Here is a 120,597-nt window from a genome sequence, read left to right as displayed (position 1 = left end):
AAGCCAGTTCGCTCTGAGGATATTAACAATAGGGGGGTAGAGCCACGAGCGAAACTTAAAGAGGACGTAAAAGGGAGACGAGCAAAGTTTCGTATGCTCTTAGTGGAGTGGAGAGAAAAGGTTTAATTTCGGGAAATATTCCAGGCAGAAAAGATAATAGACCTACACACAAACAGTTACTTTCAGAGAAATATTTTGAATATTTCTTTGTCATAAACAAAGTAATTGCTCGTCAAGTTTAATTCTTATACAGTAGCATCTTATTATTATATTTTTTTTTGTGCTGTTGTCACGCTTATAATCTTTCTGATTTCACAAAACACTTCACTTATCAAACGTGATAATATTCAGTTTTGCTAATATGACAAGCAGAGAAAATTTTTCAACGTCAAATTCGACAATTTGCATTTGCACTCTTATAATAACGATTTTATATTCTTACTTAAAATGCCATTATTCATGCTCAATCTGTTACAAGTTTAATTTCTTTGCTTTCTCTGCTCATCATTCCATGTTTTTACCTTAGGCACGCATTATGCGTGCTTAATTAGCAATCCAGTTCAATCTTACATAACCCATAACAGTGAAGACTCTTAGGAGGAAAAACAACCTCTTTTAGCTTTCTCGAAAACCTTGTAATAATCATCAGATTTCATATCGAATTATTTTTCTAGATTGTTGATGAATATAACAACAAGATGAACCTTGTTTAACAACTCAAAAATAATATTTTTTGTCCAAGTTTCTTCTGCTAGACGTTTCAGATTTCCTTTATAGATTTGAAATAAGTAATTTGTAACATAAATCTTTTTCTATTGAACATTACTGAATGATTTATACGAAAAAATTGCCTAATAGATACTTAATAACTTATTAGTTTTGTTCAAAATTTTACAAAGTGTATCGGGTCAATACCAATTGACATCTGATTAGTGTTAGATTTCAAATATTTAGTTACGTGTTAACATTGATCACATTACAATTAGCTTGTGTTTATTGATCTCAAAAGTTCTTTTTTTTTATTGAAGTCAAATTCTATTAAAATATAATAGACCTACACAAACTCAATTACTTGCAGGGATATATTTTGAATATTTCTTTGTCATAACCAAAGTAATTGCTCGTCAAGTTTAATTCTTATACAATACCATCCCATTTCCTTTTCTCACGTTAAAAAATTATATGATTCTTTCGTTCGAATTCACTATCGAATCTGGATTGTGATTCTGAATAGTAGAAGGCTTACCATGTGGCCTTTAGAATGTAAGTTAAAAAATTACAGTATTTATTGAAATTTATATTATTTTTTTGATATCATGTAGTAATCATTATCGTGATTTATTTGTATTTATACATATGCAAATTGAGAATAGAGAAGGGATCTCTCAAAGTGATGAAATGAACATATAGTTATGCCTTTATAAAATGGATACTATGTAAAATGATAAAGTTTGGCTGGTACCATCGCATGCTGCTTTATACTAATTGTAATGCATAAATTATAGTCAATTTAAGATGATTTACGTTTTCTTCGTTGCCCTTTATCCGGAGACATTTTTATGTTATTGTGACGTAAGTCTTTTTATATTTTATTAGCAGATTAACAAAATATAAAAAGACAATACTTCTATGTTACGAAATTTTTCTACGTGACATACAAATTATGAAGGATTAACAAAAACTAACATAAAAAATCTTATATATTGGTAATGAAAATTAAACTGTAGACAAATTTATTTTAATAATAATGATATTTAAAATCATATCTAGTTTACTAAAGGGGATTTTGTAATAATTTGCAACCAAAGCACACATTGCTTTGGTTTAATTTAAAATTTTGAAAGAATTTATAAATATGAAATAATTACTCAATGTAATTTGTTTGTCGCATCTCTTGTTTTAAATAATCGTCTTTCCTCCCAGAAACAACTCATTATTAAGTAAAATTCATATATATATTTTTTTTAAATTTACGAGGGACGTTCAAAAGGTAATGCACCATAATTTATATCTGGGAAACGAAGACCGTAATATGGCCCCCCTTTTGAGGAGTTGTACAGTATCTTTATATGTATACACCCGGGGTTGCATAAAATGCTATCTGGCAATAGAGGAGCGCGAATGGAAAAAGCTAATCGTCGGTCTCATTTTGTATTAAGGTTTGATTTCATCCACAGAATCAGCGAGAAATAAAAAGTAAATCCCAATTAGGAATTCCTGTAAAATTCATAAGCTCTGGATTGGATTTGTATCTGGATTCTTCATGACAATAGAATGAATTACTTATCGCACGGATATTCAATCGACAAGAATTTATTAAGTTAAATACCATATTCTTAATGCTAATGTTGTGTATAATTTTCTAACGCTAGCGGTATGTATATTACGGTAAAAGTAAATAGCCGGTAATTATGCATAATCACCAATCAACTTGGTGAGTTTGATAAATTTCAATAAATTTCTCACTTTTACCGGCGATCCCAAAGGAATTTGGTAAGTTGATAGGTATCGCTAAATATATAATTTTTAAAGTGATTTTTGCGTAATTTGCAAAATGTATTTCATAAATTTGATAAATATAAAATTTCCCACTTTTTGTTGTTTTAATGAAGTAATTGGATGGACTTACATTTTATTAAAATTTCTTTAAATCCGTATCAAAAATACATTTTTTATTTTATTAATATTAGAATGATTTGGTGAATATAAGGAAACTCTAAGAAAAATTGATTCGGCTTTTTTTGTTTACAAAATTATAAAAAAAATTGTGGGGAAAAAATATAATACTGGAATAATTCTTATTGCTTATTCAAACTATCATGACATTTTGAGTCACATAATTTTTCATTTTTCTTGTATTTGCATTTGGTTGAATTACACTTTCCTTTACGTGAGCACCTTTAATACCCCTGATCTTCCGAAATTGATGTTTTTCTTACGAGAAAGAATGATAATTGGCACATTTTGTACTGTGAGAAATTGTTCGTCACATATCGCAAACTGGTTTCTGGTATGCAATTGCCTTTGTTCCAAATTGATATTAGTTACTGAAAATAACGAGTACTATTACTGTTAAAATAATTCCAGGATCGCCTCTTGCCTTGTCCACATCTGCTATCTTTAGCTTTACTGTATCTCCTACTTTGTCTACGGCAAATTTCATATCTGATATTTTCTTCATTTTCTTTGCTTGAGCTTCTAAACCTGCCTTTGCCTTAACTCGCTTCTCAACTTCTTCCTTTCCGTTCTTTGATTGTAGAAAGACTGATCTCCTCCATATTAGACGGTGCTTCAGTTGACGAATCAGGGAGTCACATTAGGTTGATTGAGTGATGGCTGTTAATTTTCAAAACTTTTTCTGAAATATTTTCATTGGGTCATTCTAACCGACATTGATTTTGATCTAGTGATTCAATTATTTCTTGTATTATTTGTCTCTCCTCTGCGATGCGAACATTGCTACAGCATCATTAGGAAGGGATGATGTCTTCATCCAAACTTTTAAGGGTGAATCAAACATGGCTTTATAAGGACTACACTTAATGTCTTGACGATATGATCAATCTTCATGAGCTGCACAAATCGTAATCCCTCGGCCCAGTGCTGGATTTGGTTACTTTCTAAGAGTTACTGCATTATTTATCAAATTTACCAATCTAGACTGACGATAATCACCGCTAAATGTAATTGATTCGCAATGTATAAAAGAAATGTCACACATTTATCGAAATCGTCGGTGATTATACATAATCCCCAGTTATGTATAATCGCGGGATTAATCTTTTACCGTAACATGTTAGAAAATAATACACACAGTATACATACTGGCCTAAGCAACAGGCGTACTTGGATTCATATCACTTTTATAATTTTCGTCTGAAATATCAGAATTTCGTTTCCTAATTCCTGGTAAAACTATTAGAAAGGCAGATGAAAATTGGAATATTCTATTGTTATAAAAAGAAATAATTGAAAGTGCATATGCATAATCCATAATTCGTTTTAAAGAATAAAGAGAACGAACGACGTTCCGATATGATCTATTCATGAAAAATAATGATTTTTGGATAGTATCTATGCAGCCAGACCACATGATTAAGTATCTTTATTATGAGAATCAGGATTAAAATCTGATAAAGGCTCTTGTGTTTTCATAAATATTTTGAGTCCATACAAATCTGATATTAATTAATATACTTGAGGGTTAATAATATGGCTTAAATTATATATAACATTACTTTATCGTTAATTAAAGTACAACACTAATACTCACAAATTAAATATTTTACTTAGTTGTTTTAATACTGTATTGTTGTCAAAGACCAGTTTGAAATGGTGAAAAGTTTTATCTACATTATTGACTGTCTGTAATTGTTAATGGTGATAATTTTCATGTAAGATGGAAGTTTGTACAATTTATTTTAAAGATTTTTTATCATGGATGATACATAAGAACAAAGAATAAAATTATCTTGTTTAATAAAATAATCAAATCAAATCTTTATTTATTCATAATAGGCCGTAGCCTGTTATAGCGGGGTGTTAATATTACATATCAAAATAAATTGTATCTACACAATAAACAATTATATTAACTATAAGATCTCTGAAATTTACATTTCTTTATATATATCTAAATTTGTTAGGAATAAGCTTGGAGCGGTTGATTACAAACATTTTTTGCAAAGATATACAATTTGTATATCATTGCAATATTTGCTGAATGAAAAAATCGATACATTTGGTTTTCCTCCATAAAATTATTTAGTTGACTCAGGCTCTTAGTTCTTGACCCTCCTTGCATTCACAAAACAAATGAAATTTAGTCAATATTTTTTTACATCTTGAACAATGTGTTTTAGAAAATTCATAAATTTTATTATTCACTGTAATCATCTCTTTATTTAATCTTAGTTGGATAAAAAAAAATTTAATTACAAACGGTATATTTGTTAACATGTAATTATTATTAAAAGGGAGAGAAGCTATAGAAACACCAAAGTCATTTACAATGCTTATCATTTAGGAGTCAGAATTATTTCCAAAAACTTTGTCTTGCACTATCATAAGCTGCATGTTGTTCAGATAAAAGGATGTACTTTTCTTAGCCAGTCTAGACCCATTCCGGAATATCATTACTGAAGATTTACTCGGGTTAATTTTTAGTTTTAATTTATTAAAATATTTATGCACTATTTTTTTATTTTCCTACGAAGAACTGCGGCTGTCGGGGCAACTATCACAACATCGTCGGCATATGATATGGAATGAACAATTTGTCCATCAATAGAAAAACCATCGTCTTCTCGGTCGAAACATTCATTTATATCAAACAAAAAGAAGTTAAAAACGTGAGGGAACCATTTAATAAAATAATACAACAGACGTTCTTGCACTGATTTGCAGAATCTTATCAATGCAAACACGCTACAATTATTCTTATTGTAACCATTATTAGTACTGAGCACAGCCAGATTGCTCGGTTAATCAAGACGTAAGGTACGCAGAAGTAATAACGGTGTCACCAATAAAAATTTAAAAAATGCAATAAAAACGTTGAATATTTTAATCCTTAAAATTTGTTCAAAGTTAGTACCATATTTTAAGGTTTATAAGATGAATGGTCATTTATGACGCATCTTATTTAGAAAAAAGGATTTGTGTTTAGCCAACTAAACACAAATACAAATACTAAACATTGCTCGTCTTAAAATAAATTTATGTAAATATTTTTACACTAGTCACAAACTACAAAAAATTACGTGTGTTTATCATCATAAAATGAAATCGAATTCTTCGATCACAGACGTGACGACGACTCGCAATAAAATGTCAATTGGACAATTGAGAATTGTTCGGAAGTTTACGATTGCTTTCAAAAGTGAATTGAAGATTTTATTTAAATTTTAGAAAATTTTACCATGCAATTCATTGAATTATTCGTGATTATATTTCTCAGATGCATTATAAAGCAAACAAAACTATATTTATATATCAATCGTCTAAGTTGCAAAATATGTTTACTAAATTTATGAATTTGTAAGATTAGCAAGGAATTTATTTATTGCGTGGTATGGTTTAAACTTTAATTAGCGATCCTTTTAGTACGGTAAAAGTTCGTCAATCTGGCACCTTCTGAAGTGTCCGATAATAATTCGGCATGCCACTATACTGCGAATTTGAATTTGTTTAGACATGTGCTACAGACCCCGGCAACAACGTCGTCATTAACGTTTTTCGGGTCTTTTTAATGTATTAAAATTAATTGAATTCATACATTGTATCATCTTCAGAATGATTAAAGAGCGTAAATAAACAAATCTGAAGTATGCAGCAGCTTGCGTTGATACAAAAAGTGTAACAATGATCCCATTACCTAGTAAAACTGCTTTACTAGATAACGCTAATGTTCGGATCATATATAACTTTTGCAAAATATCCAGTAATCCGGTAACGCTGGTCCTGTAGGTGCCGGACTAACGAACGTCTATTGTACATTGAAAGTTGGATTAGAGTACGGTCGCATTAATCTGAGCGCTGGTCATCCGAATAACTTCTACCATTCCCCTAATTAAAATAACGAACTTGTCAACTGTACACTTGCAGCTCACGTGTTGAGCTTTACTGCTCATTCTGTTATCCCGTTTGACTTCACAGCAGCAGAGGCTAGAATTGTTGAGTATTTTACAACAGTAAAAAAAAAGGGCCTCAAAGCGTAAGCATCATATCTTTACTATCAGGTCCGGTCAGACCGGTGCAACTGTAAAAGGCCCCGCAATCCTGCATGATCCAACTTTTAAAAATTAATAATTTCATTACCCCCTAATTTAATTTTCGCTAATCTATTAAACGGATGGTATATTTATCTTTAAAATACTGTTGTTAAACTTTATGAACAGCTTATTAAAAGGCCTCCACAACTCTGCATCGAGCCCTGCTTACTATTATACCCTAGTTAATCCGACCACACTGATCTCCATTAGTTCGGATAGCACGACCTTATTTTATTTTGAAATGAGTTTGTGACATTTGTAAATGAATACTGCTATGATAAATTAAGATAATAAGATGCTCAGTTCGAAAATTCTTGGAGAAAGATCAAATTATTATTTTCATGACTGTCGATCCATAAAAACAGAGGACATATTCCGCGAAATTTTTGTACCGGCAAATTGTCCCCCTCCCAGATATGTATGTGGTTTTATTTTACACCAAACTATAAAATTAACAGAAGAAACGAGTACACTATACACAACAAGTGCACCTAATTTTTTCCTCTTTAAAACTCTACAATAAGAAATTTTCCTTACTCTATCTTTGGCCCGACCACCCAATGTATATACGGATCGACGCTGTTGCATATTTTTATATACGTATTTAAACAAATTATCATATTTAATTCAAGAGATGTTATCATAGAAAAGATTAGATCTGATTTACTTATAAACTGGCCTGTCATATTTTTATAAGATTTTTAAATTAAACGGAATTACATCTTCAGAGGATGTCTGGAGAATTCCATTATTAAAATATTTCTCATAACTTTTCAAATCTGCATTTCATAATCATCATCCTTTCAACTATTTAGGCTGAAGGCCCGTTAAGGCCTTGCATAGTTTTCTCTTAATCGTTTTATAGCATTATTGGAGTTTGAATCCTTTTGACAGAAAAAGACATCTGTCCAATGACAGATTCCAATTATAGAATATTGGGACGGTTTCCAGTATTCTTTTGACTGTGCTGACGTAAACTAGTCGATAGTTTGAGAAAAATATGCAATATTTTTGAAAATTCTTCATAGATAGATAATAGGATTTAAACCTGACAATTGGTTTCGCAAATTATTTAGATTTGGTCCTTTCTGCATAGTGAATCATCATCTATTTCTAAAGATAAAGCACCCAAAATAGAAGTCAGATTTTCTACTAAAGTATGAATTTAAACAACTTGACAACAAACCATTTAAATTATTATAACGTGCACTTCAATGTCCCTGTAACCTATATCAAGAAGACCAAGAAAATAGGTCTTTGTAAGACTTGTTAGTTATGAAATTATTACAGAAACTCATCATTATCACACAATTTGATTCCTTCCTCTGATAAATCAACATCTAATTCAGTAGTTATGTAACATTAGAGAAAAAATTTTCTTCTTCATATTCTAAAATAATTTATGTATTTTGTTATCTAAAATATCTAAGATATTATCAATAAATTTCATATAGATTCAAAACCAATTTTCTTAAGAATATATTGAAAAATACAATTATATGGACAGAATGGCAAAATGCTTTGCTAACAATTAAAAAATAATAAATAAAAATTCATATCTGAATTAGCTTTGAACTTAGCTAGATTCAAATCTAATTCTAAATCTAAAAAAAGTTTTAAATTTGGCTTTCAAATTGACTGAACACAATAATTAATATATTAGTGAATGTAGTATGTTTAGTTTAATTATATTAACAACAGACTATGGTATTAGTGATTTCAAATATGGAATAATCTATGTAACAGATATATGATAATGCAAAATTTAGTGCATCAGTCTTTATTCTTTTTTTTCTTTTGGACCAAAAAAAAGGCAAACTAAAATAATACAGAATATATTTGTAAATTATAGATGATATGAATAGTCTCTTTGAGGCATTTACACAAGAAAACAAAAAAACATACAAATAATTCTTTCCATTAACATGCAAATTCTTTACATATTTTTTTGTCTTTCTCCACAGATTTTATGCACTATATACCTAATTACTTCCAAAGTATATTTTCTTACAAACACAACAACAACCACTGGAAGTGGTAACCTGGGTCCCTGATTTGCAACATTAACGATATATTTTCTATATCTATGTGGCTATTTATGTATATATATATACATACGTACATAATATATTTTAACATTCAATAACAGTTTTTTTTTTATCTGAAAAATAAGTCTGCCCAACAAGAGTTGTTGATAAAAATCTTGCATTTTGCACTGTAGCAGTGGCTAAAACTTACAAATATCGATTACAATATAATGATAAAGTACTGGGTTTCGTTAAAAAAAAGTTATATATGCTATATGTCAGGTTAGTGCGATAAAGCAATGTTAATATCTTTTGTTAAGTAGCCCATTAGGACGGAGTTGTGGTGACATGATTGGGATACTTTGAGCAACTCCATGAAATTTTGGGGCTTATCAATATTTCATCAGCAAAACAGTAGAAAATTGTAATTTATTAAATATTGCTATTCATTTAAGATAGACTCCAGGTCCATCAGTTTTCTAAATATGCTATTTACTGAAAAAAATTAAATAATATTTGTATATATTATTTAGCAGAGTAATAAATTTTATGATGTTAATTACCCGATAATCAATATCAGGAGCATGTAAGATATTCCCTCAATAATTTAATAATAATATTAATAATAATATAATAATATACTTGATATTTGAGTGAGACATTACACTCTTATTAAATGTAATATCAGAAATATTCTAATTCTTTATATATAACATAAGATGAATATAATTAGAAATTATAAAATTAAAAAGATTATCTTTATACAGAATACCTACAGAAATATGGTTAAGCAAATTATTAAATACAGTTTGTATATTACAAAAGTTAAATGCAATTAAGGTACAGATGATAGCAGAAATGCATTTTTGATGAGAACACACTTCAGTGATTTGAATAAAAGAAATATTAAAAAATTCTTAAAATTCCATCTTGCAAACTGTGAAATGACATAAAGGCACAATGTAATTTTTCTTTGCACTTTTTCAATGTTGTAAATACAATAATTCAATGCAAATTATAATTCAGATATTTTTCAAATGCAAAAATGACAGTGCAAAGTTTTGAAATATCATGGTTTGCTCTCCAAAATATAAATCTGATGATTATGACAATTATAGGTTTATGAATCCTATTCTAATGATTACTATATGATTAATTACATTTTTTAATTTGAGTGCTACTTATTCAGTTTCCCAACATTTGGTTTAATGGAGCTTTGTAAGGAATTAACATGTGCAATATATGCATCACATGTATGTGCATTAATAAATGATTTTTTTCTTCTTCACTATTTAAGTACAAAGTAACTTGTAGCTTATTCAGCTAAATGTAGCTGAATAAGCTACATGTGCACATCATGCTAAAATGATATACAGACTATATAAATAGTATTTGTCTATGTTGCTATTTGTTACTAAAATCTATTCTATTTTCTGATCATTAAAAATTAAATATGATAAGCACTTCAGATAACTTTAAATTCTGGCAAGTCCGATGTAAAAGTCAAGTAACTTTTGCAGCAAAATAAAGTAATACATAATAAACAACATGATGCATTTCATTATATATGCAGCAACAGATCAATGCTGCAAATTTGTTAGAAAATATATATTTACTTATTGATAATAGGAATTATAGAAGGCAAGTTGACTATATTATAGTTTGGTCAATCAATAATGAAGTTATGAATTAGCATACAGCATTATGGAAGAACATCACAGAAAACATACTTAACATTATATTACAAATGATCCTATTCAATGTATATGGGAAGTGCTGTCTGTTATTTATAGTAGGTGCTTTTAAATGCCAATGTACAAATAATTTAATAAAAATAAAAGATTTAAATTACATTTGGGTTCTAAATACACCTAAAATAATCATCTTTGATAAATCATTTAGCCTAATTCAATATAAATTATTTTACAACAGTCAAATAAATGCTTAAAAGTACAGGATTGTTCATTTATAGTTTTATACATCTATTTACTTTTTTGTTACTTCTGAAATTGTCTTTTATTCTCCACATCTTCATGTTCATTATAATTTTCTTCTTCTGTACTTTCAAGTGGTTGTATATCATCACCATCTTCTCGTTTTTCTACTTCTGACCAACCATACGTTGAGATACGATCGAGCGATACTATGGAAGACACTAATTCTCCAACGGTTAGAGTAGTTGGTTGTTCAATATCTTTTTTCTGCCTCCAAGATATTAGTAACCAATCCAGAAAAAATAAGAGTGCAGAAGCAACTTTCAAGCCTGAACAAACACCTATATATCTGAGAAGAGGGGAAAAAACTTTTGTTATAATTGATTTAAAACAACAAAATATAATATAACAAATTAAACTGAATCAAACTGTAAAGTAATATAAAATTTATATTACTTTATTTAAATCATATAAAGTTACTTGAAATATTTTTATTTAGAAGCATATCAGATGTTTTGGTCCAATCTAAAAATAATATTCAACCTAATTTAAACTGCAAAAGTTCAACAATATTAACCAAATTATGATTTTCATTTCAGAATTTAATTGTGTGCTTAAATACAAGCAGAAGCAAATAAGTAATAACCAATTAGCAATTATCAATAATGACAATATTCATTTTTGATCATTACTAACGAGGATGGTTTGTTTTTCAACCTCCAATGGTCCGGTCCATAAAACAAAGACAAGTGTAAATAACAAAATGAATTTATCATCATCATCATATGTTAGGTACAAACATGGTTACTTTTCAACATAATCACATGAAGATTGAGGCATTTGTCTATATGTGAACAAGATTTGAAATGCCCTCTTCATAGAATGTTGAAACCAGTGACTTGAGATGGATCTTAACATTGTTTTGAAAATTGTCATTAGTCTCAAACCTATGCCCTCCTAGCCATGTTTTTAGTTCAGGAAAGAGGTGGAAGATGATCGGCACTAAATCGGGGCTGTATGTTGTGTGTTTAAAAAGTTCCAAGCTAGGTGGAAGTCTGAAAGGTTACAGTGTTTGCACCTTTAATGTGTGAAGATTTCTACTTCTTTCCTGAACTGAAAACTTGATTAGCAGGGCAGAAGTTTAAGACTAATGATGATCTTCAAAAGAAGGTTAAGGCCCATCTCAATCACTGGCAGCAACATTCTATGAAGAGGGGATTTCAAAGCTTGTCTACAGATAGACAAATGCCTCAATCTTCATGGTGATTATGTCGAAAAGTAACCACATTTGTACCTAACATATGATGATAATTTCAGTTTGTTATTTACACTTATCTTTTTTTATGGTCCATCAGAGGTTGAAAAAACTACCTACGTAGTTAAGAACTTAAATTGAAAGAAATAAGAATTTTATTTCAAGACCAAAATTTGTAAAATAGATTATTATAGTTCTACATTTTATCTTAAAAATTTTAAATTCTATTTTACCAGTGTAATATAATATAATTTAAATAATATAAAATGATTTGTTACAATGTTGATCTCTTTACAATAGGTATCAGACTTCAATTTCAAGAATTTACTTTGTTACAATGAATCTTGAATATTTAATCTTAACTCTATGCAATCTGTAATATTTACATAAACTGTTTAGACTTTTTGTGTCTCAATCCAGCACATATGAAGCAGTTAATATTTGGATAGAGGTAGAATATTAGGCCAATCTCTAGTCAAATTGCTTTATATGTAATTATTAAATTAGCCTTAATATAGCCCAATAAATAGCCCAGTGAATCAATTCAATTTGAAAGTTATAAATGAATTATTCAAAGAAATCTGGTGAGAGGAAGGAATGTCTTAGTTCATTAGTGAATGAACTAAGACATCCCTTGCCAAGCCCAAGCTTTATCTCCAATATTTACTCATGTTTATGCAGCTGTGACTGCTGTTATAAATGTAGAGTTTCCTCAAATATGTGAATTACTATTGAGAAGATTAATAATTTAGTTTAGAAAAGGTATTGAAGAAATAAGTTAGCTTGTGATTCATCTATGCATTTCATTACTCATTTAGTTAACCAACAAGTGGCTCACGAAGTGTTGGCACTAGAAATATTAACATTACTTTTGGAAAATTCTACTGAAGAGTCTTTAGAAATGTGTGTTGGCTTCTTAAAAGTACATGGACAAAGATTAACTGAAGTATCAAAAGCTATAGTTAATGCTATATTTGGTACTTGGTTTATTATTTAACCAAGTACCGAAGAAGATTTTTCTAGGTCAGAAGAGGAAAGTAGTGAAAATGAGTATGATGAAAATGAATCATCAAGAGTCCAGAAAAAATTAAAAAGTAAATTATCTTAAATAATTGTGATGGATTGATTTGGTACAGATTCAAGTTTTTCATCTGCTGTATTCTTTTTCCTAATTACGTGATTGTTTGAGATTTTGAAGTAATTGTAATTTTGTAAATAATACTAATAAGCATTTTATTGCTATAAATACTAAATATTATACTAACTACTGTTATTGAAATTATAGGTTTGTCATGTAATCAGAAAGTCCACTACTGGCATTTATAGCTAATAGTTTGTAAAATATCAAAACAACTCTGGTGCAAGGGTTATTTTCTTTGACATTTTGGACCTTGTCTATTAACCATCTAGAACAGAATAACTTGAAAATTAACTTGAAAATCTTTTAAATAAGGTTGTGTAAAAAAAAAAAATTCTGAGAACAGAGCCTGTATAATAAAATTAACATTTTTAAAAATATAAAAATATCATGAACATACAAAAAAACTTTGTTTTCATTTTCCTTTCTCATAAAAAATTTTTTTACTTAAAATTAACATCATACAAAAAAATTCAAAATGTTTTTGGAATGTTGTTTTGCATAATTTTTACAAATATGCTTGAGTAAAAAAGCTGATATTTTAAAAAACTAATCAATTAACTATTTGAGTTTTTTATGAAATGTGTTCAAGGATAGTTTGAAGAAAGGAAAAAGTGTTTGAATTAAAAAAAAAAAAAACAATCATTTAAATTCAGTTTTATTAATTTTATTCTTGCTATATTATACTTCAAATTCATTTACATTTGCAAAAATAGAGATATTAAGTAATAAATTAAAGAAAAAAAAATTAGAATGAACTTATCAAAGAGAATATATTAAACAGAATTATTTTATTTTTTATTCTGAAATTTTTCCTCTCTTATTTGGTTGATGATTAACCTTAATTTTTCTAGTGATTTCTATTCAAAGAAACTGCAAAATCCAAAACAGACTAAACAATGTACTTCCAAGCAGATGGATCAGGTATTAAGATGCAAACAAATGGCCAGTTCAGTTACAGAACCAACATCTTTTGGATTTTTTCCTGTGGGAAATTTGAAATCAGTTGCAAACAAATTGCAGATCTGCTTGATTTAAGGGAAAAGATAACTTGTGTGTACTGAGATCATACCAGTAACCTGGGCCAGGATTTCTGGTTTACTTAGAATGGCCACCAATTTGAATACAAGTCATAATGAAATTTAAATCTGTGAGATATACTCTACCATGTTAAATTCTTGTCATTTGTATTATCCTTTAATTAAACTTTAACTTTGTTTTACTTTCTCAATCGTCAAAACTAAATTCCAGAACTAACAAATTTATTTTTGCTTGGCACTATTGGTTATTTTTTTCAGCTGAAACCAAACTTTGGTTTTTTTTTGTCATCTTTGGCTTCAGCCAAAAAATTGCCTAATGCTAAAAAGTATTTGTCATTTTGTCATTTGTTAGTTACATAAAGCTATCATGTAACTCCTTTTGTACTTTGAAATCAAGATTAAATGTCTACTGTATTTTTAACAGTTCACATTTTTTTGATGTATCAACAACAAACAAACTGTATTATTTTAAATTAAAACTCTCAAAATATAATATATCAACACATGTCACACATTAACAAATTATTTTATTTCTTTACACTGGACAAAGAACTAATTTATGTGGCAAGAATGTAAATTTGTCCAGTAGCATTAAACAATTGTTCACTCAAAACTGTTTTGTGACTACTTTTTTGAAGACTAGTGATGAAAAATGTTGGTAATTCCAAATAAGCAAAGGTTCTTTTAAATAGGATTTCAATGTCCATCAAAAGAAGGAAAATCTTCTGAATTGGTTGATTCGGATGTTAATGGCATATTGTTGTGTGATTCTCAAAGATTTTCCATATCTTGTGTTTGAGATTCTGAAGTTGAATGCACAATCACTTTTGTTTAAGCTAAGTAAAGTATTCTATTTATTAAGTGATGTATAATTGATTATGTCATACTATTTTATTTTATTAATGCCAAAGTAGAATGCATCAATGGATGGTAAAGAACAAGCAGCCACCTGTTGGCTGTCACTACCATGAGTGCACAAACAATAGCAAATAGCCAATCATACATTAAATGAACCTTCAGCTTCTGGGAAACCTTCAGCCTGATTTTGGCCAAAGACATTATTCAATCAGATGTTATTAATCAATTCAGTTCATCTATTTATGCAACAAAACCAGCTCCTACTCACATATAGCATAAATTTCCCAGCATTGCTTCTCCTGTGGACAAGTTATTTGTAGTACACCTTGTATATTCCATTTATTGTAAATTACGTAGAACTATATTATAGGAAACAATATTCTTCACTTATTTTCTCATATACTTTTATTTACAATTTATGCTATAGTATTAGATTGATAAACAAATGCTCCTACTCATCTGTTTATTCTATGAAAAAATCTATAATTTCCAATCATTTAAAACAAAAATTGATAGGTATATTAATTTCTCTGGAATCACCAACCAGTCCTAGACTTAACTACTTTAAGTAATACACACATTTTGATATCCAATGGCTACAGGAGGATTACACATGGTTCAGTATTCAAATCTTCAATGTAAATATATGCGAGACTAGTAAGTAATGTACATGTGTTATATGACTTCAAATGAGCAATGTAAGCCTCCTAATGTCATTGTGGCTGTATGCCATTCTATTTTGTATAGTTTTTAATTTAATTTTATATTCTATTTCTATAAATTTATCCTTCCTTCCAATTTCCTTCGTTTATTTGTTTTGAACTTCCGAGAACTCGGACTCACCCCTAGCCCACCAGGAGGTAGAGTGAAAACAATAGTCTGCAACGAGGCTGGAGGGGAAAATCAAAATTCCAGTACACATTCTTGGGCTGGACACAGGAGGCAATGGATGTGTGGCAGCAAGGCTCGTAAGTGGAATCTGATGAGCGCTGTAAAAAAGGAGACCGTAGAGAATGGATCAAGAAGAAAGTAGATTGATAGATCTGGAGAAGAACTCTCAGAATGCCAATTTGCAAGAGAACAGAATGTTCAAGACTCAGAAGTTGAGATGAAGAAATACTTGGAACACTCGCCGATAAATTGGGTACCCCTATCCTGTTATTCTTCTTACTTTCCCTTCTTCTATCCACCTTCTATTAAATTAAGTTAGATTAGGAATCGTGAGAGAGACTGTTAGACACGAACCATTGTCGGGTTAGTAGTTGGGATAAGACCAACTACCTGGATCACTTGTAACGTTGAAACCGTCAGAAGGTAGAAGGGATTGTACAACAGCGGGAATCCATAAAGAAACTGTATATATATATATTTAAAGTGCGAAATTAAATTTGTTTAATTGGATCATGCATTGTGTCTTCCTTTCGTGCTGCACCTCTAATATCATTTTATAGTGAAACTTTGGTATATTACCAAAAGTAGTTAAGACTAGGTCTTAAGTTGGGAAAATATACAATTTATTTTATTAAAAATATTATATAAAAATACGATGAGTTTTTATGATACAAGTATTATCTCTGTGTAAAATTCTGAAATATTTTTAAACTGTTTTAAATTTTTGACAAATAAAATTTATTGTCACCTTATTCTTCCTGACCATTTCATTAATGTTTCTAATTGAATTAACTGTCAATATAAACAGTAATTACAATAATGTTTTTCTCATAATTATAATTTGTTCAGATAATACTTGTTATTTCATTCTGTTAATTACTAATTTTAATATCAAAAATATAATATATGATTATTATAACACAAATTGGTGATAAATATTTAACATACATTCATACATAAACTAAAGGCAAAAATTAAAATATAAAATTTTAATCTTACCTAAGGCGAAAATGTTCTATATTATACATAAGACAAAATCCTCCTTGTCTGCCACAATGCGCTTTCCATAAGATACAAGTGGAATCAATAACATTTCCAAACATAATGGGAGAAGGAATATATCCTAAACATTTCAAATTATAATTAATGTAATTAAATATAAATATGCAATTTTTATATAAATTTAATAAAACAAGAATTTTAAAAAGAATGAAATAGAATAATTTTTTGTTCTTTCAGGAAAAGATTATTTCTATAGATTAATTCATAAATATTATAATTTGTTGTGAATACATACCAAATACTCTAAAAATAACAAACTGCATTCCAAGAGCAAATGACCTTTCTTCTTGACTTACAGACCTGTAGAAAAAAATTATTTATAAATTAAAATTTATTTATTTTGATAAATCACCTGAAGTGTCTGTAAGCTTTGTACTTTTAAGAACAATTTCTAAGAGTAAGAAATAATTTCTTTCTTTATTTAATAGCAGCAATGGAAAATAAATATCTGAAAATGCTTTAACAAAAAAACTTGAAAAAATCATGATGATAAAACTATTTTATTTCTAAATACCGTATATCTCGGTGGATAAGACGACCTTCAGATAAGACGAGGTATAAATTTTCGTCGAAGTTTTATAGTTTTAGCTTATATCTGTCCTATAAGACGACCCCAAACTATCAACGGCCTATGAATTTAGTTTAGATCAGCGATCATCATCTGGATAATAATACTGTACAGCGTATACGAAATTATGTCGTATTTGTAATTTTTCAAATGAACAAATTTATTTTCTTGCATCTGGCAGCACTGCCTTGCGATTGTTGCAAGCATTCGCACTGATTCGGCATTCGGGTAATGACCTTGACTATTCACAAAAACGTCGTATGGGTTGTTCTATTTTGTGCACATACCCTACTCTTTACTAATAAATAATTACGGTTTGTCCGGTTTTTTATAATGGTTTTAATTTATATAAATTTCAATCTAATTTTTTATATCTGTTCTATAAGACGACTCCGGATTTTGAGAGCCTTTTTATGATTCAACTATCATCTTATCCGCCGAGATATACGGTAGTTAACATTTAATAAACCTTAAAGTATCTTGAGAAAATTGTAGACTTTTATTATTTTGCAAAATGACAAAAAATCAATAATATATGGAAAGAAAACACTAATGCAATCTATATAGATTACTGATTACTTGGAAATTTTCAACAGTTAAAACAAATACTTTAATGCTTTATATTGATGACTTTTATTATTATAATCCACAATTTAATAGTATAAAGTATATAAAAATACTAAGAATGAAATATTAAAACTCTGAAGAGACACTATTCATATTTTGTTTTAAGTAAGTATATTGGTGCTACATAAGTTAACTGATGATACACAATCAATGCTTATGTGAAACTAATTTAAAAAACTTATTTTAAGAATTTAAATAAATAATTTTAATTAAAAATCTGTTTTATTATTAATTATGTTTTATTGTATCAAACATACAATTATTAATTATCATCAATTTACAAAAGAATATTTACTTAAATGATTCAGAAATGAACTTGTTTTTTTATTTTATTTTATGAAAAAGAAACTTGAAAAAAATATTTGCACTGAAATTTTTCAATTTTTTAAACTTTTCTTTTTAAAAATTATCATCTTTTGATTGGAATTCAGTATAATTATGTTTAAAATATTAATTATTATTATTATTAAGTAATGCAAAAATAATAAGGAAAAATTATTTTCTAACTAAATATTAGTTATGAAACACACAATTTCAACAAAGTCTATAAACAAAATTAACACAAGTTGAATAGAATTGTCGGATTTTTTTATTTATTCTTAATATTAATATGATTAAATAATTATTAATTTATTTTTTGCATGCAGCATATATGAATGATTTTCAACAGGTGGTGATGCATGCAATGTTAAGAGATTTGATAATTATGTATATTGAATTATGGTTAATTCTCAATTAATACATTAAATTTCAGCAACTTTTAACATTTAATTATCTAATTCTAGATTGTTAATTATATTCATCTAAACAGATTGTTTTTTATACCAACATTTTCTCAATCAGTTAGATTCATCATTGAAGCTGATAGAATATACATGCACTCATAAAACAATTGATAAAGAATTTGAATAAAATGTATTTAACATTCATATTAAATCCAGTATTATTATTTATGTATTGATAATGAAATTTCTTGAAACTATCTAATAATAGTTTATCTTACTTAAAAGCTTAAAAAGAAAAACCTCAAATAGAAGAAATGAAATATATAATTTATGACAAACAAATCATTTTAAAATATATAATTTGTAACAAAGTATAAATTTAATTCAGAATACATTTACATCTATATTTAAGTAACAGATTCATGTCATACAATAGATTTACCTTAAAGTAATCATTAGCAGAGGCATTTGGGTTATGGACACTACCAGAGTCATGATGAATAAAAGCACCATGAATGGAATCATTGCTTGACAAACTTGAGGACAGGGTCCACTTGTAGCCAGAGGAATGGCAGTAACTTCCTGAGTCAATGTGGAGTTAGTTATAATACAGGCACAATTGGTATAACTCTGGAAAAACAAATTATTATAGTTATGTTTATTTTAAAATTTAATTTTTTTTTAATATAACTATGCATATAGATTCAATATTTTAAAGTGAAAATTATTATAATAATTTTAAAATTAAATTCATAAAAGTAGGAAGTAGACCTACAATATATATGATTTCTGGTAAATATCTTCACTGTAATGTTTCCATTAACATAAAATGAGTCACATATTAATTACTTAATTACACATAATTAATATAACAAAAATTTAATTAAAATATTAAAATGAAAATCTGACCAGAAGTCAAGTAATTTAATGCACTTCTATTACTCCATAAGCTGAATAATTTGATCAAATTAGGATTGCTAAAATAAAATTGCCAAAGTTTTATGACTATCAGTCAAGTATGTTATATGTAATGAAAAAATACCTAATATTTTATATTGTATGTTTGTGTATTTTAGTTTATTTAACGTAATTATTAATTATACGTGGTACGATCCAAAAGTTTGGGGACTGCAGTAATCTATGACAACAAAAGCATGTATTTGAAGTTACAGCGTATGAAATGGATTCTACCAAACCACTTCTACGTGTTCAAGTTAATTTCACCCATGTCATGTGATTAAACCGCAAGTGCTGCTGTTTTTTCTGGAGATAGTTACCTTTGTTCTGCGACGTAATCAAAGTGGAGTTTCAAGAACAACCTCCAACATTAAATTTTGTCAGCATTTAGGTAAAACACCTATGAAGACTTTAAAACTGCTAAGAAAGCTGTATGATGATTCTACCATGGCAAAGTCGAAATGTTGGAGGTTGTTCTTGAAACTCCACTTTGATTACATCGCAGGACAAAGATAACTATCTCCGGAAAAAAACAGCAGCGCTTGCGGTTTAATCACATGACATGGGTGAAATTAACCTGAACACGTAGAGATGGTTTGGTAGAATCCATTTCATACGCTGTAACTTCATATATAATATATATTATATATAATATATATAATATATATTCAAATATACATGCTTTTGTTGTCATAGATTACTGCAGTCCTCGAACTTTTGGATCGTACCATGTATATTTTATACTTAATCTAATTACAAATTTAAAAATAGTCTAAAATGATATAAAATTTGTATAAAAAATGCCTTATTAATTATTATAAATAAAATATATATATATATATATATATATATAATTACTTTAAAATTACTCCAAGATTTGCTTCTGATAACCACTGAAAATGATAATGTCAGTTATGTGCAAATAAGGAATGTTAACAAAGAACAACTGTCTAACTTTAATCATCATTTACAGAAATTAACATTGATTTCTTCAATAAATTATAATGTTTTCTTATATGAAATAATACATATAAGCATAATGAAAATGTTTAACATACAGGGTGATTTTTGATTCCTGCAAAACTTTAAACTTTAATAACTTTTCAAGTATATGAGATAAAAAGTAAATTCAAAAAGCATATTATACAGAATTTATCGCCATTTAATGAATTAGGTTTGCAAAATTTGCTCACAATAATAGTTCTTTATCGAATGCTTAAAAAATCAGTTATGATGATAAAGGTTTTTTTTGGAATCACCATTATTTCCTTTTTTATTGTGTCTATCAATTCTTCAATAGTTATAAGAGCATTGTGATATACTCTATATTTAAGATAAACCTGTGTGATTTCTTTTTTTATGGGGCTAAGTCTGAGTTATAAGGCAGTAACTCCATGCTGCCACCAGCATATTTTTCGTAATCTAATCTGATTACATGCTTCTCAAATATACTGTAAAGGCTTTTGAACACTTGCTTTGTGTGATGCAGACTTGCATCATCTTGCATAAACCAGGCATAATGATGTTTATACCCAACAAGTATTTTGGGATAAAACTTCTTTTCCAATAATTCAACATTACTTTTACTGCATATGTTCTTTTCAAAGAAGAATGGTCTAATAACTCCACTAGCACTGACAGGAGTATTAGAATTTTGATGATAATTCTTTACAATAAACACACATTGTTTTAAAGTGAGCCCCACCATTTTGAAAATGACTTAACATTAATCAATCATCGACGTCAAAAATGTACTATATAATACTTTTTGAATTTTATTTCTCTCTCATTCAGTTGAAAAGTTATTAAAGTTTTGCATGAATTAAAAATCATCTTGTATGTCTACAATAATATTTATGCATTATTGTATTTTTCTAGAATTGCTGATGACGAGTCTCTCTTATGACAATCAAAAATAATTTGTTTATTCTACAGATTAACTTGCTCAACTCTGAGTGCCAACCAGAACTGTGAATTTTGGGTGGAGAAAGTAAAAATGTATTGACTAAGTTTATGGCAAGTTGTGAAATCAAATTAAAAATTTATATTTAAGTCTAAACATAATCTGATGTTGATCAAATGACTTACAATACTTTTAACATTACCAATACACATTGAGCTCTAATGAAGAAGTTGGAATGGTTTGTGTACTAATTCCATAGAATCCTACAGATCTGATGATAATTAACATTTATACTATTTGAGTAAATTTACTTGTGATTGATAAGTGAAACTTTCATTATAATTATTATTAAATTTATAATAATAAAATTACTAATATTAAACCATATAGATTTGTCATTGGAATTCTGTGACAATAGTCTGAGTATTACAAATACAGAGTATAATCCACTTATTGTAACCGCTTTGAAACTTGACTATACCATCAACATTAAGGTAAGTAAATAAGACTACAGTTAGTGGATTTTAATTTTATTCACTCTGACAATAAAAAAAAAAGTATAATTCTAAAGTTTATTAATAAATATGTAATTCATCCAAAGTTAATAATGCTTCAAAAAGTATCTGTAAAGTTGTTTACTTGCTATCTTTGCATCATCATCTTTGACAATAGATAGTAGCATTTGTTACTTCAGTTTATACACTAACTTAAACTACTGTCTTACAAGATGATTGAAACAATTAACATTTAAAGCAGTGGTTAAGATCAACAACAGTAACAGCAAGTCTAATAACAGTTACATGTTATCAGCCTTAGCGTTGAGTCCAATAGACATATTTAAGCTATCTTCCAGTCTATTTACCTGAAGATGATGTTAATCAAAATTTGATTATCATCATTATTATACAGTAAACTTTACTTATTGTGATCTGTAAAGTATCAGAACAGAAAAGTTGACATCAAATTTTATATCTTTATAACAATAAATATAATGATATAAATAGCATTTAAACTAATAATTCCATCTACAAAGTTGAATAATATTTTTAATGTCAAATTCTAATGTTATATTCAAAAAAATTATTTCAAAAAAGCATTATTAGAACTAATTTTTTTTTTTTGAAGAAACAAATACATACCTTTGACTATTTTTCAATATTCAAATAAACCTTAAAACTGATTTATATCAGCAATAACACAAACTAATGTTTTTGCTTATGTAACTCTGTCAAAATTTTGAAAATGTTACGATGCCAAAACTTGTAAACAAACAAAAAATATACAAACTAACAACACTAAAGATACTGAATCTCTGCCAAGTGCATGGCTATTTAAATGAGTCTTTATTACTACTTTATAACATATTTAATCAAAACATTAAAAAGAATCAAATTTTATTTTCAAAAACCTGATGACAATTATATAATTACATCAGGTTTTGGACATTAAACTCTGTTATTGGCTAATTAAAATTTTAATTCATACATGAAGTGTTTGATTGTTTATTTGTTTATTTTTAAATATCAATTTACCTAACCTATAAAAAAACTTAAAATTTATATATCAATAGATATAATTTGAGAAACATACAAATGGACGGTGACCTCCTTCTGCTTTGCAACCGGCATGACATGGAGAGAAATAAGTGATACCATTTCTTCCGCACACGGGCTCTATGTCATTAGGGCTGCATCGACAACCCATATTACAATCAGCTGTGAGATTTACTTGGAATGTTTCCAATTCAGTACTGGAATAACATATTTGGTAAATTAAAATCTTGATTAACCGTTATAAAAAATTAAAATTTCTCTTAAAAATTACACTTACTTGTTGAAATATGGTAACGTGGCTCCTGCCATTCTGATATTGTCACAGCCCAAAAAGTATAACAATGTATACAGTCCCATACACACCAAATTGAAGAAAAGAACAAATTGTATTGCTCCTATAAAATTAATATTTTAGTTAATTATGTAATGAAATTAATGAGATAATATTTTTTAGAATTTATTTTCATCAATTCCATGATACACTAATACTAGAAATTTTAATATCATTTTTGTAATTTATTCTGCAAATTATTTTAATATTGTCAAAATGAATGAATGGATTAGAGTAAAATTATATGAAATACAAAAATAACTTTTATTGTAAGGATAAATGCCATTTTGTATTATAATATTGTAATATAATATATTGTATATTATATTTGTAATATTGTAATATAATAGTGTACAATTATTTTATAATAATGCATGAAGGATATAACAACATAATAGTAACAGTGTATAAAAAACTATATGACAAAGTCTTCTTCATACTGTGATAATATATGAAATGAATAGCAATAAGCAATGCTGTTTATTTTAAAAATATTTGTTACAATATTATCATATGTAAGATAAAAAAATCATAATACATATACTGTAGCAATTCCAGAAATATTTCCTTATACAATTTATAAATTTATGTAACTATCAAGTTTAGAAAAAAAATTTAGTTTTAATATGAATAGATTAGAACTCCTCAAATAATAAAATGTTGTGAATTTTTGCTTGCTTTATTTTATATTATCTACTAATATTAATTAAGTTAAATAATTCTTTCACAAAAACATTTTTCAGTTTCTGCCTAATGAAATTAAATATTGGTTTGTTATGTCATTTGGAAACAGACAAACCTTTTGGTTGCAGCTGAAATCGCTTCAGGAGGTATCCTCCCATAAATATACCTACACATGCTCCAGGAATGGCAATGCCTCCTAAAAAATAAATAAATATATTTTTTTATTATATTTTAAAATAATTTATATAATACTCATAGTAAAATAATATCCTGTTATACATTAAATTATTATTAAATAATTAATAACCTGATAAATAAGATAAAAATTAATTAGAAATACATATAAGATTCATTATATATATTTAAATACTAAGATACTAAAAGATATTAATTCATAAGGTACTAAAAATAATATTTCTTATATAGTATAAATACTTACTATAACTACTTATGAAAAACTCAAATTTAAAATTTCTTTATTTTTAATTATCATGTTGTTATAATTTTTTTTAAAAAATTAATAGTTATAATTTTTATACATGTAAATTAAAGCACATTTATTTTACTTCTGATTAAAATAAATAAATTAATATTTTATCTATTTCTTTTAGATCTAAATTAATTATAAATCATCTGATGAAATTCATTTTACATTGTTAATAATGGTAGAGTATGGACCAAAGAATACTTAATTTTATAACTTATATAAGTCATCCTATTGTCCTATACAACTTAATAGGATGTGACTTAAATGAATAGTTGAATAATATAAATGATTATGTTTAAGAAATAAAGGGTCTTCCAAGAAGGGTTATAGGGTTTTAGTTGTTTACAAAATACAAATGATTTAATATATGAGTGATTAATTTATTTCACATTAAGTAATGATCCGTGACAATTATACTTTGATGATGATATATAAATGTCCCCTATGACTATATCTACAAATATCTATCTGGTGATTGAAATTCTCAGTAACCTTTTGGCATGTTTCTGGTGTAATCTCTCAAATAGATGACAAATGTGTTTAAGATCAGCAATGGTTTGTGGATTTTTAGCACAGACTCTTCCTTTCAGAAAACCTCAAAGGAAGAAGTCTAGTGACATCAAATCACATGGTTTTGGAGGCCAATGACATCACCTGTATGAAAAATTATTTGCCCTGGAAAAATTGATATTGTGAGATAAGCAGAGGGTCAGAGGTTTATCCTCGCTGACCACTTACACTGCACGGGTTGGCAAAACCCGATCTCGTTGTTGTTTCAGATGGCTAGGAGGGCAAAAAAGTGAGTGGGGAGGTGCGATCGATAAGTCGACAGGCGTCTTGGATTGACAGGAGACAGATTAACAAATAAAACATTTATTGAATAACTAGAACAACATACAAGGCGATTACAAGCTATTCTACTGTACTATGCGGTTATATGCAAGTAGATATAAAGCTCAACAAGTTCTAAACAAACAGGTGGCTATGAGCTAAGCCTATTGCCATTGAGGGAGAGAGAGTTTACAAAGGTCTTAACAAAATACCTCTTGGGGTGAGATTGGACGATATAATGCGATGAATGGCAGTTGCCGACGATGTGGAAGAGTTGCTGTAGGTCTTCTCCGACGGGACTTCGTTCCTGGGCATGGAGACAGACACAAGTACAATAATAACTTCCTATGTGAGCGCCTCAAGTTTCTGGTGGCGCGAGCTTTTATAGTGTTAGTGTGGGAAGCGGTTGGTTGTTGACGATGACTTGTGAATTCTTGACAGCTAAGTGTCAACTTTCCCACCTAACTGTTGATAGTTACTGCAGACCTCTGCTCCGTTTCTCCGCGAGGACTTTTTTCTCTCAGTGATTGTTTACAATAATTTTTGAACAAAAAATAAAAGTTTTCTTTCATTTACACAAATTTTCCCGCTAAAATCCGTGGTCTCACAATATGTAACAAAGTGATATTGTCATGAGTTGTGTGGCAAGTCAAATCCTCCAAACAATTGATGGTGTTAGTTGTAAGTTTTGCAAATAATGCAAAATTGGCATTCTTGGATCCCATTCAACACTTTCACACACTGCATTGATGTTTTCATTTATTCTGGCACTCCTCAGCCTACCAGGTATTAGACAATTAAAAACTGCAACAGTCTCTTCAAATTTTGTGATTAGATTACAAATTGTGAGCTCTATTGAATGCCAAACACATCACACAATCTTTGATGAGTATTTTTTAAAGAATACTTCTGGTAATAAGTTTTTTAAAAAAAGGTGTGAATTTCTTTTCTGACATTCCCTCCAGTTTCTGTATTTTGGTTACATTGTAATAAGTTTTTACAATAAGAATGTATTCTTATTGTAAAAATTTATTACAATGTAACAAATATTACCAACATTCTATACATAGCCATGACTGAAATTGTCAAAAATTATATGTATGTCAGATTGTACAAAAAACAAAATAAACATCAGCTACAGATGATGATTGTGAGGTATAAATAACTGAAATCCTAAAATAAAGAACTTACTGGAATTGGTAAAATAAAATGAAAACACCACCTTTCACAAATTTCCAGCAAACAGATTGTTATTGTCTGCGCAACTGCAAAAATCTTTCCGTTCTCTTGCTTTTGTAAATTTGAATTATTAGTTCATTCTTTTTATTTTTGTTCGATTAACTGAAGAAGGCTGATAAAATCAGTTGAGAATGTTTTTATATGATTAAATTTGTTGCTGGAAATTTGTGAAAGGTGTTGTTTTCATTTTAACTGAAATCCTATAGTGCTTTTTGGAAGACCCTTTATATTTTACAAAACCGATATTATATACAAGTATAATCTATTAGTATTAGAATTATTAATTTTTTTTTATTTTGTTAACTACAGTTTTTTAATATTAATTAACATACCTATGTATAATGAATATATTATTAACAGCAAATTTCCTTACCTGTAAAAATATTTGCTTCTGATTTTCCAATACTAAATTGTGTTTCCAAATATTTTGGAAGAAATATAACAAAACCACTGACTATTGAAAGTTCCATACAAGAACCAAGACAAGTCACAACATATATGGGATTGCACAGCAACCTCCACATGGAAGCAGGAATATCTATAACAAAATAAAGTTAATAATAATATATATTCAAACTCAAATATATTTTATTTATGCAAGTATAAATTATGCATTTAAAATTGTCCAAATAATATCCCTCAACTTTGAATTTTAAAAATGGCTATAAATAAAACTCACTAACTTTATGCAAGCCTTGCATTCAATTGTGAAAACTGTTGCAAATGTTTTCAGTCCACACCTAGAATTTTCCTCAGGTAATTTCTTCAAAAAAAAAAAAAATTACATCCCTCTGGTCCTGGCATTCTAGTTTGGAATGCATAAAGATTCTCTTCTATTCCAGCACTGGAGAGATTCAATTTTTTAAAGAAATCTTCTGAGGAAGATCCTAGGTTCGGACCAAAAATGTTTAACAGTTTTTGCAATTAAATGCAAGGTCTTAATAAGGTTAGTAAATTTTATTTATATTGATTAACACCTTGCTGTTATAAAGAAAATTACTTTATTGATAATAGCTTTTAATATCCTGAATATTGCTCATAACAGATTCAATAAATTGTTCTCTTCTGGTATGTTCTCTTCTATCATTAAACATTATTCTAAATACAGTGGAACCTTACTTAACAAGCATAATTCATTCCAGAATCTTACTCGTAACGCAAAACATTCGTTAAGTGAAACAATTTTTCCCATATAAATTAATTAAAATACAATAATGCATTCCATGCTGAAAAAGAATACTCAAATATTTTATGTATAATGTTTATTCAAAGAAAATTATACAATATACAGTATTTACTGTATAATTATTAAATTTAATATGAGATAGCAGCATAACTGCCTACCTCTAGTCAAATTAATTCATTTCTAATATTTAATTATAACCTTTATATAGCCCAAGAATTTGCATATCATTTGGAGTGTTTATTATATAACCGGCTATAGTTGTTGATGTTTACCTGTAATATGTTTGAACACAAGTTTGGAAAAATGTGTGATCACAAATAACACTAAGATGCTAGAGGAACAAGTGCTAAACTCAGACTGATGTAGCATGTGCACAATCCAGGACTTCCCCTCTCTTCATCACTCATTAAGCAAAATGTCGCTTGTTAAGAGAGTCATTTTTTTACAATTTGTTTTGTTCATTATGCAAATTACTCATTACAAGAGGTGCTCATAAAGCAAAGTTCCACTGTAATATGTTCTTTAATATTTGTTGGTTTTTACATTTCGCTATGAAATGCAAAATTAAGCTTGTATTAAAATAAATATTTTTGAAAATTGGTACAGTTGCATTTAAAACTCATCATTTAAAATTTACTCAAATTTTAGACCAGAGCTCTGCAACCAGTGTGCTGCAGCACTATGCCTTCAAGAAATAAAAGCACAGAGTTTAAGATGGGCACATGAATATAATAAATACATACTGATTCAAAAGGGAAATGTCTTGCCACTGACATTTGTAACAGAAGGAATTCTAACAAGCTTCAAATTTTTATACTTTTGCAATCATATTTCAAAAAATCTCTCTACATGTAAATTGCAAATCACATCTCACAGTCACCATTTCAATTTTTGTGAAGTGACAAATAGATGATGTCTCTGTTGCATGTACTGTACCTAAGATTAGGGAGTCAAGACCCTGATCACATGCTTTTCATGCTAGAACTAGGTGATACATTGTCTAGGGTGGTTTCCATGTTGTTAAGAAATAAAACAGAAATAAGAAAATCCACTATAAACTAATTTCAAATATTTTTATATTGTCACAAGTAAAAAAAACCATAAATCAATATTGTTTTTTGGTATGTATCAATACTTTGTAACCGCTATATTTTTTGTATATTTTTATTTGTGATGTGCCATGGAATTCAAGGAAACATCTAGGTGTGCTGTGCATAACAAAAGGTTGCAGAACACTGTTATAGACAATTGATAATTGGATTAACTGAACTAAAATAGTCTTGAGTGTGTTCCACATAAAAAAAAAAAAAAAGCAGTCACATTTTTCATCTTTTTATATTTCAGTTACATTTATGAAGCATCAATAAATTTTCATTAATTGGCTTTATCAGTGTTTTCCAGTAAAACTACAGATAACCAAAAATACAGAATAAACCAAGCCAATATTTTTTGAACAGTTAGTTATAAAAATTTCTGTATTCCTAAAGATTATTTTATGCTGCAGAAACTCTCTACCTTGGAATTCACCCAGCAGAATGGTGAAAGTTCAGAAAAACAAACATTTTCAGTCTTCTATGCTTGACACATTCAAACACCAAAACATTAAACATTCCATCTATTTGAAATTTGTGATCTGAAGCAGATCTTAGAAGAGGACCAAAAGCATTCATTTTTCTTGCACCATTCTGCTGGGTGAATACCAAAGTAGGGAGTTTCCATGGTATAGAATAACCTGTTAAAAAAGCAAGCATTTTTATTTTACAGATTTTGTATCATAAAGCTAGATTTTTCTAATTTTATTGAAAATAATGAAAATTCATAATGCAATTAATGTGTAAAATAAACAGACAATTTTAATTATTGATTCATACTTGCAATAGTACTTTTTCAATACAAAAATTAAAAACTTTATAGAAAAAACATTTTGTAGTTCACATCTTAATATACTATAGTTATTGATTATTATTGAAATATTAAGATAGACTATTTATAGTGTATCTTAATATTTTAATGCATTCACATTTCCTTTTATAAATTTAAAATTAATTTGTCCACTATATCAGAAGCATATATCCTATCTATATTATGAAAATAACTTTAACAAATATTTTTTTGAATGATAGTGAATCATTTCTCAAGTGATATGAAATTAATAGTATTACCAACCATTCAGCCTATTAAAAGCTTTTTAATTGCTAAACATAACAGATTGCCATTATTTATTGAAAACATCATTTGCTTTAGAAATTAAATTACCCAATCTTACCATAGGATTAGGTTACTTTAATTATAGTTTTTATTTATAGATTAAGCATTCAAGAACTAATGATATTTTCACCAGCATAAAATATCTTTTTGTTGAAGGGCTATGTTATAGAAAGAAAATATTTAGAGATATTGAAACTTTTAATAGTTAATCTTTAAACTCTCACTCAGTTTGGCTAATCTTTCTGTTGAAACTTTAATGCCATGTCTGGAATCCAAATGTAAATAGAAAATAGGGAAATAGCTAATGATTATTGTATTTGTTTGGTAGAAACATTCTAATAATTTATATCTATCACCTATATAAATTTTACTGTAGCTTGTCAGGATAAGAGGATTTCTATATTCAAAGATCATTTATATAAATGTCTCTCTGAATATTTTTTCTTATTAGAATTAAATTACATGTTCTATTTAAAATTAAAAAAATGGTGATATTAGGAATTGCTTATTATTATTTTACTTTCAATGTTAAAAGTTTTCTTTTAATAGATATTTAACAGCTAATAAATGCTATCTATATATACTACAGATGAAATGCAGGGCTTAAAAATACTTGATTTATTAAACTAAACAATCCTCTTACGTGAATACTGGTATATTCATAAATTAACACTCATAAAATCTTGAAGTCGTTTTCATGAATCGTTTTATTACTGGACTTCAAAATTTTATGAGTGTTAATTTACTTGATTTATTACTTAAGAAATAATGTCAAAGTTCATCAATAAAGCAAGCTTATAATATTATATATTTATTAAATATTTTATTTAAGTTTATTTAAAATATACTCAATGGAATTATTACTAAATGAACTTCATTTATATAGTTTTAGATTTGACAAATTTTCATTAATTTCTTAATACAAATGTTTTGCTACAAATTGAAACATAAATAAATACCATGTTCTCAAAAATATCTTAAAAACTCAAAGCACTTCAAGTCAAAATCACATAGAAAAATAAAGAAAATGCAACTGTCTTTTAGCATTATAAAGAGCTTAATTGAACAAAATTCATACAAGTACTTTTGACAAGTGTATTACTGTCATCATCAGACAAAAAAACAGTGTCATTGTTTGAATTTAGTTGTGTGTGGTAAACTATTTCAAATCATTTAACAAAAAACTTTTTCAAACTAAATATACAAATATCAATAGGCTTAATATGCTCTTCAACATTCTTGTTTGTTTTTGCACTTCTTAAAATAATTTTTTGCCACATTATTAATTTCAACAAATAATTTTTATTACTTGCCTTTAATATCTTTGCCATATTGTTTCTTTTTTTGAATCTCTTCACTATATTGAACAGATGATGGTTCAGTGTGAACATTATGTTCATAATGACCACTATGACTGCCTTGACGATCCACACTTGAACTCATACCAGGTTTTAACCTTCTCATCAGAAATTCTATTTTTTCACTTCTCAACAATCTCTGTTTTTCTCGCTTTAAAATTTTTGGGAAAGCAAAGAATGGTACTGCAACCTGAAGTGTAAATGAAAGCAAAAAATATAAGAATATGAAAATTTAATTAATTTTTCCTGCAAAAAATATTGAAAGTTAAAAACTTCACTAACATAACAATGACATATATATATATAATACTTTAATATAATAAGTTATATTATATTATATTTTATTTTATTTTAAGAATATAATTAGGATGAACAAATGTCAGTTTTTAAAATTTCAAATCTACATCCTAGAGAATTATCTCTAAGATAAAAATAATAATTGGATATCATAATTTTATAACTTTAAATAAACTGTATTCAGTTATTCTTAAGTTAATTTATTAATTATTTTAATTTGATTAAAATAAACTAGTATATAATTTTAAATGATTTTTATTATAAATGAAATAAAAACTTGCAACAGAGTTGAATTAAAGATTCAACTCTGTAAATAGGAGAAATATTTTATACAGTGTTTTTGAAAGGTATCCCCTTTTAATAATATGTTCTATGGGTCATAAAAAATTCCATATAAATAAAAGTCTGAAAATGCTTCCTTTCGAAATTACAATAATTTTAAAATTAGCTGTAATTAAAAACTTTTACATAATACAAATTAATAGCAGCTATGATTTTGATATCTATATTTTTCTATGTTTTCAAGTGGCATTTTAAATGTTCTTTAAAATACAATGAACCATTATGCTAACTCAGAAATGAAAGACATTCATTTTACATATGGTTGAGCTAATGGCAATATACATGGAGCACAATAACTGTACACAGAACTTTTCAAACTACTGTAATCTGAAAAGGAAGCATTTTTGGACCTATGTTTATATAGAAGTTTATCATTATAATTTATAGAACATGCTGTTAAAATTTGGCAAGACTTTGGCAGACTTTTTTTGACTATTTAAAAGTATAAATTACTAATTACAATAAAATCTTTTTAAAAATCTTATTTTTTTCTTATTTTTCAGATCAATTTGAAAATAAATTTATGCAAAGAATATAACACTAAGCTCTTTTGAAAAATATAATTCAATTTTTGTATTTATCCTAAATCTAGTTACTGTCTGAATAGTTAAATATCACCTCCAATAACTGATTATTATTATTTTATGGAAAATTTATAATGTAAAATATTTTCTCACATTAATAACAATTTACAGCTAATTAAAATTTTTGAAATTTATTATGCTACAAAGTATTATGTAATATGTTCTAAAATTAAATTTTAGAAGTTAGTTGCAAAGTCTAACACTTAAACAATAGAAACATGACAGTTAGACACAATCATGCACAGACATGCAATTATTTACTTACATAATTACTATGATTATTTAAACATTTATTGTGTCCTGAAATATTTGTAATTCTTCAAGTATGGCATTTGAATGCCATAGTCAAAGAATTCCTCCAACAAGTATGTAGTCCATTGTCAGACAACTTCTCTTGACTTCTGATCACTGCTCACTCACTGGCTGGACAAAAATTTCCTCATTTGAAGAAAAGATATGGAAATCTGAGGAAGCAAAGAATGGATGTTCAAAAATGTCTCATTAGAACTTTCCAGTAATGTTTGCATGTGAACAGTAGTATGAAGTAAGACATTGTCATGGGTAAATCTCATCACTTGTTCTGAATCACATGGCATAATTTCTGAAGCAAATAGCAGTAGTTTTCAGCACTACTTGACAAAAATTTCACCAGTAACATCTGTGATCAACAGAAGACTTCATTATGGTGCAGATTATTCACAAGGCAAGGCTAATATGAAGACTATTTTATCACACTTTGAATACTCATTGCTTCTTCACCATAAACATCCATAACTTTAAGAATGAATGGAACATATTTTGAGCTAAAAAAACTAAATAATCAATTTCTCCTTATTTAGCAAAATTTTCTACTTTACCTCTCATTTTGAAATGCTCAACAAAGACCATTTACAATAGAACACATTCACAATCGTGAATGGATATGTTAAACCTCTGCTCTTAGACACAAGCAAAAGCAAAACTTTATGGATAGGCCTCAAGTATTGATAACAAATTCATTATCTTGGGTGGTTTTTCAATTATTACATCGTTTTCTTTTGCTAACATGAACATATTTCATTTTATTTTTCTGTTTTATAAAGCTTGAGTTTAATTTGTATTTCAAAGGGTGACAGCATCACTCAGTATTAAGTGTGTTGGATTCAGCTCCCTTGACGGTTAATTTGGTGTTGATGGGCTGTGATGACCTCTTGCTAACCTATTTTGCATATTTCTTACTTTCATATTTTTTCCAGGTAGGTAATTTATTTATTTCTTTAATTTTTATTTGTTAGTTCTATTTTTATTTTAAATTCCATTCATTTTTACTGTCATGGCATCAGGTCATCACAGTTCGTACAGTTTGCTTACTAGTTAATTGTGTATGTTTGGAATACTATTTACTAATTATCACGTATGGGATTTTGTATTATGTTTTTGTAATTATATTTTTATACCGGAGATTTTATTTATGTACTGAAATTGTATTATGCAAAGAATGTTGCATATATGTAATGCTTTGTACAGAGATTATCTCTTTACTGTATTATATTTATGGTATTTGTTTCTTATGGGAACATCAGTCTGTCTGTCTTTCCTTAATCTCAAGAATGGTGTTAGATAAATGAAATTCAAGACCAGGTGTGGAAACCTTAGGGGCAAGAGGCTCCAATTAACTATATACGAACTTCCAATGCAAACTGGAAGTCACGTTATTTCAATTCGAAAATTTTCCACTGAAAGGAGTAAGATAGATGATAGGCACAACTTTCTTGCTAATGGAAAATTATGATGTACAGAGGCAAACCACTACTATTGATGATAACACTGGTCAACAGCCAAAAAGCTTCCAAAACCAAAGTAGCTAAATATTACTAATTCAAGGGTGCTGAATATGAATATGACAATAAAAATGTTAACTTGGCTCTAGCTTTTAAGATTTCAAACAAAATATGTCAAATCTTTGGAAAATTTGCCATTTTTCTGTAGTTCTTGAAATGTATTGCTCTACAGCTTGAAGTACATTTTCTTGAATGTCTGTGGAAAGAAAAGAGAAGAATTCTTATGACATCTCCGAATATAAGTTACAAATGATGCAAATGGAGACTCTTCATTGACTCCTCCAAGGTGAGCCTTAAAGCTGTTTTGTTACTGTTGTGTAACAAAAGCTTTCCATTGGCCATGCAAAGTACATGAAAGAATCGTATGAAAGCATGAAGCAACATCTTGCAAAAGTAAATTATCAAGAACATAAATGGAAGGTGTGTTATGATTTCAAAGTTATAGCATTATTACTTGGACTTCAGCTGGGGTCTGTTGTTTTCTCTGAGAGGAATAGCAGAGACTTAGTAGCACATTTCAAAAGCAGAGACTGACCACAAAGGAAATCCCTCAAACCTGAATCAAAAAATGTTGTTTCTAAACTGTTAGTAGAATGCAGTTTGATCATACTACCATCACTGCATATAAAATTAGGACTTATGAAAAATTGTCAAAACCATGGATTGAATTTAGTTTTCCAGAGAGACATTTCCAAACATTAGTGAGGCAAAAGTTAGAGGGGATATTTGTAGGTCCACAGATTTCCAAGCTTTTCAAAAATACACACTTTGACATCATACTAATAGGTGCTGAAAAAGAAGCTTGAAATGCTTTCAGGATAGTGGTAAACAATTTTCTTGGAATCCATAAAGCTTCTAATTACAAACTAAAAATTACAAATTACAAATAACATGCTGTTGTGTTATGAAAAGACAGGATGCAACATGTCATTGAAAATGCACAAATGCACTTTTTGCATTCTCACACTGACTTTTTTCCCTGAAAACTGTCTGTCAGTGACAAACATGGTGAGTGTTTTCACCAAGACATTGCTTGGAAATGGAAAAATAATACCAAGGGAAATAGAATCCGTCAATGTTAGCAGACTACTACTGGAACATTACATGTGAAACACTTGCAGATTCATATAAGAAGTCTGTAAATAAGTGTCATACATGTGAGTGATGTCCTGGGTATTTTATGCTTTCACTGTTTATTTACTTTTATGTATCAAAAAGTGTTCTGATGATTTGTGTTCCAACTTGAATGAAAATTACATTATGTGTACATATTCAGATGAATATTATGCAATTTATTAAATGTTGATGTACCTTGTAAACATGAGCTAATTCTGTTTTTTTATAACCATTTTTGAATTCAGCAAGTCAAAATTATTAAGAAACAGCTAGTTTCATTTCTGAAGGAAACAAAAAGTTTTTATTTGTAGAACTGTGTAATTTGAGGTAGAAAACATATTTTAAATTAAATAAATTTAAAATATGATTAAAAATAGCAGCTTGGCATTGTGACAAAGTCACAATAAATAATTGCTCGTTAATTATTAAAGATATTGTCAACTTGTTAATTCTAAAGCTGAAACTATCTTATAAATTAATTAATTATGTAAAGATTAATAGAATTAATTAATTTAGAATATAGTTTCAGCTTTAGAAATACTATAGGTAAATATAGAATTAATAGCTATAAGTAAATATACTATATTTTAATTCAAAGACAATTACATCAAAGAAAAACAGAGTTATTCCAAACTTTGAACCTGTTAAAGACATTTGATATAAAATTCTGTTTAATCTGACACAGACCACTGAAAGTAACTGAGAATGTTCGTTTTTTTAATCAGTGAATTGCTGGAAAATGAGAGGAAGATGTGAATTTTAGTATTTAGAAGATATCTCTAAACACACAAATGATTAGAAAAAATATCCTCCATTGATGGAAAATTTTAAAAATTGTCTTGCTAATTTATTATAATGTAAAATAAAAAGACAACAGATTACTGGTTAATAATGATAACACTTCTAACTCAATAACAAAAATAAAAAAATAAAAAAACTCACTTAAAAATCAAACATTTTCTTTTGTCCATGTTTAAAGGACATCAGGCTGGTGTTCTAATATGGAATTGCACAATTACTACCTCAGCCTGATGATGTCCTTTAAAAATGGATAAAACATTTGCTTTTTAAGTGAGTGTTTGTTTTGCTAGTTTTTTGGTTATTGAGTTAGAAGTTTTAATGTAAATATTTTTAATTACTCTTTTCAAACATAATTAACGATTTTGTAATTTATATGTTAAAATCACAGTCAAATTATAAAATAATAATCTAAAAAAAAAAACCTTATTTAATTATCAAATTTATCACAGTTATATTTTAAAATTTAGTCAATTATTGAAATTTTCAATTTAATGTATTATTGTTCATTTTATTCAGTTCATTATTAGATATATATAATTAGTAAATTATATTTAAATAATTAATTTTTATTTTATAATATTAATAATATTAATCTTTACCTAAATAGAATAATTTCTGAATGTTTATTGAAATATAAAGGTTCTTTCATAGGGGAATTGTTAACAACTTGTTTACAAATGTTATTAAGAAAAGGCAATTTACAAATAAAAAAATTATTGAATGAATAAGAATAAAGGCATTAAAAACATATTTCTTTAATATATTAAAAACACAAGAGAAAAACTAATTTTTTATCATATCTTTAGTAAAGAACAAGTTACTGAAGTAAAGAATCATCAATAATTTAAACTAAAAAAGTCACATAGAAATTTTTTCTTTAAGGAAAGTAATTATTTTAGATTTTACTGGTGTTACAGTACCAAGAGAGATGCAATTGTTATAATACATATGATACTTACTAGCATTAACAATAATCCATAGATCACAAATCCAGCCCACCAAGCTCCTACCCACCTTGGGTGACCAGGATAGATACCAGGAGGTACTGTATTGAAAAGGATGGAATTTTCATGGACAGAAAGCAGATATCCTCCTAGCAGAAATCCACAAACCAAACCAAATGCCACCATACTATACATACACCCTTTAAAAATAAAAAAAATTACTAATAAATAAAATATAGAAATTATATTAAAAAATACTTAAAAATAAAGTATTTTATTGACATTTTCTCTAAACAATAAAAATTATCTGTCTGTGTTGAAATTTATAATAAAACATTACATTTAATTGAATATATTAAAACTCTTTTATAGGACAGAGCATAAAAGTCTCCATTGATCAAATGTTTAAAAAACAAAATTACATTCAATTTTTTTGATAAAAAATTTAAATATAAATTTAAAAATGTTAAATGATTAAGGTACATCTAAAATAATAATAATAATTATCTTTAGCTAATCTGTTATTTAATAATTGATTTTTGTGCACTTTAAAAATTGTGTCAAATAGAACATTTTAATAGTCAATCAGAAAACATTAACAATACAAAAATATTCTTAGACATTCTTATAACTTTCTTAAAAGATATTCTAGCAAACAACATGAAAACTGAAGAGCTAAATTACACTAATTAACTATGTTCTATAAAAATATAATTAACATTTTTTTAAATTTAAATAAATAATTTGAAATGTTTCTCTACATGATGCATTCAAATTCTAATGTGTCTTTTTATTTTCATGCAATAACTAGGATACATGAGGGGAATAGCTATATTAAGTGAAGTTAGTGTCAGACCATTGTCCCATTGCATATCTTATCTAGAAACACTTTTATTATGACCTATTTGTGAAATTGATAATGGCAATATTCTTATTTCAAGAACAGCACATTATAATATCTGCTTTTGCATGGGATGACATGAAGCAAGATTCATCTTACTACTTCCTACTCTTTACCAAGGTAAATTTTGAATTTTTCCTTTTCCACAGGCTACATGCTCTTCATGATAAATTGTTTTCAAGTCAATCAGCAATTATTAGTGCCATTTATTAGTGGACAGAATATACCAACAAATAAGCATTTTTAGCTGACTTTCAGTCATAAAATCAAAAATATGTAAGTTGTATTACATTATTTTTCTGTATGTACTCCTGTAAAGTGTGCTTCATGTTTATAACAATTAAATGCTGAGAAATAAATTAGGACATCTTAGAACTTGAATGTACCAGTTCCTCATATGAAATGATACTTTTAGAAATTTTAAACCCAACTGCAATTTTGATGTATCTGTCAATTAATTTATTTTATATGTATATATTATCTGATAAAAAATAATTATAAAACATTAAATAAAATAGAATATTTGATTAATATGAGATATTGAATAAAATATACTTTGGATATATTTATTCATAATAAAACATGATTTACTCATTTAAATATAAAATTATCTGCATTAAAAATTTGTGAAAGAAAAAACTCTAATATACATATTTCAAAAAAAATGTATGTTTGTCTTATTTCAATTTTGATTTCAAAATAAAACTATAAAAACTTATTTTGGATGATTTCAACTTGGCCTAATTGCCAATAAAGTTGTCATTATTTTGTAATGTTAAAGATTAGTATAAATAAAAAATTTAAAAATTTAAATTTTATTACAAACACAGGATGATTCATGTAGAATACCTCTTCATTAACACCATATAATGTTTATATCAAATAAATGCTGAGAAATAAGTTAGGACACCTTAGAGCAGTTGAAGTCAACCTGGTCCCTACCCTAATGGGCAATTTGAGCTTTCGTGATGGTTGGTAGGGGTTTTGTCAGATGCCGAAGCTACTTTCTGTTATCACCACGCCTCTATGACTCACTGACAAAGCAGGTTGTACTGTAACAGTGGCCATCACTCAAGCTAAGCTCATTTTGTGGTGGGGTCACGTTGCCAGATTTAGATTATTTTTTTTTACGTCAAACTGAAAAAAGTAACACTTGGTGCACTGGCTAAAAAATTTCTGTATATTATAAACATATGCAAAATATAAATAAAAAGATAAATTTAACTACATATTTTTACTAAACCACCACTCAAAAATTACGAGTACTTTGCACTTGCGCTAAATTAACTTATTGCGGAACTGGTGGGCGGTTAGAAAATTTTACTACCAACAAAGATACAAAAGTGGGCAGTAGGTATAAAAAGGTTGACTATCCCTGCCTTAGAGCTTAAATGTACTTCATATGAAATGATACTTTTAGAAAATTTAAATCCAATGGCAATTATAAAACATGTGTGATCAAAAGCAGATATCAAAATTTGCTATATAAATATTGCCTTTTCACATCACTACTATATGCATGTGTAATTTGCCATTTTTGATTTAGATGGTATTGAGTGGTACCGATTTTCTTAAAACAAGGCATCTCATGGTTATGACATGTTGCTCTCCTGTATAGGAGTGTGTATGTTCTTGGTGAAAATTGCTGGAATGTTGTTATATGGATGTTCAGTGACTGAGACATACATTCTACAGAAAATGACAATATGTCAATTGGCCAAGAAGTTAAAAAAGGCAAGTTCTATTTTGGATGAACACAGTAAACTTTGATTACTAATGTACAAAGACAATCATGACAGAACAGAAGTTATGTCTTGAATAAATCTTTACATATAAGGAAATCAGGTATTCATACATTTGTAAACAGTCTACCAAGAAGACAAAAATAACAGCCTTAAACTAATTGCAAGAACTAGACAAGGAAAAGAGAATACAGTAGTACTGTTAATGATTCCAGAAATTTGTTCATGATAATCCATGTATAATCTAAATCAAATGGTATACAGATGAAATATTTTTCTATTCTTTAGATATATAAATTCTCAAAATTTGAGAATCTGATCTGACATAAATTTGCATACAATAATGAAACTGTATACATGCTGAAAAAAAAAATCAGCATACAATGCAAAATCACAACTAAAAGGATCATTGGCCCTATGTTTTGCTTACCCATCTTAACCTTCACTGAATTTGTGAAACAGCTGGATAACAATATAACAATACAAGGCTATTTCTAACAGGATGGAGTAAATATGGCACATGGCATAGGAATCTATGACTTAAGCATAGTTTCTTCCAAAACCATCATCTCAAAATCCTGTAGACTTCTCAATCATCAGACTTTATATTTCCAGATTTCAGAGATTTTGAAAGACAATGTATACAAATAAACCTTGCAAAATAGAAACTCTGAAACACCACCAACTAGAGATTGTCAATATTCTAACAAACATTCTGTGGTGAACTGCAGTATATGGATGTTATGGCAACTGTCTTGTGGAGGACAACAGCAGCATTTCAAACACTACATTCACCTTGATTCTGGGGATGTTTCACACTATTTTCATTTCACTTAGTCTATGCATTTATGAATTAGAGGTTTCAATAATTTGAGTGTTCTATATGAATCATCTTGTGTAATAAATTGTTATACTGTACAAACAGAAAATGAATTTTATGTTAATTGGTAAAGCATTTTTTTACTCAAAAGCTTAATGAAAAGCTTAATGAAGCCTTAATGAATGCTTTTTAATCATCATTTTTCTTAAGAACAAATTGAAAAAAAAAATAATAAAATATTATTAATTAATTTTTGTAACAATCACTTGATAATTTTTCTAAATTTTTTTTTTTCAATTTGTTCTTAAGAAAAATGATGATTAAAAAGCATTCATTCAGGAGTAAAACTTGAAGAAATACAATAAATAATTTCCATAAAACATTTGTTGTAATTTTTCAATTTTAATTTCACTTTTTCATTTATTTTTAAATTTCAAAACTTTGATTTCAATTACATATAGTAACGAATTTAATCACAGTGAAATCATAGTAAACATTAATCAAAATCATAACTTTAAAAGTAAATATACTGACCTATGTAGAGTGAGGAACTTTCTTTCTTAACATGATCATCAATGTATGTTATTCCTAGAGTAAAAATTGGTGAGCCTCCACAACCAATCAATATTTGAGCTAGCATAAATATCATTATATACAGTACATTGGAGGACCTGCCTTCAATACATAACTTTGGATCGGTTTCAGCAGCTGGTGGATTCAAAAAGTGGCTAAAAAAATGTATCATGAAAGATTAGGAATCAATATTTTTGTTTAAAAATGTAATAGAGATTTTAATATATATTTAATAAATTTTGTAATACTGCACATCAAAAGTTTATAAATTTAATATAATAATTATGTCAGTTATAATTAATTACTTTCCTCATTCTTAAATCTATATATTTGGGAAAAAAAATTTGAAGAGTTAAATAATATTTTTTATTTTTGTTTTATATTTAAGAAAACAGTTTGTGTAATCTTTCTAAAAGAAAATTTTGTCATAAAATATTTATTTTTTATCTGAGCAAACAGAAAATATCATCAGAAATTAAATTAAAAGTATAGTACCATCTCAGTAATCCAACACACATGGGACTAGAACAGTGTTGGATTAAGAAAATTGCTAGATTATTTAATTCATTTTACTTCCAATAATTATTCAGAAAAAAAACATTTGTTTATTTGCATGATATTAATACATTGTATTAATCAAAAGCATACATAGAATGGCAAGAAAATAATATACAATAACATATAATTGCTTCATAGAGTTTTCAAATCAATCACCAGTTCTAAAAAATTTTCAATTGTCTTCTGCTATTTTGTCATCTGAGCATGCTGCCATCACCAATAATCAGTGTTACCAAGTTAAGGGATTCCCCACTAAATTTAGTGGAAAATTAAAGTGACTGTGGGAAATTTAATGGGGAGGTATAGTATTTTTGATGGGAAATTTAGGGGCAGGTAATCTGTACATTTTCACAGAGGTATGCAACACACTAAAAAACCAGCAAAATCAAAAGACCCCAAAATAAAATTAAAAATTTATTTTTTAAATTAAAACATTCTGTTCCAACTTTTATCTTAGTTTTCTAATTCTATATTGTTTTAATTGAACTTGACAATGCCCATTGTATTGTATATAGATGAAAAGTAAAGGATTTTTGACTTTTCTGGTTTTTGTTAAGTTGTGTGACACTACTTATAGTTCTAATCATTATCTTTGCATATGATTTTGTTTATATTCACACACTATTGCATTTTAAAGGCACTACCTTTTTCAGCAGTCTAAGACGATGAGTAACAATCTGTAATAGTGTGCCAAGCTCAGGATAGATATGTTGCCATGTTTAGTGGAAACTGGAGTTTGACCTAGCTTGTCTATAACTAGGCAACAGTTCACATAATATGGTATTTATAATTTAGCATTTCTTATCAAACAATTCTACTTATAAATATGTATAAATTTACTTTCTGTATTATTTATCTTCAGTTTTAAAGCAAATTTTATATAGAATTAATAATTAAATACATGGGTGCCTTGCACTTCAAACAACTTTAATTTCAAATGTTTACAAATGCAAAATTTGACAAAAATTTGGAGTTTTGAATTGCATATGCAATGAAAAAAATGCATTTGAAGCATAAATGCAATCTGTTGTGTGTCCAAGTGGTCTCTTGCTTTCACCTCATGCTCATATGTTTTCAGTGCTTTTTTATTCTTTTTTGATGATTATTTATACTGTATTGTGTGCTATTGTATTGTGTGCTATTTATCAATTTTTAGCAATTTCTATCTGCAATTTTCTTTGTTAACATCTCTTGGACTCCCCCCTACATTTTGTATCCTTTAGTTCAAATTTCCAAACAGAACTTTTTAAACCACATTTAATATGTTCAAAGTTTAGGAGCATCTTTCTTATATACAATATGAATTTTTTTTACTGTTTGTATGGTGTTACATCCTTTTCAAAACTCTTCAAGCATAATATGCTTAAAATGCTTTTTATCCAAAAACATTATAACTTGATTTTTCAAACAAAATGTGATGTGAAAAGTTTAAAGTAAGCTTCTAAACAAAGAATAAAATCTCACATGATCTATAATATATTATATTTTGTAACTGTTATATTTAAATCACATATCTAAGATGCTGAAATCCACAGTGTGTGACCAGTAAAAGCAAATTTTCATTTTATTATACAGTATTTACATATTTTATTTCTGGCTTGTGTGTTTTAATTTATTATTATGGCATTTAATTGTTATTTTTACCTTAAGTTGTATATTTGCTGTTTTAAGTTTATTGAAATGGGTATTGTTCAGGGTCTGGGAATGGATTATTATACTTTCCATTATTTCCAATGGGAAAATTTGATTTGGACAAACACTAAGAAACCTTTATAATCCGGTAACAAAAAGAAAAATGTTTAATAAAAAAAATCAAACAAACACTTTTGATCTTAATCAAGGTCTGCTTCAGGTTTAGTAAAACCAATGAAATTCCAAAACTGGAACATGTAAAACCGAATGTTTTTGAAATATTATTTTTAAACAGTTGAAACATGTAACACATAAAAAAATTAAAAGGTGAAACTTGGATTTGGACTTTAAACAACCTCCTGGAGTGAATTAAATTTGAAGTATGAGGCATCACTATCACCTTTTGATAATATTTAATTATAGAAATTAATTAATTCTACATAAAATTTTGCTTTTAAACTTATACTCAAAACTGATAAAAATTTTATGAATTAATTCATGTGTTCCAATACATTTTATTTACATGTATATTCTTAATAAAATATTAATTCTTAAATATTTTGTTATAGTCAAACATTAATGAATATGTGATGTAAATTTTTTAGAGGCTATTTAAAAAGGAAAGTATATTAGATCAATCTCAATTATATGCAAACTTAAGGAAAGCATTTGCAGATGCATTGAAGCTATTGATAACAGCATTTTATGTAAGGTCAGTCTAAACAAAATTATGCATATACAAAGGTGCCTAGATGTATAACATCATCACTTTCAGCATCTCCTATAAGTTTCTGTATATTTAAATGTTTCTAGTGAGTATCCTTTGTCTGTATTCATTTGTATCATTTCCTGTGAGTGGAGCCAAATTTGCATGGAACACTCTATATTAAATTTTGGGGGAGAAAATGGATTTTTCCCCCAATCCATTTTCAATTTCTTATTTATTTATTTTTTTTTTACCTAAAAACAAAATACATTACATATTTGCAAGTAATATATTTTTGTACTGCTTTTTAAATTTAATACCTCTTGCCATTATGAGTTTTGCATTCGTGAATAGCTGAATTAAATATTCAAGAAACTGATATTCTATAATAATTGAGCTTGAAACATTTAATTAAATGTAACTCCCAAAGAACTTTTCCTCATTTTGCAATCATCATTTATTTTATTATAATTCATTCCTGTTAAGTTTTCTTAATAGAATTTTCTGTTATAATTCAATTCATTCTTCAGTGTCAATCATTTGTAAATAATTGACTTAGCAATAAATAAATGACTTGGATGTGACATGTTTATCCTATAATATAACTATTAATTTAAAAAGTTTAAATAACTATTTTTCCTACAATTTTACCTAGAATTTGTTGATGGTTCAAATTATAAATAATAAAATTATACTATTGCAGAAAATAATTGCAAATCTAATCAAAAATATATAAATTTCTCAAATGTACAAAATACAAATGTGAATTTTCCTGAATTTTATTTTAATTTTTTACAATAGGTATTCAATATCATTATTATTTTATTTTAAAATTGATTCATATTCATATATTCTTTCTACCCTGTGTGCACTAAGAGAGTGAGGGCATTGGGTTAAGTTTATGAAACCAAAGGGCAGTGGCTCAAAAAAGTTTGGAAATCATTGATTTTGTGGAATAATCAAAACTTTTCTCACCTGGGATGACCTGCAGAAAGTGACTGTACAGAAGCAGTAGCCATATGACATGTGTTCTCATCAAAATAAGAGAGATTTTGCTTTTTCCAATTCAATGAAGATGCAGTTTGGTCAAGAAAATAAGGTAATGCAAAAACCAATGATCCAATACCCATGACAATTATACCTATAAAAAAAATAATCATAATCAATTCATATATATGTAATTTAGTATTTTTATATATTTAAAACAGTTTATAAAATTTGAAACTGCTTAAAATTTCGTCTGAAATATTACCAGATTTTTTAGGTCACATATAAGCTAAAAGTTATTTACTTTAAAATTTAATTAGAGATAAATACAATCATCATTTTATACGAATTTTAATAACAAATTTAATTTTAAATTTACTTTTAAAAACTTCTAGAGAAAAAGATTGATTTGCAGTAGATTTTTCTTAGACATTTATAAAATTTAAAATTAATTCTTGTTATTGCAATTCTTACAAGATGCTGACTCCATCTGCTTCTATACAAACTTTCAAAATTAATTAATTTCTAACTATACATACATACACACAGTCTGGAAGAAAGCTGATGATTGAAATTTCTATAAAACCCTAACCAACCGTCTGGACATATTTAAATTAATATTCCTTCTTAAATTCATTGTTGTTTTTTAAAAAACTTTTCACAAAATTTCTTTTCAAATATTAAAATCTTATCAGGAAAATTTTTTTTAAATTGTTTTTGTTACAATTAGAATGAAATGAGAGAAACCACAATTGAGATATATAAACTAAACAGAATTTTTCTAGATCTTATAAAAGAATCTCATTACAAGTAAGAATATATTAAAAATTCTAATGTTTTTTATTTTAGTTATTGCTTGTTATGACCTTAATCCTTTGTTAGTTAGAAATGTTTTTGGATAAAGAATTAAATAAATGAATAGTTAAAAATTAATTTTGTTCCTCTGTGCAATTATCAAGTGGACACTCAGCTAAACCTAAAAGTATTTTTGTCATGTTAGTAAAATTAAGCTTTTTTTTTTTTCAAGAAAATTAGAAGCTAACATCAAGTCAGGTACCATTAATTATTAAAAAAAAATCATCAATGTAACAGAACTGTGTTTAGTTACAAACATCCAAGTTATATATTTTTAAAGTAATGAACGTTAAAAAAATATTTAACTTATCAAATTTCTAAAATATTTCTTTATAGTAAAACAGATACAATCTATAATTATTCACTAAGCTGTTGAGTTCTATTTTTGGTAGATTTAAGTGTTTGATATAAACAAAAAAATAATCGTGAAAAAATTTCTGATTATGATATTTCAGTTTGGTACTGAATACAGCTTTACATATGATTAAGTTTTTATTGATATTTCTATTGCTGTCTTATATATTTTTGTTTATATATACTGTAATATATATACATAATGTGTTTGTGTTCAATACTAACCTAGAGATAAAACTGATTTTTTATAATGTGAGTTGGAAGGAATTTTTCAGCCCAAATATCTTTCAAAATCAAGGAATATCTTCCTATTTTCAATTAAGAATATGAAAGTATAAAAGATAATTATGCTGAATAATTTCATTAGTTTAGTGCATGAATTCTATGCGAGAATTGGGATTTTATTAGTTAATTAGCATGGGAAATATACAGTAGAGAGTCATTAATCTGAACCCCGGTAATCCGAATCACCGGTTATCTGAATGATTTTCAGTCAGACTGTGTCGTGCTGAATCGAACGTTTTTGATACTAGATTTACTTCTAAAGTATAATTTTCATGTTTTTATATTCTTCAATATATTTATTTTGTTTGTACAAAATAAAGAAATAATTTTTAACGATACAATAGCCTCAATTATTATTATAAAAATTTTCGTTAGGCTTAAAATCGACAAAAATTCAACACAAAGTGACATGCAATGGAGAAAAATTTGAACATTGGACAGGTTAATATATTTTTTTGTACATAATCGGTTATCCGAACAAATCACTAATCCGAACAACCCCAGTCCCCAATTGATTCGGATTAACGACTCTCTACTGTATTTAGTTTTTCAAGTTGTTTACAAAAAAGGAAGATGCACTGTCACATTTTTATGGAAAGAAGGGAAATCAATTTTCCTTCCCAAGTGTTTATTTCCTATCTTACTCAGGTCATCTGGTTTTTGCCCCTCTGCACATCCCATTAGCAACTGTAAATTCTTTTATGCTATTGGTCAGAAATTACGATAAAAAGGGCAATTTTTCTGCCGATCGGGGTAGTCAATAGAAATCAGACCTTGCCATAGAGATGGCAGTTAACAGAAATATGACATTGCCATAGGAGTTCTCCAAAGATTTTCCTTGTGCTCTGAACCCCGAACAAGATTTGTCCAAAGTTCCTGCCTGAACTTCGTTGCTTCACTCATCATCCTCCTCCCAGACTTCGTCTGTCACCGAACACTCCAAAACATTTCACCACCTTTCTCCCGAAGAGAAGACTACTAACTCGATCAGCTATCAAGGTAATATACGTTTGATGTTTGTAAACTCTCTCTCTCATGCTAATAGGTAGGGATTTAGAATCTCCTGATATCTGTATTTTATTTTATTTGTTTTTATTAAATTTTATTTTGTTTAATTTCAAATGGTCTTCATTACTGAGCTCAACACCATGCCAAAGTCTTATCACAGGTCCATGATCCCTCCCTCTCAGAAAACTATCAATTTATTCATTAGCATGTCAGGAAAAACTGACAGGTAGATCTTACGAACTTCCTGTCCCCAAAATCAAATACTACTAAAACCCATCCTAGTGACCCTGCAGGCAGATCTTGCCAATCTGAGGCCAATCAAGAGTAAGAAAACCATTTCTTACCCACTGGATTCCCACATCTACATTCAACATTTTACAGGATAATTCATTTGGATGGAAATAATTTGAAAGATGTGTCGTAATAAACACACTAGTTATATAATACAAATTTTTCCACAATGATGAAATAAGGCATGAGTTTCATAGTATTCTAATAATATAATTAAAATATATCTTAATTCTTAACAATTTCAGCTATTTATTTCTACAAGATCCTTTAATTTCTTAAACTACAATTTTCTTTCTAGTATTTTCTTTTACTAAATCATAAACTAAGAAGCTGTCCTTTTTTCATTATTATTTCAACTTACTTTTGTTTATTTTGAAATAAATGAAAGTTATATTTAAAATGTTTATAAAACTAAGTAATAACCATTTTTGACTGTATTACAAAGCCATAATCAGATTGATTATTTAATAAAATAATTATTATTAAATAAATTTTAATTATTAAAATCCTAATAATCTGATGACCTTTCCTTTATTACTTCAAGGCCTGAAAAAGTTATTTTAACATTTGCTTTTAGTAAAATTTATAATTAAATACTTTTTAAGTCTGTGAATGGATTCTATTCTTTTATACTAAAACTAATCAATCTGATATTTTATTATAGTCAAAAATGTGTTATTTCAATAAAAATTCATTATTAAACAAGAATCTGATATGTTAAACTTGCGTATGTTCTCAAATTTAGAATTAATTTTCATTAATTTTATAATTATTTTTATATTGTTATTGAAATATTGGCTAGATCACTTTAATTTTATTCACTGGGCTGCAATTTTAAAAAATTGTAGACCTATAAATTCCCACTGTTGTCCCTTTATCTACCTTTCCTTAATCTTGAGAACAGTGTTAGACAATGAAATTCAAGATCAGATGTGGAAAGCTTTGGGGGCAGGAAACCCTAATTAACTATATACAAACTACCGATTTGCACTGAAAGCCACGTTATTTCAATTCAAAAATTTTTCCCTGAAAGGAGTTAGATAGATGACCAGCACGACTCCGTTGCTAACAGAAAAGCATGATATACAGGGAAAAGACACTACTGATTTGAGGTGAAAATCATATATTTTAAATTACATAAATTAAAAATATGATTAAAAATTGCAGCACGGCATTGTGACAATGTCACAATAAATAATTGCTTGTTAAAACTTATAAATATTCTTTTAATAAATATCTTTAAAATATTACTAATTTAATGGCCTGGGTTTATGCATATCATTTTAAGATTTGCTTTCAATCTATGTTATTAACTACACTTAAAAAAAAACCAGCAACAAGTTGTGTAACTTTCCCAGCAAAAACATTTAAAATTGCATATGGTGCCATCTGTTTCATTTTATTAAAAAGCTTTTTATATTATTAATTATTATAAAATGGCAGCAGGCTTAATTTTGAAATTAGAGATGAGTTTTCCAAAAAATTGTAAATGCTAATAACGAGTAAAATCATCATTAAGTCCAACTCCATTCAAGATATGACACGTCTCCTCTATCTCCCCACCCCTTAACCTTTAACCACCAAAATCTAATAGTATTAATCCCTTAATACACAAACTTTCCTGCATAATTTCAAAAATTTGACAAAAAGCACAGGAATTATTAAGCTTCAAAGTGGGAGAACAAAAGCATGCCCCCCAAATATTCAGGGAAAAAAATCCCAAATTTTTTACATTTCTCAACATTTCAAGGTCCTGAGTCTTAAAATGTAATAATCTTGAGGATCATATTTTGACTAATCACCATGCTTTCCCTGTATTATAACATCTGGGAAATTAAAAATTCTCATTTTAAATGACATTTATAAAAAATGTTTAAACTTAGAAAGATTTAAAATTCTATAGCAAGTGTGATACATATTAAATTCAAATCTGATTCATTTAATAATTTAAATTATTCTCTGCAATAATGTTAATATAAAAATTTATAATTTAAAGATTCTGGTTTAATATTTAAATTAAAATTTACCTTTGCCTATCCATACAGGAATGTGTCGATGACTTCCAAGATAACTAACAAAAATAATGGTCAACAAATTTCCAATTTCAAATGTGCTAGCAATTGCTCCTGAAGTTCGACTAGAGATATCAAACCTTTTTTCTATTGTAGTAATAACACTGAATAAAATAATTACAGAATATTAATTTTTTAATATTTAATTTATATTGTTATCAAATTAATACTGTTATTCAGTTAATAATAAATTATTTCTCTTCCTATTTGGTCTTTGTAATTTAATTATTTCAAAATTAATTTTGTAATTATTAAATTTTCAGAACTTTTAAATTATTTATCATTAAATATATTTACTTTAAATAGTTTTATTTCTCTTTTCTATTTATTTTCCATTACATTAAATTTATTAATTAGCAAAAATTTATGTCAATATTAAATAATTTGCATTTTCAAGATAACAGAATCTTAATACATACATGTCTATATAAATATATTTGTATAAATATTTATAAATGCAAACCCTACAAATGCATATCTTTCTTTCCACCTTCAAGAAAAATGTACATACATAAGACAAATCAGTCAAACTTGTTAGACTAATAATATTTAAGTATGTTATACTCAGGTTAACAAGGCTAACTTTGATTTTTCAGAAAAGTTCTTCTACTTAAAAAATCAAAATTATGTTTTGTTTGTTTTGAAAATTTTGTTTGTCCAGAAACTATCAAACTTCATTTTCCATCCATCAAAAAGTTATGCCATTCAAAAATGTGTTACTGACATGAATTATTTATATACTTACTTTAAGATGATGAACAAACTGAATATCCTTGAATACTTAACTCCTTGTGTGATAAAAAAAATTTCATATTGCTATTCAAAATATTTATCATTTGTCTTGATAAAATATCTGGATGCTATCTAGATTTATTATACTGTAGAACATGAACTTATATTAACAAATAACAGTGTTAAATAGTAAATATCACTATCTGTGATAGATGCTCTGACATGTTTTTCATCTTAATAATCAGATCATGTTTATGTAAAATGTTTTAAATGTTTATCATTAACACAAATTTATAATACATGTAAACAAATTAAATTTATAAACATATCAAAAAAGTTTGAGTATTCTATATATAACTTTAAAAAATATGAAAAATTTTCAGATATTTCTTATAGAAATGTATGTTCTAAAGTTTACATCAAGTTTTTTTCTTAGTCTCAGGTAAAGAGATTCACATGTTCATTTATTGCCTCACTTTTCACAATTTTGTTATTCAAAATGAAATTTACAAGTGGCACAGTTAATTCTATCTAAACACTTAAAAGTTATTTATTAAAATTTATTTACAATGAATGTAGAGATCAATTTCCATAATCATCCTCAGTAAAAATAAAATCAATAAGAAATAGTCCTAAAAGAAAATTTTTAAATGTATTAATGATTGTGTGTGTTTAAAAAAATGACTGCTGTAATAATTATTAATGTACAAATAAAAACTGGCTTTGATCATATCATGATTTTCACAAATCACATCCTTGATGAAATAGATGTTCTGTGATTTAAAATTTTGTATTGTCTTCTTGTTTTTTTTAATATATAAAATTGATATCAGATAACATCGGATTAATTTTTAATATATGTCTTATTTTGAAAGACTATTAAAACTACATCTCATTTAAAAAAATAAAATTTATTACCATCCAAAAATTTCAGAAAATTTTTCTATATTAAATATGTATTTAGTCTGCATGCAAAGTAATTTTTTAAAAATAAATATTTAATTCATTATTATTCATCAAATTTTTATGTATTATTAAATATGCATATTTAATAAGCTTTTATAATATTTATATAATAATATAAAACATTTTTAAAAACTAAATGTAAATGATCTTATTATATGCTCCATGCATATTTCATGCATATGAAAAATTTAATGATCTTATAATAACTTCACTAATTATATTCAAATATTCAATTTATATATTAAAAATACAAACCTATTGAAGTAACCTGAAGAAAGAGCTTGTTGTAATGTAACTAGCAAGCAAGCAAGGAAAACAAAAACTCGAATACTAGCAAACCGTTGCATACATCTTGGACGGAAAGACAGGATGCCACATTCACGAAAATCTGAATATTCTGAAATAAATATATGTCAATTAATGAAGCAATTAAAAATTTATTTTTCAAGTTTCTTTGATTAAAAACAACTACCTTGTAAATATTAACATATAAATTGCCAAATTAAAAAGAAAAGGTTTAAATATAATCAAATTTTAATGTATAAGCAGTTTAACTAAAACATATTTATAGAAAGTTCCAATATTCATCAATATAATGTCAAATATAATATTTATTGTGAAAGAAAATTTGGATTAGAAAAAAAATTAGAAAAGAATAAAAATTATACAGCTTCAAAAATATATTAAAACAACAATTAATTTATACTTCATTGATCAAAAGGAAAAGTTTATCTAAAAAGTAATTTGTATGCCAATTTATAGTGTTAGTAATATTTAATTTAAAGATGAAAATATATAACCATACAATATACTGAATATTTCCAGATTTTCAGTCTAATAAAATTTGTGATTACAGACAATGATAGGAGGCTATACAGAATCTTAATTTTTAGTAGTTTATTACCACCCTGGCAGTGATTAATAGTGGCTTTACTTGGAAAGAGAACCTGTGACTATCTGGTAATATTACCTCCCCCTTCCAAATCAAGGAGATAGAGGTGTAAGTCCATTTCTTTGGAAGCTGACATGGCACAAGAGGAAATATGAAAAATGTGAAACATACATGCCAGAACTGAAGAAAAAATTAACTATAAAGGTGGGCTCTCAAACAGTCTGGATATTACAGGAACCCCAGATCTTTAAACTGCTGTCACACATTGCTGGAGCAATCACTTTTTAATTGTATAACTTTTGTATTCTTGATAATTTTTTTATATATATGTATTAAATAAATATATTTAAAAGTTTATATAGGTGCAGTTCATAAACTTAGGTAGACTAAAGTATCATAAACATATATAATCATTCATTGCAGATCAAGATGAAAAGAATGGAAAAACTTCACTGGTGGTAGGATGCTATATAGAATCTGATCTAATAGTAATACAGCAATTCCATATTTAGATATAAAATTTAAAGGCTGAATTGAAATAGAAATGCTGTATTGAAATTTTTAAAAAACTTACTTGTAAGGATTACAGAGAAAAGAATGATAGAATTAAAGCATCCTTTATCCACATTTCTATTTATTTTCCTGTAAAGGTGTTTCATTACATCATTTTCATAAAATTCTAATGAGTATTCTACTTCATTCTTGCCATGAAAAAGTTTGTAACCAAATTTGTCCTTTATAAATTTCATATGCTTTCATTGTACAATGTTATCATTTTCCATATCCCATAATGAAGATCCCTTGGTTTGTGTGGACTATACTACAAAAATGCTTGCTTTTGCTCTGTCTTGTAATTTATTTCATCCTATCAAATGGTATATGCATGTATGCTAGACAATCATAGTTAAGAAAAGAAAGAATAGTTAAGAAAACAAAATTCAAAAACTGATAAATTGTGTTTTCTGAGAGTTTTACATTATAAATCAAATATAATATTAGTCTAACCTTAGCATTTATATTATAAAAAAAAATTAATCACAGTATTTAATATGAAAATCATCTACTTTAATAAATAAATAACAAAGATTTGAGTATTTTCAATATGTTCACAAATGTCATCTTCAAGAAGTTAGTTTTGGAACAACGATTTGTTAAATCGTCCAAAGTCTTCACATGCCAAATGGAAATAATTCAAAATATCCAATCAGAATTCCTTTTTGAAGGGCACTAAAAATTAAGATGAAACAGATAAAAAATACATAAATAAAATTAATGAAGCAAATGATGTAAGATTAACCAGAAATCCAGAATGTTCCATGGGTTTGTTTATAGGCTTTAATTGCCTTATAAGCAAGATTTCCCCAAAAAAAAAGCTCTTTAGGATCAGATATACTTTTAAGTATGGTGACATCATTCCAATGTGGGGTATATCCTTCTACTGAAATGTATTTGGCAAGTTCAGTGCTAATGAAATCTTTGTTGAAGAACTCTTAGTGTTCACATAGCTGATTTTTTAATTTGTCTCAATACTGCCCTGAAGTAATAACAAACAGAACTTTGGATAGGTTGAAAGATTAAATTACTATAAATTCCAGAATGTTCTAAGAGTTCACAAGATGTCCTATCTGTAACTACTAATCTTCTTAAAGTAGTCGAAGGTGAAATTGGTAGCAAATATTCATGCTGCCTAAAGAATAACAAGTTTTAAATTAACTTGCAATATAAAATCCAGAAATGAATTGCTTAACTTTCCCAGCAACATTTAAAACTGTGTCTGTTATGATAATTTATTATTAAAAACTTTTTATCATATTTTAACTGGCATGCAGTAACCTGCATGCCGGTTAAAATATGATAAAAATACTAAAATATAAAATTAATCAGATCTAGTTGTTAATTAAACATTAAAGAAAACATTTTTCCAAGTACAATGAAATAATAATAACATAATTTGACTGACTTAAAATCTGGAAGATTTTTTATTTACAAGACAAAACAATTAACAACTTATTGACATTAATATTAGTAGTATTGATAGTTGGTCAGTGTAGCCCACATTAACTAGCTACCCTGACCTTAAAAATAACACCTTCCTCTCAAATTTCACACAAAGCAGATGTTAATGTGTAAGCTGAGATAATTTACAGCCAGTTTCTTAAATTTAATATGTGTATTATTGCATTTTTAAATCAAATAACAATAAAATACACATAAAAAGCACTTTTGGAATTCCAAAGTATGTTACATCATTAGAAAGAAGACAAAATGAAGAAATTGAATATATAATCAAGGTTTTGGATGTAATGCTGACAGTTTCACAGTTTTAAAATAAAAACTTGTTTGTTTTTTAATATGTCCTCTAGAAAAGGATGTATAACCTCACTTAAACTGGCATGTTGGTATTCCCCAGGATAAATTGGCATGTCAGTTTTTACCCTATGAAAATATCTGATTTCCTGGTCTCCCTGGATAGACCAGCATGCCAGTCGTTCCACAAAAATACGATATATTTTAATTATTATAAAATGGCAAAAGGCTTAATTTTGAGGATAGAGATGTGTTTTATAAAAAATTGTAAATGCTAATAAGAAGGAAAATCATCATTATGTCTCATTCTACTCAAGATATGACACATGACTCTCCTTTATCTTCCCACCCCATTGATCTTTAACCACCAAAATTTAATAGCATCATACCCCCAATACACATCCCTCTCTGCAAAATTGCAGTAAATTTCGACAAATCGCAGAAGTTATTAAGCTTCAAAGAGGGTGAACAAAATAGTGCTCCCCCCCACACACACACACCTATATAGACAAAAAAAAAAATCTCAGAATTTTCTGCATTTCTTGATATTTCAAGGTCCCAAGTCCAAAACATAAAAATCCGGGTGTCATTTTTTGACCAATCACCATACTTTCCCTCTGTTATATATAACAGTCAGGAAAGTAATAAGGGATGTAAGATGCACAAAAATTATGGGATGATCTATTGTACTGTACATAGCAATAGAAGGGAACAAGGATCTGTGGACCTTACTATGTATGTATCTGAACTTAGACCCAGAATATCTTGATACTATCACTGTTATCTGGAAGATGTTTAACTCTAACAGGTGTAATGTAGAAGTTAAAAGGTATGCTCTGCATATTAAGGAGCTTATGTCTATATTCTTATAGATTAGTGGTTGATATGAGTTAAAAGGGTTAAAATTTGATGGAGTATTGAACTTATAAAATACATCAAACTCTACACCTTGACCTCTATGAAAAATGTACAAATCTAAAAAAGAAATGATTTTATCAGGTGCCTTAGTCTCTACAGTGAATTTGATAGTGGGGTAAATACTAGATAGCATACAGATGAAATTATTAAAATCAACTGAGTCTTCCCATACTATAAGTATGTCATCAACATACTAGAGGTATTGGATAAATGATATTGATAGGAAAATTGAAATATCCCCTGTTCTAATTGTCTTATAAGTAGTTTTGCCAACACAGAGGACAAAGAGAAACCCATCAAGAGATCTGGTTATTTTAAGTCCCTTTGATACATGAGTGCTTTATATGATTTAATATATCGTTGTTGTTCCAAAGCTATCTTCCTGAAGACATTTTTGAATATGTTGCAAACATGCAAATCTTATTTATTAAAGTGGATAATTTTAAAACTAAATACTGTAATTAATTTATAGTCTAATTTTAAAGCACTCAAATAGAAAAATATGTTCAACAAAATTTAAATATTTTGTTGAAATCAAAATTTGAATTTATTCATGTTCATTATATTCTTTCATATTTTTGTTGTTTTGAAATCTTTCTGAAAGAATTTGTAAAAATTTCAAGCAAGAATGATTATGTTGTAATTTTCTTCTATAGGTTAAACTTGCATAATTTTTAAAATATAACATTTATATTTTGCACTGAAACAATTTTTAAAGAATCAGAAATACAGCTTATAATAATAAAGTAGTATTAAACATGGTTTTAAATAAAAATGAAATACTTCGAACAAAATATTCTAATGTGTTAAATGAAAATAATTTTAGAACAATTCCAGTCCAATTAAAAATGTTAAATTAACTTCACTGTAGGATGAAAGAATTTTACATTGGAAAGTGTACAATCAAACTCCTCAAAGAAGAAAGTGTGAGAATATATATATGTTAGTTAAAAAAAAAAGGAGGAACACTTCATTAAAGCATTCTTTATAGGTTACATATTATATAATTAACTTTAAAATAGATTGTAACTCCAACAGATACCAATGTGAAAATTTACAAAAAAAAAAAATAATGATAGACCAAAAAATTTACATTATAATTAAAAAACAAAGCTAATAAAAAAGTTCTTTATTCATTTCATAAACAATTTTTTGAAAGCTTTTTTAAAAAATTTTAAAAATTAATTTTCCAACCTTATATTTTTTTACAATATAAAAATAATCCCAAATATAGAATTAATTTAATCTTCGAAAGACAATCTTCACCCGTGACTACCGGTACATATAATTTAATCTTCTATATAAGGAAACTTTCAAGTATTTTCTTTGTACAGAGGATTAAACTCAAAGTGTTTTTATTATTCAAACTTTTATTGAATATTTCAAAGAACTCACTTAAAATTATATTAAATTTTCTTTTAATCTTTTTAAATTCTCTTAATTAATAATAATAAGAATAAAGGGTCACATCTTATTAAAACAACCATAAAGAAGATAGAAGGACTATTCACAACATTTTTACTGGACTTGTTTAGTATTGCTGTGTTATTGTCTTACAATCCTATTAATAAGGTGTATGTAATGATTTGTAATAACTGCACTAGTAACATATATTGTAATGTTAGTAACTGTCACCATAGACTGTTTTTTTATACATCATCTAATTGATAAGAACCAGTAAGGCCAAAATGTATTTTGGATAAGTTAATTAAATAGACTGAGTGTGTAACAAGCCTGTTTGTTTGTTAGTCACAGGTAACCAAGTAGTTTTTGTAATTTATTTTTTTATTTAAAATAAAAATTTTAATTTTTAAATAACTTCTATATGCTCAAGCTTCAAAATTCTAATGCTGAATTTTGTTTTAACTGTATTGTTTAACTAACTGTATACACAAGTCAAGAAAACTTGTTTATATATATTTTAAATAATATAAAAAATATGTTAAAAGTAATTTATTTCTGTAGCAATCTTATAAAATAAGAGCCAGTACTTTACTTCAAAATCATTCATACTTTTTTGAACACAGACGTATTTAGTCAAATACATTAATTTGTAAGGATATTCCAAGAACTTAAAGGGATATTTAAATTATTAATGCTAATATTTTCAATTATCAATCTTATATTTTTAAAATAATTACATCAATATGTTACAAACCTGGTTGGTCGTGATCATAATGCATTCGCTCTCCTCTATCAATTCTAATAAAATCATATTTATTACTAAAAGTTGTTTCTGTAACAGCACGGCATAATTCAGTTGTTGTAGCTTCTGAATTGGGCATAATTCCATGATGAGTATATAATCCCATTGATGTATACAAAGACAAATCCCTGGAAGCATTGCTACCAGCACTTTTTGTTCTTCTGTGGCCTCTCCAATGGGATGCCAATTCATCTCTTGAGTAGGACCCACTTCCTGCACTAAGATCAAAACAACTAGAGGCCATTTTTATTCTCTTTTAGATCTTTGTTGACCTCTTTACACTACACTATCTTTTCATCATTTTATAATCACATAAATGTGATTATATTCTTTCATTCTGAAATAAAAATAAATTATGATATTAAATTTTGTTAAAAATAGGATCCTAATGTTTCAAACATATTTTCTAAATAATTATTTCTTTGTATATAACTCAAAGTCAAATAAAACATTTAGATAGCACACATAATCTGCACAAATTTATTTTATTTGCATTTCATTTTATCAAAATTCAATTATTCGAATAAATTTATTTGCTTTTTAAAATGACAGTTATGATTGATCTAAATTATGAATTAAAGTTGATTGAGTTTCATTTTTATAAAATTCTGCTTTAACAAAATTTATACTTAGTTTTTAAGACAACAAAGTTTCATTATTAATAGCATTTGCACGAAAACTTCATAAAACTACTAATATAACTAAATATTTTAAAGAAAATAAAATATACATTAACTAGTTACTTTATTACATTAATAATATATAATATTCACAACGCATGTGAATTATTACTAGCTTTTTTTTTTAAATAAAATCTAGCTTTTCTATTTTAAAGCAATATAATTATAACTATTTTAACATATGTTAGGAAAAAACTTTCTACATAAATTGAATGAATAAAATAGTTATTAAAATGAAATGGATTATATAAATGAAACAAATTATTATTATTAAAATACAATTTATTAAATTTTATATTAGAGAAATTGCATGGTCATTTTATTAGAGAATTTATAAAATTATTTAATATTTTAGCATGTATTTAATTTAAAATTACTCCTACTGTACATTAAAAGTAAATTGATTTTATGATTTTAAACCATTATTTCTAAAATTATAAATTGTTTCTTAAATAAACAAATCTGTATATAAATTTAGAAGATAGAAATATTAATGATTTTTATGATACAGTCATACCTTGGTACTCAAACGTTTCGAAGCCCGAACAAATCGGTACCCGACCAAAAATTTCGAAAAAAAAAAAAAAATGCCCCTGTTCCCGAACAAAATTTTGGTACTCGAACGGGAAAGCCCGCCAAGTCGACGTGTGGTGATTTCTTATAACCGTGAACGAATCAAAAAGAGGCGATACAAAATTAACGAGAACATTTATTAACTCACCTACATCCAACTTGGATCTTACACAAAAAACGCCTCCTATCGTGAACAATTGACGAAACGAAAGTGTACATTTGTCAGACAATGAACAAAGACTTAGCTTGTAAACAATTTACCTTTTGTATACATATAACTGACAAGATTAAGGTTCAAATTATGAAACTCGATCCCGAACGGTCCCTTGACGGTCGGAACACGCAAAAAGAACGGATAGCGCCTAACTAAAGCGCGGTTTACAATGACGAATATGATTAACCTTAACACGACAGACAGTTACGAGACAGTCATTGTTTCGCATGCACATTAACTTACGCTGTGCTATATTTTTTGGATTAGCATCCTTTTCTTTTGATTTATTATCCCTTAAACATGGGTCCCAAGAAGTATAAAAGTGAAAGTGGTCAAGTGAAAAGGAAAACAGTGAGAACAACAATCGAACTGAAAAAAGAAATCATTGCTAAACACGAAAATGGAGTGCGTGTTTCGGATCTTGCTGTCCAATATTCTATGGCTAAGTCGACGATATCGACTATTTTAAAGAATAAAGAAACAATAAAAAGAGCTAATGTTGCAAAAGGAGTGACTATGTTGACAAAGCAAAGGCCTCAGATACTTGAAGAAGTGGAGAAGTTGCTACTTATTTTTATAAATGAGAAACAGTTACGAGGTGATAGCATTAGTGAGACATTTATTTGTGAAAAGGCGCTAGAAATCTATGACGATTTAGTGAAGAAAACCCCTGGTACAAGTACGAGTGCTTTTGTATTCAAGGCTAGTAGAGGGTGGTTTGAAAATTTTAAGAACCGAAGTGGAATACATAACGTAGTAAGGCATGGAGAGGGAGCTAGTTCAGACAAGGAAGGGGCTGAGAAATTTGTCGCCGAGTTTAGTAAACTTATAATGGAAGAAGGTTATGCACCTCAACAGGTGTTCAATGCAGACGAAACTGGGCTATTTTGGAAGAAAATGCCGAAGAGAACCTATATTACAAAGAAAGAAAAAGCACTACCAGGGCACAAGCCAATGAAAGATAGGCTTACTCTTTTGCTGTGTGGTAACGCAAGTGGAGATTTTAAGGTTAAGCCATTGTTGGTTTATCACTCCGACAATCCAAGGGTGTTCAAAAGGAACAATATTATGAAGAGTAAATTGCCTGTTATGTGGCGTGCTAATTCAAAGGCCTGGGTGACTCGGCAATTTTTTGTTGAGTGGGTGCATGAAGTTTTTGCACCAAGTGTGAAAGAATATTTGCAAGAAAAGAACTTGCCAATAAAATGCCTTCTCCTATTAGATAATGCTCCTGCTCACCCTCCAGGCTTGGAGGAGGATTTAGTCGAAGAATTCGACTTTATTCGGGTTAAATATCTGCCACCTAACACAACCGCTTTGCTACAACCAATGGATCAACAGGTCATTTCTAATTTCAAGAAATTGTACACTAAATCCTTGTTTCGGAAGTGTTTTGAAGTCACTAATGACACTCGGTTAACTTTGAAAGAATTTTGGAAAAATCATTTCCATATTCTTAATTGCGTTCATCTTATTGACAATGCATGGAACCAAGTGACATACCATACCATGAATTCAGCATGGAGGAAACTCTGGCCCGACTGTGTACCAGAGCGAGATTTTGAGGGCTTTAATGAAGAAATTGTGGATGACATTGTTTCTATTGGACAAAGCATAGGCTTGGAGGTCGACAATGAGGATATTGAAGAGCTCGTGGAAGACCACAGTACCGAGCTTACTACAGAAGAGTTGGAGCACCTTCAAAATGAGCAACAAAGGATTTTGGCTGAGGATATGTCTTCGGGAGAGGAGGAAGGAAAGGAGGATATCCCAAGTTCAGTGATTAAAGAAATTTGTGCTAAGTGGGGGATGTGCAAGCTTTTGTTGAAAAATCTCATCCTGATACCATGGTAGCCAATAGGGCTGTACACCTTTTCAATGAAAATGTCATGTCTCATTTCCGTAAAATTCTGCAAAAAAGGCAGAAGCAACAGACAATGGATAAGTTTTTAATTAAAGATTTACCTGCCCAAAAGCGACAGAAAAGGGAAGCAACCCCCGAAGTTCCATTACCAGATGTTTTTATGGAAGGGGATTCCCCTTTTCGGCAGTAACTCCCGCTCTTCCTCCTCACACCTCCATCCACTTACGCCATCATATCGCAATCAAAAAGGTAAGTTTTCGTATGTTAAAATGACTTCTTTAATGTTTTTACTATTTATTGAGAGTTATATATGTGTTATTTACTGCTTGCCTAAAAACTAAATATCATTTATACTCTAATCTGTTATGTTACTAGCGAATCAACTGGGGATTGGAACGCATTAATCCATTTTACATTATTTGTAATGGGAAAAAATGATTTGGAGTCCGAACATATTGGTACTCGAACCTCTTTCTGGAACGGATTATGTTCGAGTACCAAGGTACCACTGTAAATTTAAAATGATCATAATGAATGATAAAATATTAAGTACCAAAACAAAGTAATTTATTTTTTGTTCCTGATAAATAAAATTATCATTGAATTCTTTTATTGCAATTTAGAATTATATTCAAGAAACTCCCAATAATTTTCCATTAGAAATTATTATTGATTATTATTTTATATACTATTACATAAAATTTCAGATTAAAAGAAACACAAACTGAAATATAAAATAAAAACTAATAAATACTCCTACTAAGTAAAATTATAAATTGTCAATAATCAAGATATGCATCTAAGTATAATTGTACTTTATATAGATGTGTATCCTTATGTATATATTTATTGAACTTTTTAGCATGTCAAAATGTTTTATTTATTATAGAGGAAAAGAGAGACAAAATATGGTTTCAGTCATGCTCTGAATAGTTAGTTGGTCCAAGAGATTCCTGAATTTTTTTATTTTTTGATACTATCAACTTGTTCAAGCTGTATAAGAGAATAGTACATCTGAAAGTGAACATTGAAATGTTAGAAAAATCATCATTATATAGAATCTATATTTAAGACCAATCAAATTCTTTCTGTAACTAGGTTATATAGAAGTTTTGAGATTATTACTCTCTCTTTACACTGAAGTTTATGAATGTTACAAAAAAGTTTTTTCTTTTTAAGTGATAGAGGTTTCTTAAACCTTTAAACCTATACTATAAAATTGTTTTCCTCTTGTTGCAGTATGAAATTAATTTGAGTTAAAATCTGGATTCATTTATAAATAGAAAATTTTTGTATTTGAGCTGATGAGAGTTAAGAAAAAATCATTCTTTATCTTTTTTTATCTAAATTTTATTATTTGAAACTAAAAATTTTATATTTGGATACCAGAAAGTAATGGAATAATGTTATTACATAAATTTTTATCTTTTCAAAAATCAAAACTTAATTATTTGTTTCAAGTTCTTCCATCACCATCTTCCATATTCCGTTTTTGACACCTTGCCAGGATAAACTGAACTATTTATCATCAAGGAATAAGGAATATTTATTTTCTGTATGTAAAATACTGGGGATTATTCTACCAATGCCTTATCAGATATTGTTAATCTTTATAATTAATGCTATCAAATAAAAAACAAATTATACACATTAAAAGTATTTGCAAAACTTTTCTAACATTGTTTAATATGACTGAAAAATTTCTGAAAAGTCTCTAATTGAATAAATTAATCTTTATTGCAAAAACACAGTAATACATTATATTTATAAAATTTTAATACATTTATTAATTTATTTATTAGATATAATTTCCAGTTTTAATAAAATATAATAAGATATGATGCAGTAACATTTTAACGGCTCACTTTAACATAAGTTAACAGTAATATAATCCATACTACCTAAATTGATGGTTAAGAAAAAGTGAAATTCCTTAAAGATAACTTTGAGATAGTCAATAAAATATCAAAAATAGTTAAAGACAAACTAAATTCAAGAGATCTGCCAAATTGCTAGTATAAGATGTAAAGTAATTTTCTTTCTAAGAAATCAATTAAAGACAAAAATAGGAACCTATACTGGGCATTCAGATCCCATCTTCAATTTTTAATTTGGCAAGCCACCAATATTTAGTAAAGTTGCAGAGAAACAAACTTTGATCATAAAATATATGAAAAATATTAGTACAAATTACTTTTTCTCATTTTGTTCTCCTATCCTTTGATTTGAATTAATTTTCATTAAACAAATCCATAAATATTAGTTATCCAAGTAATAAAAAATATAGTGAAAGTATATGCATGACAAATATATGCAGAAAAATACAAAAATCACAAATTTAATAAACACATTTTAGAACATAAAAAAAATCAATTTTAAATATAATCAATTTTTGTAAAACATGATTTATCTTAAAGACAACCACTATAAATATTCAATTAAAATGAGTCTTTCCTTGAAATCAGAAATTTTTTTGTTAAATTAAACATTTTAAATGTTTCATTTATTACAGAAAGTGATTTTCTGATCTGTAATTTTCACATTTTAATTCTAAAGAACAATTTAATCATTCATTGAAAAATAACAAAATTGGAGAGAGGAAATACAAGTCCTCAGACTCCAAGTTAATGGATTTTGGATTTAAAAGAAATTTTTGCCATAAAGGAGTGTCAGTCAATGAATCAAAGAGTATAAATTACACAATGCATATTATAATATTTAATTTATACTTATAAATTATGGCAGAATTTTAATACCCCTTGTATATCATAAGTTCATTGTTATATATTTAAAAAAATATATATTTGATTTACTAGACTTTTGCAAAAGTGAACACACCCTTCTCAAATTAGTCCATTAAATCAAAGGAATACTGTAAGTATAATTGAAGAGAGATGATTTTTTTTTAAACATTTTTTTATTAAATAAAACCAAAGGCTTATTTTGTTAAATATTTAAGTAATAAATATAAAATTGGGTATAATTTGATTATTCCCTAATCTCATTTACATTTCATTGAAAAAAGCATGCTTTTTGTCAATGAAATGCAAATGAGATTTTTTCATACAGATCAATTAACTATTTTAAAATTTAAGATGTCAAGTTTATTAATAAACTTTAATATAATTATTTAAAATATTTTTATCAATCATCATTTATTAACTTTTATGACAACTTCCTTTTAAATAAAATTTGGCTCTCAACTTTTATTTGGAATATTTAAAATATGAATTGTTTATGCAATTATTCATAATGATTCAGCATTCATAATTAAATAAAAAGCAAATTACAAAAGTTTAAACACTGTAAAATTAAATGGCTTCCATATGCATCTGCAAAAAGCTTTTATAATTTTTACAGTTTGATGCACAAACTAATCATGTGAATTGAATGAATTTGTCAAGAGAAAGGGATGTAGGTTTAACTTTATGCTTTGTAATTAACAAGGTTAAATTGTTTCAGAGTATGCAAGAATAGATTAAATGGAACAACTGAGTTTTTAAATAACAGCTTATACAGAAACAAAACAACTTTTATATATATAAATAAACTGAAAAACAACTGTTCATTTAAGAAGTTTTTTAAATTATCATTGTCTGTATTCATTCTTAATAATTTTTTAATTTAGTTAATTTTGATTGGATTGGCTTTTGCAAATTTTTTATATCATCAATACTGTGAATCCACCAATAAATTTAAATATAAATATAAATTCCCACTGTCATCCATCCGTTTGTGTGTCTGTCTTTCCTTAATCTTCATAACAGAGTTAGATAGATGAAATCTGAGACCAGATATGGAAACCTTAGGGGCAGGAGGTCCCAATTAACTATATATGAACTTCCAACCCAAACCAGAAGTCATGTTACTTCTATTCAAAACTTCCCCTGAAAGCAGTTAATAGATGATGGTACAACTCTATTGTAAAAGGAAAAGTATTATGTATAGGGGCAATCCACTATTAATTCAAGGTGGAGAGCATATATTTTAAATTAAAAAAATTAAAAATATGATTAAAAATTGCAGCCCTGCATTGTGATGATGTCACAATAAATAATTTTATTATTATTTTGCAAATGACTACTTTATTTTATTATTCAATAAAAAATACACTCAAACCTGTTTTTGTGTGATTTGTTTTGTACAGTATATGAATTTCAATCAAATTGGTATACCGCACAAAAAAAGACCGCACAAAAACAGGTTTGAGTGTAATTCAATGGCATGTGATTACAGTAGAGAGTCGTTAATCCGAATCAACTGGGGACTGGGGTTGTTCAGATTAGTGATTTGTTCACATAACCGATTATGTACGAAAAATATATTAACCTGTCCAATGTTCAAATTTTTCTCCGTTGTGTGTCGCTTCGTGTTGAATTTTCGTCGATTTTAAGCCTAACGAAAATTTTTATAATAATAATCGAGGCTATTGTATCGTTAAAAATTATTTCTTTATTTTGTACAAACAAAATAAATATATTGAAAAATATAAAAACATGAAAATTATACTTTAGAAGTAAATCTAGTATCAAAAACGTTCAATTCAGCACGACACAGTCCGACTGAAAATCGTTCGGATAACCGGAGATTCGGATTACCAGGGTTCGGATAAACGACTCTCTACTGTATTACCATTTCAAAAAGCAGTAGTTTTTATTGCTTCAAGCTAATTCAAACATTACTAATTATTAAAATTCAATATTTAGGTAAATCCAGTTATATGTATAACCTGGATTTATAATATAATAAAAATTAGCAATTCATAAAAAGTATAAAATAAACACAATATAACTTATTTTACTTACAAAATAGTAAGAAACATTACATAAGCAAAACTGTTGACATTTTCCAAATGATTACTATTACCTTTCAATGGAAGTTACTACTTTACATCATATTATTTGACTAGAATGACATAAAAAAAAAACCAATCGAAAATGCCTGAAATGGATTATACCACATCAATTTTAATATAATGTATGCAATTGACTATAAATACTTCAGTTATGAATTTACTTCATACATTTTTTGAAATTCAATAACTTTTTTACAGTTATGTGACATAACATATAAAAAAAATTTTTGAAATTATTGAAATTATTGTAGGAGTGGCTATATAAATGATTGATTTATATGTTTAAATAAAGTTTTTTTTTTTAACGACAAAGATTATATGCATTAAAAAATGGGTAAATTCATTTAAAAAGTTTAAATACATATCTATAAAAATTATAAAGTAAATAACTACTCACCACACCAAAATTACTTGAAATAACTATGCACATGGAACTATTCATGGTGTGATAACGAAATATCGAAAAAAACAAACTATGAACCTGATGCAGAGCCCAGTAGGGGTTCAAAGACGTTTGTTTTTTTTCTGTTTTTTTTGATGTTTCATTATCACACCATGAATTTGTTCCATGTGCGCAGTTAATTATAAAGTATTTTAGTTTTATCAAAACAAAGTATGACATGATAAATACATATTAATCTAAATGAAGTTTTTAAAATTTATATGATATAGTAGACTATCTAATTCTGAAGAGAATCATCATCTCATAATTTCACTTTTTAAGTAAAGTTCATTCTCATCTGAAAATTAACATTTTTCTATTATAGAGTGTAAAAAAATTTGCAAATAATGATAATCTTCATAATTATAAAAAATGCATTGAATTTGGCAATATATTTATTTAAGAAATACTTTTATCTTAAGAACAACAATACAATACTGGATATGTAAACAAAACCTCACAACTAGAGGATTTGATCCTGGGATCCTGATATTTTTGGGATTGACATTATTTTAAAAAAGTTGCAAAATAGACTGCATGAAGCGAAACGTTCAGTGCCAGTGCTCTTAACAGAATTGTTTGCCTATCATTTCAATATAAAACTTGTATTTTGAATTAAAATGATAGGCAAGCAGTTCTCACTGGGTTACCTGGTAATATACTTCATTTTTGCATTTTTTAATTTTCATGGGCGCCAATCGATTTTCTGGCACAGTCGAGGGCACTTTTGGTTGGCTGTAGAGTTCTAACATGACCCTTCAAAAATTCTAATAAGTCATTCAATGAAGGAATATCATCACCCTTAAGTGAGTGCTTCCACCAGCCTCTGGTTGTTGCATCCAATTTAAATTGAATAATGAACATAAATAATATGCTCAAAAACTCATCTATATTAAAATTTAGAGCTTCTAAGGATCGAATACACTCTCTAATTGATTAAACAAAATTGTAACATGTGTCAGGTGTGTTTATGTTATCTAGCATTGATGTACAGTCCACAGCTCTGTCACTTGACACGTGTCAGGTATGTTATGTAACTGTAGACTTAAGAATGTGGGGTGAGATCTTCCCACCTAGTGCTCAGTGCATTTTACCTGTCAATGTGTCAGCCATCTTGTTTTGCCAGCAGATTTTAGTAGCATTTGCACCAACAAATGCTACTAAATAATTCCGAATAAATAATCCCGAAATAATCCCGGGATTCCAGGATTGACTAAGTATAATCCCGAAACCAGAAGTAATGACCGGGATTGAATTCCCTACTCACAAGCCAAAGTCAACCCAAAATTCAGCAATTAAACAATTGCACAATTTTCATCTACTCCCAGTACACATTTTCAGGTGGAATGTTACAATTCTACAAAAAAATTCGTTTAGAATCTACTGAGCAGTACATACAATTCTAAATGGATATTTTTCATAGAATTTTAACATTCCACCTTAAGATGTCTACTGGAAGGTAATGAAAACATTTGTGCAATTGTTTAGTTGCTGGTTTTTGGGTTAACTTTGTGAGAGTAGTTTTTTTATTTTCTTAATTTTTTTCCAAAGCAATCTCAACTTGTATTAATATATATAGTAAAACCTGTCCAAAACAGAACCTGAATAAAAAGGGAACCTGTCCAAATAGAAAAATTTCTTTCGAACAGAGCAATTTTCCATGTTAAGAAACAACCTACTCAAAATGGAAACCTGTCAAACCAGAAAAAAATATTTGATACCATGTATTTCTGGTTTACATAGAATAATTAGAATATATACAGTAAAACCTAAGTTAATAAAACTTAAATATGGCCTTTATACTTAATGTTTAAAACATTGTCATAAGATATTTTGATTTCCTTGATGTCATCAAGGAAAATTCTAAGATAGTAAGAAATGTGTTTAGAATATTAAATTACTTGACAACATAACAGATTATTATTATGTAAAACCTAGCTAATTATTATTATTTTTCTCTTAAGGGTAACAGGAAAAAATAACAATAATAAAGTAATTTTAATTAAAACTCAAACTATAAATCTTGAAATATATTCATTCATTCTTTCAGTTTCATAAATAATTAAAACTATTATTATTCTATTTTTATTTCATCATAAAACTTTCTTCTACAAGCATATTTTTACACTTTTATTCAGATAATATATGTAAATACAATAATATAATATGTATACATTAATAACAATGAAACACACTTGTAATTATTAATACATATTTATATTTGATGTAAGATTTTTAGATTTATGTTAATTTTTTAAATGAATAATTTTTATTAACTTATCAGCTAAAAGTTAATCAATTAAACTTGTTTAATGAATATGTATAGTGATGAATAAAAATACTGGATGAATAAGTGGATATGTTTTTAAAAAATAAATATTTTAATCACATTATTTACTATGTAATAATAAGCATATATAAGTTAATGAATATATTAATCTAGCTAATCAATATATGAAACAAATGTACACATTTTCTGTTCAATCATTTAACAAACTTTAATAGATTTTAGTTTTGAAATTTTAATAATAATCTATTAACAATAAATATATAAAAGTAATATAAAATTAAATATATATGCAAATTATTATTAAAGTTTAGCGTTATTTTTTAAGCTTATATATAACATTGATTTATATGCAAATATATTATTTTTAAATGAAAAATAAAAATTCAAAATTATCTTTTTAACAAATTTCAGTAAAAAATTATCACAAATAACCCATATATTTACTTTATATAAAATAATAATTTGATTATTTATAGAAAAATTTTAGAATTCTATAATAAATAATTGGATAACTGTCCTGAAGTTTATATATACGGAACCAAATGGTAAGAATCTTTAAGAAACATTTTTATCTTTATTTTGACAAACTGCAGCTCTTCTGAGAAAAAAAAAATCAGAATACAAGCTGAAGATGGTCAAAATAAAGACCAAAAGCATTTCTCAAAGGGGTTTTATACCACTGGTTCCATAATTAGCTGTTTTTATTTTTTGCATTTGTTTAATAATAATCTTGGATACCAAGAGAGATGAATTATATATATGACAATTATATATACTATATTATGTTCAAAAACATAAAATGCAAATTTAAATTTATATTTGCAATATTTAAAATTGAGATACAATTAATTTATGATAAAATTGATATACATTAATTATGAAAAGCATATTCATTTAATAATTATTTACACAAGAGATGATAAATTCTACAGATATTAATTTAATGATTAAATTTTTAAGAACAGACAACATGAAGAGGTAAGGATGATAAAAAATATAAATTCAATACTATTGTAAGATCTGGACTTATGCCAGTAGTAGTTGCCAAAACAAAATGAAAAAACATACTGCAAGAATATTTATGTTAAAAAAAAAGGAAAAGAAAAATCAGCAGCAAAACTTTCTGGCAGGTACTGGAAAAGTGCTGCAGTTAAAAAAAGTTAATTGTTTAGTTAAAAAAAAACTGTTTAATCAAAGTGTAATTGCCAAATAAGAAAAATTATAATAAGTATCTGATAAACAATAAAAATATTTGTTATAACTGAATTCATATAATTTGAACTAAATTTTTATTTAATATTTAAATTTTAAATTAATAAAAAAAAAAAAAAGTAAGATAAAATTAATAGATTCAGTAGACTAAAGTAATGTATTTACTTGAATTATATGACAGCAGAAAATAATGTAATGTATAAAAATATTTTATAATTTGCATTTTTTGTAAATGCAATGAATGACAGCATTAAACTATAAAATGAAAGTTTAAAAGAATTTTTCAAAAAATTCTGTTGAATATTTCACATTATGAATAAATATTAAAAATACATTTAATGCACCTTTTTGATATATTAAATTTATTGTTAGTCAAGAAATGCTTTTCAAAATAAAATATTTTTGCTTTGTATTAATTTGAACAAGTTGCTTGATATCATCTGAAGCAACTTGTAAAACATGTTAACTTATATAAATCTTTAAGATAATATTTTTATGATTATTCTCATTCATTTAATTTAAGAATATTTTTATTCATTCAGTAATAATTTAAAATGTATTTAAAACACAAAATTTATATCAATTTTTAAATTAAACTGATACAAATTTATTTGTTATCAATTTTACTAATATCTCAAAATATATTCAAAAATTTATTTAATCTACAATTTTTATTAATTTAATTTTAATATTTATTTTAAGATAATTTTATTCCAGAGAAAATATTCTGCAGAACAATTTTTAAAGTTGTTTGAAATTTTTAAACTATTTAATAATATATCAACATCATCAATTTATCACTATCTTGTTTTCCCCTGTTAGGTGACAAATCAATATTTCTAATATTAAATCTAATAGTAAAAATGAATAATTACTTTGTAAGATGTTCTGTAATCATAAATTACTAGTATAATTCAGTATAATTAATACTGAGTTATACTAGGAATGCAGCAGTGCCCACAGACTATAAAAAGAGGGACACGAGCTATTAAAAAGATCATCATACTTACATTATATAAAATTACTGCATTCTAGTATAACTAGAATGCAAAAGAATAATATATAATATAATGCATAATATAAAATATACTGTATGTATGTATGTCTTTTTAATAGCTTGTGCCCCCCTTTATATATATATACACACACAGGTATCCCTTGATTAACACAGGTAATTAATCCCTCCAATGCTACTGCAAATAGCAATCAGTACTCGATCAAATGAACAATCACAACCATCAAATATGTATTTGGTTAAAAACAAATATTTTAATTTTAATTTTGTCATCAGTAAAAAAGTTGTGATAAAAATGAGTAACTAATTTTAAAATAAAATAAAAAACCTTAGAGCTTCCTTGGGTTGCTCTTTACTTAACCCCCAACGACAAAGGGGGTACACATAACACAATATTCAGATGACCCTGCTAGAATGTTACATATCAGTTTAAAATTTATATTTCATTTAATATAAAAATTATCATATTATTATATATATGATTTCAAATTACTAAATTATATTTTTAAATTCTGTTTTATGTTCTGTCCAATAACTTGCTTTTTGAATAACAACAATGCTTTAGTCTAATTTCATATTTGCAAGATATTTCTTTTCTGAAATAACTATCCATGTAAAACTATTAAATTATCATTTAGCTACTTATAAGTAAAGTGATGTTGAAAGTTAGTATTATAAATGGTTGACTAATTCCTCTGCAATTCAACTAAAATAGATCATTTGTATAAGAATGACCTTGTGTTTATTCTTATGACTGGTAGATTAAAATGATTACAGAAAATCTAGATATAGTTTTTATTTGCTTCCTCTAAAAAATAATTTTATTAGATTAAAAGAAAATTATCTAATTATTAAATATTGCTAATTTGTAATAAATATTCTGAGTAATGTTTTAATATACTTGTATTTGTTATAAATAATTCTTAATATACTTTAAGAATTAAAAGTTTCTTTTAATATTATAACTGGATGTAATTTCTAATATTAAGACTGCAAAACAATTTACTACACATTCAACAATTTTTAATAAACACTGGGCCTTAAAGAAATCTATTGATAGATATTAATGTTCCAAGAATTTCAAATATGTTTTTTGTTCAAAAATTCATTAATTAATATTATATAATGTTTTGAAAAACTTTTTGAATATATTATTAAATATTTTATATAAAATTAACTGTGTTAATATTGTTAGTAGTCAGTTTTTAACATGAATATATACAGAATTATATATATATATATATATATAATTCTGTAATGTACTGCTTTGAATTTAAGTTTTACAATTTGATTTATTAAATTAAAATTATATCAAATGACATATGACATGATTAACTAAAAACATTTTTTTTAAATTGTCAGGTATCAGTCTTTTATTTATTTTTTGGCAAAGTCAAACCTAACAGATTTAAAACATAATTTAACACAAGTATTTCTAAACAAAATAACAATTTGCTGAAATATTGGTTAAAACAAACTGAATTATATCATTTGAAGCTTTTTAGATAGAAACAGACTATAAATAATTTTTCAAATTATCATGTAAACATTCCTCAAAATTTAAAAAAAAAAAAAAAATACAATTTTTAATTAGTAAAATTTTACTAATCACATACACGTACAAGTTCTTTCTTTAAAATCAAAACTATAGTAATTTATTACATGCTGTAAGTAATTGATTTCCTTAACTTACTGCAAACTGTTCACAACATATTTCAATCATATATAAAACTTCATACAAAGTTGTAGGTAGAAAATAATTGAATTAAAAGTAAATATATATATAATATAATAATTAAACAAAATACATGTAAAAGTTTATCTAACTTTGTAAATATTGTAAAAAAGTAATTACCTGGAACGAGGATTGCACATAGATACAACTAGTCACACAACTGGTTCCAGTTCATTAACCCTGCATTTCTTTTTGTATTAGCATAAAACATCCATCTACAGAAAAATATAAAAATTTATAATTTTATATGTTATTAATACCATTTATTCCATTTATTTTAATAAGATTAAAAAGTGATCATCATCTGAAATGAAAAATAAATAAAACAACGAAGAAAAAGAAAAACAACTTTTCTTCCTGTCCTCATTAGAAATACCTTAGTACAGGTAGTGTATGTATCAGTCAGGTACATTCCAAGTTTGAAAGTTGAGTAACCTGATAACCTAATTTCTATTGAATATGGGCAATAAGTAAACTTTTATATAAAACTTTAAGCATAAAATTTAAAAAAAATTAAATGAACTTAAATTAAATGAATATATAATTAAATGAACATAATAGTACAATTAAAAAATTCATAATAAATTTTAAAAATGTATAAATTCAAAATTTATTTAACTTCGAGGCTTATTTAATAATAAATAATTTATAATTAAATAAATTAATAATTATCAATAATTAGTAATAAATATACAAGTACAAAACTAAAATACTGCATCTCTTACAAACAAATACACAGTAGTTAATGGATGTTTATTGAATAAGTTCTTAAAAAATAACACACCACTGTTAAGCTATTACTCATCATTTCATAAAATTTCATTTGAAAAAACTATATTATAAAAAGTATGCTAACAATTAACAAAATTACGCAAACAAACACATAAATAAATACATACATATTTGTATTATCAATGAAGTAAATTCAATTTTATAAACAGAGGACCATTCAAATAGAATAAATGATTTTAATGGATTTATTCATTTGACAGAAGGAATCTGATGGGTTTTGTTTAACACAAAATAAATTTTTTATTTTTTCAAAAATGATGAACAAATAATTCTCTAAATTTTAATACAAAGTGAAAAAATTAACTTAGTAATTTACTGTGTGTAATCATTATCACATTTACATTTATTGAACTATATATAGTACTAACAAATTTGACTTTTTATGTAACTATAAAATTTAAAATTTTAACACGGTACAGTACTTTCTATATATTTTATTAATTAATAAGATTGTTAACTGCAACATTCTATATACATTATGAACTTTTCAAAAAAAATTCTTTTTAAATTGATTCAGTAACTGTTTGATCAACTAATACAATAAATATATAATGTAAAGAGTAGATTGTACCAGAAAAATCTTAAGTTTAAGATTTAAAACAGTGACTCAAAACATATGTAAAATCAGAAAATACATTAATATTTACTATGAAGAAACTTTGATGTATCATCATTTTTTATTCATTATATTGTCCTATTTTCATTTTATATTCATTGATTTTAATTCAACATAAGATAAAATAGATTAAAAAATAATGAAAAAAAAATATAGGTCTTCTGATTTTGTAACTATTGAAATTACAGACTTCAATTTTTTGGAATTTTTAAGAAAAGGAATATTAGTTGTTTCATGAAATATAAAAGTACAAAATATTTCTCACAAAAAATGAAACTAAAATGATTATATATATAGATTTTTTTTGAAAATTAAAAAATATAATACTAATATAGTATATAGTAAAATATTTATTTTTACAAAATCACAATTTATGATATACAGTGACATTTAAAAAAGGTTCACATAATTTTGATTTTCTACTTTTTAAAGTATAAAATCTGAATAAGCATTTAAACATGGAACTTTTAATATGCATTAAAATTTGCATACTCCAAGCATTATTTTCACAGGTCTGAGCATTAAATAATCATTTGTGATTAGCATAAAATATTAGGATTTTGACAGTCAGGAATTTGAACATTTCCTTTACTGTTCAACAATATCATTTTCAAAATGTAAAAAAAAAAAGAAAACTATTTTAAAATGCTTATTTCATCAAAACAGTTTTCAATTTAAAACTTAATACCAGTAATTGTTTCCAACCAGAATTAACTATGAAACTATTTTCTGCACAACAGAAACGAAATATTATTGTTCTCATTAAACAAGAGTTATCAGCAGTAGCATGCCATCCATGGAAGCTGTGGAAGCACCGCTTCCCTTGTATTTTCTAAAATATAAGTACATATTGTGTGATTATTTTCATGTTTTAAAGTACTTTGAATTAATTAAAATTAATACTTTATTATAACTGCATTATGTATCTTATTACAAATTTCTATACTATATGTGAAAAAAAATTATAAGATTGTTATTGTATATTCGAATATAAATTTGTACATGCATATTCCCAATGGAAGTGTGTATTGTCAAATATGGGATAGCTTCCACGGCAAAAATATTTGAATTGTGTAAAGCTGCAGATTATACACATTCGCACATGTGCTTTACAGACCACCAACCTCCTACGGTTTAGCTCATGGATGCTACACACTAAAATATCATATAATGCTTCCAATGATTCTTATCCAGGGCCAGCACAGCTTCCCTATCATCAAATGCCACCACACACCATATCAGTCAGAAAAACTGCCTCACATATCAGTGTCAATGTAAGAAGTGTGTCTAAAACAGTGGTTCTTAACTGGTGTTCCACAAACCTACCTCAAGTGTTCCACGAAAGTAAAAATTTTAATGTTTTTATTCAAATTTATTCCATTGCTATATTCATAGACAATTTAATATATTGAATAAAATAAAAACATGAAAGTTTATTAGTTTATTGCTTCATTGTTTCCTGAGAATTGTAAATGTGGAATTTCTTATCAACTTTTGAATATATTGATGCTAATGCTCTGTGTAATAAAAAGTATATGAATGGTGTTCCACAGCTTCAGAAAGGTTGAGAACCATTGGTCTAAAATATATCAAGAGAAGATGCCCAATGCCTAAAAACCATTACTTGGTCTCCAAGAGCTTTACAGTAGATACAGTCCTAAAGCAGAATATTGTGAGAAAAGTAACAAGTGAGAAAACTGAAAGTGCAGTTGATGTTAAAAAATATCATAGATTAAAAATTAGTGCTCAAACAGTTAAGAATATGTTGAAATGTAATGGATTAAGAGCAGCAGTTAAAGCAAAAAAGCCCTTACTAACTAAAGGGCACATGAAATTTAGACTTAAATTTTCAGAGAAGTATAAAAACTAGACTCTGGCTAATTGGAGATTGTTTTGACTAAGAAAATTACACAAAATTAAGTATTTAGGAAGTGATGGACACAAATGGTGTTGGGAGAAATTACAATTATACTTTCATCATGTGAGACCAAGTATAAAATATGGTGAAGGTTCATTAATAGCATGAGGTTGTATAATAGCTTATGGACCTGGAAATCATCTTTGAATTGATGGCAGAATGGATTCTCAGTTATATTGTGATATTTTAAAGATGACTTGGTGGGTGCATTACAGCTATATAAATTAAAACCGAAAAATATCTTTTTAACTGGATAATAATCCTAAACATATAATTAAATGCACTAAAATCTTGCTTTAGCAGTTGAATATTAGACTTTTGGATTAACCTCCTCAGTCTTCAGATTTAAATTAAAGTGAAAATCTGTGAGACCAATTCAAACATGTCTTAAATGATTTTCATAACCCAGTTAGCAGTACTCAAACTATGGAAAAGAGCTGAGGTAGTTTGAGAAAAAATAAGTGAAGATAGCTATCTAAAATTAATTGACATCATGCCTCAAAGAATTAGTAAGATACTGAAGGCTTAAGGTGGCTACACACATCATTAGTTAAAGATTCAAATACAATTCAAATCTCCTGCAAACCTTATAACCGGTGCAGTCAAAGTTCGTACGCGAACGTTTTCGGCCCCTCACTAGGTCCTTCTTCAAGCGAAATTTTCTTTTTCGACCGTTACATCGAATAATATCCTCTTAACGGATAAAAATTCGAATCGTCAAAATTCCGAATCTAACGAAACCGCGTGCTATCCAATATTCCAAAGTTTACGTAAGATGATAGCGTGCTTATCTTCGTGATGTAATCATCTAAACGCAATCCGATCGCACTTTTTCGATGCGACTTCCCCGTAAGGGTATTTTTTTATTCATTTGGCCCCCCATTGTTTCGAATCGCTGTCTTGAATTAGTGCCTGCCACGCTAAAGACAGCTTCATCTCGTCCTTCGAATTGATTGGTTGGGTGTACTCAAAGGCTTTACAAATTCCATTTGCTCTAACCATCTAAGGTGGTCCGTGTGCCGAGTGGTGATGAGGAGTTTTGCATTCGTGAAGTCCGCTGTTATTTCCGGATCTGAGGCGTAAATCGCAAGTGCGGTGCTGTTTCTGTTAGCCCTAATGTCTTGCTGATGTTCCTTCCACCTAATTTCCACCGATCGTTTCGTGGCGTCGATGTACATTAAATCTCTATTAAATCTATGGTCCTTTAAAGGGGCCGCGTACACCCCTGGAAGTTTTCTCCTGTCCGGTCTATCCTTATCATTACGGAGTATTTGAAAAATCGACGGGCATCGTCTGTATGCTATACGTATTCCTTGTTTTTTCGCAATTCTTTATATAACGTAACGATGCCAACAGGGGGTTGTACGTTACCGGTACCAGTCGTTGTGTCGGCTGTCCTATGCCGCCGTTGGGGGGTGGCTCCCGACGCGTGCCGTCCTCATATTGCCTCTCTAAACTCCGTATTAATCTGTCATATCCGTGCTCTTTTGCAACTTCTCGCAGGTACTTCATTTCCTGTTCAAGTGCTTCCCGTGTCGAGCAGTGCGTGTGCGCCCTTTTGACCAAAGTCCTGAACGCCGCGATTTTGTATTGGTGAGGGTCACAAGAATCCGCCGGTATATACGTCGGGAAATTCGAAGTCTTGCGGTATATGGAGGTATTTATGCTGTTTTCCCCTAAGTCTATGCTCAGGTCCAGGAAGTGACCACCGTCTCGCTATGCTGCTGAGCAGCATAGCGAGACGGTGGTACACTTCCTGGACCTGAGCATAGACTTAGGGGAAAACAGCATAAATACCTCCATATACCGCAAGACTTCGAATTTCCCGACGTATATACCGGCGGATTCTTGTGACCCTCACCAATACAAAATCGCGGCGTTCAGGACTTTGGTCAAAAGGGCGCACACGCACTGCTCGACACGGGAAGCACTTGAACAGGAAATGAAGTACCTGCGAGAAGTTGCAAAAGAGCACGGATATGACAGATTAATACGGAGTTTAGAGAGGCAATATGAGGACGGCACGCGTCGGGAGCCACCCCCCAACGGCGGCATAGGACAGCCGACACAACGACTGGTACCGGTAACGTACAACCCCCTGTTGGCATCGTTACGTATATAAAAGAATTGCGAAAAAACAAGGAATACGTATAGCATACAGACGATGCCCGTCGATTTTTCAAATACTCCGTAATGATAAGGATAGACCGGACAGGAGAAAACTTCCAGGGGTGTACGCGGCCCCTTTAAAGGACCATAGATTTAATAGAGATTTAATGTACATCGACGCCACGAAACGATCGGTGGAAATTAGGTGGAAGGAACATCAGCAAGACATTAGGGCTAACAGAAACAGCACCGCACTTGCGATTTACGCCTCAGATCCGGAAATAACAGCGGACTTCACGAATGCAAAACTCCTCATCACCACTCGGCACACGGACCACCTTAGATGGTTAGAGCAAATGGAATTTGTAAAGCCTTTGAGTACACCCAACCAATCAATTCGAAGGACGAGATGAAGCTGTCTTTAGCGTGGCAGGCACTAATTCAAGACAGCGATTCGAAACAATGGGGGGCCAAATGAATAAAAAAATACCCTTACGGGGAAGTCGCATCGAAAAAGTGCGATCGGATTGCGTTTAGATGATTACATCACGAAGATAAGCACGCTATCATCTTACGTAAACTTTGGAATATTGGATAGCACGCGGTTTCGTTAGATTCGGAATTTTGACGATTCGAATTTTTATCCGTTAAGAGGATATTATTCGATGTAACGGTCGAAAAAGAAAATTTCGCTTGAAGAAGGACCTAGTGAGGGGCCGAAAACGTTCGCGTACGAACTTTGACTGCACCGGTTATAAGGTTTGTAGGAGATTTGAATAGTATTAACCCGGTGTGTATAGGTGAATTAGATTCAAATACATTTTTGCCTATTAAAATAAGGAACAAAATTATTGTTCATGTGCTAAACAATAGCTTTTCTGCCATCATTTCAGCATTTGTTAATGTTTTAAAAATATTCCGAAGTTTTTGAGAAGCTACAAAGTGTTATAAAAATTTATAAGAAATTTAGTTATGCTTAATCTAATAGAAATGTTTATTAAGTCAATAAACTAATTATTGTAAAAGTACGTGAACATTTTTTTGAGTCACTGTATATGATCATTCAAAAATTCACTAAAAAGAATTATGTTATATTAACATTTTGATTTTATAATAGCAAAATCTTAATGTTATTTCATTAAACTATAAGTCAAACTATTTTAAAAATTTCAAGAATTAAATATGTATTACATTATTCAACTTGTTAATACTATTTTAAATAAATATGTAAATAAACATATATAGTATTTATGAAATTATGTGTACGTTGGTATATACAGACACAAACTATGTTGATAGTTTTTAATTCAGAGCTATTTTTCGTGTAAAAAGATAAAATATACTAAAAAATTAAAAAAATTAAAATGTTATTTATATAAAATGATGTTTACTTATGACTTTTAATTACATTTTATACTTATTAAAGTTATCTTTTCTTTTTTTTGCATATAATATATTAAAAAACTTCTAACTTATTACTTTATTATATATATATAATATATATATATATATATATATATATAGTACTTTATTGTTGCAAACATTATAGTCTTCCAAAATGCTTTATAAAGTGTAGTAAATTTTATTCTAAGAAAAAATATAAATACTGTATATTTAAAATTTATTTATTTATAATACACTTGCAATTTTTAGATTACAAAAATGTTTATAAAATTTATATATAATTATATACAATAAAATACATTTTATTTAAAATACATAAAAGAAAGTAAATGAAATTAGTATTTTAATAAGAATGTCTTAATTATTATTAACTTATTAAACTAATGATGCAGTTTAAACACAAATGTTTTAATTTATAAACAGAAGAATTCAATTTCACATAAATAAATAATTAACAGAATAATTAACATAAAAAATGTACACAGACATTAAAATAAATTTTACGGTAAAATTTTTTTTAATTAAAAATTTCATTTTAAAAGACTGTTATAAGTGCAAAACTACAAATTTTAGTTAAACTTATTTAACTAAATTGTTAAATAAAATTATTATAGTTAACAAATACATATATATATATATATATAATATATATATATATATTACACCAAATATAAGATACTTTCTCTAAAATGTCTTATATTTGGCATAAATTAAATTTGTCTCATTATTAATAACTTACATTCAATCATGTAGTATTCTTAAGTTCTGCTTTTTACTATTTTAAAATCTAAGAAACATGCAGTCATTCTAAATAAACAGAAGAAAAAAATTTCTTTAAGTATTTTTGGACTATCTTGCTGATTAGATACACTAGGTAACAAACGATGGGCTTAACCTGTTCCGGGTAATGATTAATCAACTTAAATAATATATAATTCAGTACAAAGAATTTGAAGTAAATTAGTTAAAATTAAAAAGTGAAATCTATTTCAAATTTTTTTTTTTTACTTATGATAAAATATATCAATATCTATATAATTTAAATAGAGACTAATATTTCATATGAACTTGTATGCAATAAAATAAAATTATCAAAATTACTTCTCAAAATAACTTCATTTTGCATAACAAAATATAAATTAAATACAATTTTGTTTGAAATTTAAATGTATAGATTTGTTTGAAATTATTCTTATTTTCAAAATTAAATATAACATACATTTAAATAAATTAAATATAAAATGTCTAAACTCTCCAAGAATTTATAATTTCACAATTTTAAAAATAATATTTCTTTCTCTAATTTTATAAAATTAAATATCAATATTGACATTTAAATTCTAATGTGCTACATACAAAAAAATCAGTAATCATGCCTAAAAATTTTAATTTGTGAATGAAATAGACAATACATGAGTTTAAAGTAACAAATATAAAAGAATTCCATTTCAAATTAATTATTATTTTCAGCTATACTAAGAAGTCACCATAAATCATCACCAATTTTTAATATTTATAAAAATAAAGATTGATACTCATTTATAGATAAATAAAGTTTCACATTGTGTAATATTTTGTCTTTTTCATTAAAAAAATCAAACATTTGATCATATTAAAATTTTCTTCATAAATATTAAAATTTAAAAAAAATTCAATATTTACAAAATAAAATAGAAATTTTTGGCAAAGACAAAGTTATGTTTAATTAGATTAGTAAAGTGTATTGATTTAACGTTTGCTTCATTAATATTTATTTTACTCTGTTTAAAAAATTATAAAAATTTAAAATTATTTACTTAAAATTATATTACTTTTAACACTTCATTTCATATATATTCATATTTTTAAAAAACAAAATTAGAAGATTCAGAAATGTATTGTTCATTTCCATGTTCAAATGTATTTAAAATAATATAAAGGATGTATAAGAAATAACCTCAATAAAATAAATAGCTTCATCTTATGATGTAATTTAGATATAAACTTGTTTCATTTCTGATATGTGCAATATGTATCTGAGTTACTGTTCATCTTAGTCCACTTTGACATGTGCAATACTGATTATTCTCACTATTCCAACTCCTGTCAACTGTTCCACAGCATCTGTGCTGGTGTAATGCAGTACGATTTGCACACCTGCTGCCATATGTAAGCAATCAGTGTGATTAGTCTCACAGAAGTGAGGTAATATCTGATGACTGTACTAACAAGGGAATAAACTCTTACAAATGAATGCTGTGTTCTGAAAATTCTTGGTTGAAACAGTTCCTTACAATTGTCCCCAGAGTAATTGTATCCTGTCCTGCTGAAAAATGATACCACTATCAGTGAGTACATATGAGACACCAGCAAAGTTCTCAGCACATCCAGAAAGAGGTAACAATAAATTCAACATAGGAGGAGCCAATGACAATCTATCATTAGAGCACACCACTGGTTAACCTTGGGACTATCATATATGTGGTTCTTATAAGGGTTTTTAGACACATCATACTCTTCTATTATGCCTGTTGACCTTCCTTGATAGATGGAATGTGGCCTTGTTGGAGAAGCAAATGCATGTCAGGTACTATATGTCATTTGATTTCCTCTAACATGTTCACTGTGAATGTATATTACAGTAAACATGGTTGGTCATCAATTTATCTGTGGAATCTTCTCTTCCACAGATAAAACAATATATAAGCTTCATAATGATCTTTTCTAATGAATTAAGATCTGATGTTTCACATTAGATCTTAACTGCCTTATTTACATATCCCACTGTAAAATGTAGCAATATTAAATATGTAACAAAGTCAAAAATTTTTAAATGCAAGCATACCCACTAGCAGAAAAAAGCCTGATAAGCAATTGTTTTAAGTAACTAAACTATGACTTTTGATCCAGCATAACATTTATGTTTTGCTGGATCAAAAATCAATTGGATATTGTATGAACACTAGATATTAGCCACAATAATAATAATAATAATAACAACTCTCCCATGGTCACCACCTGGTCGAGGTGGGAGAGCCCAGCAATTTTACTGATCCATAGGGCAATGCAGGCTGGAGCACAAGCTCCTGGTAGGGACACCCATGCCAGTAAGGTCTACGGAAAGAAATGAAGCTAAAAGTGACCACACCCACATTCTGTGGAGATATTTATCATGGTAGTAACTATATCTAAACATGATACTGGCTCGGACGTCGCCTGGGTTAACAAGGTCCGCGTTTGTGGGTTAGGCAGAGGCTCATGTTCAAAAAATAGGCCACAGTCTCCCTTGGTTACCGGTGGCAAAAGCAGCACTGGCCCAAGCATGGCTACTGCAATGCCCTCAACAGATGTGAGGAACCAACCTAGCCTTGGTGTTTCTGTGGCAATGCATCCACAGACCACAAAGACTGGAAAACCACGCCAACAGATGAAATGGACAATAGAAATGAACGAGTTTATCATCCATACTTATTACACCATCACAAAACTCGAAACAAACATGACAGCATACAGACAACAACTACACTATAGATTCACACAACAATATCCTCACCTCACTGTCCGAACGAAGGGTTGTTGATCAAAAAAGAACAATTATACACAACAACCTTATCCCACAAACAACACTTGAACTTATCAAACAACAGGTTGCTGATCAAATACATCAACAGACAGAAACATTTAACATTATTAATGAAAATCATGTAACCTGTCAGGATAATCCAGCAACAAGCATTGATAATAATACACATACAACAACTACCACTAATGATACTGCAGACACTTCCTCATACATCACTGATAACATAGACATAGATTTAGTTAATACGCTCTCACTTACATTTCAGGAAACACTCACTAAATATACAGGTATAGATCCCACACAAAGACCACGAATACCAAAAATCAACACGTCAAAGGTAGTAGGAAAAACACTAAATTACGTAAACACTCACCTACTACCACACTACATTCATTCAATTTCTATACACTCAGACATTCATACATTAGTTCAGGGATGGCAAACCTTTTTGAGTCCACGTGCCATATTGTAAGCATACTTAGCTTTAAAGATGTTAATGCGTGCCAAAGTCTTAGACTTCGAATAATGATATTTAAAGAAATTAAACGAATACGCTTTAATTCGAATAAATGTAAAAAATCTGATCGAAAAAGGATGATCAGGTGATAAACAGAAAGGATGATTGAAAAGGACAGAAATCTTATGATACATTACATGCCAGATGATTTCTCTTATGTGCCACTTTGGGCACGCGTGCCATAGGTTCGCCACCCCTGCATTTGTTTATGCTGGGGCAGTCACAGTAGTGACACACCATGGACCGAAAATACAATCGCAGACAGATACACACAAAACACAGTTCTATCACAAGCCTGCCTGGCAGAAAAGAATAGAAATACAAATAAATGACATTAGACAGCAATTAGGCAGGCTGACACAATACACTAAAAACAACCTAACACCCAAATTAAAGAAACAACTCAAAAACATTTTTAAAAAAATCAAAACACACACAAAACACACTCACAGCCAAAGCACGTAGACTCAAACAATACAAAACATGTACACTACGAAAACAACAAAATAAATTATTTACAAACAATGAAAAACTCTTTTACAGACAAATTAATAACAAAGCAAACACTGATACACAGCACAGTGACACACCAACAGAAAAAGAACTCACAACTTATTGGTCTTCTCTTTGGTTCAGTGCTGTCACACACAATGCTGATGCAAGCTGGATCGAGGAGGAGAAAAAAACTTGCACAACATACCAACTACGCCCTGTGCTGAAATAAACATACACGACATTCGCTACACTGTGAACAGAACACACAACTGGAAGACACCTGGTGTATACAACATTCACAATTTACATCACTGCACCAAGAACTAGCTAAATATCTAACACACATCATCATCAATCAACAAGACATGTCAAAATTTCTTACTCAGGGCATCACCTACATGAAACCTAAAAACAATAATACCACAGACCCCACACAATACAGATCAATTACATGTCTTCCAACACTCTACAAATTATTGACATCCTGCATTGCAAACAAAATATACAAACATGTTGAAGAACATGACATTCTTACAGAACAACAAAAAGGTTGCCATAGAAATCACAGGGGATGCAAAGAACAGTTACTCATAGATTCAGTCATTCTACAGCAAGCACAGAAACATACACATGGCATATATAGACTACAGAAAAGCATTCGACAGTGTTCCACACAGTTGGCTGCTACATATACTACACATGTACAAAATACATCCATCACTCATTGCATTCTTTCAAAACACTATGCAGCACTGAAGAACAACACTACATCTCAGGGTTAGTAACACTTCCATACAAACAAACCAAATATTCATTAGGCAAGGAATTTTTCAAGTTCCTTGAGTCCTCTCTAGTTCTGCTTAGCCCTGTACCCTTTATCCAACATGTTAAACAACACGCAATATGGTTACAATATCAGACAAAAAAAACAACACAGTTTACACTGTCATATCTCATGTACATGGATGACATAAAACTTTATTCATCCACACAAAAACAACTTCATCAACTCCCACAAATCACACATTCATACACCAAGGACATACAAATGGAGTTTGGCCTAGACAAATGCAAAACACTTCACATAGAAAAAGAATCCTGAAGAAAGAAGATTTTGCACTTGGAAATGGAGATGTTATTGAATCCATGGAAGAGGGAGAGTTCTACAAGTATTTAGGATTCCAACAGGCCAAACTAACAGAACATGCACAAATAAAGCAAAGATTAATTAAAGAATACCAAAGTAGGTTAAATGCTATTCTCAGAACACAGTTAAATGCAAAACACACAGTTAAAGCAATAAACACATATGTCATCCCAGTACTCACATATTCTTTTGGAGTTATACATTGGACTCACACAGATCTTGAGCAACTCCAAAGGAAAACAAGAACAACACTTACTAAGCATAAACAACATCATCCTAAATCTGCCACAGAAAGATTAACCCTTCCACGTAAAGATGGCGGACATGGCCTGATTGACATAGTTAACCTTCACTACAAACAAATACGGACATTGCAAGAGTTTTTCTACAAAAAGCAAAAAACATTACAGTTACATAAAGCAGTAACTCTAGCAGACTCAAATAATACACCATTAAATTTACAGTCATAACATATGGACACTATACAACATATAAAAAGCATAGAACCATTAAGCAATCATGGGCTCAAAAGGCATTCTATGGCAGACATCCTTACGACCTGGCCCAGGATTTTGTTGACAAAACTGCATCAAAGCTGGTTAACTTGGGGATGCCTCTTTGGGGAGACAGAAGGATTCATGATTGCCATATAGGATCAGGTCATAAATACTAAAAACTACAGAAAACACATACTCAAAGATACAACACTCACAAATGACATGCAGAAAATGTCATATCTTGCCAGAAACTATACAACACATCACTTCCGGTTGCAAGATCTTGGCAAAGACAGATTATTTACATAGACATAATCACGTAGTAAATATAATACACAAAGAGCTTGCAAAGAAACACAAATTAGTAGACATCCATGAACCATATACAAATACATTCCACAGACAGTATTGGAAAACAACATGCACAAAATGTATTATGACAGAGCCATAAATCACAGAAAACAATTTACCAGAGACCAGACATCACACTACAGAAGGCCACTATATTGAATATATATCATATTGTGAGGAAATTTCTGAATATAGGCACACACACTGATATACTTCTTTAATTTTTGTTTTGGTTACTATGTCTTGACTTTGGTCCAAGATAAGTTCAAGAGAAATTTGACCCAGAGTTCAAACAATGCTTCTACATTTGAACTGCACATGCAGTAAAAAATGTTTCCTGCATAAGCACCATCTGTTGTCTCTCATTTGCTGTAAAAGCATCTCGTGTGTTTTCAGTGCTTTTTTTTTTGCTTTATTTTTAGTGTGTTTAGTTTTATATATAATTTTTAACTATTAACCATAGCATCCAAGAAGAGAGTGGAAGTAATGAAGACTAATAATAAAAGAGAAACAATAAAAGCAACAAATGTGGCTAATGGTAATGTTGAGGAAATGGAAAAACTCCTAATGTGGATAAACAAAAAGTAATTGGCTGGTGATATCATCTCTGAGAGGATTATTTGTGAGAAAACCAAGCAAGCTGCATATTGATCTTAACTCCTTACCTGTCACTCTAAACTACAACTTCCTATATAGTGCAGTACTTTACATTTCCCATGCTTTTCAACCCATGGTTTATTCTTAACACCAACTTCATTCCCATATGAACCCCAAAGCTCAAACAACAGTCAATATCTCAAATAAAACCTCAGTAAACATGTGTTTATTGAATCATGTGCTATGGTATGTACTAAAGGTTTTATTAGAGGTACTAGCAGATGAGCCCAGCATTGCTCAGGCAGAAAGTAAAGGTAGTGAAGATTAAGATTATTAGATTATAGCCAATCTTACCCATTTTTACCATTTTCACCAGGTGCAAGAACTATGATAACCTTACTTGACTAAAATGATTAATTTTAAATTCTAAAATCTAAGAAAAGTTGTTTGGAACATTATATTTCGAATTTGGAACAAATTCAAATATTCATTCAAACTTCGTTTACTTTGGATTTATTGTTTTTGGGTTACCCGAACAGTGGAAATGATTAAAATATTTATTAATTTCCAAAATGTATACTATATGTGTCTCTATTTACTTTCCTTCTTTATTATTTACACTTTATACTGACTAAAACTAACTCTCTCCTCCTTTTTCCTGGAAGAGTTGAATTTCCAAAAATCCCTTCTTAATGTGCATTCACATGGCATACCTTACTAAAATGCAGTCAAAAACGCAAAAAACCATAAAATCTAAAATAGTACAATAGAAGCAGAGTTCTTCAAGGTAATCCTTAACCCTCTACCTCAACCCCATGGGGATTTCCAAAAATTTTTTTATTAGGGTGTATTCTCATGGCATACTCTATTAAAGCGCAGTTAAAAATAAAAAAATCGCATCTAAAATAGTACAGTAGAAGCCATGTCTTAGAATAAGCCTTAATCCTCTCCCTCTCCCCCATGGGAGAATTTCGAAAAATCCCTTCTTAGTGTAAGTTCTCATGATGTACTCTAACCGTGTACCAAATTTCAACTTTCAACTCCTAACCATTTGGGTTCTGTGCTTATTATTAACATCATTAACCCATCTCGATTATATTATAAGATCGACCTTCATTCCCTTAGATTTATTCAAAGACTGGTATTTAATTGAGAAAATATAGTACTGTATATTCAAACTAGCCAATATTCATCCATGAATTTTAAGTGAAAGAAGAATCACAAACAAGTTAATGTAAAAATTTTAATATTTAGTTTATAGAAAAAGCAGTCAAATTTGTGATTTATTGCCCAGTATGGCAACTCTGAATAGTGAACGTTTACCATATGTAATACCACAGTTGAGCAGATCAGTTATAAAAGAAATAGGAGGCATAGAGACAGACACTCAATATTACAATCAATCGTACACTAGTTACACTATTCCAATTTAGTAATTAAACTACTAGCTACTTATACGTTTAGTTTCAAGTCTAGTAAAAAACTACAGACTTGAAACTAAACGTATAAGTAGCTAGTAGTTCATTAAAAAACTACATTTTTTTAATATTTATTAAAAGAAATCAATAATTAACAATTGCAATTAAAAGTATTGTAGGTTAACAATTTTTTCTTCACTGCTAAACACTTAAAAAAGAACCAGTGGCGTAGCATAGTGAGGGCGGCAGGGACAGCACTTTTAGGGGGCAGCAGAATTTCACAATAAATACACAATACACCTGGTACAATACACAGTAATGATGATTGTTCTTTGCTGAAAAGTTCTTTAGAATTACTGTATATTTTAGTCTTTTGAATTGAGATACCTAAATAAGGGGGCTGCAAAATTTTCCTCCGCCCCGGGCGGCTGACACCAACGCTATGCCACTGATGAGGACTTTTTTTGGCAATATATTGTCATGTTCTGAGCTTATCCTGTTGACCTTAATCTAAAGTATCAGCAATAACTTGATTTTTCCCACTTTTTTTCATAAAATCTGACATTTTCATTTGCTTGTGTTTGTCTAATAAATCTTTACAAATTTAATATTTTTATGTAGTAACTTAATTTGATCTATAAAATAAAACACAGCAACAGTGTTTCATTTGGTGTACTCTCACCAATGACAACACCTGGTTTACAGGAAAGCTAGAATAGGAAGCTACGACAAAGAATAACAATAATTGTACAAGCAGTTCTCATTAAAAAAAGCGAATGACACAAAACAATATTGAAAATTTCAATATTTTGAAATCTGTGGGCAAATATGAGACAACACACAAGCTTGCTTGAATAAAAAAAATATCCAATGACTGTGTTTGCACTAAAAAATTGTGACATTTTGTACTGGAATGTCTCCAATTCTCAAACCATATTAGAGTGAAACAGTATCATATGAGGGATACGTGTATATTTTTTTTACATCAGGATACACATTAGGATGGTCTAAGGATCACCCTAATGTATATAGAAGTTTTATAGAGTATGTGTTATAGAGACCAAAAACAAAAATTATAGTTTGTATAGGATCACCTACGTAAAGTGCTTCCTGAAATTTAGAGGATGAAAGTTTAAAATATTAAATTTTCTTTATTTGAAGCAAAATACAAGGTTGTGAGGTTAGCCGATTGGGTGGAAAGTGTCACGACAATCGAGCAGTCAATACAGTTGTGTGAAAGCGGAAAGACTCACTGAGGCAGGTTCTCCATCTCAAACCATTTAATATTACAAAAAGTTTCTTACAACGTTTTGCAAAGTTTGAAGTAACACAGCTTGGGAAGCAAGTTAAAAGTCCACACAAGAGTCCAACGTTCAGTAAGAAATTTTTCCTTCTGTCCCTCGTTGACGGACATTGCTATCAATGGCCCCGAGGCATGCAGCACAGCTTCGGTCGGAAGTCTTGGGAGAAAAGGTGAATCTCGGCAAGTACGGATGACATCGGAGGACAGAAGTTATTCCCAGGTTGACGAAAAACCTCCTGATGATCTCTGTCAAGCACCAATTTACAGGATAAAAGAACAACAAACCAAGAACTTTTCGTCCTTGAAATGCACAGTTTTATAAGTTTTTCCCTTAAAGCCGCCCTTTCATTGGTCCTTACTTGTCTCCTGGTGACAATTCAAAACTGATTGGAGGGCGTGGGAGAGGTCAGTTTTGCAACTAAATATGACTCTTCTCCTACCACGTTTCCCTTGACTTTAGTCTTTTCTATTGTTCAAATAATTTACGAAAAAAACTTCCATTGTTTAATCAAAGATCTTTAATTTCTCCCCTTCAAGTTGAAAAAGGAGATTCTTTTTCCTTTTATTGCTTGATTGACAGTCCCCATTTGGACCTCTATGCTGACTTTCCTCCAGGACCTCACAAGCTAATACAATATTAAGCATTTGAAATTTACAGTTAGTAATTTCCATGTTACAAAGTCAAAAGATGAACATAACAATATATCATACTCATATTTTGGAATATTAATTGTTATTGGCAAGCATTCTCAGTTTGGATATCTCTTTCAGTGATTACTTATCACCAACAGACGAAATTGGTTTTGCTTTTCATCCTGGATGTGCAATCAATTGTATTCCCTAATCAGGTCAACTGTGCTCTTTCTTCTGCTGTATCGTTAATGCATTTGATGAACCTGATGCACTCTTTTTTCTGGAAATGTAATTTATATCAAAAAGCCAGAGTTCAAGATCCAATTCTGTGAATTTTGAGCAATACCAAGTATGTCAAAAAAAAAACCTCAAAAATGTTGGATGACACAAAATAGCGAAATTTTTCTCCAAAACATTATCCAAGGCCTGGATCCACAAACATCTTGTATCATAAGTTATGATGAAATTCATTGTAAGTTGCCAGATGTAAAAAAAGTCTCATATTCACAAAGCACATCATAAGCTATGGTATTGTAAAAAGTCTCCTAACTACTATGATATCTAAGAGCTCTTCGTAAGTTGATGTACTAGTACTAGTGGTCAAGTATTAAGTTCTATCACTAGATAATTGAGTTGATTGTTTCTTTTTCTGATTTCGTCTTCAAACTTTTCTGATTCAAAACTACTAAGATGATATAAAATTTTTTATGGTGAAATTAACTGTTTATAGAATGTTGTCCAAAAACAAAATCTTATTCATTACAATTTCATGTTATATTTTTAAATCAAAAAACTATTAGTTTGTCAATTTATATTAATAGAAATATTGAAGAAGTTTGTAATAACTACCAGTATCAATGTTGGTTAGATTTCATTCTGTTTCTACATTGGTTACATTTTTAGGTATCATCTATTATAATGCATATAAATAATTAATCTGAAAGTAACTAATTCCTATACATTTTAATTCTAAAGAAATAAAATGCTATCTTTCATCAGACCACACATTAATTACAATATGCAGTGAGAAAATTCTGAAAAAATGTCTTCCTGTTGACTATTAAAATGGATGCAGTCATCATTAATGTCATAAAACAAACTTTCATTACCAACGTCTTCTGTTTTTCTCATATGTTACAATATGTTTTGTGAATGCAAAATATAAATTATTATTAGTTTCTAATAATATCTCTCCACTATCGTAAGTTATGTCATATCTTAGAAGACATTCATGAATCTGGACCCTGATTAACTGTCACTCACTTTGGGATATTCTCATTGTCTTCATTTTGCCTTTTGTATCTATTGAGACTCTTTCATCAAAGAATTAAAAAACCAAAAACAGCAATCAATTTTTCACTGAGGTACCACAGATGATCAGCAAGCTTCTTAACAGTAGCATTGGCAGCTGTGGAGTTTGCAGTATTGTACTGTTGAAGGTCATCAGAAGCATATCATTTAAAGGTGCTGCAATGGAAGTGGAGCTTCAAACCACTTCTTCAAATAGAAATCTCACAACAAAAATTGCTATGTCCGAAATTCCAGCTTTCTTTTTCAACAGAAACTATGCCTTGAACATCCACATTTTTTGATTGCAAGATGGCTTTGGCTATCAACAAGCCTTATGCATTGCACCAGGAACAAGAATTTTATTCCACAATGGTATTGCACTTCTAAAAAGAATAATGGAGATCTCCAGGCACTCTCTGTAGCCATTGTGGAGTTTCTGATGATTTAGTTGGTCCATAGCAAAAGTAATTGTTTCAATTTCAATTGTTTCATTGTAATTGTCTCAATTTTGTCTCAATCATTCAATTTGTCTCAATCACTGTAATTGTTTCAATTTTGGCAGTAACACTGGCAGTGAACTCATCATCAAGTACAGTTTTGTATTCAGCCTTATTCAGTGATGCTCAATAACCTTGAAATTTCTTGAATATTAATATTTGTGGGCTCACTGATGGAGTTACAGTACCACCTCAAACATATGCTGTCTGCAGAGAAGACAGAGAAGGCTGAACATAAATTAGACAAGAATCAAGATACATGTGCCAGTTTTTCATCCTTTATCAAATTTTAAAATACTGGAAGTTTTTTTATTTCAAAATATAATTTAAATCTGGTAAGTGGATATGACCTATGTTTTAATTAATTCAAGGTTTATAATCTAACATCAAAAACTCAAAAATCTATCAATGCATTCACTTATTTCTAATTCTGATAAGTAAATGAAATCCATAATACTTATAAAAAGATTTATATATATTGATTTATATAAAATTTATATAAATATATCTGTCAAGTGCATGATTGTATAAATCTACATATTAAAAAATACTACTGTAACATACTAAAATGCAATTTGATTTAGGAGTTAATGAAAAAATTTTATACAAATTATACAAAAACTTAGTAGTTTGTACAGATTGTTTTTAATAGTAAATAATTTTTTGTAAAAATATTTAATTCAGCTTAAAATTTTTTAAAATTCTGTATTTATATAATGTAATAAAGTTTAGCTAATTTGAATTATTTTCAAGACTTTTTCAAGTAAATAAATCTAAATATAAACTTTCAATTTTACTAAATTCTGAGATAATAATGTTTTCAAATTATTGTATATTATGAATTATGTACAATATATTCATGTATTTATTAATATTTTATGTTTTAACAATAATAATAAGAAATTAATAACTGATTACAGTAGCCTAATAGCTACAGAAAACTATTGAATGTGTATTCATATATACACAAAGTAAACATATTTCACAATTCAATCAATTTTATATCTTAGAATTTAGTTCATATTATCAAAATTGCAAATATCTTTATACTCTAATTGTACAATATATTTGTTTATTTGTAATATCTATTTACAAATTATCAAAGTTGTTTGTAACATTGGTAACTGTTTATAAAAAAATTTACATGTTACAAATAAAAGTATTTATATAAATTATGCTTCAATTGTAAAATTATTTTCAAGTTTCAGTATTTCCTTGTGATAATGTTGTGAATATGACATTTTGTTTACAAATTAATAAATCAGAGAAAACATAAAAAAGATATTATTGTTGTATGAATTAGTTATTAAACAGTTATTACTTATCTTACAAATTATCAAAAAAATTTTAAATTTTAAAGATTTAAAAGAAAGGAAAAAAATTTATATTTTATTCTATCAATCAATCAATCATGAAAAGAAGTTAAGATATTTTAAAACTAATATATATTTTCTATCTTAAAACAATGACATTTTTATCAATCGATGAAAACAAAAAATAAGAGAATAATTCTATTAAATAAAAATGTATTTAAATTGATTATTCTTTCATGAGGAATATGATAAGTCAAATGACAATATAATTTTCATATCACTCATTTTAGAAAAGCAGTAATTAAAAAAGAAATATCTAAATTTGTTAACTCTAACATATATAATAATTCAATTCTTAAAACTAATATTTTTTTTGCAACCCAATATATTAGTAATAAGCCAAAACAACTATTGGATTATATTACTATACAAACTATATTTTTTTTTTATTTAAAGTCTGCTAATTTTATATAATTAGATTATTTATATTTATAAATATTAATCTAGTCTAATCATTTCTTAATACTAAAATGGGACAGAGACAGCTGATAAATATAGGTCCTCTTGTATTCAAATGTCATTAAGAAATATAGATGGGGATTATTAGACTGGTGATTTGTTAGATAACGTTTACTCTTCATTGATAAATTTGGTTATAAATTTTGATGGATACTGCTGAGGAAAATATGGCATGAAATATAGCTTTCATAATAGTTTCAATAAAATAGTTTCAGGTATTATATGAACAGAAACAATTGAAATTTGACACTTCAGTTAATGAATGGTTAATATTATGTTTATTAGCAAACATTTGAAGAAATTGAATGAAGAAAAAATCAAAGTAGCTGGATTTAATTTTTTAATTTTTCCCAAAAGGGGAGTAAACTCCAAAACTCTGATTTACACAACTTTGATGCATACTGTATTTTTATACCAAATAGTAACTAAATATTTTTTACCACCTCAAACATATGCTGTCTGCAGAGAAGACAGAGAAGGTTGAACATAAATTAGACAAGAATCAAGATACATGTGCCAGTTTTTCATCCTTTATCAAATTTTAAAATACTGGAAGTTTTTTTACTTCAAAATATAATTTAAAAATGGTAAGTGGATATGACCTATGTTTTAATTAATTCAAGGTTTATAATCTAGTTAGTTAGTACATTATTACTGATATAGATTTGGTGGTTAAAAAAAAAAAAAGTATGTAAATGTCTCTAAAAATTTTATTTTCAAAAATTAATATTGAAAGATATTATTATTACCATATGATATCAAATTTAATAGTTAGGTTTGATAAATAAAAAGTTTCCTAGAGTTAAACTAAACATTTTTCAGATGAAATTATTTTGTTGTTTTAAGTTTTATAATAAAATTGGAAGTGACTAGAACTTATCAAATTGCTAATTATAAAGTAAAAATGTACAATGTTTTCGTGTCTTCCATATTTAATTTCAACTTTCTTTTGACCACAAAGAATTAATGAAAATATCCTTTCTAAAGAAGCTTGTAGTTCCTGAATATGAAAGGACTAATTTTTATCAAATTATCAAAATCTTGAAACAAGTTTTTTTTTCTGTTGTATTTCATTAAATATTTGGATCCAGCTACTTTGATTTTTTCTTCATTCAATTTCTTCAAATGTTTAGTTAATATTATGTTTATTAGCATTCATTAACTGAAGTGTCTAATTTCAATTGTTTCTGTTCATATAATACCTGAAACTATTTTATTGAAACTATTCTGAAAGCTATATTTCATGCCATATTTTCCTCAGTAGTAGCCATCAAAATTTATAACCAAATTTATCAATGAAGAGTAAACATTATCTAACAAATCACCAGTTCAAAATAAAATATACAAATATGTTTAATGTATAAACTAAACTAGAGGACTAAGTTTCTTCATTTTCAAAAAATGAGACAAAAATGAAAATTTTACTAAAAATGATGAGACAGCTAGTACAGAGCACAAAAAGCAGAACATATGGTCAGCCTATATTAATCAAATAATTCAGTACAAAAAAAATTATCAGAAATTGATCACTAAGTCAAATACACAGTTTAAATAAATGTTTTACGTATGATTCTAATTTCTTTATTTTAATTAATATTGCATATATAAGATAAATTATTAATTTATTTCAAAATAAAATTCAAGTAGAAGAAATTTTATTCTACATCACAAGTCATTAAAACAAATAAAAAAAAACTTTCATGGAAAGTATAATGAATAAGAGAAACTAATTGAAAAGAAGGAAAATTATAACAGGTTTAAAAATAAGAACAAGAGTAAAATTAACTGGTTTAGAGACAGTAGCCATGAAATGGAACAAAAGTTTATACATAAATTCAGAAAGGTTGCTGTATAGCCAACAGTAATATATTTTTTTACTTCTTTTTATACATTAATCTAATATCAATAAGGTTAATAGAGTTCTAATAATTTATAATTTTTTTGGTCATTTTTATAATCAAATATAATTCTGAAAATACCAGAAATAGTGTATAAATGTTTAATCTTAATAATGTATATGATTTAATATTTGTATATTATGTTTTAAAAAGAATAATTGCAATAATTACAATACTAAAACATCATTTGACTTAATTGATGCAATAAAAATAAATGTAGTGTTTTTACCTATTAATGATTCATTATAATAATGAAAACCTAAATTTTAATTGCTAATATAATTGCACAATAATCTTAAATTAATAAAATATAAGTTTAATACTTTTTATTTAAATATTTTATTCTTATCCAATAAAAAAAATAATAATAATCCAGTTAATTTTATTCAAAATTTTATAAAAATTTTCAATAAAAAATAAAAATGTCAAAACACAATTTTTAAACTATAGTCTTATCTGATTTAATTCTATTTTAAATAACAGAAACTATATTTACTAAAGCAAAATTGGGCCACATAATCTCTATAATAAATAGAGTAGATAAAATAATGTTCCATAACAAATTCACATACCTACAATACATTTCTAGCAAGTTATGACAATATGATTTTCTTTTTATAATTGCATTAACATTATTCTTTAATTTTAACTCAGACAGACACCTGATAAAAATGATAAATTTTATAAGAAAATATTTTATTTAATTACATTGAAGAATAATTTAAGAAAAGGAAAAGAAATAACAGAAATTTTATATCCTATACTTACACATTTCAAAATAACATTAAATCATTAATCCTATTTTCTATTAAAAGTGCTAACAGTCAATAGCAACAAAGATTTGCTACACAGTAAAATCAATAGTTTATTCAAGGATGAATTTTTAATAACCAACAAAAACTTTTAAATTTTAATTATACATACGTATACACAATAGGTTCCATATAAAAAGAGCAAGCTACTTTTACCAAAAAAAAAAAGTTAATATCATGGTATTAAATTCATTATTATATTTATCAAAACATATATATTTTTAAATTGAAAGAAAAAATGAAGGAAATCAATTGTAGATATATAAGAAGTAAGCAAAAATTTGGCATATCAAATCATCATCTTGTTAACTCTTCCTTTTAAGGAAGAGTTAACAAGACAAACCAGATTATAAAACAAGAAAAATTGACACGTTTTGAATTAAATGACTTTATACATTTCCTTATTTATTTATTTTCTTCTTTTTAAAATGAAATTTCTTCCATCTGTTTAGACTTTACATTATCTACTTTACCTTCCAATAACATAACACAATGTATACAAATATGTCATCAGTGAAAATAACTGAATAGTAATGTAAACATCTTGACAACAATTTCTAAAAATGGATAGTGTTCTTAAACAATTAATGTTTTATACTAAACCTATTTGAAGTTGACGCGTTATAAAGAATACGATGGTGTCAAAATACGTCAGTTTGAAAACTTTAAAGATGGAAGTAAAAATATCGTGATACATACCTACTTATGCTTATTCATTATGGAATATCTTTTCTTTTCGCTCAACCTCTCTTCTTTCTTCTTTAATGTCAGCTGGAGTCGACGAAAACAAATCGGTGTGCAACGCAACCTGGCGGACAAAGATAACACAACTGCTGCATATACAGTACTTTACCTATTCTTTGTCGCTATATGTAATGATTTATCGTATTTTTATGTATCGATAATTTTTTATTTTTATTTTAAACTTTTTTAATAAAAATATTATTTTAAATCTTAAATATATTTTAAAAACTTTTATTTGAAAATTTCGATTTTTAAGGATATAAGATTTTTCAATGGAAGAGGAGACATTTTTTTTTCTTTTTTTTCTGTTTAACGATTTATATATAATCGTTGTTTAAAAATTAAATTAAATTATAAATAACTTTATATACCGAAATATTTAATTCTTTCCTATTTGTTGCAAATTCTGACTGATAAACAAGCTTCGATTAACGTTAAAATTTCATTATCGACTTTTCTGTTTTAATACGAAGAATTTACTTGATTTTCATCTAGTAAATCGGGTTTAAATTTTATATCTTTATAAAATATAAAATAATATTATCCAAATTCAAAACCGCTCGCATGCTACAATACACTGGAGATGCGGTTCATTAACCATTTGTTTTTTTTCCCTTTCTTTTTAAATAAAATCATGTCTAAAGAAATTTAAATCTTATTGCCCCAAATGATCGTCTTTGCATAAAAGATTTTTAATTTTCTTTAGACAATAAATTAATTAGAAGGCTAAATAGGTATGAAGACCTCTTTAAGTTTAAAAAAGTGTTGAAATCAATATTACTTACTTATGAACTGGTTGAGAAATTAAGGAGCAAATTTCATTCAATTCGAAACCATAAAATGAAATCGCTTAGTCAGAAAAGGGAATTTTAAAGGTCGTTTACATAGACAGTTACAGTGAATGATGATTCAGTATTCTAACTGGTTTGTCAGCGTGTAAACCAGTTGAAAAACTTGCTCTAAATGTTTCATATATTCCAGTGCAGTATTAAGTATTGATTAACTTGCTTTCCCCTCTTTACGACGATTTAACGCGTAATATAAGGCGGGATTTCTATTTATAAAAATATTGTGACACACAAAATACGCTGGTTTTCAAGTATGTCTGTCGTAATAAGAGTATATACAATAATATTTATAATAACTCGTGGTCAAACTATGGAATTTCAAATGCTTATCAGTAATATTTTCTATAAACATTTCATTATTTTAATTAGTTTATAAAATTCTTTATCGTTTCTCTCTTCAATCTATAGAGTATGTGGACCCTGAACCATTAACATAATTTAAATTCCTATAGTTCTTTAATGTGTGAGAGTTAGAGGATCTAGGGTCGGAAAAAGGGGAAAGATAGGCGAAAAATAGTACTTAAATATAAAAACTCTGAGACTCTTACCTGAGTCTTCTTTGAATTTAAACTCATTCTTAGTAAAATTGTATTTGCAATTATGTTTTTTTTTTTTTTTTTTTATATAAATTTAAACAGAACATTTGTTTCATTTATAAATCTCTAATTGATAAAGAATTCAAATCATGTAGTCACAATTCTTATAAATCCGTAAGAAGGAACAATTTGTCAATAGCTAGGCGGGAGAAGTTACCATTTATAACTTCAAATGGAGAATATTTACAGGAAATTCATAAAGTTCAACGATCATTTCGCAATAACAGGTGACTTACGCTAGTTTAGTAGTAATGCTACAATAACGATGTTACTTAAGTTGTAAGTAGATCGGTAAACTCTTCATAAACTATAAGTAGTTCATTCCCTAAACAGGTTGACGACCGATGCATCTAGAACATAAACATCAAATGGAGAATTTTATCATTTCTTTCAGTAATAAGAGGACAAAAGTGGGATTTCCATTTATCCTAAACAGGATATACTTGAAGGTTGTGCCTTGTTAGATCTAACCTAAATTAAAACAGCTGAAGGGAACTTCCATCAAAGTAATCTTAATTTAAAAAAAAAAAAAAACAATTCTTAAAATCATAAAAATTAATATATTTTTTGTTTTAATTAATATAAAGTTGCATTTTATTTCCCTTTATAGTCATTACAAAGTCAGCTGGAGTTCAATGTCATTACCTGTCATGTTTGAATATCTTCTAATCCATAAAAACAGCTGAAATAATTTAAGTGCAACGGCCATTGCTCTTTAAAATTCTATATATATTTCTTTCTATAATTTTTATAAAAGATTCGGCTGTGTATTTCAATTCTAATTTTTTAAAAAAAGATTAGTTTAAGAAAAAACCAAAAAAAGCGTGGCTAAAAATTATAAATTCTCCGAATTTATATCGATGTTTCTATAAAATACTCATTTATTCTGCATTATGATTTAAATGAATAATGTGAAATGAATCATTTATAATTGCTACACAGCTTGCAACCGCGCATAAATTTTTACATCTTCCACACGATAATGCAGCACTAATTTATTTTACAATGAGATATCTTATAGGTGAATGGCTTAAGCTTCCTAATAAAGTGTAATTTATAATAACAGTACGTAAATAGCATAATTACTGCCTCTCCCTAAGTTATTGCGTCTCCTTATATGCACCATATATAGACCTTTGTAACACTGCGTCCTCGTAATTATACCACACAATAACCTTCAGACATGATCTGTCAATATGCGTAGTTCAATGTAATCGTGAGCCATAAACGTCCGAATGATATACTAAATGCACTTTACGGCTTGACATTAAACTACATCAGCATAATATTGAAGTAAAAACAAATTTACTTCAATATTACGGTGGGTCATATTTAAAATCAAACAAATTAACCTATCGATTTTGTTACTAATTTATGCAGCGAATCGTTAACGAATGCTTAGCTTTGTTATTAATATAATTAACAAATATACACTTACGTCTACTAAGTTTCCTCGTACTGTCTCGACTTAAATGTATATAATGCCAAGGTCCTAGCAGTTGTAAAAATGATAATGTAACGGGGAGGAACCAACATACGAAAATGATTTCGTCTAACAAGGTCACGACGCTCAAGGTTCTTAACTGTTACATAGACCTTCGCAAATGTTTCATGACAAGGAAAATTTATTCTTTTCATTGTCAATGTACGCAAAATAGGAAACAAAAAAATAAATAAATAAAATAATAAGATAAATTACTTATTTTGAGATATTTTATGTAGATTTTTAATGCTTATGTATACATATATACACTTGTACACTAAAAATAAACTGCACTTCACACATGATACAATAAAATTTCAGCGCTTTAAACGAGACTTAAATTTAATTATCCAATTATCATTTCAGGTCAAGTTTCTGACGATTAAGTTATTAAACTGGCTTTTTGACATTTCTTTCGATGAGATTATTTTAAAGTTGTTTTTATAATGTGTGCATCGTATTTAGTATATCATGTCCCAATTTCGGCGTTATGACTTCACATTTATTTATCTAACACGAGTCAAAAGATTTCGTTAAGATGCTTAATCTTTACAATAAATTATTGATTACATAAATATGTTTTACATTCTCACACGCAACTGTATACATATCAAACGAATTACAGAAAGTTAATTATTACTTTTCCAAATTTCCTATGCAGCTTTCACTAAAAAAAGTTCCTGATAATAAAATTATGTAATTTCTTAAATAATTTTTCTAATAGTAAGCTTATTCAACGAAAATATAAATATAGTTGCATTAAATTTTGTAAATCATCAAATTTAATATTAAATAATCTTTCATAACTACTTGATAATTAGATAATTTTCTAATGGTTTACATTACTAAATAGTTAGATTGATGACGAAGCTAAAAATGTATTAAACTTTTTTGTAGTAGAGTATAATAAATATTTAAAATATATTACTTTGATAATTGCAAAATAAGGCTCAAAAAATCAAATAATATAGAAAATTCTTGTTACATGTATTTCCTCTGTTTTTAAATAGTAAATTTCAGGTGTGATATTCAAGCAAATAAAATCGGAAGACTGAATATTTCTTTTATTATTGCTCAATCCATCATTCTAGGACATTTTAAATTATCTTAAGTGCATGACTAAGCAAGCCGAAACGACTAGTATATATTTATAGTATGTGCATTTTTTCCCTCTTCATTTACATCATCCTTCGACATTTCGTCTCAAATATATTGTAAGATGATCACGATATCGCACCCTTCATAAATTTGTATGCGAATTTATTTGCCTGTAAAGTTTACCGAATCTTAAAAGATAAAAGTCTAAAAACGAAAAAAATAAAGTAAAATAAACACTCCTTCGACTGTTACTGAAAAGCGAATGATTAAATTGAGTTTCATTTAGAGTTGAGTAATTAAGAAAAAATGAAGTGGGATGTAGTATGAATTGCATTTATTTACAGAGATGTTTATATATCGAGTTAATAGTCAGGTGTGTTTTAAAGGCATGAATACAGTTCATTAAGATTTATATATAACGTCTTAGTAAGAAAGTATAAACATCTTTCAAACTCACAAGTTAAACTTTAAGGATTTCTATAAAGACTAAATTAGACTTCAATTTATTTTTCTTATAAAAATTATGTAAGGTTTTTCAAAACTTGTTCTTCAAATTAACGATTTTTTAAATTAATTTTAATCTTTATAACATTTGTGATTATCTCAATGCTTACGTTAGTTTAATAGAAATGATACTTCCAAATCGAATTCGTATTCGCCTTACGGAATTTTCAAGAGAAAGAATAAATAAAATAAAACTTGATACAAATTTTCTTCCTTCTGTATACAACGCAAAAGGAAAGATAAAATTGTTTTTATTTTATTTATATTTCGTCTGCCCATATAAATGATCATTTTTTTCTGTAGTAATCGTAAGCCAAATAGAACTCATTCTCTCCTGAGGCAAATTTTGTGTTCCTTCAATATGCTATCCGGATGATTTATAGATTTAAATAGCCTTCCAAGAAAAATCCTTATAATGTGTTACTGCCTCATATAGTTGTATAACTTACCTGTAGTTTTATAATATTAAAAAAGAAGTCATTAGTCTGATACTTTCCTCTTGATAAATATTACACTAAACTCGAGTATTGCCTTTCGATAAAACTAAATAAATGATATATAAATAAGAATATTTTCCATAGATTCTACACTTAAATATTCATAGGTGAATAACTTTTTTATTAAATATTGTTATTATGATTTTCCTTTTAAGAAAATTGAGATGTTTGTTTTCTTATATATTTTTGAAGCGTTAAGTTTCATAACACAGCGAAAATTGAAGATGTTATATTTATTATATTTACAGTTTAATGAAACTAGTTTGTCTTCGTAACAAATCTTTACTTAGAAAAAAAAATATAGCTTTTTTCTTTGATAAATTCAAAAAATATGCTTTACAGGATTAACTATTTTCCATTTTGCTCTTAAATGAATTCTAAATTTTTGTGTAAGAATCATATTTTTATTTTCCTGTCAATGCACTGTACATTTAAAAATAATATAGGCTATAAAAGTATAAATTTCTATATAATATTATTAAAACATATTTCTTTATTTTGATAAATTAATAAAATTAACAGAAAAAATTATGTAAAATTGTCTTGTATAACTGTAGAGGCAGTGGCAGGTTATCTTATAAGCAAACTTAAAAAAGCTCCAGGTAGAAAGTGTTATATTAAAAATAATAGATTTTGACAAAAACAGAAGCATTTTTACTTTATTATAATTATTTTCTGTCATAAAACAACGACATAATAAGAACAATTCTGTAAATAATAATACATATAAGGCACAACAAGGCATATAACACACGTAGATAATAAAATACATAAAGGTGATTTTTCTAAAATAATTTTTATTTCAGTTTTTAAACAAGATTAAGTTAATTAGTTTTAGTTAATGAATAACAAGAGGAAATTAAATCAACTGTTATAAATATTACTTACAAAACATAAATACAGACTGTCTTATTGTAAGTTTTTATAACAGTTACATTTATGAATTTTCTAAACTGTGGAATAGTAACAACAGTTTTATAATTATAGCTATATATTTTATTATATTTATACTTCGAACTTAAAATATAAATTATTTTAATAACTAAGTTGTAAAAGTCAGATTTATAAACGACACGTTTTATTATTGTAGTTAAAATTGTATGATAAATATTTAAATTTTAAACATTTAATTCGCTTAGGTAACAATTTAACTGGTTTAGAAAGTTTTCTAAGTTATCTTTTCTCCCATTTTTTTTTTTTTTTTTTTAGTTTCTTGCTTGCAGAAGAATTTTTATCATTAAAAAAATATGTAATATATATGTGCCTACAGAGGAAATCTTTTTGTTTTTTTCCCGTTTGATTGAAATAGACTAAAAAATTGATATTCACATGTTCTCGTCCCCTTGACCGACTAACTGCTTCTATAAATATTAAAAGGAATCAATCGTGTTTTTCCGGTTCACGAAGAACTAATATGCTATTTTACCGTCTTATCATACGTAATTTTTAATGAAATATGCAGCGACGTAGACACAAAATTTATTTAAAAAATTTTTATATTTTTATAATATTTGAATTATAATAAATGACAGGTGTTGAAAAAAAAATTCTTATTATTTTTAGACTTTTATTGATTTTTTTTAAAATAAATTTTTAAATATAATTTGATATTAGCTTCGATTAAAGTGTTTAATATTAATATAAAATTTTAAGTGAATTTTAATATTTTTATTTATAGATTCTTTTGTTTTATGAGTATTAAAAAATAGTTAAAGATTTATTACAGTGAATATTGCTAGGTTTATTTTATTTTAAATATAATTTTAATTTAAGTTAAAGAATAATTTAAAAACAAAGAAAAAAAATTATAATATCAAAACTGAAGAGCGAATCGATTCAAAACGGAATTTACAACTGAATAATTTTATGATTTTCTTTTAGAAAAAGGGAAAAGAAAATTCATTATCGAAAGTTAAAAGAAAAAGATTTTTAACAATATTTTCAATTTTCTTAAAAATTTCCATTCGGTTAAAGTATCTATAAAACTCACAATTTATAAAATTCCTGTTTATAATTCGATTGTATGTGTGCCAAAATTTCGGTTTCGAAAATTACAATTATCTTTCGTTCTGAATGTGAGCCAGACTTTTTTCTTTCTCTCATTTCTTTTTATTTTTATCAATTCTTCTTTCAGTAACCACAAAGAATATTTCCACTATGTACCGATATTCTCAACTTGATAGAAAGTTTTCAATAATTTTGATTTTTTTCGTGTAACTTTAGGAAGGTGTTGATACGATTAAAAATTACTTACAAGTATTTTATCTAGTTTAAAAGATATATCATGTTATAAAGTTACAAAAAATCTGTGAAATGTGTTATAAATATCGTTATAATTTAATAAATTTAAAATAAAAACTGTATTAATTTGTTTAAAATGGTTTTTAAAGCGAACTCTGAAGAACTTCTCCTATTTGTGTACAAGTAATAGAAGAAATAACAACTGTACGGCCTTTAGATTAGAAATTATATATTTGTAAGCTTTGTAGACTATTTTAAAATAAAACGAGGAATTATCGTCACAATAACGAGCTGCAATTTTTAATCATATTTTTATTTGTTTTCAATTTATTTAATTTAAAATATATGCTCTCCACCTCAAACAGTCTTGTCCCTGTACATTGTACTTTTCCTGTTAACAATATAGTCCTGCCGAACATTATCTAACTCCATTCTCGAGCCCAATAAGTAAATTTTAAATAGTATTTTAATTATTCTGAAGTTATAAATTATACAATAAGTCCTATACTCTACAGGAAAGAATAAATGTATACATTATATAAGGCAAGTTATATATGTTTTATATCTGTAATCTACTTTATAAAAATATAATTAAAACAACATTATAGAGTAAGAATCTGAATATAATTTCAATATTTAGAATTAAAAATAACATTAATAATTATTATTCAGTACATGCAACGTCCAAAAATCAAACTACACAATTTATTAATATAATTGTTATATTTTTAAATATTACTACTTAAGTTAATTTTATTATAGATATATTTCTATTACATTTATATTATAAATGTATAGCCATAATTATTTGTTATTTAAAAGAAGAATTAATGTTAAACAAAGTTTTACGTCTAATTTTATTATATTGCTTCTTTTAACATTAATGAAAATATTTATTACACGATAAATTTCGAATAAAAACTTTGTATTTTGTATAAGAGCTTACTACTATTAAAAAATAAATAAATAAAATTGAAAACAAATTTTCCATCTGTATCAATATTTGTGCATAATTATAGGAGGCAAGTTCGAGAATGTATTTTAGTTTTGATTCAATATATTCACAGGAGTTACAGGAAGGAAGGAAAAAAGGGGGAAAGTAGAGATAAATCCCTCGGGAGATATTTCGTTGTTACTACTTTATCTAGCGACTGTAATCTGTTTACTATTTTTTGCTATCCATTTGTAGAATCCAATTATTGTTTGTGAAATCAAATATATTTTTTAGAATGTTTGGATTAAATTTCGTTTTTTTAAACGTATAATTAAGAATTGTTTTTAAAAGTAATTATATACTCATATAAATGTATATGTGTGTGTATATATGTATGGTCTTGTTATATTCACCAAATTAATTGCATTAAAACAAATCGATTTATTTAAAGGGCGTTTTAATTATTTTACACACTATCACGAAAATTATAAGATATTCGGCAGCAATTTTATGTTATTAATTTATTAAATTAATGTAATTAGTTTTATATTAATATAGCATGATAAGGATGTTAATTGAGATATTATATATAATTTACCATATATTTTAGAGTAATTTTATAACGTTTTAATTAATTTTATAGGCTATTAAAATATGAAATAAATTGAAAATATAAATGAATATTAATTTAAAAAATATACTTATTTAGTTCAATATAAGAAGGGATTAGGTAGACGTACTTTACTATAATGGTAAAATATTTTAACGGTAAAATAACCTTTGTAACCTTCACGCTGTCTTTGAATTATAGTTATATTAATGTCTAGCTTACACGCAATGTTGCAGACGATAACTACACCCATAAACTATAGAAAAAATTAACGGATTTACTGTATTATTCGATTTTACGATAAAGGTGTAATTTTTCATAAATATTTTAAACATAATAATAATTACGGTATATTAATTTGCTAACACAAGGGGAATTACTTTTAGAGCTTAAGATAATCCGATAGATTAAAAAAAGAAAAAAATATTGCTTCGTTTCTTTATAAATTTTTAATTCTTTCTGATAAATCTAAGTAAATCTTTAGGGTCATTAACCCAAATTTATTTCGCTTTATTTTAATTTATTATAAAATTATCGCCTTAAATTAAGAGCGACCTTAAAGTAGTAATGGTGTAGTTCCGGACGTGAAAACTGCGCCCAATGATTAAAACCTTAAACTCCACCCAAAATGATAAAAAGTCCGTAAGTGTATAAAGGTAATATTTTCTAGTGATTTAATATATATTAAATAATTTTGCTACGTTAACTTAGAAACGGGAGTAAAGAAACGCAACGTAATTTTTAGTCTGTTTACGTATTTTTAGATGATTTTACGAGCCTCATATGCTTAGAATGACTCAGTAACTTGTGTTAAGAATGATAACGAAGTTAGCAATTGATTTTTGGTTGCGTAAGTGGAATTTCTATAGATCTACACGCTACTGTAATTGTCATCCCCATAGGATGGAAGCCAAACAATTGCAAAGATAAATAGTTACGATTATCTTTCTGGATGAAGTTAATCTCAGAATAAAACAGAAACATAAAAACATGTTGTAACTATAACGTGTAACATTTCAATTAACTGTTGTTAAGCTATTTTATCTATACATAAAACGTCTCTATTGTGTAATATATAAATCTTGAATATTTTTATTCTTAATTAATAATAATAAAGTTTTTTTACGGAATTATTTGATAGTGATGATGATAATTTTTTTAAATAAAGGTATTGATATCTAGTTGCTTTTCTGACTAAAATTTATATCAGGATAACTTTACAATATTCTTGTTTATCTACATCTTTGCAGGGAAGAGCCGAAATGAAACTACAAAGGCTCTTCTTCGACTGAGAACGACAAGATTTTTCTATTCACTGCTGTGTAAACAAAGGAAAAAAAATCACGTATGCATCATCCCACAAAGAGGTGGCCAGGAGGAGGTATCCATTTAGTTTTATCAAAACTTTGTGTATAAAAATAGCACAAAAAAACATGATAAAATTCTTCAATATCGCTTCTTATAAACTTGAATAATTTTTATATTTTCATATAAAATATATGCAGATAAATAAATATACTTGCTTTAAAATTTATAAAAATAACTAATTAAAAAAGAATTTAATTTCCCTAATGTAATAATAATTACATACAAGATTTAATTTTTTTTGTAATTATAAAATTCTAAAATCATTAATATTAAATATGAATTTTTAATGATGTTTCTTTTTTTTTATTATTATTAAATTATTTAATTATAAAATGGCTTTTGTGTCTATATTCTAAGATCAATAATTTAGTTCACTTTTTGGAATATAGATGGCGCGGTTACAATAGTGATTTTGAATTCTGGGGTTCTCTCACTGGGGTTAATATCCTGCAGTTTACAAATCTCTGTTAATGCATATACAATAATTGGTTTAGTAAATGTTGCATGAATGCTGAATATTTTTACTTAAATAAATTTAACTCTTGCATGACCATAAAAACGAATTTTTATGCTAATAATTGAAATAATTCAGTAAAAATAAAATAAAATATTCTAAAAATATAAAGGAGAAAATTGAATTAATTAAAACTGTTTCTCTTCAATTACAGATTAAATATAAAAATTAAGAAAGAATTCTTTCTTAATTTAATAATTAATTTAAACAAAAGTTTATTAATTTAATTACAATTAACGATAAATTTAAATAAACTAGAATAAAAATTTATAACTAATTTTTTAATTAATTAATTAATTTAAAAGTTTTATTTTATTTTATTTTATTTTTGTTATTTTTATCAGAGCTTTAAAAGAATTAAATTTATCTTTTAATCCAATTTTTTTCTTTTCTTTATTATAAAATAAACCTGACAGAATGTTTTAGCAAAAATATACTTTCTAATCTTTCCATGATTCATTAATATATCAAAAAGAATAATCACATTAAATAAAAATTCTCCCCACACTATCTGATTATTAGTGTAAACCATAATTTATACTTTAAAAAATATTTTGAAAAATTTTTAAATAAATTCAATTTAAATTTATTTAATAAGATATAATAAGATTAAATATTTCTATTATAAACTAATTTAAGCATTTATTTAATTTTCCAATATATTCAAAATTATTACATTTTCGCTTCAACAGATGGCGCCAGAGATATTTAATATAAAAATTATTCTTTTTTTCATGTTTGATTCGATCAAATTTCAATTTTGATTTTAAGAAAATTGATGGAAAATTGAATTTTATATAAATATATTACATTAAAATTAAATAAAAAGTATAAGTTTTTTAATAAAACGTACATTTTTACAGAAAAGCTCTAGAGTATGTTTTAATTAAAAATTTAAGTATAAATATCTGCGCTTTTTCTTCCTCGTAAATTAGTTTTTGAATATTTAAGACGGAATAATTATGTTTTGGAGAGTATTCTGCATATTTTATTTATTAAACAATTAAAAATAATATTTAACGCATGCAGTAAGGTGTCAAAGCTCATGTTAATATCGTCATTTGAATGGAATTTAACGAATATTTTTCATCTTACTTTAATTATTGAACTCATAACCGTTCTTTTAAACATATTGAACGAATAATAGTTTCAATATTAATAAAAAGGATATTATTTTTCCCTTTTTCTTACATATCAAGAATTTAATATCGGAATAAATTACCGTAACTTTACTTTTTTATTACTCAAGTAATTTAGAATAGAATGATATTGATTGAAATATCTTTTTCTCTTAGACTATTTTCTTTTATTTACTTAGATGAAAGAGAAAATTGAAGAGAGAATATTTTTTCATTTCTTTTTCTTCGTATGAAAAAAACGAGACAACCAATATAATAATTAGAGTTTGTTGTCATTTATTAGGGATTCCAACAAGTTATTGTAGAAGAATAGAAAACTTCAATGTAAAGAAAGGGAATAAAAATAACAGGATGGAAAAAGAAATACAGTACGTCGAGGAGGTAAAGTTTTGAGAACTGTCAAGTTTTGTAGACATCTGGAAAGGAAAAAAAATAATAATAATAAAAATAAAGTAAGTCTGGCTCCACACTGACTCAAAGTCGTACTGACACATGACAACAACTATTGTGTCCCCCGGCTTGTGTCACTTGGTGCATGTCTTTTTTTTAACGCTATGTCACATTATATGATATTCAGATTCAATTTTAAAACATATCAACGAACTGCATGTATATTGCACTGATGGAATATAAACACGAATATATATCCATATTTTAATAACATACATTTGAAGAATACATTTAAATGTTTTTGCCTATTTTTAGATCTGCTAAAAGTAGTCATAAAGTTTATATGTCAATAACGCTGAATATATACATATGATGCAAATCGTCGGTGTAGAATTTTTAAAAGGTAGTTCGTTTGTTTATATTTAAAATACGTTTTTAAAATTGTGATTATGTAATAAATTTATATCTTATATTTGTAACAATAGTCATAACTAGGATAACGTAACGTAATTAGTTACGTTACGTTACATTATCCTAGTTATTACTACTGAATACTCGAGAACGTAACATAACGTAACTAGTTACGTTACGTTTACGTTCTGCAGTATTTAGTAGTAACATAACTAAATCGAAAACAAATAATCTAAAATAATTATCGAAGTTTTTAATATAATAAAATCATATATATTACTACAAAATACTCAATTCGGTTATGTTATTTCAAGTAAAATTGTCAATTTGTACATAAATTTCAGTAGAATCTTAATAGATTTAGTCTATGAAGAATGTATTTAAGTTCATATTTCTGTATATTAGCGCCTACAGGCGTAATAATTACAGTATAAAGTTACTAATATAGGAATCATTTATATTCATTTATTAATATAGAATCTATATTTATAAGAGTCATACATAAACCAAGCTGTTTGATTTATAAGTTACCTTTAATATAACTACTCCTATTAGTGTTACTATACTATATTGCCATTGTTGCAGATCTATATTACAATAACATACCATTAGAGTTATACTTATTATAGATACTAAATATACTCGCAATATTAAATTGATTGATTTTTATACTGTTAAGTTAGTGTTACGCCATACGTATAAAATTAGATCATTATAACCGTGTATTTGTATATTCATAATAGTTATGCATAGAGATATTTATGCCAGCCCACGCAGTTATTAAAGTTATCCATGTCTTTAGTCTATTTATAGTTGTTATAGACATTAAATTAACATTTAATATACATGCAGCGATGAACTATATTATTACGGTTTCAGTTTTAATGATTATCATTCCTCGGCTCACTCACCGGCCAAAATTAATTACTTTTAAAGTATTTATATATTAGTTAACGAAATGAATTAGAGCATCTCATTTCCATTTCCGATGGGTTACTCTAAAAGTAATTTGGTTAGTAAGTGAATGTTAAATATTAAAACCGTAATAACAATTATATATAAAACTAATAAAAATATGATTAGAAGAGCATATATCTCCTTAATTATCAGAGATAATAAAGCAATGTTTGTCTAAATAGAACGATATTTAAAAATAAAATCCAATCAGTTCAACATACACGAATTGTAGAATGAATTTATTTACACAAGTCATTTGATTAAATTAGTTAAATCACAGTTTATCTTTCACTTGGATCAATAATATTATTACTAGCTAGATAAATGTTTATACAGACAGTAATAAATAATCCATCGCATGTTCTCCCATTTATATTAATTTGAAAATGTCACGAATTATGAATATTTAGTGAAAAATTAATACTAGATAGGTAATATGTTATAAAATTTAATTTCATTTTATAGAAGTTTTCATTAATAAAAAAAAGAGCCTTACGTTTTTATATTTAGTAAAGTACGTGATTTTTTTTAAATATATGTGTTTTTTTCCTGTATGAAGTTCTTCATCCATCAATCTATATTCACCATTAAGCAAATATATATCTAGAAAATTTTGCCTTTTTTTTAACTCTAAGAGCCCACAAGTGAGTTTGACACTCTTATTGGATTTCTGAGGTATTCTTTACTGAGATAAGAATCGTTAATATTTCATTATGTAAACTGTATGCTATATATAGAAAAAAAAGCTATCATTTATCAAGTCTCTTTGTGAAATCGTTTAATGTTTCAAATCACATCATTTTTATATAATAGCTATTCAATATTTCTTCAACCATTATCTCATCTTATTTTCATATTTTATAAGATAAAAACGGAGAAATATTTTAGAATGAAAATGTAGGAAGGTGTGACGTGATGATTCGATTCATTTTCCTTAATCAATTAATAAGATTTTGTTAACTTTAGATATTCGTAGATTTTATATTTATAAGTTTTAAGGGAATAAAATATTAAGAAAACGAATTATTCAGTGGAAATTGTAGTTGTGTTCAGTCGGTTGTCACTTCTATCAACGTTAACCAATCAATTAACGCATCCTCAGTTAAGAATTAGCTCAACCAACAGGAAACTACTCTTGATAGGGAATCATTAAAGTCTAGGCTATTGATGTGTTTGCTTGAATAATAGCTTGTTATACTTTTATGTCCGTTTTAGAAATTTAGTTTCTGATAATACATTTTACAATTGTAAACTGTATAATCAGGGTGTGAAATGATCCGTTCCTAACAAAAACTTGATATTAATTAACGTGATAAAATGTGAAGAGATGTAATTGCAATCCAACTTCAACTCGCTATCTACCATTAACTTCGTTATCATTTTCGAGTGAAAGTTCTGTAAAGAATTTCGTAATTCGAGTAAGTCTGATAAAATTCGTTTTACATTATTCAATATCGATTTTTTTTTTAATGTAGAAAAATTATTTAAATGTTATAAAATCTGTAATTAGATTATATGTAATATAATAATAATAATATTATTATTATTATTAATATATCTGAAATTGCAAACTTTACTACGTTTAGAAATATATGAATTTATTTATCGAAGTACAAATGATAAATTTCTCTTTTTGAAATTTATTATTTTCTTAATAAAAATTTAGTACGGCAAGAGAGAATATTTTAGAAATACACAATGTAAAACCATCGTTGATAAATCATTCTATATGCAGCGAAGACAGCTGACATTTAGAAGTATACAGGACCAAAACTGCAGAAGTGATGGCCTCCTAATCCCCGAAGACTTCTGATATACAACATTTCATCTCTGCCAGAGAAGCACTTTGTCCAGTCAAACCAGTGATCAAATGGAAGTTTTAACGCGATTTATAGGCTGGCATCTTGTGAATTATCTTAATTATCTTATTAAAACGCTCTCATCTACCACATAAAAAATACATATATTATTTTTATTAAACAATTTTCCACATAAAAATTATATATATACTTTATTTTTATCAACGTTAAACTTTTAATCAAAAACTGACATTTTTATGACGTAAGAATATAGATAAAGATGGAAATGTAAATTAGCTGTTGACTAGATTAAACTTTACTTCCGTCTTGCAGCTTATATAAATATTTAAATTTTATGGTTTAACTTTAAAAATAAACAAGTTTATTTTTTTAAAAAAAAGAAGCAATAGGCGTAATTAAAATATTATTATTTTTTATAATTTTAAATATAAATATATATTATTTATTTTAGATAATGTTAAATATATATATATATATTTTTAAATTATACCTAATCTTCTTTCATAAAACGTATTATAAAATATATAGAGTAGTTTTTATTTATTTTTTAATGAAAATTTATTAGTAATTTTATCTTATTAAATTAATTTATAAAAAATGAAACACTTGTTATTATTTTTTTAAATTTAATTGAATAAAATATTTATTTATGTTTTTATTTATTTTAAAATGTTTATATCAATTTATTTCAAAATAAATGCATTAGACATACATTAAAATTGACTTTTTATAGCGATTATTTTGCGAAATAAACATTTTTATATATTAAAAGTTGTATAATAATTATTTATTCAACAGACATTTTCTATTCACGTTGAAATTTTCATTTATTTGTTTATATAATTTACATTTATATATTGAAACTGATTATTTTATTTGTATCTACAAAATAATGAAAAAATATTTTTAAACGTTTAAAGAGAATTCTGTTATTTTTTTTTAAATTGATTACTTATTTTTTAAGATAATTCTTCGAAAATATTTCTTACAAAATTATAATTAATAAGTTATATTTATATGACAATTTATTAAAGATAAAATTTATTGTTACTATAAGCCTATCGACTAAATATATTTTCAGTTTAATAATTAAAGGCCATAGATATTCATTCTCTTGTAAGAATTTTGTGTCCATAAAGCAAATTAAATGGAAAGTATGTTAAAGAAAGTAATATATATATATATTTTATTATCTTAAGAATATAATTTATAAGGCTATATCTGGTAAGGTTATTTTATTTTGAATATTTATTTTATCTCATTATTAATTTATATTATCTTTGGTTAAAGTCTAAGAAAATATCATTTGTTTCACGTTATTAATTTTTATATTTAATAAAAGGATATCAAAAAATATAAACTGTATTTGAATAAATGGATTATTTTTATATGAAATTTAAAAAATAAAAAAGAAGAGAATCTTTTTAAAGGAAATATAATAAAACAAAAATAAGACTGGTAAAGATTTAAATGACTTTGCCGTGATATCTTCCGAAATTAATATTACATTAGTAAAATGTTATTATATTATTAAAATAAACAGTAAAAATTTATAATATCGAGATTTATATATGCAGCAATGTTTATGAAGATAATTCAAGAAATTTTAACTTGAATTTTGCTAGTGAAACGACTTACAACTTCAATTCTGGCTTCAAGCAAATAAACATAAATTCATCCTTTCAGTGTATAATTAATGTGAAGTGCAGAGAGGACGTAACTTAGACAATAACTCTTCAGTTTACCTTCAGGCGTGGAGACAGAATAGGTTAAAACTTTCGTATGTTACGCCTATTGATTGCTATTTGATGTCGTCAAACATGAAGTTAGACGTATCTTAAGGCTATAATATAATTTTTCTGACAACATTGCATATTGCTTTTTCTGACACTTTTAAAGTTGTAAAACTATTCATTTTTTCCACAAAAAAATTTCCACTTTTAGTTAAAGCTCTAAAATCTTCTTACGATAATCTCTTCTTACTTTTAAAATTTTCTAAAAATCTAATTATTATATTATAATTTAGAATATTTTTAAATAATCAGCTTAATGAAATTAATAATTGAGTAAAATTTTCAACGTCTGAATGCATTTCTTTATTAATCAAGGTGACGTTTAATCACGTGTTATGTTTACGTAATATTGCAGTGTTCATTTTGAAACTTTTATTTTAAACTAGTTTTCATCTTCAGTCGATATTCTCTTCTAAAATTATACCAGATAACTTATTTACTAGACGAGTCGAATCACTTCAAAACTCGTGAGCGGTAGGTGGAAAGTATTACCATCAATTTTCTAAGCTTTCTTCATAATTGTACCAGAAACCCATTATCTTCTAATCCAATTTGGCCAGCTTCTATATACCAAAAGGACATTTGCTTAATTCCATTATAGTTATTCAAAGAGATACGAGTGCCAAATATCTCGATTTTGTCTTTTAATCTACCGCTTTAACAAGGTTGCTCATACACTAGTTACAAAATCAAATGCCTATGATCGAATAATCTTATTTTCCTTTAAATTTAATTACGAAATTAATAAATATAATCAAGAAATTAAGTTCGTTTCAAGTTTTAATCGTTTATAAAACTTTTCTCTTATTTATTTAAATCATTTCTATAAGAGAATAATTAATGCGAAAATGAGAATATTTATAATCTAATTTGTTTCGGGTATAAATTACTCGTAAACTTATTACTGTAAAATATGCTCCCTTCACGTGATTACTGTTAAATATAGAATCATTCGGAAGTACACTTAATAATATTATTGTTATACGTACACTCTACTATGTTTATAATGGTTATATACCGTGAACGAGCGTATTCTCTGCTTATTTTATTTTGAATTTCTCCGTTTTATTTACGTAGAGTTATTATCTAAAATGCCATATAACCGTAAACACGATAATAGGTGCTTAGTATGGGAATTCTTCTCGTGTTACTAATGTTTTTCTTCTTGAAACTTTGCTTTTATACGTGATTTTTATTTAATTGTTAACTTGAACCCATAATCTTTAAATACCTAAATTCTAATAATTTAATATAAATTTAATTATCGAAAAATAATTATTTATATTAATCAATTGAAGTTTAGTGCTAATTGTAAACGTTGAAATTTAATAGAAGTGTCTGAGAATATTTACTTTTCTATATTATTTCTTATCATTGATTTTTAATCCACCAATTTGATAGATAGAATTAATGTTATTTTTATAAAATAAGTGATGATTTTAATTGTTTCCTATTTTATCATTTCATAAAATTGGTCTTAAATTCTCTAATCAAATTTTCATGTTTATGTTATAGCCGTACAATATGTTTACGTAATAATATATCAAGAGATAAACCGAAATATTAACTGTAACTCATAATTTTCTAACAATTAAATTAATCAATTTAAAAATATATATATAGCTTGACTCTAACTCTCGAAGAAAGGAAGTTTTATTTTTTGTTGATCGTAGAGAAATAATAAAATGAAAAAAAAATTAAAGAAATGATTTTAATCCTTAATAAACTTTCATTAGCCGATTTTTCTAAAGAGAAAAGCACTCTTTTCTCTTAATTTCATAGGAATAATGTTCAGGTGCCTGGCTAGATCGACTAGTTTAGGTGGAGATTAGTCTCTGGTACAATAGGTCACTTCTCTCGTAGCCATTCAGGTGTATATAATCAGGTCTTTGTGTAGTGTAAATTGAATGGGGACTTCAAGGAGATGGACTCGAATGAAGAGAAGACAATAGAATGCTTGTATGTCCTACAGTTTTGTCTGTCTTGCAACGATAATTCTGTAGAGCTGTAGTTTATAGCTGCGAAGAATAAACCTGAAGAACTTAACTGATTAGATACTTGTTGCTTTCGCAAATTGACAATTTATAAACACAAAAGAGTCTGTAAGTGATAAGAACTCTATAGTTATCAGAACAGACACCTGACAATAACACCCTTTAGATTTTTTCCGACAATGTTTACTCTAGCGTATAAAGTTTGTAATTAATTCTAAACGTGATACTCTGTCATGCGATATCAAAAAATACGAGTTAATTATAGTATAAATTTATGAGTAATAAAAGTATAATTAATGTTGAATTTATTTCCATTAATGATTAAGTAATGTGGATGGATATTCTTTATCAAAATTGAACTTTTTTAAAGCTGGAAAGTCAATATTTATTTGTATATTTAACGATATAAATAAATTTACATTATAATTTCTTATCATCATTTCACAGTTGACTGAAATTTTCTCTTCTCTATTGTTCAGTAACCGAAGATTTTTTTCTATTTTATTTTTTAAAATTTAAATCTAACCAGATTACTTTATAAAAACCAGATTGATGATTCAGTACATTTCTGATGTACGTTTTCATTTCATTGAAAACTACCGGAAATTGAGAAATGAGAATTAAAGTATTATCTTCCTTCTAAAGAAATTTCGATTTATTGACATAAACGATAAGATTTCAGACAAAAGTAATTACACCAATCAATCTTCTTGCAAGCATTTTTTATACACTTTATTAGATTTTTTCCCTAAATTTTTATTAAATATATATATAGCTATTTTTAAAAGGATTAATAGTTTTATGTCAATATTATATCCACTTTATCTTCCAAAAGTTTTATAAAACTCTTAAAAATTCATTTATTCTAAGAATGATCACTTATTAAATAATTATTTCGTAATTATTCTTGGAATGATGTGATGTTGTCTACTCATTTACTAAATTTAATTTCAAACGTGTTCAGAAAAATGTATTGTGAAAGCTGGTTTAATACGGATAACCGAATGAGATAATTTGATGGTATGACTGGGAAATCCACCAAAACAACATAACAGGAGAATTTATTTATTAAATTTTAATAGAATTTTAATTTAAAATCCGGTAAATTGAATGCAGTATGAGAAAATGTTTCCTTCGTCGCTTTGTATCATATCAAATTACGTTGATAATTTAGGTTGAGTTTTAAGTGATTGAATTTCATCCGCAATCATTAAATATTTTTTAAAATATAGTTAAAATTACCTTAATTTCAAGAATTGTGTTAATTTTTAAAATTTACTTATAATAATTGCTTGTGAAATTAATTAATTTTCATTTTATTTCTTTATTTGAATTATAGGTGATGTCTCGAGGACGATGTTTTCCGGCCTTCAATACGACAAACAATCAATAAAATCCATTAAAATATACACTAAAACACTAAATAACAACTGTAAAAATAACATACATTATCTTAACATATATTTACATAAAAATATAAATTTATTTTTAAAAATAAGCTTGATATTTTTAAATTTCAGAAAAATACATTATTCCAGCATAATTTCAGCACAGATCCAGTATGATTCCATCACGAATTATGTTGGATTTTTCTAAAATGAATAAATTATATATCATTATAGATGGTTAAGTTTAGAAGAATTCAAGATAAAACTCTATAAATTTTATGAATAACGAAACATAATATAACGAAATTATTCAAAATGATTTAAAACATTATCATTTAAGAATGTAGTAAATATTATTTTAAAAATTTCATATAATATTAATTTAAAATTGATCAAATTAAGCAACGTTTACGCTCAATTTGTATGACATTAATTAGTTTACATCATATTGACAAATTTGAGTTGAGTTTAGCGAATGGTTTAGAAATTATCTATAAAGTAAATATTAAATTTTATTAAAGAATTTTATTCATTTTACTTTCGAAAGTTTTATAAATTTATGAAAATATATTCTATACATTTAAGTAGTAGTAACTGTTTATATGTAGTATGATTACATCACAGATTATGCTTAGTATTATCTTTTTTAATAATTACATTATAATCAGGCAAGAAGATCGATAATATATGCATTACTTTAAATCTTAAATATAAATTTATCATTGATATATCTTAGGAAAATCTTGTGTGGCCATCAAACGACTTCCTCCATTAAATGCATCGTTGTTTATTGAAATCAAGTAGAATATTTTAAAAATATATACTGTTTAATATCAAATAATTTATAAAATAAATAGATATTAATTTTAAATTGTTTATATATCTAATTTGTTAAAAAAATATATTAGACGATTTACATTTGCCATTCTTATCGATCCAGTAAAAACACTGCATTGTTAAATTTTATCATTAGATTATATTATTATTAATGAATTTTTCTTTAAAAAATTCAATATTTTCTTATTAAATTGTTAAAATTTACAAATGATAATGTTTTATCTTTTGACATTATCATAAACTTAACGTTAGACAAGTATATAGTGAAATGTGTCAGTTTTTTTTATCTTATTAATTATAATAACTTCTTGTTTGACAAATAAATGTATCAATTTATATCAAATATTTTATAAAATATAATATATTACATTAAATAAAAATATATAAACGCGTAAAAGTAGAAGGAGAATGCACGCTTAAATCGGGTTACCACGTTAAGCCATTTTTGGGGGATTTAGTGGATAGATCAGAATGTTACAAACTAAAAAACGAACGTCTTTTCTAAACTAATCAAATCATGTTTAGGACATGGAAAAAAAATATTTGTTTCAGTCAAAATCACAATATTGATTTTTCTATAAAAAAGGTATTTTCTCGCATATTAGATTTACCCATTAATTATGCACCAAAGAAAAGCGTAAAAAAGACTCTGTATAAGCGATATACGTAAACAGTAAAAGCGCAAACTGTCATGGACCTTGGTAAAAATTATTTATAGATTCCATAAAGTTTATATTTTCGTTAAGTAAATTGTATCGAAGATTTTAAAATTATTATTTTTCCTTGCCAAGGTATTAGCAATCAACCGGATCCTCTAAGACTCAAGCCTCATGATTGCACTGCCTGTACCTAGCTAGATTGTATATAAATACAAGAATAATATAATTTACTGATTTAAACGGTAAAATAATAAAATTCTAGAGCTCAATTATTATGATTTGGCTGTTGAAATGAACCATAACAAGACAAAACACTGCATTGTTGATTAAACACCTAGGAGCTACGTTGATAAATTTAACAGGAACTTTAGTGACGCATTTATAATTTTTTTTTCTTTTTTTTTTTTAATTCAAGTTTGAAAAATCGCACGAGAAACTAAAACATAGTTTACAATTATTGTCAAAATTTAGAACAATCCATTCATAACGTGCTAAAACGCTAACAAAATAAATTATCCGTCCAATTAAAATAGACATAATCCATAATTCTCCGAAGGATCGTCAATCAAAAAAGGAAAACAAAGTTTTCGATATTACTAATTTTCAAAACCGTTATTATTAATTTTCTTAAAAAATAAAAAATAAATTTAATTTTTAAATGAAATTGTTTATAAATTGTCATTTTAAGTATTGAAAATTTATAAACCATCGACAATTCATTCAGTTCCAGTAGGATGAAGAAAATGAATAGAGAATTTCTGCTGAGTTGTTTAAGTCATGGTTTTGTAGCAAATGAGGGGAAGTTTCGTTATAAATCTTAAGACGGTTGAAAAGAAGTTGAAGAGTGTTATGTATACTGG

The 120,597-nt window shown here is 27.1% G+C and overlaps 2 protein-coding genes and 1 long non-coding RNA gene across 4 annotated transcripts; 2 read left to right on the top strand and 1 right to left on the bottom strand.

The window, feature by feature from the left end:
• Positions 1-8,537: 8,537 nt before the first annotated feature.
• Positions 8,538-97,726, bottom strand: Oatp30B (Organic anion transporting polypeptide 30B). Its single transcript, XM_067282768.1, has 17 exons — positions 97,612-97,726; positions 73,345-73,439; positions 58,297-58,681; positions 52,277-52,418; positions 50,279-50,427; positions 45,447-45,612; positions 41,537-41,730; positions 37,555-37,739; positions 31,591-31,825; positions 27,257-27,421; positions 24,442-24,522; positions 23,589-23,706; positions 23,349-23,508; positions 19,341-19,528; positions 17,214-17,278; positions 16,916-17,039; positions 8,538-11,083 (listed from the first exon to the last, which is right to left on the bottom strand). Exons 3-17 carry the CDS (start codon positions 58,586-58,588, stop codon positions 10,798-10,800), a joined length of 2,550 nt encoding a protein of 849 aa, XP_067138869.1. The 5' UTR covers positions 58,589-58,681; positions 73,345-73,439; positions 97,612-97,726; the 3' UTR covers positions 8,538-10,797.
• On the top strand, positions 60,250-61,665 carry LOC136985478 (tigger transposable element-derived protein 1-like). The gene has a single exon (XM_067282767.1). The coding sequence runs from the start codon at positions 60,250-60,252 to the stop codon at positions 61,663-61,665; it is 1,416 nt and encodes a 471-aa protein (XP_067138868.1).
• A 14,675-nt stretch (positions 97,727-112,401) lies between the features above and the next one.
• LOC136985479 (uncharacterized) lies at positions 112,402-118,285 on the top strand. Of its 2 annotated transcripts, none has more exons than XR_010882346.1 (3): positions 112,402-112,664; positions 112,982-113,141; positions 118,193-118,285. It is a non-coding gene; the product is annotated as an uncharacterized lncRNA (long non-coding RNA). The 2 variants fall into 2 exon arrangements; XR_010882345.1 differs by having other exon boundaries at positions 112,913-113,141.
• Positions 118,286-120,597: the final 2,312 nt, after the last annotated feature.

Source organism: Centruroides vittatus, unplaced genomic scaffold (assembly GCF_030686945.1).
Source record: "Centruroides vittatus isolate TY-2023 unplaced genomic scaffold, ASM3068694v2 contig_970, whole genome shotgun sequence".
Lineage (NCBI taxonomy): Eukaryota > Metazoa > Arthropoda > Arachnida > Scorpiones > Buthidae > Centruroides > Centruroides vittatus.
Note: the sequence above shows the minus strand (reverse complement) of the source record. Positions and strands in the feature narration are given on the sequence as shown.

Coding starts and splice junctions, on each gene's coding strand:
- Oatp30B (XM_067282768.1), bottom strand. CDS start 58,588: ATGGCCTCTAGTTGTTTTGATCTTAGTGCAGGAAGTGGGTCCTACTCA. Junction 45,613..50,278: donor TCCTGTATGGATAGGCAAAG/GTAAATTTTAAT, acceptor TTTTTTTTATAG/GTATAATTGTCATGGGTATT. Junction 37,740..41,536: donor AAGTTCCTCACTCTACATAG/GTCAGTATATTT, acceptor TTATTTTTAAAG/GGTGTATGTATAGTATGGTG.
- LOC136985478 (XM_067282767.1), top strand. CDS start 60,250: ATGGCTAAGTCGACGATATCGACTATTTTAAAGAATAAAGAAACAATA.